This window comes from Rhinolophus sinicus, chromosome 8 (genome assembly GCF_057876585.1).
Source record: "Rhinolophus sinicus isolate RSI-liver-muscle chromosome 8, RSI-T2T, whole genome shotgun sequence".
In the NCBI taxonomy this organism is placed as follows: domain Eukaryota; kingdom Metazoa; phylum Chordata; class Mammalia; order Chiroptera; family Rhinolophidae; genus Rhinolophus; species Rhinolophus sinicus.
The window spans coordinates 39,953,863-40,095,359 of NC_142508.1; the positions used below are offsets into that span (position 1 = coordinate 39,953,863).

Below are 141,497 nucleotides of genomic sequence, written 5' to 3' on the forward strand. Positions count from 1 at the left end.
TTTATTATTTTAAAATTAATTTCAGCTTTTGTTGGCTCAAAAGTGTATAATGTCCTTCTTAATATCGATTCTCTAATATTTTCATCTACTTCTCTCTTTAAATGTGTATAAGCTCTTAATAGTTGTTTTGATCACAAAATCAATAGCTTTCACAATAAGCATTTGTTATTTCAGTGTTTTACTCTTGAAATATATATTATTCTTTTATGTTTCAACTGAAAAAATTTCAACATGTAAAGAACATCAAGAACTCAATTGTAAATTGGACAGTGTGTGTTCAGATAATGACAGTAGATGGAAATGACCTGTGTGGTCCCCACCATTGATGGGATTCGGCAGATGATCACCTAGGCAACTGCAGTATCTCTAATGCCATCAGGTTCAGGGATGGTTACTTAGCTCTCCAAACGCTGATGGCAAAGGCTGAGGCAAGCTACTTAACCTTGTGCCCCTGGTGCTTATCTATAAAATGGAGATCGTAGTAACCTATTTCACTAGGTTTGGGAGAGATTTAACTTGGTTAAAGTTACAAAGACCCTATTTCCCAATGAGGTCACATTCTGAGCTACAGGGATTAGGAGTTCAATATATCATTTTTTGTGGACACAATTCAACCCACGACACCAGGGAAAGAGAGAAGCCATTTCCTCCATTTCCTTGTTCCAGACAGGAACATGGGACTGGGGGGCACCAAGACCTTTCTAGGTCTTACCTTGTCTTCACTGACCATCCCTTCTTTCTCCACCTTGCAGGGTGAGGCTGAACTCTTAGGAGGAAGTAGCTTCTCACCAGCCCCACCTGAGTACCTAATGGACATGTCACACCCAAGCTGCCCAAAGGGAACACCTTATGTTTCTCTCCAAATCTGCCCTCTCTTGTCTTCTCCATCTTGGTCATGGCCACACCATCCTTCCAGGTGCTCAGGCCCAAAATACCGGAGTCATCTTTGACTCCTTGTGCACTCTTATATGTCACGCAGGCTCTGTTAAGAAGTATCACGAGCTCTGCTTTCCGGACGGACCCAGAATCCATCCACTTTTTACCACAGTTTGGTCTTCATCAGCTCCCTTCTCCCTGCCTGCTCAGTGAGATACCTGCTTCCACCCCAGGGAGTAGGATTGCCGGATAAAATATAATAAACAATTTTATTTCGTGTAAGTGCGAGTATACCCCAAATGTCGTATGAGATATACTTACAAGTAAAATATTCTCCATTGTTTATCTGAAGTTTAAATATGACTGGACATCCTATACTTTTATTTATTATATTTGGAAACCTCTGACTCCTCTGTAGAAGACTCCCCAAACACACCAAAAGGCTCCTGTTAGCACCTAAATCAGATCACGTCCCTCTCTGCTCAGAACTCTGGCTTCTATCTCCCTCTGGTAAAAGGTCAAGTTCTCCTCATAGGCTGACTAATTTTGCCTTCTATTTACTTTTTTTACTTCATCTCATTCCACTCTCTCCCTTGCTTTTTGCTATTTCTTGATCACAATAGGCACAGTCCTGCCTCAGGACCTTTGCACTGGCTGTTCCCTCTGCCTGAACTACTGTTGCCCCAGATATTTCCATGAATTAATCCTTTGCTTCCTTTAAGTCTTTGCTCAAATGTCACTTTTTGAATGAGACTTACTCTAACCACTCTACCAAAAAAATTTCCCCCTCCTCCCCTCCTCTTATATTCTTAGCACTTACCTCTTTCTCATATACAGTATAATTTACATATTTATGGGGTGCTTTTGCTTATTATTTGTCTCCGCCTACTAGAATATAAGCTTCATGAGGGCAGGAATTTTCATTGATTTTGTATTGTTCATTGCTGTATCCTAAGCACCTAAAACAATGCCGGGCACATAATTCAATAACTGTTCTGCATGTGTGTGTAATTAACAAATGGAGCCAAGACTACTTGAATTTGTATTCACATTCTCTGCTTACTAGTTGTGTGACCATTGCCAGTTTTTCTTAATCTCTCTGAACCTCAGTTTCCTCTGCTGTAAAATGGGGATAATAATGTGATGCTCATAGGGTTGTTGTGGGGATTAAATGAGTTAGTGCAGGTCAAGTGGCTTACATGTAGTAAGCATTATATTAACTCATTATTATTATTTTTAAAAAAGATTTTATTGGGGAAGGGGAACAGGATTTTATTGGAGTACAGTGTGTATTTCCTGGACTTTTTTTCCAAGTCAAGTTGTTGTCCTTTCAATCTTAGTTGTGGAGGGTGCTGTTCAGCTTCAAGTTGTTGTCCTTTCAGTCTTAGTTGTGGAGGGCACAACTCAACTCCAGGTCCAGTTGCCGTTGCTAGTTGCAGGGGGCGCAGCCCACCATCCCTTGCGGGAGTCGAACCGGCAACCTTGTGGTTGAGAGGATGTGCTCCCACCAACTGAGCCATCTGGGAGCTCAGCTGGCAGCTCAGCTCAAGTTGCCATGTTCAATCTTAGTTGCAGGGGGCAGAGCCCAACATCCCTTGCAGGATTCGAGGAGTTGAACTGGCAACCTTGTGGTTGAGAGCCCACTGGCCCATGTGAGAATCGAACCGGCAGCCTTCGGAGTTAGGAGCATGGAGGAGCTCTAACCGCCTGAGCCACCAGGCCAGCCCCCTAACTCTTTAGTATTATAATCAGTAATAGTAGGAATACAAATAGATTTATTATTAACAAATGTACACCATTCAGTTGCAAATAATAGAACTACAGTTTAAATTGGCTCAAGTAAAATAATTTTTTTAAAAGGATTTTATTAGCTAATGTAACTGAAGGATGGTCTAGCTTCTGGCATGGCTGGATCCAGGTGCTAGATAATGTCCTCAGAAAATCTGTCTCCCTGTCTCCAGAGTTTCTTCCCTGTTGGCCTTTTTCACAGGCAGGCTCCCAGCAGCTCAGGGTTCCTGCCCTCCCAGCAGACACCGTTCATCCAGCAAAAGAAGAAAGAGAACCTTCTCCCCCACCTCCAGTCACTCCAGGAAAAACGCTAGGTTGAACTCTGCTTGACTGTGAATGGGTTATGTGCTGACCCTGGGACCAGAGATGGAATTAGTGCACTTGCTCAACTTTCTGGCTGGAAGGCTCTTCCCTGACCTCCACATGAGGTCTCCACATGCCTTGCCTCCTTCAGGTCTCTGGTGACATGTCCCCTTCCCCACAAGTTCTCCCTGACCCAGTCCACCAGCTCTCTCCGTTCTCCTTTCTTGATTTGTTTGCTCATAGCACTTACCGCCATCTGACATCCCATAGAGTTTACTCACTTGTTTTGTTTTGCTCCCTCTCTAGAATGGACTCCCCCTGAAGGCCGGGTGTTTGCCTGTCTTGTTCATGCTGCATCTCTAGCACTTAGAACAGGGCCTGGAACATAGTAGGTGCTCAATAAATATTCATTGGCTAATGAAATGGTTTGTCTCCATTTTGAAGATAACGAAAGCTGATGTTTATCGAGCACTTACTCTGTGCCAGCCGCATTCTAAACACTTTGAAAGTATCCAGGCACCAAATCCTCATTAAAACGCTGTGAAGGGCGGCCAGTTAGCTCAGTTGGTTAGAGCATGATGCTAATAACACCAGGGTTGCTGGTTCGAGTCACTGTGAGCTGCGCCCTCCTTAAAAAAACAAAAGAAACAAAAAGAAAAAAGTGCTCTGAGGATTCAGTAATCCCCAGTTGACAGATTGAGAAATTGAGGCCCAGGGAGATGGTGAAACCTGCTTTACCCAGTTTCTGCTACTGTGACAAATTATGACAAACTTAATGGCTTAAAACATCACGCATGTATTGTCTTCCAGTTCTAGAAGTTACATCTAAAATGGCTCAGCGGGGCTGCCTTCGTTATGGAGGCAGCTGGCAGGCAAGAATGATTTCCTGGCCTTTTCTGGTTTCTAGAGTCCAGCTGCATTCCTTGGCCTCTGGCCCTTTCTTGCATCACTCCAACCTCTGCTTCCATCGTTATATCTCCTTCTGACTCAGATGCTCGGGTCTCCCTCTTTTTTTTTTTTTTTTTTTTTTTGTGTGTGTAACGACCCTTGAGATGACATTGAGCCTACTTAGATAATCCAGGATATACTCTCCCCATCTTAAGGTCTTGAACTCGATCACATCTACAAAGCCCTCTTTGCCGTGGGAGGTCATACATCACAAGTTCTGAGGGTTAATGCGTAGTTGTCTTTGGAGGTTATTATTCAGCCGTTCACAGTTGTTAAGGTCACATCCAGCCAAGAAACCACAGTGCTAAGATTCAAACTCAGGTCCCGGTGACTCCGGGTCTATTTCTTACTCGCCATGATGGTGGGAGGGCACCCGTCATAGGCCCTGCTTTCTGTGTTCCTCGTAGAAACTTTCTGTGCCGCCCTGGAGGCCCCCCAAATTGTGGGGGCCACATTCCCTCCACCTCCACAGCCACCCACCCCCTTCCACTGGGCTCCCATTCTTGGAATGGAACTCTGGACCTCGGCCTGTGAACACCCTCCCCTTACAGACCCTTTCCTCCCCCTCAGCCTGGGGACATGATTTGTTCCCAGGGCTTGGCTCCCTCGGATCCAGCTGGATGGTTGGAAGGATAGAAGGGACAGCCAGGGCCAAATTCCAAGGCTCAGAGGACACGGAGGATTTGCAGATGGACTGTGAACTCAGGAAGGGCCACAATCCCCTCCTCCCCATGCAAAAGCCATTCCCTGCCATGATGCAAAAACTCAGCCAGCCTCTGGGATTTCACAGAAAACCCAGTACCGCAAACCTCAAATGCGCAAGCCTCCTGTTTTTCTAGTAACTTTTCCTCTCCAAGGCAGCGAGCTGCTAGTGACTGTTTTCCCCTCAAACCTCCAAGTGACCCTGCCCAGCCCGAATTCTCAACTGCTGATCTGGAATCTTCCTTTATTAAGAACAGAGGTACAACCAACAGTGAGCACAGACAAATATTATGGGGAAGAGTATAAGAGTGTGGATTCTGCAACTGATTGCCGACTTCCAGAGGCCTTGTTTCTTACCAGCTGTGTGACCTTTGGGAAGGCACTTCTCCTCTCTGTGCCTCAGTTTCCTCATCTGTAAGATGGGAATGATAATAATAACAGTACCTACCTCAGAGGACTGCCATGTAAATAAAACAAGCTATAGGGGCCGGCCTCATGGCTCAGGCTGTTAAAGCTCCATGCTCCTAACTCCGAAGGCTGCCGGTTGGATTCCCACATGGGCCAGTGGGCTCTCAACCACAAGGTTGCCAGTTCAATTCCTCAAGTGTCGCAAGGGATGGTGGGCCCTGCTCCCTGCAACTAAGATTGAACACTGCACCTTGAGCTGAGCTGCCCACTGAGTTCCCGGACGGCTCAGTTGGTTGGAACGCATCCTCTCAACCACAAGGTTGCTGGTTCAACTCCCTCAAGGGATGGTGGGCTGTGCCCCCTGCAACTAGCAATGGCAACTGGACCTGAGCTGCGTCCTCCACAACTAAGACTGAAAGGACAACAACTTGACTTGGAAAAAAGTCCTGAAAGTACACACTGTTCCCCAATAAAGTCCTGTTCCCCTTCCCCGATAAAATCTTAAAAAATAAAAAATAAAAAAATAAAACAAGTTATATTTGCAAAGTGATTAGAACAGAGTGTGGCTGTAAGCACTACATAAGTTTTTGTTAAAAAAATAAAATAAAATAAAACTTATTTGCTCCTTTATCTTCCTACCATGAAATCCACATTTGCCAGTGTGCACTTGCTCTTCTGTCTTGTCTTTGGAGGAGGTGTCCATGCTTCCACCAAAAGCCAGTCCCTTCTCTACATTGGGGTCCCACCTTCATTCAGGGGCAGGGCTGGGCTCTATCTATCCCTAACCTGGTTCATTTCACCATCTCTTTTGTATCCTGGCCCCACCTCTAGCTAACTCCCCATTTCCCTCTTCCTCTTTATAGCAAAATACCTTTAAAGAACTTCCATCCTCAGACTTCTGCTAATCTACCTTCTGCTCACTCTTCCAGTCCCTTGTGGTCTGATTGCTGTCCCCACCTCTCAAACGGTGACCCTTGTCAAGGTACCAGAGCGTCCATCTTGTAAACCCAACATAACGACCCCTTCTCTGCCCTCATCTGACTGCTCTCCCTTCCCTCAAACCCTCTCTTCTCTGTGCTGGTCGCCGTAGATGTCATTAGTTAAAATGAAGTCATACTGGAGTCAGGTGGGCTCTTGATCCAACAGGACTGGTGTCCTTATAAGAAGAGGAGAGAGACACAGAGGGAAGGCAGACATGTGAAGACAAAGGCAGAGACTGGAGTGATGTGGCCACAAGCCAAAGGACACCAAGGACTGTCAGCTAAGCACCAGAAGCTGGAAGGGACCAGGAAGGATTCCACTAAAGGTTTCTGAGGGGGAACAGCCTTATTGACACCTTGATTTCAGACTTCTGGCCTCTAGAACTGTGAGAAAGTACATTTCTGTCATTTTAAGCCGCCCAGTTGTGATACTTTGAGATGGCAATACTTGGAAACCCATCCTTTCTCTCTCTGTCTGTCTGTCTGTCTGTCTGTCTGTCTGTCTCTCTCTCTCTCTCTCTCTCTCTCTCTCTCTCTCTATATATATATATATATATATATATATATATATATATATATATATATATATATATATATATATACCATTCTGAACCATTTGAGAGTTAGTTGCATACATCATGCTCCTTTACCCCTAAATATGTTGGTGTTTACTTCCTAAATATAAGAAGGACATTCTCTTATACAACGAAGGTAGTTATCAAAATCAGGAAATTCAGCCTTGACACCACACGGCTGTCTAATCCTCAGTCCATATTACATATTGTCAATAGTCCGAGTCATGCCCTTCACAGCAACTGTATTTTTCCAGCCCAGGACATAATACAGGATCCTAAGTCGTCACATCTGTCTCGTCTCCTTCACTCTGAAGTTGTTCTCCATCTTTCTTTGACTTTTGTGACCCTAATAGTCTGAGGCGTCCAGGCCAGTGATTTTGTAGAATGACCCTCAATGTGGGTTTGTCTGGTGTCTCCTCACAATTAGATTCAGGGATTGTGCTTTGGGCAGGAATTTCCCAGAAGTGATGCTGTGTGCCCCCTTGGTACCATCCCCCTCAACATGTCCCGTCACCAGGGATGTTCACTTTGATCACTTGACTAAAGTGGCATGTGCCAGGCTTCTCCACTGTGAATCACCACTTTTCCTTTCCTTTCTTTCTTTTAAACAGTATCACATACTTTATTCTGTCTTGAGGATTTCAGCATAACATTTTATACAAAGGGAATCTTTCCATGTCAGCACAGAGAGCTCCCTTCCAATTTTCTTCTACACGCGCGTGTGTTCCATTGTATGGAGTCGATTTGCCAAAGAGTCCTCTCTAAACGGATATTTGGTCTAATTCCAATCTTTTGCTATTTCTCTCTTTGCTTTTCAAACACGCGCACTTGGCGGTCGCTAACCGGTCCCCTCCTGTGAATCCCTTTCCTGGATTTCTCCTCTCCTGCCTGACATTGACCCTCCATGAGGCCTGGGGACTTGGTTCTGGGCCTTTTCCTCTCCTCTCTCCACGCCCTGTCACTAGATGAGCTCATCCAGCCCCTTGGCTTAAAATACCTCCCATGTGCCAATGACTTCTAAATTTATATCTCCACCCCTCACTCCCCCAAACTCCAGGCTCCTGTGTCTAACTCTGTTTGGATATATCTGATATATCGAATGTCAGACCTCCCAAAATGGCATTCCTCTTCTCCCAGCTTGCTTCTCCCTAACGCTTCACCATCACAGGAAAGGACCCACCATCATTTTAATCATTTGAGCCAAAAACAGTCATTAAACATTTTTTTATTCAGGTGAAATTCACATAATATAAAATTAGCCATTTCAAAGTTTACATATGTGGGATTTAATACATTCACAATGTTGTGCAACCATCGCTTCTATTTAGTTCCAAGAATTTTTGTCTCCCCCAAAGGAAACCCTGTCCTCAGTAAGCTGTCACTCCCCACCCCTTGCCCTCAGCCCCTGGAAACCACTAGTCCACTTCCTGTCTCTATGGATTTACCTAATTCAGACATTTCATAGAAATGAAATCATAAATATTGTGATTGTTTGTCATCTGGCTTCTCTCACTCAGCATCATGTTTTCAAGGTTTACCTTCTTGGACAGCAGCTCAGCTGAGCCTTCAGGTCTGGCCCAGCTCTTATTGCAAATGCTGGGGGATCCCACGAAAGCACTTCCCAGCCAAGCCCAGCTCTAACTCTTGACTTTCAAAATCACAAACCAAATAAAACGATTGTTTTAAGCTGTTCAGTTGGGGGGAAGTTTGTTACAGAGCAATAGTAACCAGAACAAAAGTGTTATGTGGGACCTAAGCATTGGCTATACAACTTTTGGCTGTTTCAGGACTCAGACAGTTTGCCTAATTGTCTAACTGCCTTGATGGTGACCAGAGATTTAGGGAGTGTGGTAGAAAAATGCCATCATGTCTCACGGCCTTCAGAAAGGTGCCAGTCACAGGAGGGATAGAGTCTACTCCAAGACACCTGCCTGAAAAGCAGATGTGGAATGTCAAGATACGGTCCAGGTAGACTGAAGATTTAAAGGTTAAAAGAATGACACTTTAACAGAAGAAAAACAATGGTGAATTTGTTTGTAATCTTAGAGCAGCAGAAGCCTTGCTAAGCGTGACACAAACTTCAGAGGTCATGAAAGAAAAGATTAGTACATTTAATCACATAAAAATTTAAATTACCTGCAAGACATAATATACCCTAAACAAAGCCCAAAGACAAACAACAGACTTGGAAAAATACTCGTGACATATGGTGCAGATGACATGTTAATTTCATTTACTGTAAAGCTGTCTTATTTCTCAGCTAGAAAAAGAAACACTAATTTTTTTTAAAAATGGTTAAAAGATACAAGCAGGAAGTTCGCAGGAAAAAAAAAAGTCCAATATACATTGGGAACAATGTTCGATCTCGTGATTAAAGAAATGCAAGTTAGAAGGTACAATTTTAGCCTGTCAGATTGCAGAGATTAAAAAATGAATAATGCAATGCTGTTGAGAGAGGGGAAAATGGACATCTTATTCTTGGCAAAGGCATATATGACGTGATCTTTCAGGAGGACAGTTCAGCGAGAGTGGTTCTCTGTGTGGGAGTTCTGGAGCTGGCTGCCTGGATTTGAGTTACGGATTTGCCATTTATCAGCTACCTGGCCTTGAGCAAATGAATTGTTCTTTATGTGCCTCAGTTTCCTCTTCTGCAAAATGAGGATAATAAGAACACCTTCCTAAAGGCTTGTTGTGAGGATTAAATTAGATAATAGTATAAGGAGCCTTGGACCCTGAATGGAACAGGGGCTGTAGGGAGTGAATTCAGTTGTGTATTTAGCCAAATTTTTACTGAGTGCCCGCTATAAGCAGGACCTTGTTCTAGAACTCTCAAACAGAACAGAACCCCCAGCATGGTTTAAGTCCCCCCTTATCCACTCCTAGAGCTCCCAGTACTACCCTAAACAAAGGCATTGACATCTGTTGGAGTCTCGGATGTGCCCCCAGTGTCAGCATAGGTCTTGGAACAGGGCTTCGAACACTGATATAGATACATATTTAGATAGGATTCGTTGCTCAGGGATCAGAAATGTATATATTCAGAGATCTGTGTTCTCCAACGCCACCACTACTACCTGACTGTCAAACTTTCATAAAAGCTGGCCTTCAGTTACCTCATTAAACCTCCTCACCCTGGGGGTTCCATCTCATGCAGAGATAAGCCCCAAGTCCCTGGCAGGGGCTACAAGGTGCTGCAAGACCTGGTCATCACCTTCCCTCTCCCACCACCTGCTCTTTCTCCAACTTTCTTCTTAACTCTCCCTTTTTCCCTCGGCCCCAGTCACACCAGCGACTTTGCTGTTCCTCAAACTCACCAGGCAGGTTCCAGCCTCAGGGCCTTGTAGTGGCTGTTCCTTCTGCTTGGAATACTGTTTTGAATATTCACATGGTTGCTCCCTCATCTGGCCCCCAATGACTTCTTCTTTTTTTTTTTTTTTTAAAGACTTTATTGGGGAAGGGGAACAGGACTTTATTGGGGAACAGTGTGTACTTCAGGCCTTTTTTCCAAGTCAAGTTGTTGTCCTTTCAGTCTTAGTTGTGGAGGGTTCTGTTCAGCTTCAAGTTGTTGTCCTTTCAGTCTTAGTTGTGGAGGGCGCAGCTCAGCTCCAGGTCCAGTTGCCGTTGCTAGTTGCAGGGGGCACAGCCCACCATCCCTTGCGGGAGTCGAACTGGCAACCTTGTGGTTGAGAGGACACACTCCAACAAACTGAGCTATCTGGGAGCTCAGCAGCAGCTCAGCTCAAGGTGCCGTGTTCAATCTTAGTTGCAGGGGGCAGAGCCCACCATCCCTTGTGGGACTCGAGGAATTGAACTGGCAACCTTGTGGTTGAGAGCCCACTGGCCCATGTGGGAATCGAACCGGCAGCCTTCGGAGTTAGGAGCACTGAGCTCTAACTGCCTGAGCCACCAGGCCGGCCTCCCCAATGACTTCTTTCTTTACCCGAAGATAAAGGAAATATTGAAAGGAAGACATTTTAATGACATTCAGAACATCAAGTGTAGTACAATGACAGCTCTGATAGCCATTCTAGAAAAAGAGTTCCAAAATTGCATTGAAGGGTGGACTAGGCACTGGCATCAGTGCATAGCTTCCCAAGGGGAGTACTTCGAAGGTGATCGTAGTGATATTCAACAATGAGGTATGTAGCACTTTTTCTAGGATGAGTTCGCGAACTTAATTGTCCGACCTCGTATATCTCTCTTATTCATTTGTCTCTGCTCTGTCTGCCCAAGGAGTGTCAACTCTCTAGGACACTGAATTTTGTGTCTTGTTCATTGTTGTATTCACAGTGCCTAGAATCCAACTAACAAGTAACTTATTCGTGACACATGGTATAGATAATATGCTAGTTTCCTTGATTTATAAAGCTTTCTTATTCCTCAGCAAAAAAGAAAACCCCAAATAAAAAATAAAATGGGTAAAAGATATGAACAAAAAATTCACAGAAAAAAATTAAATGAAAAAATTTTTAAATTCACTAGCTGTGTGGCACTAGGTAAATAATTTAACCTCTCTGTACCTCAGTTTTCCTGACTATAAAATACAGGAGCTGCTCAATAAATATTTATAGAATCAGTGACTAACTGAATCAATAAAACAATATCTAACTTATAGCTGTTACAAAACTTGAATGATTTAGTACAGATATAGGGCTTAGAATATTGTCTGGCATATAGCATGCTCTATGTAAGTGATAGCAATGCCTGCTTTAAAAAATAGTACTATTGTTGTGGTTATTATGTGCATCATTCAAGGCCCCTTTCAGTGTCACCTCCTCCAGGAAGCCTTCCTGGATGAGGTCAGACAAGATTAGTTGTTTAGGGCCACCAACACAAAGTTATCTCTTTAAACTTTGGCAAAAATGTCCCATTTAGCATATTCTTTATTCCATGCCCCACACCAGAGGTCAGAACACATCTTCATGATAATTATGGGGCTTCTCTCCCTGACTGTAAACAGACTGGCCTAGCCTGTCACAACCACTGGAGCGAACTCCTAAAAGCAGAGCTTGTTATACTCGCTTAAGTATGCCCAGCACGTCACCCGGAGCCTGGAACAAGGAAACGTCTCAGTCAATATTGGTGGATCGCATAAACGAACCATTCTGTCGCCTGCTTCTCAATTTGTAATGTGCATAAGCCTAGGGATGGGCAGTGGAGCCCCAAGGATTCATGAATCTATGGCAATTTTTTTTAACATCCACCATCACACTTAGCTACAATTTTTTTTTCTGGTGATGAGAACTTTTGAGATTTATTCTCTTTGCAACTTTCAAGTATATAATGCAGTATTATTAACTAGTCACTGTGCTGTACCACATCCCTAGGACTTATTTATCTTATAACTGGAAGTTTGTACCTTTTAACCACCTTCACTCATTTTGCCGACTCCCAACCCCACCTCTGGAAACCACCAATCTGTTCTCTGTAGCTGTGAGTTTGGGTTTTTCTTTTTTTAAAGATTACACATATCCATGAGATCATGTGGTATTTGTCAGGCTTATTTCACTTAGCATAATGCCCTCAAGATTCATCCATGTTGTTTCAAATGGTAGGATTTCCTTCTTTGGTATGGCTGAATAATATTACATTGTATATATACACATCTTGTTTGTCCATTGATCCATCAAAGGACACTGAGGTTGCTTTCATGTCTTGTCTACTGCAAATAATGCTGCAATCAATGAACATGGAGGTGCAGGTATCTTTTTCAAATTAGTGTTTCATTTCTTTCAGATAAATAACCAGAAGTGGAATTGCTGGATCATATGATAGTTCTACTTTTAATTTTTTGAGGAGCCTCTATATTGTTTTCCACAGTGGCTGCACCAATTTACATTCCCCATGGCAAATATTTTTGATTGTCAAACTTAACTTCATCTTTTGAGGGGGAAAATCATATTTGTGTGAAAATGGACAATGTTATATTATGGAGTTGAATGTGAATTTGTAATGCCATAGTAAGACTTCAGAGAATTCTTTATCAAAGAGCTGGTTCCAAAACTCCTAGATGGGAGGCAACATTTTCCTTCTCTTCTCTCTCCTGGAAAACTTGAAAAGCAATGCGTCAGTCTAAGCCTGCTGTTTTATAAGAGTTCTGGCTATTTATGATCATTTGGTGCTCATTAGAGAAGTAGGTCCACTGCGAGTAACAAGGGGTAAGGAACTCCTTTATGGGGATCGGATACTAGGCAATCGTGGGCAAAGCTGGGCAAAATGCAGACCCCAAAATGGGTGGTGGAGACATAAAAAAAGTTACTAACCAGGGAGTGTCACGTCCAGCGCAACACGGGCAGTGAGGGAGCGAGAAGGGGCGGTGTCAGGCTAAGTTTTAAGAAAGAAAGAAACAGAGACTTTATGCAGTTAAATCTCAGCAGGTCAAGGGGTCTCACAGCCTGACAAGAGACTGGAACCCCGAACTGGACCAACTAGTGGCTTATATTGATAAACATACAAGGAAGTAGCATTGTTTTTTACACGGTCTATGAGACTCATCCATCATATCACAAAAGTGAATCAAACCAATTATCCCTGTCCCCAAGCAGCCAGAGCAGAAAGCCCTATGATGACTTAATTAAGGTATGTACCTTCCTGGGGACAAGTCTCTCATGTTGAAACTGTTCCGTTGAGCTAAGCGGAGAGAGCTGATCTTTATCGCTCTCATGACTTCTCTCAATCAGGTGAGAGAGAAAAGCCAGAGTCAGCAGTGGCTTTTCCCAAGTAGGGGGAAGGGAAGGCAAGGTTCCTTTCCAGATCTTCCAACGCAGCTCATTGGGGGTCCCCACACAGTTCCGCCTGTCTTAGGTTGCTCCTCACGTGAGAAATCTTCCCCGTCCTTGGCTGCAAACCATCTTTTGGGGACCAGACAGAGAGACATGAGGTGTAAACATCATGATAAAACAAAGTCCCAAAAAGGCACAGTCTCACAGACTCTTCTTTCTTTAAGGAAAGACACGGGGGCGGGGGGGACAGTCGGCTAGGCTGCTGCGTGACAATAAGGGAGCAGGAGGGTTGCTGGAGGAAAAGTATATGAAGGTCGGTGCCTCTGTAACTAGTATTGGGTTTTAAGTCTCTGTAGGTTAGTTGGCTGGGTAGTTGGGAAACTGGAATCTACAAGAATGACTTAGACCCTGTGAGAACAAACCGGAAGCCCCATGTGTTTTTTGCCACCTCTAACCTCAATTTCACGTGTGACTTGCAGGAGAAGCTGTGCCCTTCCCTCATGGAGCTTCCCAGGTGCCTAGCCCCAAATTCACAGATGCTGGGATAGGAGAGCCTATCCCATCTGGGAGCAGATGGAGCTGAGGCTTGATGCTCCTCCAGGACAACAAGGTGAACCAGCAGGTCAGTGACAATATACAGGAGTCATTGTGGCGCCTGGGCTCTGCGCTGACCTTCCCACAGTAATATCTCTTGCTTGGCTTCAGCCGTCTATATCTCATGCAAATTTCTCTTTTAGACAACCCAAATCCAGCGCCATCTGGGGAAAGGTGTTTTAGAATGCATAAGCCGGGGCTGGCCCTGTGGCTCAGGTGGTTGGAGCTCCATGCTCCTAACTCCGAAGGCTGCCGGTTCAATTCCCACATGGGCCAGTGTGCTCTCAACCACAAGGTTGCCGCTTTGACTCCCGCAAGGGATGGTGGGCTGTGCCCCCTGCAACTAGCAACAGCAACTGGAGCTGAGCTGTGACCTGGAAGTACACACTGTTCCCCAATAAAGTCCTGAAAAAAAAATCTTATTAAAAAAAAAAAAGAATGCATAAGCCCAGTTTATGTTGGACAAGACAAAGTCACCACACAGTCCAGAGAGGGGAAATTAGCCTGCCCAAGGTCACACAGAAACTGAGTGACAGAACAGGAACCAAGCCAGGTAAAGCAATAAGGCACCTTCTTCTCAGGGAATGACATGGTATTGTATGAGTTTAAATGTTTGGGCCCAGGAGTCAAGATGCTGAGGAAGGAAGTCTGGCTTTGCCATTCACTTTTATAATTTGTGCACTATTCATTACATATGTGGTATTTCAATTAAAAAGTTAAAAAAAAAGTTTCATAGGGAGTAAGTTTCAGGCATGGTTTGATCTACAGGTACATGATGTCATCAGGACAATGGCATGATTTTCGGTCATTCTCTGAGCTCAGCCTTACTTGGGATGCAGAATGCATCCTCAAAACGGCGTCTCTCATGGTTCCAAGATGGCCTCTTGCAGCTCCCATGTTCATTCTTTCACATCTAGGGGGATGGAGAGAATGTTCCTCATCATAACTAGTCACAGAAGTCCTGAGCTTTATTTTAATTGGACTGAGTTCATGTGTCCAGCCCTTAACCAATCGCTTGACTTGGAAGATAGAACGCACTGATTGGCTTAGACCCCCAGTTACCAGGGTGACCATTTCTAAACCAATCACAGGGATCGAGCTATGTTGATTAGTTCAAGCCCTTCAGTGCCCACCCCTGGAGCTAGGAGTTTGAAGGGTGTTAATCCAACCTAAATTTTATAGCTTTTATTACTGGGGTAGGGAGGGGAGGAAGGGACATTGTGAAGGCGATCACATATGCAGGACATTTCTTTCTTCTTTAAATTTTTTTTTGAAACAATCACAAACTTACAGGAAAGTTGCAAGTATGGTGCAAAATACTTTTTTCCCTCTGAATCCATTTTTAGAGCAAATTGTCAATTTGGTGCATCATTCTGAATATTATTCCTGAATATTATAGTGAGTGTGTCCTACAAATAAAGACATTCCACGTAAAAATACTTTTGTTCCCTTTGATTCATAAGTTTTATGTGAGACAACGGTAAAAACCCACATTCTTTCACCAAACCTTCCATTTATTCATTTACATATGTCTACAGGGACTCGCGGATTCTCATATCTATTACTCCCATTTTTAACTTTGATGCTCAAATGTTTCCAGATTTGATCAGCGGGAGCTCTTCAAGCTGGCTCCTGTGAGTGTTTCCGCCTGTTTTCGTCATTCTTTGAGCATTATCTTTCTTTCTGACCCCAAAAGATGTTCCAGTCTCGTTTTGTATCTTCCCTGTCTCCACTCCCGTGGAATCAGCCATTTTCCCAAAGGATAAGGGAGGGGTGTGTGTGTGTGTGTGTGTGTGTGTGTGTGTGTGTGTGTGTGTCGGGGTACTTCTGAAAGCGGTTGACTTACCTCTCACCCCCGAAAGACCCCCTTGGACTCTGATTTCAATGCGGCTGGGCCCGGCCAATGGCAGAGGAGATGCTCTAGCGGTTGCCATGGAGACCGCCCGGCCGCAGAGGCAGTGACGTCACTGCGGGAGCAAGTGCAGAGGCCACATCTTCGTCTTAGCCAGGCCACAGGGTACTGGGGCAGCCTCTGGGCCAGTGGCAAGGGACTAACGGCTCTGCCTGCCAGGCCTCCACCCACAGCACCTCGGTGGCAGCGGCTCCCGCGAGATCAGCAGTCCCAGATCTGCTGAGATTGCCAGGGCTTGCAAAACCTTTGGAGGCCACCGCCAAGAAAGGGGAAGCAGCATCTTCAGACCCTCCCTGGTAAGGCCTTGCCCAGGAGCCACGAGCCAGCTGACAGACATCCACCTCTGCTTCCCTTTGCTTGAATCCCTAGGAATTCCCAAGAAGCCTTTCCGGAGGGAGGCTACAGTGCAGCCCCTGCAGGCAGAGCCCCGGGTATCCTTGATTAAGGTGGACAAATTGGGTCCGTGAGGCCTCTCTTTCACATAGCCTTCGGGAAGGGATCGTGGCATCCTGGATAATTTTTTGGATTCTCGAGGCAGCACAGGTGTGCACCAGCGGACATACTGCTGCCTCAGAGAGCTGGGCAAGATGCTGTTCGGTGTAAAGGACATTGCGCTGTTGGAGCACGGGTGCAAGGCCCTCGAGGTGGACAGTTACAAGTCCCTGATGATCCTGGGTATCCCAGAGGATTGCAACCATGAAGAATTCGAAGAGATCATTCGGGTCCCTCTAAAACCTCTGGGCAAGTTCGAAGTGGCTGGGAAGGCCTTTCTGGAAGAAGAGAGATCCAAGGCAGCTATCATTAGGCTGGTGGAAGATATCAATTATGCCGTGATCCCCAGGGAGATCAAGGGCAAGGGCGGCATGTGGAGGGTGGTCTACATGCCCCGGAAGCAGGACATTGAATTCCTGACCAAGCTGAACCTCTTCCTGCAGAGTGAGGGCAGGACGGTGGAGGATGTGGCCCGGGTCCTGAGGCAGGAACTGTGCCCGACGGTGACAGGCCCCAGAGAGCTGCCTGCCAGAAAGTTCTGTGTGCCCGGGAGGGAGGAGAAGCTGGGGGCTGGGGCCACCGTGGGGGTGGACCGGGTGTCACCTGTGGACTCGGTGGAGAAGGAGAGCAAGGCTGGAGAGGGCAAGAGGGGCAAGCGGAAGCACAAGAAAAACCGCCGACGGCACCATGCATCTGACAAGAAGCTGTGAGGTGACGCGGGGTGGGCGTGGGGGAAGATGAGGAAAGGTGGGTGTCAGCTGAGTGGGGGTGGGTAACGATTGTGGGAGGGTGGGTACCGTCTGAGGAAGTTTTGGGGAAGGCAAGTGAGTGTAGATCGTGTGTAACGGGTATTACTCAGTTGAGTGGGTAACTGGTTAAGAACGGGTGTCACCTGAGGACCTGGGAAACCCCTAACAAGTGTGAGGGTGGGCATTTTTGTCTGAGTTAACTTGTGGGTTACAGCTGAGTGGGTGTGGTTAACACTTGGTTGAGTGTGGGTCATTCGTTCTTCAGACATGTACTGCACACCTACTATGTCCCAGGCACTGTTCTAGGAGCTGGGGATACAGAAGGAAGGCAATCTTGCCTTCACAGCACTCATAGTAAGTGAGTGACGTGTGAGTTACTTGGTACATCTGAGTGGGTGTGGGTACCATTTGAATAGATGTGGGTAATATCTGGTTGAGTATGGAGTATTCATTCATTTGACAAATATTTCATGAGCACCTACGGTGTACCAGGCACTGTTCCAGGCACTGGGATACAGCAGGGAACAAAACAGACCCAAACCTTGCCCCCGCGGTACTCCTGTTAAATATTTGAGTAGGTGCGGGTAGCATCTGAGTTACTTGAATATAGTATATGAGTGGTGTGGGTAGCATCTGAGTGTGTAACATGAGTTCAAGTGGGTAATATTTGAGTAGTTGTGAGAGTAACAGCTGAGTATGTGAGTGGGTATTATTTCAGCGGGTGAGGGTAACTTCTGAATGAGGAAGGGTCTCAAAGACCCGCAAACAAAATCTGACAACCCTGAGACCCCGCGGGACCAGCTGCGCAGTCGCAGTCGGAGCCGTCCAGCGCGTCAGACTGTTGCCATGGAGACCGCGGGCTCTCAAGACTCCCCCCTCCATCCCCCGCCCCAGCGCCTGCTTTCCTACAAAGCAGGTGTTTGTAGGAAATGGAAGGGAGAAATCCGGTCCGGGATTCCAAGGTGTTGCTAAAAGTCTCTTACTAGAGTTCAGGAGAAGCCAAGCAGGAAGAACATGGCAGGGTGATCCCGGGGGAGAAAGACCGCTTCGACACCCCCGGCGGCGAGATGCTGGGGACAGCCCCTTTTGCTGGGTGTGTGTTGGGAGGAAGGAAGCACGAACCCCTTTAGCTTTGGGCCCTGCTGGAAATCCTGCCGTTGCAAAGTCTAGAGCCTTTTTTTGTTTCATAAACGGATGTACCTTGAAGGTACCTCTGGTACAAACTTGTCCGGGATGGGCAGCCTATTTTGCACATGACAAGCAGAAACCACGCCTGACAAAGTGAGCTGCCTGATCGCCACCTCTGAGGTACTCACTGCTCCGTGTGTGACTCTATAAAAAGCTGTCGCTGTTTTCTACACGCTGGGTCTCCCTTGCAGGGATGGTCAGAACGGGGACACTTCTGCTCTGATTGGCACCTGGGGTGAGGGTATGGGTCTCCCTAAATTAAACACTAGAAGCTCTGACTTGGGCGGGGAGGGGTGCGCTCCACTCTCTAAAGAACAAAAAGCAAGACTTCCAAGGAATGGTCCAAAAGGAGGTCAATAATTAAAAGGTCACCTTCAAGAGTTATCCGTTAACAGCGTTGAGTCCCCAAGTCCCTGTGATGGTGAAGAACCAATAAAAAAAAAGGAAGGAAGGAAGGAAGGAAGGAAGGAAGGAAGGAAGGAAGGAAGGAAGGAAGGAAGGAAGGAGGAAGGAAGGAAGGAAAGAGAAAGAAAGAAAGAAAGAAAGAAAGAAAGAAAGAAAGAAAGAAAGAAAGAAAGAAAGAAAGAAAGAAAGAAAGAAAGAAAGAAAGAAAGAAAGAGAACAAACCCAATTAGGTAAAATCCAAATGTTCGTGGTAGACAGAGCTCTTCTCCAGGGCCATCTGACCTGTGAATTTCCAAACTTTCATTAGTTCAGAGATCTACAAATATTTGAGCTGAATTTCTTTTCAAAAATGTAATTTACAGGTGCGCACACACATGGGTGAGTGTGTGCTTAGATTCTTAGGTATCAAATTGTAGCACTGGAGACTCCCAAGGTATTACTGTGTGGGCAATCATGTCTGTGAATTCCAGCATCAAACCCCCTTTCTTATTTCTGAGAGGCTACCCCATTTTGCCCCCCTAGCAGAGCCAGAGTGCAGACAAATGACCCACCCCCAGACAAGTCAGAAACTCCTGTTAGGTCCATGCACTCCCAGCAGGTGTTAAGACAAAAGATTTTTAGAGTTCACTTGTGTTGACATAACCTGAAACCCCAAAGACTGATTTCTGTCCATTCCCCAAGCGGACTCTCTACCATCACCCTCAATATCCTTTTCTTTTGTGCAATGAATGGTTGAGACAGGGCTTTTCCTGCCATCCCCACACGTATATTTGAATTTCTTGCAAGTGCATCCCTGGTCTAGAAGTTCGTAGGTCTCTATTGATCTTTTTATTCCTTGTAAATTTCCAGCCTGGCCACACCCACTCCCAGAATATTGGACTACTGGGCTCATTGTTGCGTCAGAATCTGGACTTGAATAACTGCTACAGAAACCTCAGGCACATGTGTTGGTTGCATGCAGTTCTCCTATTAAGGCACAAGGGACAATGTGACATTTCTTATCATCATATTGCAATATTAAGTCTGCATTTGTGCTTATTGTGGGTTTCGGGTGTTTCCCATACAGCGTTCATATTTGTGATACACAGCACGGGAGGTTGTTTAATGTTGCCCCTAAACCCCAAATCTCCTACCACTTCTTTGAGTTTTTCTGGACCAGTTGAAGAGTTTCCTGACACTGCAATGCAAGTTGTGCAAAACTGACACCATTTGAAGTTGCTTTTCTGTCTGAGTCAAGACATCGCTGGTATAGCAGATCCTAAAAGAAAATTCCCAAGTAAATTAGATGTTCTGCTGATGGAAGGCTGCAGCTGGCCTTTGTAAACCCCCGATTTCAAAAGTGGATTCAGTTAAAATTCTTCATTGTTTTTTGTGGTTGATGTCTTATTGTACAAACTTAAAAAAATAAACATATGCTAATGCAATCAGTCTGCTCTTTGATGTGTTGGGGAAGCAGTGTTAAGATTTAAATTCGGAAAAACAATCTGGCTGCTAAAAAAATGTTCTGAAAACCACTCCCATGGGTTGCCTGAAGTTTTCCAGGGTTGGATTATTTTAAAAAGTGATTTATCAGATCTCATGGTCAAGAGAACACATAGCTTTCTTCTATCCCATGGTCTTCCAATGGCTGATGGGAAAGGTGAAACAATTTATCTGGGATAAAGACAATAACAGCTACCCTGTGTTCCAGGCACTGTGCAAACTCCTTCACATTCATCAATTCATGATATCTTCCCAACCCTTGAGATATGGCAGTGTAGGTCCACAACTCCTGATCCAAAATCCTTGGGCTAGGTGTGATTCAGAATTCTGGATCTTAGAAATTGATACAGTGATTATATCTTATCCTGTGTAATTCACCCCAAAGGGCGTTGGGGCAGCTCCAATAATCAAACTCATTAGTATTCTGTAGGGAAATGTAAAGTGAAATAAATTAAGATGATACATAGCCTCACATCAGTCTAGATCTTGCCTCCAGATGTTTGTTTATTTGTTTGGGGGTGTTTGTTGCAAAGTTTTCAGCTTTTTATTTTTTTTTAATTAAATTTATTGGGGTGACAATTGTTAGTAAAATTACATAGATTTCAGGTGTACAATTCTGTATTACATCATCTATAAATCCCATTGTGTGTTCATCACCCAGAGTCAGTTCTCCTTCCATCACCATATATTCAATCCCCCTTACCCTCATCTCCCACTCCCCACCCCCCGTTTTCAGCTTTTTAGATTTCAGAAGAGGAGATATATGAATATGAACCTGTATTATTAATATTATATGATCATGACCGTCATCTCATTCGATGAATAAGGAAAGCGACACTCAGAGGTTAAGTGACTTGCCTAAGGCCACACAGGAAGGTTCAAGAGGGATTGTAACCCATGTCTTTCTGCCCACAGCCTGTGCTCCTGACACAAGGCTGGATCTCTTTGGGTCTGGGGTGGCCCCAGCTGACCTTGGAGTCCTAGCGTGGTTTACAGAGCCAGGATTTGAACCAGGCTCAAGGCTACCTGAATAACCACTAGGCAACACTGCCCTTCTAAAGACCAAGGCTTACATTTTTCGAACATTTACATTCCCAGGTCCTGTGCCAACGCTCAAGATACATGGTCTCATTGACTGCTGTTAAGCGTTGGCCACTGAGATCCTGGGTCCAGTGACAGTTGTGTTTTGCATTGACAGAAAAACCACAGTAGCCTGGTTTTCTCTCTCTGATTCCTGAACTTGATAAATGTGTGCCCAGCTCCCTCCATGTGCTGACATTCTCCATGTGCTGACAAAAGGCTGTTTTGGAAGCTGGGATGCCAGAAGGCAAACTAGTGAACACATTAAAGTAATGCCCCTCACAGGATATTACCTAACCTGACCCCTGGCATCAACAGGGCACACGATAAAGAGGGTGTCACTGCTGCTTCCTGCTGTATGTGTTGAGGATCTACTGTGTGCTGTCATTTAACCCATTGGTATCTGGTTCAGAGGTGTGGATAAATTGTATCCTGTTTATTGTAGACAGGGACCTGATTTCTGGACGTTCAAAATTGAGGACAAATCTGGTGACTGTGCCAAGGTTACAAGTGTCATCTGGGAGAGAAGTCTTTGGGGATTTCTCACCAATCTTATTCCCCACCTCAAACCTGCCAGGCAACTGGGCAAATAATGGAGGTTAAGAGTGTCGGGGTTGACAAATATCACCCCAACAAATTAAAAAAAAAAAAAAGAGTGTGGCAGTTGGAATCTAGTGATTCAGAGCTCAGCTCTGCCACTTCCTAGCTGTATGGCCTTCTTTGGCTTCAGTTTTTCTCATCTGGAAAATGGGAATAACACTTGCATAGGAGAGGTTCTGAGGATTAGAAGAGAAAATACACAGGGCCAGGGACAAAGTGGGTGCTCAATAAAAGTGAATTATAATCAGTATTATCACTTTCCCACCTTGTGGGCATATGCGATGGAAAACTGAGATGGAGATACATATACTGATATGAAAGACTTCAAGACATGCTATTAAGTGCAAAAAAAGCAAGTTTTGTAGTACTAGATCTAGCATCATTCATTCATTCATTCATTCATCAAATATTTTGAACACCTGCTAGGACTGTTCTAGATGCCGAGAATGCAGTAGTGAACAAACCAGGTGATTATCTCTGCCTTTATGGGACTAATGTTCTAATAGGGTGAGACAATAACTAAATAAGAAAATACCAGGAAGTGGTACACGCTGTGATGAAAACAATTTAGGATGATGTGAAAACCCCCCATGGGGTCAATTCTAAAATTACACATATGCTAAAGTAAGCATTTTTTCCCCCTGGAAAAGTACAGAGATATTTAACTGTGATTACTTTGGGGGAGAGGCTGGAGGCTTGGGGCTGGGACTGGGTTGCATTTCATGTTACACCTCTCTGTAACTCCAGCATTTTCTTAGCATGTGTGTGTGTCACTTTTAATATTACTATTGTTATTATTTTTAACGGCAACCAAGTGAAGCTGGGTAGAGAGATTTGGGCCATATTTTGTTTTCTCCCCCTATGTTCTGATTTTTCATTTCTTTTAAATAAATATAAAAGTGGAAGCTATAATTATCCTTTTTTGGGGGAGCAGGGCGGCTGGAGAAGGATCTTGCCTGCCAGAGACCTGGGCATGTTAAAACACCCACAGTGAATTGCTCAGAGGTTGGCAATTTCTGTAAGAATGTTGAACATACGAGGTTTTCATTTCTAGGATAACCCTCCCTTCCTTCCAACCAAAGACAGAAACAGCGCAAATGTCTCAAATGCGAGGTCATTATTTTGGCTTCTCAGATTTGGATTCTTAAGCCATTATTCCTCAAAAGGGGATTTTTAGCTTTGGGCCTCTACGAAGCAGATTCTAAGAGACGGTGACTTGGGGCATCAGACTTAAGGACGGGATGAGAAGCTGGAAAGAGGCGCTGCCCTGCCCCCCACCTCCGTCCCGCCACACTCTACCCTCTCAGAGCCAACCCGCGCTTTGGAACGCGTCTCCTCGTTGCCATGGAGACCGCTGGGAGGCTGGGCGAGAAACTGAGCAAAAGGGAGGAGCCGGGTGGCGCGAGGCCCGGCTTGGGCAGAGGCCCGGGATGGGGCTGGTGAGGAGGAGCAGAAAATCCAGCGAAGAAAAGCCAACCGAGTGAGCCAACTATTGTGCAAAGGCCTCGCTAAGACCCTGACCTCCCTCCATTCCCCAAGCGTCTTCCTTCCTCTTTCCCTCTTTCCTTTCCCTTCCTTTAATCTCTCCCTTTCCTCTTTTTCTAAACATCTGCCTGGTTCCTTCAGGAGTTGAATAAAACCACATATCTTGAGTTAAATAAAATTACACGTATTCATTTTTGTTGTGTCTGCTCGCTCGCGGGCGGTGAAAGAATTCACGAGTCAGATAGAAATATAGATTTATTAAAGTAAGAGGAGGGTCGGCTGGCCAGTCAGCTGGAAACTACTGCAAACTACTGCCTTGAGTCTTTGTTTGGTCTCAAGTTTTGTATTTACTAACCAGGCTGTAAATTGTTTTGGTCTGTAGTTGGGGGTGGGGGAAGGTGCGGTAAAGTTGGTTATGGCAACCTTTCCATACGTTATGTAGATTTAAGTTGGATCCAGAAGAGTGGATCCCATACAGATGAAAAACTTCCCAAGTCACAGGGCCTGCACTGGGCCGAAGTAAATAGAAACAAAAGAGAATCATTAAGAGGCAAAGAAAAGAAAGCTTTCAAAACTTCCCAAGCTAAATTGCACTTATTAATTTGAATTACACCAGAGGTCCAAATCTCAAAAATAGAAGATTTAGTGTCCCCTGTCTTAACAATTTTTATACTGTGTATTAAAGTCATTATTTTACAGGTTTCTTTACTTTTTTTTTTTTTTTTTTTTTTGACTGTTGGAATTTTGCTTTTGACAGCTGTGTTTCATTATAATTGGTTTCCTTTGTAATCCAATGGATGCATATTTATGCTTTGAAAGACTTTATGCTGGAAAGGGTCCATGGCATGGTTAAGGATTCCTAAGCTATAGGGCCCTGGAGAGGGTTGGGGAGGGGGGAGGCAGAATCACTTCTCTAAAAAACGTGCCATTTGAGCAGAGGGAGATTGCCAGAGAAGGTGGGGGCAGAGCATTCTGGGTGGAGGGAACAGCAAGTGCAAAGGCCCTGAGGTTGGGGGTGAACATACTGTTGGAGGAACAGTGAAAAAGCAGCAGGTATGGTTGGAGTGGAACAGAGAGAGGGAAGTGAGGAGAACTGATAGGGCTTCGTGGGCTGAGGTGAGGACTTAGATTTTACTCCTAGATGAGAATTTTAGAAAAAGTACAGATAGGTCTGACTTAAGTTTTTAAAAGATCCCTCCAGCTGCCAGTTAGGGATGGATTGCAGGCTGCAAAGGGAAAGCAGGCAGCCCAGTGAAGAGGTGTTTTTTTGTGGATCCAGGCAAGCGATAAAGATCAGCTGTGTCTTCCGAGCCTGCCTGGATGGTTACTCCAGTGCCTAAGTTCAAATATCAGCCCCTCCACTTACAGCTGTGCAACTTCAGACCAGACTCAGTGTCCCCATTTGTAAGAAGATGATAGCGAAGGCATGCACCTTACCCTATAACTTTTGAGCATTCATAACAACAGGCTATTCAGGGTGCCTGGTTCCAAGGAAACCTTCTGTGCAAGTTAACAATTATTATTACTAATGCCATTGTTATTATTGTGCATATCGGTGCTGACCTGGCTGCCTCAGCAGTACCTTGGGAGCTTTGCAAATCCTGGCCCCTGCATCTCAGGAAACCCCTATGTCTGTGGCCCAGTTTGAGGACCTTTGGTTTAATTTCATTTGTTTTAATTAACATTTTGGTTTGCCAAAAAGCCAAGCAATCCAAAAGGATATAGAATGAAAATGACACATCTCTGCCACCTGTTGGGGTCCCCAGTCCCCTTCCCCAGAAACAGCTACTGTTGGCAGAGCTTGTACATGTGCTAAGTACATGTACACACCTAGGCCTTTTGGCAGAGCTTGTACATGTGTGAGTACATGTATACACACACACACACACACACACACCAGGTCAGGCTGTTTCAGATTCAAATCCAGATTCAATCATTTGCTGGCTGTGTCACTTTTATTTTCTCAGCTACAAAGTGGGAATGATCATTGTATTACCTGTCTCATAATGTTATGGTGAAGATTTCATAAGTTGATTCATAGAAAACACAGTGGTGTCTAAGCACATAGGAAGTGCTCTATAAAAGTTAACTATCCTTTTTTCATAGCTGCTCAGTGTTTCACTGTAAGAATAGACCATAAAATTAAGTCAGTCCCTGCTGAACAATTAGGTTCATTCATTCACTTCACTCAAAAATATTTGTTGAGCACCTACTGTGTGTCAAGCCCCACTGGTACAGCTGGTGCATTAAGATCCTTGTACCACTTTTTTCACCCCTATTTATGGGTATATAGGGAGGAATTGCTGGTACCAGAAGTCACATAAATTTAGAATGGTAATATACGGTGTCAGTGGCTTTCCAAAGGACGGCCCCATTAGCACACCCACCTCTGGGCTAGGCTGGAAACCCGCACGTTTAGGATGGTAGGTTTGGGAATTGCTGCCTTATTCGGAGAAGGTGCTGACGTGGGCCTCGGCGCGCTTTCAGCTTGGAGGCGGTGGCCCCTTCCAGGCCCGGGGCGCGGCCACACCCCCGTGCGGGAGGGGAGTGAGGGCGACCCAAAAGGAGTGGACAGCCCCGCTGTCAGTCTTCTCGAGTCTGGGAGTGTAAAATGAGAAGGGGAAAGGTGGGCCTCACCCTGGGGGAGGACGAGAAGGAACTTCCCTCCCCGGAGCTCCACAGCACCGCGCGCGCGGGCAGGGAGGCGGGAGGCGCGTCAAGGTCAGCCTGGACTGGGGTGGCAGCCTGCCGAGGGGCGGGAGACCCTCCTGAGGGGCTGGGCTGCTCCTCCTAGCGCCTCGGCCATATTGAATAGCCGCGGCTGAGCTGTCTTTGTCTGCGAAGTCCTCTCCCAAGTTCCAGGCGCGTCCCTCGTGCCTGGGGCAGGAAGAGCCCGGGTCAGCCCGTGCGCCCCAACTTGGAGCCGGGACACCACTTTTGGAGCTTGCTGTGGGCTTTGAGCCTCAGGACTGACCTCACCCCGACTCACGTAAGCATCCTGGAAATTGATTTCCACCAGTTCTTAAGAGGGGACTCTGCCTTGGTCCAGACAGGACTTGTTGCAAGCAGAGAAATTGGGAGGTGTTGGCTCATCTCCGGCTGGGGAGGTGAGACTCTCCGGGCAGTGCTGCTGGGACCTCCCACCTCCACTTCGACCCCCAAGACTAGGGCCTTCGTGTAGTTTGGGCTTGTTGCCCCCACCCCAGATTTCACCCTGGAGATCTTAAAGACCCTCGAGAAAAGCCACGTTGGGGGCTGGTTCCCCTGGGGCTTCCTCCCGTCTCCCGACTGCCTAATCCTCTGGAGCGTCCCCGACGTCTGCAAAGATGTGGATTTGGACGTCCTCGTGGAAGCCTTGAAGCCTGTGGGGACCTTTAAGAAGATCGGCAAGGTGTTCCGCAGGGAGGAGGACTCCACGGTGGGGATGCTGCAGATTGGGGAGGACGTAGACTATTTGCTCATCCCCCGGGAGGTCAGGCTGGCTGGGGGCGTCTGGAGGGTCATCTCCAAGCCTGCCACCAAGGAGGCGGAATTTCGGGAGCGGCTCACCCAATTTTTGGAGGAAGAAGGCCGCACCCTGGAGGACGTGGCCCGCATCATTGAGAAGAGCACCCCTCACCCGCCCCAGCCCCCCAAAAAACCCAAGGAGCCCCGAGTGAGGAGAGTCCAGCAGATGGTGACCCCTCCTCCCCGGCTGGTTGTGGGCACTTATGACAGCAGCAACGCCAGCGATAGTGAGTTCAGCGACTTCGAGACCTCCAGAGAGAAGAGTAACAAGGGCCACAAAGGCTCAGGGCGTGGCAGGAAGGTACGCAAAATGCCCGTAAGTTACCTGGGCAGCAAATTCCTGGGGAGTGACCTGGAGAGCGAGGATGACGAGGAACTGGTGGAGGCCTTCCTTCGCCGTGGGGAGAAGAAACCCAGCGCGCCGCCGGCCCGCCGCCGCGTGAACCTCCCGGTCCCCATGTTTGAGGACAACCCGGGGCCCCAGCCATCTAAGGCGGACAGGTGGCGAGAGTATGTCAGCCAGGTTTCCTGGGGGAAGCTGAAGCAGAGGGTGAAGGGTTGGACACCAAGGTCCAGCCCAGGAATGGGCGAGGCCCAGCAGGCCTCTACCAGGGTGGAGAGGGATGGGGTGCCAGGAAGTGCCAGCTGGGGGGATAATGTGGGGAATGCAGGAGATGGGCCAGTGCCTGAGGCCCCTCCAAGACGATGGAGGCCCAAGATCAATTGGGCCTCATTCAGGAGGCGCAGGACGGAGGAAGCAGCATCTGCAGTTCAGGGGACAGAGGCTGCAGGTACTCAGAGAGAAGAGGCTGCAGATGACCAGAGGGCAGAGGCCATAGCTGACCACGGGGCAGAGGCTGCACATAATGAGAGGGCAGAGGCCCCAGCTGTCCAGGAAGCTGAAGCCTTAGCTGCCTCGGGGGCCACAGGAGCCACCCCAGGAGTTAGGGCCCGAAAACAGGTGAAGACAGTGAGGTTCCAGACCCCTGGGCGCTTCTCGTGGTTTCGCAAGCGCAGGAGAGCCTTTTGGCACACTCCCCGGGTGCCAACCCTGCCCAAGAGAGTCCCCAGGGCAGCCGAGGCCAGGAGCCTCAGGGTGCTGAGGGCCGAGGCCAGAGCAGAAGCAGAGCAGGGTGAACAAGAGGACCTGCTGTGAGGTGCTGGCAGGGAAGCCAGAGCACCTGCCACCCACTCACTAACTTATTGGCCACTCAGGACGCATCCCTCTCTCTCCTGCCCTTGGACAGAGATAATCTTTCTGCCTCCACACCTGAAATAGGAGGTAGAGTGAAAGCCAGGCAGTGCCCCTCATCTCTCTACTTAGCACCCCTTTTCATGTTAAAATTTTATCTTTCATGCATTGATTTTTAAAAGTCTTTCTAGTAACCCAAGGAATGTAAAGAAGGAAACCTATACAATGGGGTTGCATTAATTTCCTCAAAAGCAACTCCAGGTGCTCAGCTTGAAAAAGGGAGCGAGGGCCCAGAGGAGCGAGGGCCTGGAGAAATTCCTCTCTTCCCCTTTCTCATCTCCCTTCCTCCTGCACGCTTCACATTAACTGCCTCCTTGAATTTACAAAGAGGGCACAAGTCAACATGGAAATAAAAATGTTTACAAACTTATTTCTTGGCTTTGGACTTGGCAGCGGAAGAATGCTCCAGGGTGATTCTGTCACGTCCTTGTGTCCCCTCCATGACCTGTGTTTATGTCACTTTGCTTGCCATCCCCACACCCTTGGTTTCTGCCAGGTCCAAGGGTCGAGGGCCTGCAGTTTATACACTTCATACGTTTTACAAGGGACAAAAGAATCATCTGGAAAATGTGTCTAAATGCAGATTCTGGGACCCTTCATGCCAGAGCTGTGAGTAGCACTGGCTGTGCCCCACCAACATCTGGGGCAGCTTCGCCACTGGACACAGTGACAAATCATTGCAATAGGAACAGGTCCAAAGGGGGGTTGTGGTGTAGTAATGTGGAGCGTGTTGTGACTGGTGCTTACAATCGGGGAGAAATCGGGTTGCTAAGGCCCTGTGGGAGCTGGAGAACATCTCTCTATTGTTTGTGTCCCCCACCCCACCCCCACCAGTGAAAAAACAGATAGCAAACGACCACACCCCAACCTCACTGGAGGCCGGAGAAAAGGGAATTATGGAAGAGGTCAGCCCTGTCCTGACTGGCTGCAACCTGGCCTGAATTTCTTAGTTTTTTTTCCCCTTGGAACTTAAGAATGTTCAGCCCTCTCCACCCTCTGCCCCCAAATTGGTCACTGCTGGTGGGGCTTGCTGTGTGATGCTAATAGCCCCTTTGAACTAGGCGTACCATGTTTCCCCGAAAGTAAGACATAGCTAAGACATAGCCGGACAATCAGCTCTAATGAATCTTGGAGCAAAAATTAATATGACCTGGTCTCATATGATATGAAATGATATCATATGATATATCATATGAGACCGGGTCTTATATAAGACCGGTCTTATGTTAATTTTTGCTCTAAAAGACACATTAGAGCTGATTGTCTGGCTAGGTCTTATTTTCGGGGAAACACGGTAGTTAACAGCTCATATATGGGCAAAAAAGAGCCCCCAGTGAAATTTGGAAAAAAGACAAGTTGTGGACCCCACCTGGAGAGATGGACTTTGGGGCCTGACGTGGGGGGAGATAACCAAGTGGGTGGGGCCATCTCTGCAGTGGCCAGTGAACACTCTGGATGCCAGGTTGGTGGGGGCTGTCATGTCTGCTGCCCATCTGGGAGAATAGTGGCCTCCTGACCTGGGGGCCCGGCCTGTTTGGGTTGCTGGAAGGTAAAAGGAGAGCGGAGCAGAGATGGTGAGAGACCTGGAGACACTCAGAGACTTTAGGCAAATCTATCTCCCTGCTAATTCTCAGTTTGTTCCTGTCCCCAGCATCCCAGGCATGGGCATCCAGCAGGACACTAGAGGTGAAAGGTCCCATTGGTAACCTGAGACAATACCAGGGCTTTCAATATTTTTTAATCCAAGGGGGTTTCAAATGGTGCCCGCAGGGACCAGCCCAAAATACAGCCCATTCGTGCTTCTGGGATAGTGGTTTCAAACATACTGGGATTTTCAGGGAGAAAGTCCCCAGAAAACTGGAGTTTTGTCTCCAAACCAGCCTTTCTCTGGGCAGGCCCAGCCACTCCTAACTATCACCAAAGAGAAAATGAAACACAGATGTAGAGATGCTACCCTGCAACAGATGGGGCCTTTCTGGGTCCCCCTTCCCAGGTCCCATGGTGATGTAGGAAAAGATGAAACCATTAGGCGGACAGAGTGAGGAGGGATTTGGAGTTAGGTTGCCCAGCTCACCTCCAGCATTGCCCCTTACAAGCTGTGTGACCTTGGGATGGTTACTTAACCTCTCTGTACCTCCAATTACTCATCTGAAAGAGAGATTATCATAGAGCTTTCTTCCCAAGATTGCTGAGAGGATTGAAGACCTGATGTGTTAGAGCTCAAATCAGCCCCAACGGACCTTATCTCCTCTTAATCCTGTTATATGTCAGAGGAGACCAATTCTTTACAAGACCCTACTACAGCAGCGGTTCCCAATCCTGGCTGCTGTGTGGAATGACATGAGACCTTTCAAATGCCCATGCTCAGCCTTAACTATCAGAGGTTTTCATGGAACTGATCCAGGGTAAGGTGGGGACATGCGGAGCTCTAAAGCTTACGGGGTGATTCCAATGTGCACAGGGGCTGAGAACCGCTACCCTAGGCTTCCAGGAGATAATCAGACCCCATAGTAAAGGTTCTCAGAATCACTTGGAGGTTCTCAGAATCACTCAGAAACACAGAATACTGGGTCCCAACCCCAAGTGATTCCATAGGTCTAGAGTGGACCCAAGAATGTTCAGTTTTATGAAGTTCTCAGGTGATGCTAATGCCGTTGATCCCAGGACCTCACGTGAAGAACTGCTGCCCTCCAGGAATATCCACTTTCCGCAGCCTGGCGTTCAAAGGCCAGGTGGAGCCTCTGGCGCTGGGCCAGAGCCTGCAACATCTTTAACTAGCGGTGCTGGAGCGCCCACCGGTGGGCACCGCAGGCGCCGCAGCTCTTGTGGGCTTTCTCCCCGCTCCCCAGTAAGGCGTGGTAGCGTCGTCTACTGCCCCCGGAGTCCCCAGTCTTTTCTCGCAGTAGTTTTAGGACCCGACCACACTCCCAGGAGTCTCAGGACTTGAGCGGGCCAGGGACCAGGAAGGGTCAGCCCGGGGGTGGGAAACGAGGTTGGGTATGGTACGGGGTTGGGAGCCCGGGCACCTGGACTTCATGTCCTGGACCCGTTATGTGGTTATGAGAGGAAGCTCTGGAGTAGGACAAATCCGGGATTGAGCTCCCTTCTCCGACTCTCTGAACCTCAGTTTCCTCATCTGGGAAATGGGGAGTGAAAACCTGCCTTCATCTAAACCTTTTCCCCCAAACCTGGGCTATCCACAGACTCAAACCCGCGCGCACAACCCCTCCGCCCCCCTTCCGCCCCGTCCCCAATCTATTCACCTCGTAGAACCTCACAGAGACAAACAATACCGAAGCCTGGCCCGGGAGGGGTGGGTGATGAAACCTGAATAACCCCCTAGTATCACAGCCTCGGCTCAGAGCTTTTGCACCTGTGTTCCTGCCCTCTGGATGGCTTCCCTTGGGTATCCGCCTGCCTCACCCCTCACTTATTTCGGGTCTTTGCTCAAATGTCACTTCCTCAGTGAGGGCTTCCCCGCACAACCTTGAACAGGTGATGATTGCAAACCCTCTCCGGCCCCACCTCCTCAGGCCCCTCCCTCCGGGTTTTTCTCCCCTGCAGCCATCGCTGTCTAATGCAGGACCCTGCGCTTCTCTAGGAGGCTTATTATCTGTCCCCCGCGGGTAACGCTCCCCGAGGCTCTGCATTTGTCTGTCCTGCTTCCTGCAGCAGCCACAGCTCCGGGCTCGGATACACGTCCTTTAAGTTTCGCGCAGCTCTCTCGGCCTGGTCCCAGGAGCTGTCTTCTCCCAAACGAGACGGCAGCGTTCCGTGGGGTCCTCGGGACCGCGGCACCTCCGGGCTCCCCGTGGGGACAAACCCGCTGCTAACCGGCCTGTGTGGGCCCCGCGCGCCGCCCTTTCCAGCGGGATCCCAAGGCCTTTTAGACCCTGCCACTTGGACCCGAGACGCTGCTCCGCGCGCCCCTGGGCTCCCTCCCGCCAGGGCGAAGCGTTGCAGCACCTTCTTCGCCCGGCTCATCTGGGTCAGGTTCTCCAAGCACGCGTGGTTCATTCAGTCAGTCATTCGACAACTGGAAACAGCAGCCCCCGTGTGCGGGCACTGGGCAGGCGGCCCGGTACAGGACGGACCACACTCTCGCCTGCCCTCCCCCCACAGGGGTCCTGCTCCCACTCTGCTGCTCCTCACCCCTCGCTCATCCACCCCAGCTCCCCATCATCGGTGGGACCCTTGGCCTCAACCACGTCCCGATTCCTCTGCCAGCTGCGCTGCTGCTGGTCGCCCAGGGGCACTGGTGGCAGTTGGAAGCGGTAGGTGGGGACGCTATCCGGAGGCTGCCGGGGCTGCGGTGGCAGTCGCAGCAGCGACGTGAGCCGGGGCTCCTGGATCCCTCCTCCGGCATGGGCTCTGTTCGCGGAGCCTCCGCGCCCAGCGACCTGGGCTCTGGGCAGCAGCAGTCCCCTGGCGGGGAGCAGCTCGCTGCGTTCCCAATCTGTGGGCCCCCTGATCTCCCCCTTTCTGCACTTTGCCTGCAAAACGCGTGTCGCCAATTCCCTCTATTAACCTCCCTGACAAACACAGTCAGTGCGAGGCTTAGAAACACATACCTGTGGCAGGTGGCAATCAGAGCTCTGCAAAATGAGATGGGAATGGGCGGGAATGGTGACATTTTCACAAAGGTGGTCAGGGAAACCCTCCTCGGAGAATGTGATATTTGAAGAAAGACCTGTGTGAAGTGAAGGACAGACCCACGTAAATATCCTGGTAAGGGCTCTCCAGGGAGCAGGAACAGCAAGTGCAAAGGCCCTGAGGCAGAAATACGTCCCACGTGTTCCCGGAACAGCAAGGATTTTTGAATGACTGGAGCCATGAGAGAACCGTGGGCTGGAAGGCCGACAGCTGAAATGGGGACAGAGTGAGTAGACCCGTGCTGTCCCAGAGAACATTCTGCTATAATGGAAATGTTCTCTACTTGCACTGGCCACATGTAGCTCTTGAGCACCTGTAATATGCCTGGTACAACTGGGGAAAAAAAGCATATTCAATTTTATTGAATTTTAATTGCACTTAAATTTAAATGACCCCAAATGACCAGTGGTATTGGACCGAGAAGTTCTAACCATTATAAGGACTATAGCTTTGACTTTTAGTGACATAGGAAGCCATTAGAGGGTTTGGGGAAGGGAGTAATTGGCTGGGACTTGACTTCTTGGTAAAACCAAGTCAAAAGGCCAGCCCAGATTCTAGCAGAGAGGAGACAGACTCCACCTCTCGTTTAGAGCAGTCCCAAGCACACACAAGGAGAAAAATAAATAGTGGCCATTTTGGAGACAATTCCCCACGTGTGCCCTCTCGCGACGGCTGGCACAGAAGACCGGGAGTCAGTTTGCCCCGCTCTGGAGTGGACGCATCCATCTTTGCCCTCCCAAACCCAGCGTGAGCATCCACTCAGGGCTTAGAGGTGGGGTGGGTACTTTGGTGACCTGGTGATGCCAGCAAGAATATTCACTATTTTTAAAGCAGGAGGGACTAACTGCTGCCTGTAGGGCCCAGTCCCCAAATTCAGCCCATGGGTGACTCTGGGATTGTAGTTTTCACTCCAAACCAGCGTTTACCTGGATCGGCCCAGCCACCCCTCTCTGTTCCCTAAGAGAACGACAGAACACAGACATGGAGTGGGGAGAGTCTGCTTGGGCATCTGGGAAGGAGAGAGATGGAGACGTTTTTCTGTCCTCCATCCTTCTTGGGGGAGCAGGGAGAGATGTGGAAACGGAGCAGTGGGGGTAGGGTATTTGGAGTGGGGTTGCCTGGACTCACTTCCACTCTCCCCTTATCCTCCTTATGACCTTGGTTACTTATCTCTCGGTGTCTCCATTTAGGCACCTGAAAATGGGGATCACGTTCTCAGCATCCTCGGGAAAATGGGGAAGCTGTGACTCCAATGCTTAGAGCAGAGCCCAGTGCTCAGCCAACCCCCCCTTCCACGCCCCACAACGCTCAGTAAGTCCTACTGAGGTTATTATTCACGGACAGGTCACTTCCAGACCATCTCCCACCTGACCGTGACCAAGAAGGGGTGTGTGTGTGTGTGTGTGTGTGTGTGTGTGTGTGTGTGGAGGGGGCAGACCACTGTGTGCTCCAGGACAGCGCATGGATTGCGATTGCCTCCCGGTGACTCAGGCCCCACCTGATCTGCTCCAGCTCATCCCTGCAGCTCATCCCCACACCCAGCGTTCCACCTGCCCCAGAATTTGGGGGGCAGGGAAGGGGTGTTCAGTCACAGACTCTGGAGTCACGTGGCCATGGTTTGAATCAATCCAGACTGCCTGGGTTCAGAGTCCAGCTCTGTGTGACCCTGGGGAAATCATCTCTCTATTTTTTATCTGTAAAATGTGAACAATAAGCATGCCTAAACTTGCCTTAAAACAATAGGAGCGTAACAGCTAAAACATGGAAGCAACCCCAGGGTCCATCTACTGATGAATGGATAAACAAAATGTGGTATATACATACAATGGAATATTATTCAGCCATAAAAAGGAAGTTAATTTGGTAATATGTTACAGCATGGATGAACCTTAAGTGAAATAAGTCAGTCACAAAGACAAATACTGTGTGATCCACTTATATGAGGTAGTTACAATAATCAAAATCATGACATTAAATATAATGGTGGTTGCCAGAGGCTGGAGAGAGGGGAGAATAGAGTATTATTGTTTAATAGGTATAGAGCTTCAGATTTCCAGATGAAAAAAGTTATGGGGATGGATAGTGGTGATGGCTGTACAACAGTGAGGATGTTTGTAATACCACTGAACTGTACACTTAAAAATGGCTAAGATGGTAAATTTTATATTTATATGTATTTTTTAAAAAAGATTTTACTGGGGAAGGGGAACAGAACTTTATTGGGGAACAGTGTGTACTTCCAGGCCCTTTTTCCAAGTCAAGTTATTGTCCTTTCAATCTTAGTTGTGGAGGGCGCAGCTCAGCTCCAGGTCCAGTTGCCCTTTTCTAGTTGCAGGGGGCGCAACCCACCATCCCTTGTGGGACTCGAGGAATCCAACTGGCAACCTTGTGGTTGAGAGCCCACTGGCCCATGTGGGAATCCAACCGGCAGCCTTTGGAGTTAGGAGCATGGGGCTCTAACTGCCTGAGTGACTGGGCCGGCCCCAATATATTTATATGTATTTTAATTTAAAAAATAAAATTAAAAAAATAACCTGAATGCTTCAAACTGTTCTTGGAATATAGTAAGAGCTATAGAAAAAAATGTTATTGTTATTTTTGTAATCAGTGTTGAATCCCACCTCCCCTGTTCAGAAATGATCAATCTGGGCACGTTTTTCTGCCCTGCGCACCTGAGCGCTGGAGAAGCACTTCGGTGGGCACGTCTCCAATTAGCGGTCTTGGAGCGCCCCCTGGTGGGAACCACGGGCTCTGCGACTTGCGTGGGCTGAGGCTACCAACCTGGTCTTGCCTGCTGGGGGTGGCGGGGAGGAGGTCGCTTCCTGTCCCGGGAACCCTCATTCCTCTCTCCGGCTGTTGTAAGACCTGTTCACACACGAGGGAGTCTAGGAGCGCCCCTCTCCTTGCCTGAGCCGGCCAGGGGCTGGGACAGGATTAGCCTCAGGAGGTGATGTAGGGAAGGGGGCGAGGAGGAGGTCAGGTCCTTGGTGCGGGGGCACCGCGGCCTCAGCCTCGGCGATCCGGTGTGATCCGTCCGCGGGACTGGAGGGCGGTGATGAGAGGGACCCTGAAGTTAGACAGACCCATGTTCGATTTCTTCCCCGCCTCTCTGAGCCTGTTTCCTCATCTGGGAAATGGGGGTGAAAACCTGCCTGCATCGTGTTCACCAGTGTCAGCCCCGGAAAGCAACTGGCCTGGCTTCCACCAGGTGGTGAGAATGTGAAAAAAGGTGAGGGGAGCTAAGTCAGGAAGTAGGGTTAAGGGTGGACCTAAATGGATTTCCTTTAAAAGAATAGTTTTCACCTGAGATCATCTCCCACCTTCTCTTGGCTTTGAGGTTTCCTTTCTTCACATGGGTTTTATTTTTGTTTGTTTTTATTTGTTTTAGGCCACATGAGAAGCTTGTGTTTGGGAGTCCCCAGTATGCAAGGATTGTAGGGAGAGTGACACCCAAACTTGGGATGTCCGTTCTCTACTCTGGACGTGCAAACTCCAGCTGGTGGTGGTGGCTTCTCTGAGACACAGGGAGGTTTGGTAGTTTCAAGGTGTGGAGTAGGCTCGAGTCAGCCCATGTCACAATCACACTAACCCACCCTAACTCACAGACACCCAGACACACCCACACAATCCCCCCACCCCACACAATCACACACCTACCCACCCAGGTACACACACACCAAACTGACTAGTATCCTTTCACATGTCCACACACCCCATCACACGCACATGCAGCTCCTTCCCCATTCCACCCCTCATCCTTGCCCATTCTCCCTTCCCAGCTTGGTGCCAAATGGTCTTTTCTGGACGCTCTTGGCAGATCTGGGCGTGTCCCAAGGGGCAAGATTTGCAGTGGGCATTAGGGAACTTGCCCTGGGCTGAAGGGGTGCAGATGGGAACTCCAGGAGGGAATGTGCAGTTTGAGGCTTGGGCCAAGCCTGGGGCAGGAGTGGGTGTGGCATCAGACTGAAGACCATGCCATCCTCCCTTAGACTGGGAGTGAGCTGGGGTCTTCCCTTCCTAGGGAGCCTTGGGCTTCACCCTGATACCACCCCCATCCCCAGGTCCCACTGCCATCCAGGTGCCTCCTTACTCAGCCGGTCTCCTTCCTGGTCCTTCCTCCCCACTCCCAAACCTTCCCAACAACCGTCAACAGATCTGACTCTGTCCCCACTTGCTCAGAGCCTATCATGGCTCCCCACTGACCTCAGGACAAAGCCCAGCTCCTCACCATGGCCCATGAGGTCCGAAAAGGCCTGGCCTGTCCTCCTCGGTATCTCATTCCAGCCTAAAGTGCCTGGACCGGGTCAGGTGCCTCCTCTGGGTCGTCACTGTCTCCCCCACTTAACTGTGAGCCCTGGGAGGGTAGGTGCACGGCTGTCTTGTCATTGATGAGTCCCCAGCACCACCCAGCACGGAGAAGGGACTCAAGGAAGTTTGTTGAAAAAAGGAATGAAATAATTCGGTTTCAACTTTGGCTCCATATTTCTTTTCCCTGGGCTGTGGCTTCTTGTGCCCACCAGAGGGTGCTTTAATCCAACAACTATTTAATTCAGCGCATTTGCCATCTTGGGCATTGGGAAAGGAGTAACTGACACCAACAGCAGCTAATTCAGCTCTACTGCGAACCAGGCCCATGGCGCTCCACGCACCCGATCTCCACATCAACTAGATGAGACCTAACCAAGATGGATGAGGAAAGCGAGGCTCAGAGAGGTTGTTTAATTTCCCCAAATCACACAACATCTAAGCTGCAGATAAGCTCCCAGTCCCAGCCTGTGACTTCACAGCTCTTTGTTCTTTGCCAAGGTCCCAAAAGAGATGGTGGTGACCAGGTGCTGGTCCCCTTGATGAGGATGGGGAATGTTTGGAAAGGGGGCCTCTAGCCAGGCACCTCCCCACTTCTACCTGTTGTAGGGCAGATTCTTCAAAGGCTGACCTGGGTAATTCTCACAGCAGCCCCATGATGCGGGTTCTGTTATCATCCCCATTATACAGATGAGGAAACTGGGCTCAGGAAAGTTGAGAGACCTGTCCAGGGTCACAGGCCTGGAGGTGGCAGAGTCATGATTTACCCGACAGGAGGCTGTAGCCAGGGCAGGACACAGAGGCCTGGAATGCCAGGATGAGGAGATGGACCGCCTTCTGGGAGGAGGAGGAAATAACTAAAGGGTGGGGGTCTTGAGAGGAAAGGGTCGTCCTTTGTAGGTCTGCACCAAAGGTTCAGGGAGCCCAGGGAACCTCGAGATCTTGGGAATTCTCATTTTATAAAGAACCTGAAGGATACAGACTAAGGAAAAAGGAAGTAACAGTGAAATTGTGAAGCTATCAGTTCCTTATGGAACCTGGAAAAACTGTCCTGGTAATATTATTAAGTGCAGCAAAAAGGCATTGGTAGAAATGTATTGCATTTTGGTTAATTAAAGAAATAATTTCATAAAGCTAGCACTTACTGCCTGCTAATGACATGTCAGGAATTGTCTAAGAATTTTACATGAGCTTTTGTCATTAATCTCTATACTTCATGATTCCCATTTTACAGGCAAAGAAGTTCCATGATGTCCAAGTGTGGCAAAGAGAGGTTACAAACCCAGGTATTGTGACCCTGGGCCCCGGTGCCCACAACCCTAAACTGGCTCTGTGCACCGGCTCAGAGTTTTGGTCATTTTTCCATGGCTCCTCAAAAGAAATACGCGTTTATTTTCTAGTTAGGTCCAAACAACCTGATAACAACTTAGTAGCTATTTAGAAAATATACTGAAAGAAAAACTTTGATTTCATTCTTAAATAAGCATAATTATTTACTAATGGGGTGTGTGTATCTGTGTGGCGCTGCACAACTTCTCAAACCTTGGGATCAGATTGAACACTGCCACCCTCATTTCCCGTCCCGCTCTGATTTTGGCCTGCGATTTGCTTATTATCCCCGCAGCCAACGAAGCGCAGCTTTAAGAAGACATGACGTCATCGAAAGGACTGCGGCGGGGCTAAGGTGGAAGCTGCGAACTACCTGAGCTGGTAGTTCCCGCAGTGTCCGACAGATGTCGCTGTGTTTCCCTGAAAAATGTTAAATCTCTCTTGGCTTACAATTTGGGAACCACGGTGCAGGTGCTTCTTTAAACATATATACAGAGAACTGTCATTGGAGGGGTGTGTTTGAAAAGCGTAGATGGTTCACGAAGAGCTGACTACATATATGTATAAAACGAAAATGGAATCCCTAATTCACACTGCATACAAAGATGGACTCAGAGACCTCTATGCCAAAGAAAACACATAAAATTCACAAGACTGGGAGGCAGGGAAGCATCTCGATGGAGATAGAGGGCAGGAAGAAGTACATCTTGAACAAAACTCCGAAAATACAAACCAGTAGGCAAACCACGAAGTTGATTATATCAAAATGAAGAGTTTCTGTTAACATGTCACCATAGACAAAGACACAAAAGAATGGAAGAAGATTGCTACAAATTTCTAGGTGTTGGGAATACACGATGAGAAATGTACACGATACTTATGCAAATCAAGGAGGAAAGGAAGGCATGCACAATAGAAAAACAGGTGAAAATAGGAACAGGCAATTTAGAAGAGGGGTCACGTCAACAGCTCATCCACACATGATCAGATGCTCAAAATCATTAAAAGTTATAAATATACAAAATAAAGTAACAATGAGTTACTGCTTTATACTTATGAAACTGGAGACACTTGGATAATGCTATTAATATGCCCCTTTTCCAGACGAGAAACTTGAGGCTTGGTGGGGAGAAAGTGCAAGGGGTGCTTGCCAAGCCCACACAGCTGGGAAGTGGCAGGACAGGAAGTGAACACAGGTTCTCTCTGATCTCAAAGCCCAGACTCTCAACTGCTGTCAGGTAGCCTTGGCAGCGCCATCCCTTCCCTTCATTCACAAATTCATTCATTCATTTATCCTTCCATCAATCCATCAAACTGAGCACCCACCCTGGATGGATACAGTTGTGATCAAATAGGTCCGGTGTCAGCTGACAATGTTAATCACACAAACAGCTGTTTAATGACAGCTGTTTAATGACTACCTGTCAATTCTATGGACGGTTATTTCCCAGGGCATTGACCTGGCAAATGGGAAAGACCGCGTTACAGGGGGAACGTGTCTAGTGCAATCATTCATATCAATGAACTACACAGTCAACCATCTTAGCCAATGACTTGTCGTTTTACAAAATGTTGTCTCTGATTGGCTTCTTTTACTGAGCATGATGTTTTCAAGCAGGTATCAGTAGCGTGTGTCAGTGCTTCATTCCTTTTTGTGGCTGAATAATATTCCATTGTCTGGATCTCCCCCCTTCGGCTCTCCATGCATCAGTTGATGGACACATGGGTTGTTTCTGCTTTGTGACTACAATGAACAATACTGCCGTGAACATTCATGTACAAGTTTTTGTGTAGACAGATGTTTTCATTTCTCTTAGGTAGGTACCTCGCAGCAGCATTGCTGGGTCATGTAGTGTATTAGTGGGTTAGGGCTGCCATAACAAATCCCAGAGAAGGGGAAGCTTTAACAACCAAAATTAATTTTCTCACAGTTCTGGAGGATGGAAGTCCAAGATCAAGGTGTCAGCAGCGTTGGTTTCTTCTAAGGTCTCTCTCCTTGGCTGGTAGATGGCTGTCTTCCCGGTGTCCTCAAATGCTCTTCCTTGTGTGTGGGTCTGTCTTTTTCTTTTTTTCTTTTTTTTAAATTCATGGGTATAGAATTGTTAGTGGCATTTTCTCATCTTTTTTTTTTCTTTTAAAGATTTTATTCGGGAAGGGAAACAGGACTTTATTGGGGAACAGTGTGCACTTCCAGGCCTTTTTTTTTTTTCCAAGTCAAGTTGTTCTTTCAATCTTAGTTGTGGAGGGCGCAGCTTAGCTCCAGGTCCAGTTGCAGGGGGCACAGCACACCATCCCTTGTGGGAGTCAAACTGGCAACCTGTGGTTGAGAGGATGTGCTCCAACCAACTGAGCCATCCGGGAGCTCAGCGGCAGCTCAGCTCAAGGTCCCATGTTCAATCTTAGTTGCAGGGGGCGGAGCCCACCATCCCTTGTGGGACTCGAGGGATTGAACTGGCAACCTTGTGGTTGAGAGCCCACTGGCCCATGTGGGAATCGAACCGGCAGCTTTCGGAGTTAGGAGCACGGAGCTCCAACCGCCTGAGCCACCGGGCCGGCCCCTCCTGTTGTTAATTTTTAAATTTTATGTATGGGCACAGGGAAAAGAAATCTGGCAGAATCTATACCAAAATCTTAACTGGGTTCCTCTCCGGGCTGGGAGCTTGTGGGGTTGTTGGCTTTAGCTATGTACAGCAGGTCCTCGGATGATGTTTTGTTCACTGTCGTTTTGTTACATGGTTGATGAGATGCCCTGGGAACTTAACTGTTGTTTATATCAATTAGCCTGTGGTAACATTGGTTTTATTTTACGTCGTTTCTCTTAAAGTTGCAGAACCTACTGACGTTGTAGCATCTTACCATATTGCTATATAACCACCGGCCGGACGTTCGTGGCTTCAAACAGCTATGATTAGTACCATACAGTGGGGTCACTGGGTGGTTCTTCTGTTGGTCTCACCTGTGGCTGCAGTCGGCTGGTGGTGGGCTAGGGCTGGTGGCCAGGACACTGGTTGGTTCTCCTCCCTGTGGCCTCTCTCCTCCAAGTCATCCTTCATTATTCGGTAAGTGAAGCTTGAGCTTCCTTGCAAAATGGTAGCTGGTTTCCAAGGGAGAAGTGGGAGCTGCCAGGCCTGAAATTGACACAGCATCGCTTCCATTGCATTCTATTGGTCAAAACAAGTCACAAGACCTGGCCAGAGTCCCGAAGGAGAAACAGAATGCTGTTTCTCCCAGTGGTGGGAGGAGTGGCAGGCAGTACAGGCACAGGACTTGTTAGCAGCATCTTCAGAGACAACTGAGCACTGTCTGTTTTCTAGGGCATCTGTAACGAGCAAGGACTAGTATATTTTGTGATGGGAAAGATACTTTTAAAATAGTGTAATAAATTGTGGGAAGATGTTGGCTTGAATAAAGATGTACGGAGATAAATGAGTTCTGAGGATAGGCCACAGCTGTGAGGTCATTTTAATGCAAATCTGTGAATCTTCTGTGAACAACTGTTTTCAGACAGCTGGTAATCAAAGGATATAATGCAGTAACACGATGAACTAAAAGGGTGTATTTGTTTAGAAAGTCTTCTGTTGATTCCATTCACCTGGAAGTCCATGGTCTCTCATGACTGTGACACTAATCAAATTATTTTATGATACCCAAGGCATTCATTTTAAGTTTTGTGTAGAGCATATAAGGAATATTTGCTGCCTGAAGCCAGAGGGAGAGAATCAGGCCTGAATTTCTTCAGGGCTGGTCGACTGCTATCACAAAGCGCTTCCACAGCAGAAAAATGACAATGACCGTGGAATCTGTGCTCTAAGTACCGACAGCAGCCTTTCCATTTTCACCAGAAGACGGGCCCGAGCCTGAGCGAGGAAGAGGATTTACAAGGAGCTATGTGAGTGCTGGCTCAGGGCTGACACCAGGCAGGGACCCTAGGAAGTTTGACCAAGACAGGGCAGACGGTTTACTTGAATCTCCAAACACTTATTTGAATTTTTACAGGGACTTCAGATCCGTGGTGTTGGGCCACTGTTGCTAACTCAAATTTAGCGTTTGGTCTCATTCATCTCTCCAGTTACTATGTACTATTTAATATTGTTTGGTTGCAGTTTTAATTTTATGGATTCCACGTATCTCCCCCCCATACGTAATTATTTATATCCAAATGCATGATTATACACAGAGCATTCAGTACAGACCATTTTTTAAGCCTAAAAATAAAGTGATCTAGAGAGATATATATAAAACCCCAATTCTTGAATTTAGCTTTAATTGCGGTGAAAGTTTGTGGCAAGGTGGGGCCAGACTGTGCCAGTGGCCTGTGCTAAGGGTTTATCCTGAGAACACTACGGGCCATAGAATTGCCTAGAACAGGGGAAAGGCACCACCAACCCTCAACCTGGAAACCTCGGCCAGGCTGACAGAGCCTGAGCCCCACCTGGGCAAACGTGGGAGGGCCACTGCCTAGGGAGCTGTATGGGAGGAAATGAGGGGGCCAGGACAAGGCTGCCACTATGCCCTGGGTGACAGAGAGGACGGTGCAGCCACCCAAGATGGGGCTGGAGAGGAGGCGGTGGCTTGAAATGAGAGGAAAAGGTCAGTTTTAGACAGTGAAGGCTTTGCTCTATTCCTCAATATAATACGATTTCTTGTTTTTTTGTTACAAAAGTAATATATGTTCATTGAAAAAATTTGGATAAATATCAAAATCATAAAAAATTAAAATCAGCTAGGATTCTTCTACCAGAAGATAACTCCCATTGTCGTTTGGTTGTATACTTATAACCTGTTTCATAGATATAATGATATAAATGTAGCTGCAGATAAGGACATAGATACAAATGCAGGTAAGGACAGACGTAGATACAGACATAGGCGTATATGTTACAGTAGGCTGAATGCTGGACCCCCCCGCCCACTGCCCAAATGAGTATGTTCACATCCTAACCCAACCCTTGGAACCTGCAATTGCGACCTCATTTGAAAAAAAGATCTTTACAAATGTAATTTAGGATCTCAGATGACATCATCCTAGATAATTCAATTGGGCCCTAAATCCAGTGACAAGTGTCATTATGAGACAGAAGAGAAGACACAGAGAAAAGGGGAAGGCCATGTGAACACGGAGGCAGAGGTTGGAGCCAAGAAATGACAAGAGCCATGAGAAACGAGAAGCAAGGAAGAATTCTCCCCCTGAGCCCTCAGGTGGAGCTGTCTTAATTTTGGACTTCTGGGCTCCACAACTGAGAGACTAAATGTGCAGTTTTAAGCTACTCAGTTTGTGGGGATTTGTTCCGGCAGCCCCAGGAGACTAACACAGATGTGGACATAGATACACATAAGGACACAGCCGTAGCTGTAGCTATCCGTGTAGACATGGGTGTAATGTAAAGACACAGGTATCACTGTGGCTACAGATGCAGGCGGGCAGCGTCCAGACCATGAGGAAACCCTGATGAAGGAATGGAGCCGACCTGAGCTAACACCACTGCAATTCACTGATCGTGAGGTGGGTTCAGGGGCTCCTGAAGTGTAGCAGCGATATCCACATTCGTGGGGTACCTGGGAATATTGCAGCTTCTCATGTGGCTGAACTCTGTCTGCTCTGGACTCCTCACAACACGGACCCATGTCTCCTTCCCTTAGGACACTACACCCCGGTATTCCCCAGGAGGGTGCCCACACTTCCTGCAATGCCGCCACAGAATTAGGACTGTGGTCGCCTCATTCCTGCCCCGGGGGAGGCAACCAGGGTGCAAAGTGCTCACTAGATTCCACCCTCTGTCTGGTGTCATTTGCCTGGAGACAACCCCCCAGGTCTCCATCTCTGTGCAAAAAGGTGGGTCCAGGAGAGCTCCGACCTGAAACAGGAATCTCTCCGGAGGGCCCGGGCCAGGCAGAGCAGCCTGAACAGGATTCACTATTAACCTCTAGTGGAGAGGAAGAGGGGAAATGGTGGGAGCACCTCTGGTCTTCCTTAGCGGGTAGAAAAGTGTTTTGTGCTGAGGTAAAACCTAAAGCTGGGCCTGCCGCAGGGTCTGCCCCGTGCACTGAGCACGAGGGCAGGTGGGCGCCCAGCATGCTCTGTAAACACTTGCTGACGGCCGGGCAGAGGAGAGGAGTTTCTTCCTGTTTCCGTGGACCCGGCCTCCCTGGCCCACTTGGTCTCTCCGTGTGCACGCCGTGCTGCTCATGGGCTCTTCCACCCAAGGCAGAACTCTCCCTCAGGAGCCCGGCAGACACAGGAGTTGCCTAGCTGGCCAGCTCCAGGGCGCCCCCGAGATGGGAGATGAGGTGGGTGGGACTTCGTGGTTTCCCCGACCCTCCGGATCTCCTAATGAAGTGGTCACCCCAATCCCAGTATCTCCACCATCCGAGACAAGCTGACTTACAATAATGACTTTATTTTAACATATTTAATTACAGACATAAAATAGCTGGGGAAGGGGGTGAGCCCCAGCCTAGCCCCACCCCGGGGCTGCCAGGAGGGGGGAAGAGGCGAGGCCTCCCTGATGACCCTCTTTTGGGGTCTTCCTATGGTGGGGCCCTATTGCTTTAGTGGGGGAGGGGCCATGCAAACGAGGGGGGCGGGGAAGCCTCTGCCCCCCACCCCCACGACTGGCCTCCCTCCTAAATGCCCGGATAGTGCCCCGACCCCAGCCTCTCCACCTCCTTCTTCTTTGTCCAGGGAGCAGATTCTCTGGCCAGCCCCCCACCCCCTCTGCAAACCTAAAGGGGAATAAATACAAATTTTACAAAGTAAAAGGGGGTCCAACGTTGCCCTGGGCCAGGCCTGGAGGCGGGGAGCGGGGACCCTGGCGCGCCGGCCTCACATCATGCCGAGCTGCAGGAGCGTGCTGGCGTAGGCCATGGGCTTGACGTCGGGATGAGGCTGTGAACAGACGCACACGGGGCAGAGACAGAGATTAGGCAGCTTCAGGGGAGTCTGTGAGCCCCAGGACGCAGGTGGCAGAACCTTCACCCCCTGTTGTCGAGCACTGTGCCCCCCGCCCTCCTGACCAGGCCAAGGCTGGGGAGACTGGGGACCCCAGGGGTGACTCACCACTGCTGTGAACTGGTGGAACTGAGGCCGCAGGTCAGAGCCCCGGAGGTGGATGTAGGAGGCTTTGTTCCCCATCTGGTCACTGCAGGGGCAGGGGCAGAGGCAGAGTGGCCATGAGGGGCTGGGGGACAGAGAAGGGCGGGGCAGAGAGAAGAGGGAGCGAGTGGGGGGATGAGGGAGAGACCGCCGAGGCTGGATGGCAAAGGCTTAGAAGAGGGAGACACAGGGACAGAGGCCACGACAGACACTGACGGAGAGTCGAGAACAGAGGGCAGGACAGAGACAGCAGTGGGAGAGGAATCCAGTGAAAGGGGGGCCCAGGCAGGAGGGGGTAAGGGGAATGAGGGCACAGGAACAGGGAGGGGAGATGGGATGGGCGGGGCACACACAGCCCCATGGAAGCAGGACTCTTGCCATGACCTGGGCTCCAGTCTGACTATGTCCTGCCTCTCACCCCCAGGAAATGGGGGACAGAGGAACACGGTAACTGCCGCCCCGCCAGGACAGAAGCAGCCTGGTCCAGAGCATATGCAACTTGGCAAGACAAGGGGCCTATCTGGTTTCTTCAACCAAAAAATGGCAAGGGACAGGGGATGCGAAGATAAGATGACTGAAAATGTGGCCCTTGTTTGGGTCCTGCTTGCAAATCAACTGAAAAGAGACATTTATGAGTCATGAGAAACAGAATTCCGGCTGGGCCAGGTGACGTTTTCTGAAGGTGTGACAGTGCTAGAAAAGAGTTCTTTCAAACACGCTGGGGCATCAACGGACGGAAGAGATGAGGCCTGGGGTCTGTATGAAAACTGCCCGCCGTGGGGGTGGGTGGGAGCTAAGAGCGACAGACTGGCCTGAGTTGGTACCTGCTGAACCTGACTGATGAGTATGTGGGCATTCATTATACTATTTTATCTGTTCTTATTTGTCTTTGGAATTTTCTATAAAAAGTAAAAACCAGTGGGCTGGGGGGAGAGGCCCGGCTGTGCGAAAGCAACGGGGACACACCAGTAGTTGGGGGCGGAGAAGACGGTGACGCAGCGGCCGCCATGTGCCACCTCATAGCCCTCGGCCTTGACCTCGTGGCTGCGGATGATGTAATCCAGCTGGTTCTCCTCCAGGAAGGCCTTGGTGACGTCGGGCCCAAACTGGCAGCTCACACCCCGCTTACTGACCGAGCGCCCATTCTGGGGAGACAGCGAGCTCAGGGTGCCTGTCCCCCCCAACCCCCTGCCCACATCCGCTGGCCACAGCTCCCAGGGCAACTGACCTGTGGCTGGGGGTCTGACCAGAGTAGGTCGCACATGGGACCTGGAAAGGAGTAGAGGGGACGTCAGGGACGGGCCCGCCTGCTTGGGGTGTGTGTTCAGACCACCGCCCAGACTGCGTGGGGGCTAGGCAGGAGTTACCCACTGCCGAGGGCCACGGGCCACGTAAGATGGGATTCTGAGCTGGCCACAGGCCTCTCGTCTGGGCAGTGCGCTGGCCTCCCCGATGACTTCCCCTACACACCCTGTTCAATCCATTCCGGCCTCACAGCCAGGAGCTTTAATCGACATTCAGATCAGGTCCCTCTCCTGCTCAGCCTTCGGTGGCTCCCATTGCCCAGGGAACAAAGCCCAAGCTCCTCACGCAGGCCTGAGGCTACAGGGTCTGGCCTTGTCAACCTTTTTAAAGCACTTCCTTGCTCACCCCAAATCACGGGCTGCCCACTGTTCCTCCCCCCCTGCCAAGCTCCCCTGCCTTAGGACCCACGTGCTTGCCCAGGAAGCTTTTCTGCACAGCAGCTGCCTCCTCCTCCTCCCCAATCAGCTGTAACGTGGCGTCCCCAGGCGGCCTGTCATGCCGCTCTATCCACACCCTCCACACAGTTGTGTGAGCACACGTAGGGGTGTGAATACTCTGCTGTCTGTCCCGCACTAGAACAGGAGCCCTAATACGTCCTCCAGGGGTCAGGAGCTGAACTCACAAATAAACAGACGCCTGTGTGCTCTGGGCCCTGGACACTACTGTTCTCTTGCCAGCGTGGCCCCATGAGAGGCGCACGCCCCAAGTTACAGCCAAGGAACAGGCTCAGCCTTGCTGTCCTTGCCAAGGGCACAAAGCACATCTGGGGCAGGGCCGAGATCACAGCAGCTCAGATCTGAGCCCAGGCTGTTCCTCTCGCCTGGAGACACCAGGCCCTGGGAGGGAAGGGGCTGTCACCCAGCCCGCCCGTCACCTGAATCTGGGGGCTGCCGATTCCGCTCGATCTTCCTGATATCGTCCAGGGTGACGCCGTCTTCACTGAACAAGCCCCCGTGCATGATCTGGGGGTCAGGGTAGGGACAGTTGTGTGAGGGGAGGCGCCCGCCATACCCCCACCCTCCGACTCGCTTCACCAGCATGCCTGCCCACACGTGACCCCTGTGGGTGGGAGCCCGTGAGGCTCGACTGCTGTCCTCACCAGCACTTTGCCATTGATGCACTGGGCCAGCGGGAGCCACTCGAACACCTCGCTGAAGAGCTCATACATCTGGGCAGTGTACTTGGCCTTCACCTCGCCCTCGAAGCCATAGATCTGGTTCATGTTGTCCGTCTCATGGTTGCCTGGCCAATAAGAGGACAAAGAGAGGCCTCAGCCCCCCACTGCCTGGTGCCTGGGGGCCCAGGGAGGCCTGCCTGGCGGCCCCAAGCCAGTAACATTCACGCCATCAGCTCCGTAGCCCCTCACAGAGACCCGGTGAGATGCAGACACTGTTTTCAGTCCATCTTCTGGAGGAGCACACCAGCTGAGAAGCACACATGGGCACATGGCCACCAGGCTCAGGGGTGGCCCCGGCCCCAAGTCACCATGGGATGGGGGGACCCCTTGCCCCTGTGTGCCTTGGGTTCCCTCTTGGAGGACCTGTTGTGCCTTCCAGGCTGGAAATACCAAGGGGGGAGATCTTGATATAAAAAATGGGCTCACTGCAGAGCACCTGCTGCGGGCCAGCCCCACGCTGTGCTTCCGTCTCCCCACACACAACCTCCTGCCTCCCTCCCGGGACCCCGTGTCTGCTGAGTCTGGATTGTTCAACTCTTCAGTCGGAGCTAACTCTTCGGTGCCTCCTAGAACGAGGCCCACAGCAGGGGCTTAGCAAGCATTTGCCATGGGCCAGGTGTGGCTCCGTGAATGCCGAGGCTCGCCAGTGTCAGCGCGGGCCCTGGAGCCCCCAACCCAGCGCCTGCCCCCTCCCTCCTCCCGGCTCTCCTCCCTCTCCCGCTGCACCTCCTGCTCATCTCCCCACCTCTCAACAGGCAGGTCCTCCCGGGGTAGCCTTCACTCCCAGGGGAGCCGATCTTGCCCAATACCACATGGTCACCGAAGAATGCAAACTTTACAGCCCCCAGGAGTCCTCCAGACATCTCTTCTCAGTCTCACAGCCATGTGCAGAGCTGAGCTCACCTCCTGGCCCTCACCCTCCTCTTCTGGTCTCCCTGGATGTCAGTGGCAGCAACAGCCCTCCGTTGCTCCAGTTAAAACCCCGGAGTACCCCCTCTGGCCTGTTCTTTCTGCATCCAACCCACCAGCAAACACTCGGGGCTCCACCTTAAAGGACCCAAACCCAACCCCTGCTCCCACGCGGCTCCAGCGTTACCACGTCTCCCTGCTCCCACCTTCAGCCCTTGGTCTGCTCGCCACACGGAGGCCTGAGGGATCCTGCTGACAGCCCAGCCAGCCCCCGACCTCCTCTGCCCAGAGCCCTCCCAGCCCCGAAGTCCATCCAGCCCACATCGCCCTTTGTGCAACGCCCTGTGTGGAGCAGCCTGCCGGCCTTCCAGGGCAGCAGCCCTGCGCACGATCTCGGTGAAGGCCGAAGGAAACACAGCTGTCTCCCCACAGTACAGATGAGAAAGCAGAGGCTCAGAGGAGAAACAAGTGCCCGCCCAGAACCCACTGCCTCCCCGCTCACCTCGCAGTAGGTGAAAGTGATCTGGATACAGGAGCTTAAAGCCGAAAAGGGTGAGGATCACTTCTACAGAGAAGGAGCCACGGTCCACAAAGTCGCCATTAAATATCTGCCCTGCTAAGGAAAACAAAAACAGGGGGCTACTCCCCCAGTCTCTCCACACCCCATGGCTCCTCTCAGTGCCTCCCTAGAAGCGAGGATGTCGGCAGGGCTCAGGGGATCGGGGCTTTTGTTTCTTTCCTTGCTGTGTGGCTCTGGCCCAGCAGCTTGGCCTCTCTGAGCCTCAGTAGGATGTACTGATGTCCTCAAGCTCACCTATTTCGCAGGGAAACTGATGGTGGAGGGGGAGATACCAGGTGCTCAGCCTGTTTCAGCTCTCCCCCAAATACAGCCCCAAAGCCACAGGGGAAATGGGACACGGACCCTCCCACCCAATACTACACAGGCCTGGTAGACCTAACAGTGGCCATTTATCAAGCAATTATAACATTAGCAAATACTTACAAAGCACTAACTGTGGGCCACTGGACACTTTACAGGTATTACGTCATTTACTCCTCTCAATAACCTGATGAGGTACGCCCTGTTATTATCCCCATTTTGCAAATGAGGACACTGAGGCACTGAGAGGGGAAGAACCTGCCACAGTTACATAGCTGGGAAGTGGCAAAGCCAAGAGGAAACCCAGGTGCGGGCAGTGCCAGGTGCTGTTGTGTAGGCTCTTGCAGCAGCCCCATTTCCACATGAAGAGAAGCTGGGGCCCAGAGACTGCGCCACCTGCCCTGGTCACACAGCACGTGGGGACTGGCCCTGAGCCTGGGGCACCCACATCCTGGCGCCTGAGCAACTGCTCAAGCGTCTCCTTTCCCAGGTTCAGGCCTTTTTCTCTGCCGGGGGGTCCTCTCCAAAATCCAGGTTTGGGGAGGGGTTTGCGCTTCTGAGGAAGGATACATAGGGGTTGGTCTCCGAGGGTAAACCGTTGAGTTCAAATATGTTGAGGAGGTCATAGAACTGGCCATGGGTGTCCCCACACACTGTAATCTTCTCTGTCTGGAAGAAAAGAGGCCACCGGAGAGGGAGGGGCCCAGAGAGAGACGTGGGGAGGGGGCAGGGAGGAGAGGAGGGGCAAGAGGTCACAGTAGACCGAGAAGAACCATGCAAAGACACAGGCAGGGGACAGACATGAAGAGGGTGGGACAGAGACCAAGAGGCCAGGAGAGGAGGGACATCCAAGGGGACAGACACGGGGTGGGGGGAGAAAGAAGGCAGACCAAGCCAGGTGGGTCTGTGAGTTTCTGAGCTCCGTGGCCCCTCCCCAGCCAGGGAGCCCCCACCCCTGGCCCACCCACATACTGCCCCACAGCGCGCACCTCTTTGAGTGTGGTCTCCACGAGCGTACTCAGCTTGGACAGGACCTCTTTGACCTGTACCAGAATCTGGAAGGCAGAGCAGGCTGTAAGCAGGACGAGCTGGAGGGCCTACCCGCTACTCTAGCCCCTGCAGACCTGCTGGGCTGAGGGTGAGGTGGAGAGAGGAGAGGAATGGGCAGGGGAGGCCCAGAAAAGTGGGTGCTAGGCCAGAGGTGTCCCCCAAACTGTGATCCAAGTGGCCTCTGTGGCATTTAAACACTGGGGTTATTTCGTGAGAAAACTGAGATTCTTAGTTTCTCTCAAAATAATCAGTATCATGAAGAAATATGTGGATGAATCTAAATGTGGAACATTTTATACAACAACTGGCCTGGACACGTCTAAATATCAGTGTCATGGAAGAGTTTCCTCCAAAAGGCATAAGAATGTTTTAGATGAAAAGAGGTAAAAGGCAGGTCATGTGCAATAGTTGATCCTCCAATGGATTGTGGATTTGAAAGAAATAGCTAAAAAGGATGTTTTGGGAAAACTGGGGGGAAATTCAAACATGTAGATAACATTAGTTTTTACTAGTTGAAGATGACCTTGACAATGTCATGTATATTTGACAATGTTTCCGGATTTTACAGATGACCTGTGGACTGTCTGCATTAGTCAACATTATCATGTCAGTGCTAAATTTCTCAGGTGTGACAACTGAACTGTAGTCATGCAGGAGAATGTCCTGTTTTTAGGAGATACAGGTCATGATGCAACTTATTCTCAAATGGTTCAGAAAAAAAGACAAAAGTACGTATATATACACATGCATATGTATGTACAAAAACAAAGTAAATGCGTCAGAATGTCACTAGTTGGTGACTCTAGGTGAAGGGAATGGATGCTAATTATACTGCTCTTTTGACTTCTCTGTAGCTTTGACAATTTTCAAAATAAAAAGTTGGGAAAAAAATAAAGCGTTAAGAAGTAGATGTCCACTTCTGGTGAGAATGTAGAAAGTTATAAGACTGCCACTCTCGCCCTAATAATGAGAAACCCAACAAAATCAAATAAAAAAAAACAACGCATCTGAGATCTGAGGATACCAAGAAACCTAAACTAATCCAACTGTAGCCAGCAAGAGGCCCTTTCCTGGGGGAAGAGGCTGCTTTCTCCCTGGTCATCTTGGCAGAGTGGTCGAAGGGTAAGACCCACCAAGGCTGAGCGAGGGAGGAGAAGCCAGAGGAAAGTTCATGCTGGGTGTGGGCTGGCGGGGCAGATGAGCGCCCCAAGGAGCCCCAGCCACAGAAAGCCTCTGCCCTCACCGCCACCTCTCTCCCCCAGCCATCATGGCGCCCAGGTGCAGGGCAGGATGGGGGAGACCTCCTGATGCACAAAGTGGGGGGCAAGACTGGAGAGCAGAGAATTTCCAGCAACCCACAAATCTGGCAGTGGGCCTGGAAATGAGAGCGCTCCCACAGTTCCTAAAGCTGGAGACCTCACAACATAAAGATGTCCCTGGCAGGGCAAGTCTGCTGAAGGGACACCAATTCCGGTCTGAAAACGCCGAGAGCCAGTGGTGAACCAACGCCAAGCACAGCTGCACCGGAGTGCAAGTGAGACTGACAGAGCCCCTCACACTCGCGGCCTGACGGAAGAAAACCCTGCCAGGTCCTGCAGAGATTTTCATTATCTCAGTCTCTACTGTTCTTTTACACAAAATGTCTGGCGTACACTAAAAAAAATTATATGACACATGAAGAAAAGACAACAGAAGCAGACCCAGCGATGACCCAGATGGTAGAATTACCGGACAGAAACTTTAAAGTAACTCTTACAAACATGTTCAAAGATCTCGTGGAAAGGGAGACAACATGCGTGACCACACGGAGCAGACAGATTTAAAGTATTAAAAAAGAACCAAATGGGAATACTAAAAACAAAAATATATACATAATGTCAGCAATAAAGAGCTTGCGGTGCCCAGCATAGTGCCGGCTCAGCGGTGAGTGTCAGCTACCGTTACTCCCTCTCTCCTCGACCTGCCCTGTGTGGCTTTGTTTCGGCACCGCCAGCCGTGATGCTATCCTGGGGTCACAGGTGTGTGTAGCCCCTAACAAGTGTGTTACCTGGTAGGCGCATTTCCTGTGCAGTTTTTTCTGGTCCTTGTACCACTGCATGAGCTCCTTCATGAAGGTGATTGTCACTTTGCCGTCCTCAAGCTTGGGCCCGCTGTACTCATCCTCGATGGCTGGTGCGTGAATGGGGAAATGAGTCCGTGGCCACAGGCACTGTGTCAGTGGGAAGGGGGCCCTGGCTCCCCTCCCAGGCTTTGGGCAGACATGGGTCTGGACGCTCAGGTTGAGGTGGGGATGGAGTGAAAAAGGATCGCAGTCCCCAGCCAGCCCGGCCAGCTCAGCGGCCCTTTCCAACCTCCTCGTCTAGTGTGTCCCTTCCCCCCTCCGCCTACTTGGTTTTACAACACTTAACACTATTAATTCGTTGGGTAACTAATCACCTCTCCCCACTAGAACATCAGCTCAATGAGGGCAGGGACTGTTCTGTTTACAGCTGTGTCCCCAGTGCCTTGAACAGTGTTTGACACATAGTAGGTTCTCTATAATTGTCTGTGGAATGAATGACTGAGTCATCTGAATGCCTAGAGGACTCAGAGACAAACAGGACACGGGAGGCCCTTGAGGGGTGGGTGCTACTGCCAGGGGGTGGGGCAGCTGGTACAGAAGCTGGGAGGGAGCTAGGCTTGGGTGGGAGCAGGGGACCCCACATCTCCACAACTGGCGAACTCAAGCTCCAGTTCTGGACTCTGGACTTCCCAAGAATGCAGGACGGGAGCAACAGACAGCGGCCTGGGCTTGGGGACCAGAGGCTGCCCCTGAGCCCCACCTCACCACCCCACAGTGTGCACAAAGAATGGCGCAGCCCACGCAAGGCTGTGGACCGTTCTGGGCTGGGCACGGCAGGGCACCCGGCCCGACTCACTCATGCTCTCGATGTCCAGTGAGTCCACGACCGAGCGCTTGTGCTCGTCGCCCGCGATGGCCCGCTCGAAGGCCTTCTGCTTCACGACCTTGTTGCATTCCTGGTATTTCATTTTGGCATCCTTGTCATGGGGCTTAACCTTCACCACCTGGGCAGGCAGGTGGGCAAAGGGAAGGAACGGAAGAAGGAAAGGGGCATCAATGCTCCAACCAAGGAGGGGGCAGAGAGCAGTCAGGAGGCAGGGAAGTTGCCGCTGCCATGGTCGGCCCGGCGCTGGGCTCTGTGAACGCTGAAGCCAGACCTCCTGGGGCCGCCGTGCACCAGGGGTGCAGCCCTGGACACGTGTCACCTCCAGAACTCAGTTCCTGCACCCCAAAACCAGACCTAACATTGTGGCCCACACAGGGCTGCCGTGAGGGGTAAATGAGGGAACCCACACACGAGCTCGTAACACCGTGTTTTCCCAAAAATAAGACCTACCCGGACTATCAGCTCTAATGTCTTTTGGAGCAAAAATTAATATATAAGACCCGGTCTTATGTTAATTTTTGCTCCAAAAGACGCATTAGAGCTGATGGTCCAGCCAGGTCTCGTTTTCAGGCAAACACGGTCCATCTTAGCTCTGCCTATCATTAACACACAACCGCCCCGCCCGCGGAGCACACGCTCAGCTTCGGGTTTCTTGCTGGAACCAGAGCAGGCTAAGGCACACTTGACTGATATTAGTCCAGTCAACTCCAAGGTGGGTGGGGTTGGAGGACAGCGTGTGCTGGCTCTAAAGCCATGATTAATAGCCCAGACCCCTCCGAAGGGCACACGATGCCTTTGGATGACTCAGACACCTGGAACCTCAGTTTCTTCATTTGCCAGGGCTGCTGGGAACAAGTAATGAACACAGGGCTCAGAAGGCACAGCCAGCGCTGAGTGGTGTCACGTCCTTTGCTCGACCTTGGGTTTTCGGGGAGATCCAGGACAAATGAGTTCCCTCTGTTTCCTCCACTGAAGGGAGGTGGAGACGGGGCCACAGATCCAGGCCGCCTGGGTTCACCCCCCTCTCCCCCCGCCAGTCGTCAGTGGTGTGACCCAGGCAGGTGAGCCTGCCTGTCGGTGGCCCAGGTTCCTCCTGGTGAGATGAAGTGGAGAGTGCTACATCCGACGGCTGCTGTGAGGACTGAATGAGGGAAAACTGGGGAAGAGCGTGCAGTGGCGCCAGCAAGAGTCAACCCCACGGACAAGTCGGCAGCTCCTCATGGCCCCCTTCACGGGTGGCTGTGCTGATTAAAGTAGCTCCTACGCAGAAAGCACACGGCTTTGCTTTGGGACCCAGGAAGTTCTCACTAGAGGAGCCCATCGCCTCCACTCTCTCCACCTTCTGTCCTGCTTCCTAAAACCTCTGATCCTCCGAGCTCAGAAGCAGACAGAGCTGGATTCAGATCCCTGCTCTGCCACTTACTTGCTATGTGGCCTTGGCCAAGTGACTTCAGCCCTCTGAGCCCCAGACAGTTCTCCTTACATGTTACTATCATGGTGATGAGCGACCCCCACAGCTCCTGTACAGGGGACAGACAGGGGTGGTGCTAGGGCTGGCCCTCAGGGGTGGGGATGCCCCCTGGTGGAAGGCCTGGCAGAGTGAGTCAGAAGCCTGTTCAAAGGCTCCGAGGGTTGGTGTGGCTCACCCACCCTAAGAATGGCTATGCAGACCACGAGGGTGGCAGAAAGCTGGGTCTCAGCCAGCGATGGCTTCCTCCCTGTCTGGGCAGGCTCAGGCTGGAGCCTGGCTCTGCCTGGGCTGTGGATGGTGCGAGGCTCGGGAGGAGACAGCACCAGACATCCTCTGGAGTCCTTCCAAACTGGGAGAGGTTACGAGTCCACACCCCGTGCTAAAGTCCAAACCAACACTTGGCCTGGCTCCCAAGGGCCTGCTTTCCGTTTGCCCAGCGCTGCCCAGCCAGACCGAGCTCCCAAGTCCCCACATGCACCACTCCTCTCACTTCCAGCCCCAGCAGAGGTGGCCCCTGGCTCAGAACACATCATTCCCACCTCCAAGTCCTTTCTAGCTCCATCTCCCTTCCCCCAGGCTGGGTCGGCACCCCTTCTGGGCACCCCCAAGCCCCTGGATCGCCTGGCCAACCTTGAGCACTGCTTTTCCCCATTGGAAGGTGGCCCGCAAGGGCGGGGCCGAGGCTGTGTCCCAGCAGTGAAGGAATGCCCCGAGTGGATGGACAAACCACTCAGCATTTCAACCCAGCCAGTCCTGATTCTCAGAGAGCTCACAGCTGGAGTGGAAGATGGGCACAAACCCTGACACCAGGAAAAGAGGAGCGCGAATGGTAACAAGAGACAAGCAACAGTATTACACGGCGGATTTTCTGAGCACTTAATACATGCCTGGCACTGCTGTAAGCAGCTGACTTGCTCATTTTACCCTTAAAGCAGCTCTATGGGGTGTTATCACAATTCCCATTTGATGGATGAGGAAACTGAGCCCAAGAGGTGAAGTCACAGACCTAAGAAGCCAGGATTCCATTCTCTCCCTGTCTGAGCTCCTGATTTCCACCTCGCATCCAGATGTTGTCCCCCCACTGCCAGCTGCCACTCGTCCCCACAGCACCCTGTACCCCCTCCAGGAAGGCACCGTGGAATGGCGATCACGAGCCCCTGCTCTGGGGTCAGGCCTCTGGGTTTGAATCCAGGCCTTCCCGGGCAGGCAGCTCCACCTCTCGAGCCTCCCTCAGCTTCCAGAAAATGAGGAAGGTGCCAGCGAGTGTGGAGGGTGGTGTGAGAGTTTTACAGCAGGCCCGTCGCAGGGCCTAGCAGCAAGCCAGTGCTTGTGCCAGGGCCTGGAAAGGGGAAGTGGCCCTGCCAGGCTACCACGCCTGGGGACGGTTGTTTGCTCCAGACCCTGGCGGGTCTTCAGGAGCCGAAGCCCACTGGGTCAGAACTTAACACTGGACGTTTAACAAGTAGTATCAGGTTTAGCTCAACGTCAGTCTCCTGACTGTGATATTTATGTAGTTATGCCAGCTACGTCACTGGGGAAACTGGGAGAATGGGATCTCTGTACTACTTACTTCCTGCAACTGCAGGTGAAGCTACAATGCTCTCGAAATAAAAAAGCTGTTTTTAAAAGGTATCTTCAGCTGGGAGAGCTATCAGGCAGTAACTGCAGTGCTCAAATAGATGAAATGACAACACAGGTTTGCAATCCCTATGTGAAGCCATGGGGGCTGCATGTGTTTGGGAATTTTCTGGATTTTGGAAAGGTGACACAGTACACACGCTCTATGTTACATGACACCCCAATAGGTCCGAGTGACACCTGGTCATCACACACACTTCCGTTTCCGCAGCAGAATTGCCACTCACACCATGTGGGAGCAATCCAGACCATCAGTGGCCTCTTATTAGTTCAGGTCAGATTTTGCCACCAAATGAGTTGCCTGAACTTTCCCAGAACAACTGTGGTTTTCAGGACGGCTTGGGCGTGAAAGCGAGGGTGAGACACTGGCGCCGAGCGGCAGGAGCCATGCCCCAGGCGGAGAGCTCCCGGCCTCAGGGGCCTCACATGACAACGGTGGGTGGCAGTCCGAGTATCAGGACAACCTCCGGAGCTGGATACGCTGGAGAGGGGCACGCCGGCGCGAGGCACAGGCGGCTGGCACGAAGCCAGGTCTCTAGCGCAGGCACTGCCTGCACCATGAGTCTTGGGCACAACGCTAGGGTTCCCCCCCCCACAGGTCGAGACCCTCTAGTGAATTAATTTAGTCACAACCAACATTCTTTTTATAATAAAACAGAAGAGAGGCCGTTGGAGTACACTGCCTGAGCTAAGGGCCAGGGGCTGTGCCAGGAAACTTTTGCCCGTGGCACACATCCAGGGGTCAGAAGCCTGAGTCTGGTACCAGGCTGTCACTTCTGGCTGAGGGGCCTCAGGGTAGGGACCTACTCTCTGGGCCTCACTTTCCTCATCTGTAAATCAGGGACATTCCCCACCGCGCAGGGTTGTGAAGATCACAGGCGTTACTACGGCACGAAGGTCCCCGCCGCGCCAGGCCCTCGGTGAGCCCTGTACTAGGCGTCAGGGCAACTTCCTGTTACTATCGTATAGCCATACCTTCGGTGTACTGGAGCTTGTACGGTCTTGCAAGGTGAAACGCATTTCTACCTGACTGCACTGGAAGAGGGTGCAAGAAGAAACGCAAACACAAACCTATTACAAACCAAACCCCACACATCCCAGACAGGGGTGGGGAATGCAGAAGGAGCCCTCCAGATCGGGCCGGGGCCATGTGACCACCTGAGTTCCAACCACACACAGGAAGGAACACAGGTGGAGTCTTCTGACAAGAGGACCCAATAAAAGGGTGGGGAATCCTGAAGCAAGGGTCCCTCTGAAAGGATTAGCTTGGAGGTGAGGGTGGTGGTGGGGGGAGTCAACAAGGACCTATGGAAAGGGGAGCTCAGCTCCTGCTGAGGGTCCAAGGCTTGGCCCTGGATGGAGAGCAGAATGGAGACACCTTAACAAGGTCCTGCAGTGTACACAGCGCTTCCTGTGAGCGAAGGGCTCTTCCCCCAGCACCCCCAGAAGAAAGCGCACCAAGTGCTAAGTGGGTGCAGGCAGGCCCTTCTCTAAACGTGCTGTTCTCATTTCATCCTCACAAGCACGCTGAGGACGGCCTACTATTCTCCCCCTTTCACAGACCAGGACACTGAGGCCGGAGAGCCAAGGGCCTCTGAGCTACACAGCCCGCAGCTGGGCGTCCTGACCTTGGAGCCAGTGCCCCCCACTGCACCAGTGACTGGCAGACGGTCTGACTCACAGTAAGAGATACACATCTCACATCACAACCAACACACATCGGCATTCACCTAAATGAAAAAACAATATATACACTTCCTCCAAACAATGAAGGGTTTTCTCTATTCTATCTGATGAAAACAGAAGTGCTAGGCTCAAACCATTAAACTGACCGCACGGCCCACGAACAGTTTCAAGCCCGGCCTCTGGGTTCCAGTCCCAGCTCCGCCACTCCTCTGCTAGGTGACCATGGAGGAGGGGCTCCCCGTCTCTAGACCTCAGTTTCCTTCCTGTAAAATGGGTTGAATTCATGCATGTAAAAAGCTCACAACAGAGCTAGGCCCAGTGAGCATGCAGATGAGGAAACTGAGGCTGAGAAAGGAAAGGCCCTTCACTCAAGAGCCCAAGCTGCTGAAAGGCAGAGCCTTCGGCGGGCTTGTCTGTTCAACCAAGGTCATGTCTTGGCACCACCTCCAAGGATGCCATGATCTAAGCGGGGCCCTGGACACATCCTCCGTGAAACCGGAGCATGTCACAGGATGGCTATGGAGGGTAGGAGGTAGATTCTGGATGGGCCGCCACCCCTGGATGATTCTGGGTGAGCCTGGCCCCTCTGCCCTGCGCCCACAAAGCCTGATGAGACAAGTCAAAATAAAGAATGGTGGACGGCCTGCAGGCATGAGGCTGGCCCAGGCCCAGGCCCAGGCCCAGGTGGGCAAGGCTCTCAGGCTCATGTGGGGCCTCCCCAGTGCAGCTGGCAGAGCCCGCACAGGGAAATGGGCCACGATGATTTAAATGCTGGGTGTGGCCCCACCTCAGGTCAGTCCAAACAAGCTGTGGATCCTGCCACCAGCCCTGCACGACGTCACAGGCCTGGGATAAAGCGCAGATGTTGCATAGCCACAAGGTGGCTGGAACTGACCACCTCAGCCTCACGGAGTACGTGGGGCTGGCCCACTCTGGGCCAGAGCTGCGACAAGAACCCCTGCGACACCCCCGTGCTCAGGGCTCTTCTCCCCCCCCTGCTGCCCCCTCCTGGAGCCCTAGGAAAGCTGTCCTCGTCCAACCTCCACTGTCCTTCTGGGTTACTCATTACTGAGCCCTCCGGCCCCACTGACCTTTACTCACACCACCTCCCCAGGGCCCCACAGCCACCCGGGGTGGCGACTCCTCCTGTCACCATTCTCCAAATGAAGACACGAGGGACATGGACGGTTGGCCAGGGAATGGCTTGGGAGCCCAAGCTTGTAAGAACGGTTCTGCTGCTCCCTCCTTCGTCCTCCCGGTGTCATCCCAGGCCCCCCGGTCTCTAAATGACGCCCCTTCATGCCCCTGCCCCCACCCTGACACAGGTGGCCCTTGGCCCAGGGCTCGGCTCATGTCTGCACTTGGCCTGAAATCCACCCTGCACCCTGGGCCAGTGGCCAGCAGCCAGCGGGCAGTCTGACCTGGCTCCCTGCAATGGCAGCCTGTGGCTCTCAGCATGCCCGCCACCCCTCCCTACACAACAGAAGCTGCTCGGGGTGTGCGGTGAATGAAGTCAAAGGAGGAAGAGAGGGTGTGTGTGTACTGGGGGTAGAATAAGAACTTATTCCACACACACTGACTGGGCCCCTGCCGGGTGCACCATCCCAGTAAACAGAACACATGAAACCCCGACTCCCAGGGGGCTAACTCTCAGAAGCGGGGGAGACACGGGCTGGAGGGTCCAGCTGCCTGGGTTTAAATTCCAGCCCTGCCATCCTCCCAACTTGCCAGCTGCTTGCTGGTGGGCAGGTGACCTGACCCCCTGGGCCTCAGTTTCCTCATCTGTACACTGGGGGTAACCACTGTTCCCACCTCACAGGGCGGCCGCAACGACTCATTCAGCCCGTTGTGTGAGGCGGGAGCGTGCTCTGTGCGTCCTTACCGCCGTCTCACCGTCAGCAAGATCCCAGTGATGGGAGGGCAGGCGGAGGAGAGAGCTAGAGAATTCCCACTGTGCTCTAGGTCCCGCCCCCTTACAACACCTCCCGTTGCTGTCCCCTCAGCCTATCACCCATTCCATCTTCTGCCAGCACACATCCTCCTCTGCAGCGACTGTGTTCACCCAGAGTCAACGTCCCGGGTTTGAGTGAGAAGCTCCATCAGCAGAAGGGCAGTGTGGCTCTTCCCCAACAGCAAGAACCACAAGTGAATGGTTACCGAACACGGGCTTTGCGCCAGGAGCTGTTCTAAACACGTCCTAAGCAGAAACTTATTTATTCTTCACAACAACCCCTAGAAGCAGGTCTCACTGTTCTCCCCATTTCACAGACAGGGAAAAGAAGGCATGGAGAGGCTAGGGAGCTTGTCCAGGTAACCAAGTGAGCGACGGCACAGCCAAGACGTGAACCCAGTCGTGCGCTGCAGGCCAAGGGGCCCCACAGGCATTTGCTGGGTGAGGGGGAGCCGAGTAAACGGCTGAATGGCCTCCTTCCACCCCCCGCTCCAGGCACGCACGGAGGCCGGCCCTCCCTGGCCGGCCTCACCACCCTCGGCAGCCACCTGGCTCAGGTGCTGGAGCTGGCCCACCCCGAGGCCCGGCTCACCGTCTCGTAGTCGCGCAGGGCAGCACGGAACTTGCCCAGTGCCATGTTGCTGGCGGCCCGGCGGTAGTAGCCCTTGATGTACTTCTTGTCGATCTCAATGGCCCGTGTGGCGTCGGCCAGGGCGTAGCCATAGCACTCGGTGCGCAGGTAGGCCAGGCTGCGGTTGCCATAGTAGATGGCATTGCTGGGGTTCAGCTCGATGGCCTGGCTGTAGAATTTGATTGCGTTCTCGTAGTCCTTGGCTGTGGGGAGGGAGCAGGAGGCGGCATGAGGCAGGGCTACCAGCAAGGACAGGCCCTAGGCTGCGTGTTGGCCCCGCCTCCCCGTTCACAGATGGGGAAACTGAGGCCACAGCCGAGCTCAGAAATGTCTCTTCAGCCTGTCCCTCTTCCCTGTCCCGACTGTCCCACGCCAGCACAGGCTTATCTCCTCAGGTCCAAATCCCCAGGACCCCCAGGTCACTTCCACACACCTGCCACCCAACCATGACCCCTCCAGGCCGCAGACTGGGCAATACTTCTCCCAGGACTCATGAGGGTCTTACTGAATCCTCCCCACGGCCTGGAGAGGGCATCTTACTGCACGCCAGAGCTGTGAACCAGGCCATGTGAGTCTGCCCTGAGCCCCTGGGGTGTCCAGCCTCCAAAGCGAGTAAACGAGCCCAAAGAGGGGGCCTAGTAGGAGAACAGGAAGTGGGCAAGGAGAAGAAACCTACTTAAGACTCAAGGAGAAGGGGACATATCAGCCAGGACCCAAAGAAAGTGACAAACCAGAATAGAGAAGAGTGTTCCTGTCAGAAGGAACAGCAGGTGCAAAGGCCCAAGGGCAGGGCGGGGTGAGGGGAGGAAGAGGCTGGTGTGGCTGGGGCAAAGCGAGTTAGGGGAGGGTGGGAGATGAGGGCAGGGAGACTGGCAGAACAGATCCTGAAGGCCACAGCCACAGCCGGGTCTGGACATGAATGTTCTAAGTGTGGAGCGACAGGATGTGGCATCTGGCCAAGGGGAAAAGGGAGATTTTATTTGAAATGAGCTATGCCGTGCCCTGCGTTTTACATCTCGACCCGTGGAATCCTCCCATCTCTACGGCATAAGCATCATCTGCCACTCACTTTACAGATGGGTCATGAGGTCTTATTTAAGGTCAAACACTCAGTCTATCCCTGCAGTCAGGCTGGGGCCTCTCCCAGGTGGCCACCTGACAGGCAGGAGACCAGAGCTTACCAGAACGGGGGCCATGATGTGCCAGGTGCCACTTGGGGCTCTTGGTGTATGAATCACTTCACTGAACCCTCACCAACAACTCCAACAGTGGTTGCGTTAGCCTCGTTTTCCAGATGAAGGGACAGGCTCAGAGACGGAAAGCCTATGCTTGAGGTTACACAGTAAGTGGCAGGCAGAGACCCAAATGCCCCCACTCTCACCTTCCACGTGAGGTGGCCTCTGGGTGGAAGCCTGGCTCAGGGGCAGGTGGCCGGGGCCCCATCCCTGGCTCTGCCTCTTACTAGCTGGGTGTCCTTGGGCAACTTACATACCCCCTCAGGACGAGTTTCAGAGAGTCCTACTAATGTCCTGCCTAAAATGGGGATTCCTGCCCTAACTCCCACTTCACTTTTCTCCAGAGCCATCTGCTAAACCATCAGATCTTTTGTTTTGCGTGCTTATAATCCACCTCCCCAATTTCAACCTAAGACCCATGAGGGCAGGGGCCCTGTTTCTCCCTTCTCTGAGGACACAGCACCCCTCAGCCCTATCCTCCTGGGGCTCACAGTCTGGTGGGGGGCAACATGTAGATCCGTCCCCAGAAAGTGATAACCCTGAGTGTTATCTATCTGAGGCAGCCAGAGGGAATGTGGGAGCTAAGACCCAGAGGATGAGAGTGAGTCAGGTGAAGAAGTGGAATGGAAGAGGGTTCCAAACTCCACGAATAGTTCCTGAATGAAGGAACGAAGGAAGGAAGAAATGAAGACAGAAACAGGAAGACAGACAGACGAACAAAACCAACCCTAGAGAAAGGAGAAGCCAGTTCCTGGGGAGATGGCCAGGGACGATGTAACGATTCCTTTTGCAGGCTAACATCTGGCAGTCTTTCAAATGGCCTGATGCCCTCTCCTTCAGGAAGCCCTGCTTGACCCCAGGCTGGGGCGGGTACCCCTCAGGGCTGTTCCAGCCCCTGGTCTCTTCTATCCCAGCCCTGCCCACTCTGGGTTGTTACCCTTAGGTGACAGGTGTGTCCCAGGGACTGTGAGCCCCGGAGGGCAGGCCCAGGACTTCCCAGAAACAAGCATGGGCAGGACCAGGCAGCCCAAGTCTGACCGACCCTCCCTGGGATGCTAGTGCCTTGGAGAACTCCTTCCAGCCTCCAGGCGGGGTTCCAAAGGCCAGCCGGCCAGCCCACTGACAGGTGAGGTGCTACTTGAGTGGCCCTCTGATATGCGGCGGGGAGCCTGGTGTCTGAGAGCCTGACAACCTGCTCTGCGGGTCCAGACCCGAGACCCCCCAGGAAACAGCCTCCCCTCCCTGAGCCTCAATTTGCTCATCTGACATGCGGAATCACAATCAGCCCGACCTCACTTGGTGGTTGTGAGGGCTAATGAACTCAAGTATGAAACGTGGCTACAGCAGATCCTTGTAAAAGAAGCGAATGAACGGCTAAGCCAAAGGAAGAAATGAATGGAGCAGAGGAAATGGGAGGGGCCTGCGCGTCACACATTTGCCCAAAGACACCATATCCCAGCCCTCCTCCTTTACAAATGAGTGCATTTACTACTCAACAGTCCCCAGTTTACAGATGAGGAAACTGAGGCACAGAGGTTACATCATTTGCCCAGGGGTCACACAGCAGGGAAGAGGAAGCAATAAGATTTGAACCCAGGCAGCCTACGCGCTTAACCATGTCTACAAACTCTTAGACCTGGAGGCCTCCTTGTGGGTTAAATACAACCCCTCCCGTTTTACAGAAAGGGGTACTCAGAGATGATCCAAGCTCTGCTCCAGAAGTGATCCAGCCTTGTGGGGGGAAGGTGGGCAAGGGATCTTCCAAGTCCCTGGGGTCCCCCTTCACGTGCAGGGGGCCAGGCCGGCTCTGGGTAAGGACTCTGCACGTGGGAGCCAAGCACGTGGTGAGGAAGGGGGATATCCGGGCTCTGCTGCTGCACATTCTGACCTTGGGCAAGTGGTTTCACTTCTCTGAGCCTCAGCTTCCTCTATAAAACAAACAGGGCGGTCCCTCCTTCCTTGCCTCCCAGTGCCCCAGGGGAGGATTAGACAAAGCGCTGTACCTGGCCACCACAGGGGCTCAATTAAGGGGAGCTGTAATTACCCTTTTTATTGTGACTCCCATCGACCTGAGGCTAGGCTCTGTGCCTGCCATACAGAGAGGGGCCCGGACCAGGAGGGGAATTCTCCTCTGTGCCAGCTCAATGCCAGGACCTCTGGCTGCCTGCCCGGCCCCAGGGCTCCTGAGAGCTCTGATCCCAGGTCCTGGGGAGCAAGGGACTCCTCCCAGTGTTTTCCAGTTTCCCAGAATTCTTCCCTTGCCTCGGCACCAACCCCGTACATGTTGCTCCTCCCAAGCCCCATTCCAGGGACAACTCCACCTCCTGGGCCATCCCTCAGGTAGAGACTGGGCCTTGTCCTGGACACCCCTCGACCCCTTAGCACCCCAAATCAGGTAGTCACCAAGTTCTGTCAAATCAGCCTCCTCAACATCTATCTCTTAAATCTACTCATTCGCTCCCCTCCCTTCAGCCCCGCCCTGTCTGGCCTTCATCTTCTCCAGCTCAGGTTCCCGCCCCAGCCTCCTCCCTGGCCTCCCTGCCTCCACTCCTGCCCCTCCAGGGCGTCTTTCTAAAGCACTAACCTAACCTTGTCCTCTCCCTACTCAGAAGATCCGTAGCGCCCCAGAACCCTGAGCAGCAAGCTCAGGCTCCTCCCTGCAACCTCACCATAAATGACCTCCCCTTCCTCTTACACCCAGCCCCACTCCCCTCCTGGGTGCACCTCTGGGCCTTTGCCATCTGTTCTTTTTGCTTGGAGTTCCCTCTTCCCTCTCTCCAGGCCACCTCTTCATTTCCTCTCTGAAACACTTCTTGAGTCAGTTTCTGTCTCTCCAGTCTAGTTGGCAGGACCACCCCCTCTCACCCGACCACCATTCTAGTCTCCTTCCTCGTCTCCAGTCTGGCCCTTGCGTCCCATCTCCGCAAGGCAGCTGGGGGATCTTTTTCAAATACTAATCAGACAATGTTGCTCCTCTCTTAAAACCTCCCATGGCTTCCTACCACCCCCAGAATGTACCTCCACACTCCCTGACCCGGCCTTCAGGGCGTTACCTCCAACCCCGTGACTCGCTGGCCCTACCTCCTCCTTGTTCCCCAATCTGACAAAACTTTCCCACTCTTTGGATCCATCTGTGCTCTCAATGAAGACCCACTCTCCTCTAGGGCTCTAGATTCATTCCACCCCCTCCCCTCTCTAGGGCGATGTTGCTGCAAGTCTCTCCTCTCCCTTGTAGGGTCAATGCTCCCTCTCCATTGAACCACACTCTTAGCCTCTTCCATCCTTTAAAAACAAAGCATTTCCCTTCCCCTTTCTCCACTCCCCTTCAGAACCGAAATACTCGAAATGCTTGTCAACACTTGTCGTCTCTATTTCCACACTTTCCATTCACTCTTGGGTGCCTCCCATCACTCCTCAGAGACTGCTCTTGTCAAGGGTACCACCTCGGTCCTGGAGCCCCATCCAACGGTCAGTGCTGGGTGCTCATCTCAGCAACATCTGGCGCAGGGAACAGCCCCCACCTGCTAAAGGCATTTGCTTCTCTCATCTTTCCTGACACTTTTCCTGATTTCCCTTCCACTTCACCGACCACTCCTCCTCAGCCTCTTCCTCTTCTGTTCTAAAAATTAGAATTCCTCAAGGTTTCCTCAAGGGCCTCTTCTCTTCCTAGGTGACCTCACCCATTCCCAGCACGTTCTATACCATCTATAGGCTGATCACGCCCAATTTCTTCTCGGAGTCTGACTGGCCCCTCTATCTACCCAATGTCTCTGCTTGGATAGCTGAGTAAAATCCAAGCTAGTTTTTGCAATGACTTATGAAACCCTACATGACTTGGGCCCCTTCCTAAACCCATCTTGTATCAGTCTCCTCACTACCTCGCTAAAATTCCAGCCACACCAGTCTCCTTTCATTTCCTCCCTCTGGGTCTCTGCATGTGAGGCTCCACCCACCTGGAACACTCTTCAATTCTCCTCGAATTAAATGCCTTCTCCTCAGTAAAGCCTGCCCTGACCACCTATCTAAAGTAGCTTCCAACCCTTACTCTCTACTTCACACTCTGTTGAGGTTTTTTCCAAAGTACTCATCACAATCTCTAAGTATTTTATTATTTATTTGGGTAGTTTCTCAATGTCTGATTCTCTTGCTAAATCACAAGCTGTTTTCCGGCCGGGCTGCATCTGTCTCATTAGCTGTTACATTCCCCAGAGTCTAGCACAGGCCTTAGAACATAGCAGGTGCTCAATAAACAAGTTGAATGAATGAATGAATGCATGCCCCCACACATCTTTCTCTTTCTCAAGATCCTAAGTCATACTATTCTTGGGATTCCCCCACCTCTACTCCCAGGGCCTCCCACACATCCCTGTTCCCCGTGTAACCCCAAGTCTCCTATTTAATTGCCTTCCATTCTAATGATTGCTCCCCATCCCCATGATTCCTTACTCTATTGGGGCTGACTCCCCTAACCCCCACTTGGTGTCACTCACCCGTCTCCCCACTTGGTAGCGCCATCACTCACCCGCCCCATGTCACAACTTGGTAGCGCCCTCTTCAGTTCTCACCATAAGCTAAGTACCTCAGGGGGTCTCTCATATTTGGTCGAGCCCTCATTCCCGACCCCCTCCCGCCCACACTTGGTAGCGCCCTCCTCAGTCTCCCCACTTAGCACCCGCTCCGTCCGCCACTTCTAGGTATCATCCTTTCTCTCAGAAGCCCCCTCTGTCACCCCTGGGTAGAGCCATCCTGGGCCTCCCCACGCCTGGTCACTTGGTAATGCCTGGCCCGTGCCCAGGCTGCCGCTCCGCGTTGCCATGGTTCCGCGCGGGCCCGGCACCCCTCGACCTGGGTCGCTCTCCATCCCCCCCTCACTCTCTCCCGAGCGGGCGCACCTTTGAAGTAGTCGTTGGCCTGCGTCTTGAGCTCCTCTGCCCGCTTCAGAGCGCCATCAGCCGGGGGCTCGTCTTGGGGGGGCTCAGCACACTCAGCCCTCTCACCCTCCGCCATCGCCATGCCGCAAAGCGACCCCCACCCTGGCAACGGCGGCCAGCGGCACCCGGCTGAATCGTCGCGAAGGAGTGCCGAGTTGCCGCTGCCGCTGCCGCACAAGTGTCGTAAAGCGCGGGCCCCGAAGGCGCCCTTCGCGCGCCTGCGCAGGACCCTTTCGCCATTGAGCGCGCGGAGGACAAGGTGACCAGAGGGCCCCCAGACTTCGCCCTTCTTAGAATGAGCCAATGGGAAAGGTGAAGAGGGGCGCGTGGGGAAAAATGGCCCGGTGTGGTCCCTGCTCCCAAAGTTGCCACGTTCCGAGGCCGGAGTTTCTCGGGGCTTAAAGTGGGATTTCCCCCGCGGTCTTCGGGGTTGGTGGATCGGTTGCAAATGCCGCTGGTGAGTGTGGCTGTTTTGCGAGGCAGCACCAAGCCCAACGTGGAACCAAAGCTGGGCGTCTAGCCTTACTGTCAATTACTTGTATGACCTTGAACGCATCTTCCCTTCCTAGGGTCTGTTACTCCTCTGAAAAACGGGTGGTTTCTCAAACCAACAGAATAAAGTTCCAACCTTGATGGTCACTGTTTCTAAGTTATAAACTGAAGACGCCCGAGCTCCCCTAGCCCTGAGCAAGGCTCAGAAGCTCGTACCATCTCCTTTCTCCCTCATCCTTCACTCGGCAGCTCCTCAGTGCCCTTAGGAGAAAATTCAGACTCTTTCTGATGACCTAGGAGACCCTGAATAGTCTAGCCTCACATCAACATATCCAGATTCCACCCCTACGGCCAATCCCCACACTCTACAACCTAACAGACCACCCTTTCCAAGCCCTCAACAGCTACTCATGCCGAACTGTAGCACTAAATCTTTTAAGGTTCTGCTCTGGCTCCCCCTCCTGGAAACACAAGTTGTCCATCTCCCAAACCTTGTGGCAGTCTGACTAACTCCCCCCCCCCCCCCAGCTAACAATCACCCAAAAGGTACTAATACTGTCGGCATCTTACAGATGCCGAGGACACAGATTTGCAGAGGTCAATGCATTTACTTGCCCAAGGTCATACAACAAGAAAGTGGCAGAGCCAGTACTTGAACCTGCCCCACCTAATTCCTGGGCTCTTAATTCCTACTCTAGTGTCTATGCTCCAGAGACCACGTTGTGGGATATATTTTTTTTATTTATTTTTTTGGTGTGTGAATGGGAAGGCTGCCATATGGATCTGAATTCCGCATTCAAGTCCAGCTCAGCCCTTCCCTGCTGTGTGACCTTGGGCAAGTGATGAGCCTCTCTGAACCTCAATTTCATCCTCCTAAAATGGAGATAATAATCATGCCTATTTAAAGTATTAGAGGAGAGTTTGATAAGATCACGTGAGTAAAGTGTTTGGCAGAGGGCCTGACACAGCGTAAATACTTTTTATATCCACTCCATTATAAATACTCAGAGTGGGACAGAGTACCTTGAGATGTGATGGGGATGGACAGGGGATACTCTCAGGACGCTGTGGGAGGACCGCAATCAGCTGGTGCAAGCAGGGAAGACTTCCTGGAGGAGGGGATGTTTGAACTAAAATCTAAAGTATGAGTAGGAGATGAACAAGGGAGGAGAAGGGAAGGGGGAAAGGCATTTTAAGGCAGAGGAGCTGCAAATGCTAAGGCTTGAAAGTGGTTTTTGTCCTTTGAACAGATTGTCTCATGGAACCCAGGAGAGGGGTTATGAGGGTGATACACAGAGACATGACAGAACAGGCGCAGCCGTCTGCACACGAATCTGTAGACATCTAGTCCCCCACTCACACAAACTGAAGTACAGCAAATCATGTCACTTGGACATCAGTGCACAGAATTATAGTGTCAAACAGTCCTATACATGTTTGCAAAATCACAAAATCACACAGATACACACAGGTAAACCCCCCCCAAGTCATAATACCTCCCACATTCAGGAACACAGAAACCCGAAGTAACCAGAAACACACAGGGCAGAGGCATTTCACCCAGATATTAACACTGACGTAGAAGGAATTACAACCTCCCCCCCAACACAGGTTCACAGAATTATGCCATAAAGACACACACACATATACACAGAATGACATCACCAGACACATTACATAGACCCACATAGGAACACAGAGTCACGCACATACACATAGAATCACAAAGTGATGTGGATGCCCGTCACCCCCTGAAGCATCCCCACAGATGAGTCAACATACAGAGTTCTGGTGCCTACCAAGGCGAGGTCTTTATGGTTGGTGGTATAGAGATTAGTAGGTTTCAGAGCCAGGGTGGCTAGTCAGTCCCTTCCTGTCTCCGAGCCCAGCACAGTTCTTTATTGAGGTCCCAGATCACCCCCTGAGGGAGAGAGGGGTGAGACCCTTCTCCCCCCATAGCACCAATCTGGACAGGCAACCCCCCTGACAAAACAGTAAGAAGTGCCTTCCAAAAAGGGGGTGCATTCGGCTGATAGAGGAAGGCCATTTCCTGTGGGTAACCAAGAGTAGCACCATCGTAGAAAGAAAGGGGGCTGGGGACACATGGGTGGTGGCAGAGAACTGAGGAAACTTAGCCTCTCTTCCCACTCCGCGATATGCAGGTAGGGCTGTGCGTGTGCCTGTGCGGCTGGGGACGTCTCCTGGATTGTGAACCCCCCAAAGGAGTGAGGGAGCCCCAGGTCCCCCGGATACCTGGGGTAAAGTAAAGGCAAGTGCATATCTGGAGGGCTGAGGTGGGGACTGTAAGAGGTTCTAGGACAGAGAAATTTTAGGGATATGAGACTGAGAATGGAGAGACTTGAGCAGAGAAACCTGAATGGTAGGGATCTGGAATTGGAAGACTTAAGACAAGAATGGGGCAAGTTGAGTAGGGTGGGAAGCCCAGAATAGAGTTAGAAGGTTGGAGTCCAGAATCAGGGAGCCAGAGACCGGAAGGTTCAGAACCAAAGGAATCTACAGAATAAGGTCCAGATTCTAGGATCAGAAGCATTTGGAGGCTGAGTTCCAGAACCAGAAGAATTTGGATCTGAAATCAGAGGCAGGTGGCAGCTGTGAGGCCTAGAACCAGAGAAAACTGTAGAGTAAGGACTAGAATTTAAAAAAGCCTGGCTGAGTTTTAGAACCAGAGGGATTTTACAGTCATAAGACCTTGAGTCAGGAGTTGTAAGGTCTAGAACCAGAGAAATTTGTAAGGCCAGGTCTATACTCAGAAGATGTTTGAAGGCTGAGTTCTAAACCCTGGGTAATTTGGAGTCATAATATCTGGAGTGAGAGGGAATTGGAGATTGTGAGGTCTGGGACCAAGGGAATTTATAGGATGAGGTCTGGAATCGGAAGACATTTGAGGCCAAGTTCTAGAACCAGAGAAAAGGGAGATCATTTGATCTGGAATCACAGGGCCCTGGAAGATGCAAAATCTAGAGTTTGTCTAGTCTAGAACCAGTGGATGGTAGAGGTCACGAGGTCTAGAACAAAAGAGAACTGGAGCACGGTGTCTGGTTCTGGAAGTACTAGTTATAAAATCAAGACAAAACTCATTTTACTTCTTTTTGATGGGAAAAGCAAGTCTTGAGTCCAGAAAGTAAAAAGGAATGAGCTGGGAATCATGAGATTTAGAAAGTAGGAAGTCTGGCTTCAGTACCTAATGTGCTATAGGTTGGGAAGACTAGAACCAACAGGAAACTTGGGGTCATGGGGCCCCAAGTCAGAGGAACTCATCAGCTGTAAGATCTGGAACCAGCAGGAATCGGAGAATGTGACATCTAGAACAAGAGAGATTTACAGGGAGAGGTCTAGAACCAGAGGAAGTCAGAGAACTAGAACCAGAGGACTCTGGTGGTCAGAGGCTCTAGAGCCAGAGGGAGTAGGAGATTGTGAGGCCTAGAACCAGACAACTTTGGAGACCATGAAGTATGAAAATAGAGTTGGAAGTTGTGAGATTCAGAACGATAAAGAATTGAAGATTGTGGGGTCTGGAATCAGAGGGGTTTGGAGGATGTGAGGTATACACTGGACCACGTTGGAGGTTGCGCAGTCTAGAACCAGAGAACATTGGAGGTTGCACAGTCCAGAACCAGGAAGGTCAAAAGTTGTACAGTCTAGAACCAGAGAAGTTGTGTGGTCTAGAACTAGAGAAGGTTGGAGGTTGTATTGTCTGGAAGCAGAGGAAGTTGGAGTCTCCACCTGAAATAGGAAATGCACAAATGAAGTCAGAGTCCAGGCGAGGCTGGAGGCAGCAGAAGTCTCGAGTGGAGTGGGTAGGCAGAGCTGGGTGGCCGCTTGGGAGGCTAAGGGCTCAATCAGAAGTCGCTGTGGGGGGAGGTCTGTCCCAGAGGCTCCCCTCCCCATTGACACTTGAGTGATGGGGGGGAGATCGGAGTCCCACATTCTTATGGACACCAGGCAATTCATAGCGATTAAAACCATATCGTGAAAACAATAGCAATAAAAATAGTAATAAAAGAAAGATGGATGGGAAAGAAATGTGATTATGGTTATCAATACTCCTCAGAGCCCAGAAACACAGATCTGAACCCCAACCTCCCCCACCCCTAATTACCCAAAATAAAGCCAAGAGAGTTGGAAAAAGGGATGAGGTAACCAGCATGAAGAACCCCAAGGGAAGTCCTGAGAGGAGGAGGAGGAGGGGGCCAGGGACACCCTCCCAGAGGTCACTGAGCTGAGACCACCCCAAAGAGCCCCAGATAGGGATGGGCAGAGGGGTGGGGGCTGAGGTAGGCCCGAGGCGGGCAGGGGCCACTGAGAGGAGAGCGGGAACCCCTCCCGCTCCCCCATCCCGTGCGTTGGCTGCCAGCTTGGAGTGTGGTTGAGGTCCTTTCTGGGGAGGAGAAGAGATGGGCAAAGGGGTTGGCTCAGTTGGCCTGGGCCAAGCCTGTCACTGGCTGGAAGTGGCTCTTGGGTTGGGTGGTGTCTTCATCCGCGTAGAGACAGAGCAGTGAGGGGCCCATGCCTGTGGGAGAAGATAGAAGGTAAATCAGTGGGGAATTATCACCCTAACCCGTCTGCCCTCCTGACAGTTAAAACTATGGGTGATGAGGCAGGCACATTTGGATACAAACAGCAGTGAAATCTTGGGCAAATTTTGCTCTGTGAACCTCAGGTGTCCACGATGTTTAGGTCAGTAATTAAGAAGCGTGGAGCCAGACTCTACCTGAGTTTAAAACCAGGCTCTTCTATTTACTTGCTGTGTGATCTGGGGCAGGTGACTTCACCTCTCTGTGTCGGTTACCTCATTTGTAAAATGGGCTAATAACTGCCTCCCTCCCAGGACTGTTGTGAGGAGTAAATGAGTGAATCCATGTAAAGTGCTTTGAACAATAACTAGTGCTGTTGTTACCTGGAAAACAGATATTTATACCTACCGCATTTGTGAGAGTTTACTCATTCAAAAAATATTTATTGAGCACCTACTGCATGCCAGGCACTGGGGATCCAGCAGTGAACAGGAGGGATGAAACTCCCTGCCCTTGTGGGGCTGACCTTCCAATGAAGGGCGTTAATTAGGTCATGTACATAAATTTAGCACAAAGCTTGGCAGAGTGATTGCTAGATAAACGTTAGCTCTTCATTTACAAATATGTATTGAGGACCTGCTCTGGGCCCAGTTATTGCCCATCCTCCACAACAGTACAGTACAGCAGTGACCAAGACAGGCCTGGCCCCTGCCTCACAGGGCTCACGCCCACGGGGAGAAGACAGCCAATAGTCAAATAATGACACAAACACCTATGTAAATAGGAAGGAATAATATCTGAGCAGAGATCTAGAGGATGGAGTAGTTAGGCAAAGAACAGAGGGAAAAGCATTCCAGGCAGAGGCATCAGCATATGCAAGGGCCCTGAGGCAGTCTCTTCAAGCAAGATGACTCTCGAAGTTATTGCAATGCCCTACAGAGGCCTTATGCAACTGCCCTTCACCCCTCTCCCCTCTTCTCTCTGCTTCAGCCACACAGGCCTTGTTTCTCCCCAAATAAGACACACACTCCCACCCCAGAACCTTTGCATTCACTGTTCCCTCTGCCTGAACTGCTCTTCCCCCCAGAAAGTGTCATGACTCACTCCCTCACATCCTTGAGGTCTTTGCTCAAATGTCACCATCTCAATGATACCACACCTCCTCATACTTAAAATTAAAATCTCCCCACCCCAGAATTCCCTTTTCCTGTGCATGTGTTATTTTCCCCAGTAGCACTTCTCTCCATCTCTTACACTCGTCGTCGTCGTATTTGTTTCTTTGCCTCCCTCACTAGAATGTCAGCTCTAGGAGGGCAGGGATTTCTATGTGTTTTATTCACAGTTGTGCCTCCAGCTCCTAGGACAATGTCTGGCATTTATTGTGTGTTCCATCAATATTGGTTACATGTTTGAAGGACAGAAGGAATCAAAAGGCAGTGACTGGCTGAAACAGGATGTGAAGCCGACTCTGAGGTGAGGCAGCGGCCAGACCCAGAGGCTTGAGTCCAAGGTGAGGAGTTTGATCTTTCCCTGATGGGTACTAGGGAGCCACAGAAGGGCTTTGAGCGGAGGTCAGATTCGTGCATTGGAAAGACCCCTCTGGCTGATGCCTGGAGGTTTCAAGTGGAGCTACTGATAGTTGTGCCGGAAGATGATGATAACACAAGAACATACAGAAGAGGGCAGCTTGTCACACTCTGTGGAGGGGCGGTGGAAGCAGCACCGCACCAGGGCAGGCATTTCTGGAACATTTATTACAAAACAGGTCTTGCTTGCTAAGCTCTTCCTGTGCAGCATCTCCACAAATCCTCAAACATGTCCTCTAGGTAAGAACTATTATAATAGGCTCTAGTGGACAGAAGGGGATACTGAGACTCCAGAAGCAGAAACTATTTCCCAAAGCCACACAGCTGGGAATGACCAAGGCAGGACTCAGCCCCAAAGTGTCATCAGACGGCTCCAGGAGACTTAGGCTCGGCTTCCATCCCAACGGGCAGCTTTGGCAAGCCCCTGCCTCCCTCAGGGTCTCCCTCCCCTGCACCACAGTACCCCTGAGAGGTGGGAGGGGCTGCTCATTTCCACCAACGTCATATCCGGGTACTGACAGCCTTCCACCACCTCAGGATTGCCCCACCCCTCTCTCAACCACCCGGGGCACCTCCTAGGGGAGAGGGGGACCCAGGGCCTCTGTATACCCAGGTTGCTACTCACCCAGGGGCTCATTCAGTGCCAGGAGGTGGGTGCTAGGATCCTGCTGGCTCACTGGGGCTGGTCCTCCTGTCAGAAGGAAACTCTGCAGGACAGAGACAAAGCTGCCACCACCACCACCACCACCATCATCCTCGTCATCAATATCCAAGGAGGCAGGGTGGTGCGGTTAAGGGCACTGTGGGGTTCAATGGCTGCTTATCGGCTGTGTAACTGGGTAAGACACTGTCCCACGCATCCCACGCATGTGCCTCCGGAGCGTTGTTCTCCCCTCCTTCTGTGCCCCAGCAGGCTGACCTGTGTGTGTGGCTCTATTAACGTGCAACCTTGCTCTGTGTGTTCCTGTTGGGTTCATGTAATGGCAGATGCCAGCAGGCAGGAGGAGGACGTGGAGGGGTGTTTGATCCTCTAGCTGCTTCCTGATGGGTCAGCTGCCTGATGGCTGTGTCCCTCCACAGAAGGTTCCAGCTCTTATAAGCTGGACCCTCCTCTCTCCAAGGTCCAATGACCATCCCTGCCCTGTACCTTCAGGCTACAGGTGGTGCCAGCTCCCCACATTGCGTACCAGCCCTTGTGGATGCCTTACATGCTGCCCACACTTTTGCCAACGGTCCTGTTATTAAATTCTCCTCAACACCGCATGTGAATGTGCTGTTTCCTGCCCAGACTCCAACTGAGATGGCCGCCTAACCTCTCGTGTAAATGTGAGTGGTGATGATGATGATGATAATATTTCAAGAATGGTGGTGGGAATTGAATAATCAGGCAGGGTATTTGGTGCAGTCAGTGTCTAGCACATAGTAGGCACTCATAAATATAAACTGCCAATATGAGAAACCACACCCCTCATGTTCAAACAGCCCTGTTGGGTGAGGAGCCAGAGAGCTCTTCTGTGAGCGATGGGGAACCATGGAAGGCCCTGGAGGGACCTTGTGGAAGTCACATGGCCTAAGCTGGCTTTTAGAAAGAAAGGCCATTCTGGTTGCTGTTGTGCAGAACTGATAGCAGGGTGAGACTGGAGGCAGGGAGTCTGGGGCAGAAGGGATGCCCCTTTAGTTTTTATGCCACCATTTATCAACCGCCTGCCGAGGATCAGCTAAGGGCCTGACTTCATCTGCTTCTCATGGCAGTCCTGCGAGATGTAACCGTACCACTTTCCAGATCAGCAAACTGAGGCTCAGAGTGATGCCATCACCTGCCCAACGTCTCACGGTGACAAGGTGATAGACCTGGGACTTGAGTCCAAGTTAATCTGACTCTCGGGTGTGTACTCAATCCTGCATCAATCATCCAAGGCCAAGACCTGTTCTAGGTTTGGGAGGGGGGCCCCCCAGAGCAGAAGAGTCCTGCAGGCACTACCCCTTGTCATTTCTCCCCTTCCCCTGCTTAGTTTTCTACTTAGCACTTCCTATCAACTTGCATAAATGTGCAGACCCCTTTCATACCCATTACCTAAGCAAGCAGATCAAGGTCCTAGCCTCAGCTGGATTCCTGACCTTCCATTTGACCTTCACCTATACCCTGTCCTCTCTGGTTTTCCCATCCATAAAACAGTAGGCTTAAGCCTACTGGGTTCTGAGGGCCAGACATCCCCATGAATCCCCTCACATACCAGGCTGAGGGGAGTCAGTAAGAAGTTTTTGGGTTCTGGGCTTGGGGACCGTTTGGGGGGTCTCACTCCCAGCAGTTCCACCCCCTTGTCCTCGTCCTCTGAGCTCTGGTCCAGGGTCCTGAAGGAAAATAGGCAAGAATCTCAGAACACAGCAAATGTGGATAGGTGTGGGCACCAGTGTGTGCAGGTAATAAGCATTCATCCACTTTCCCAAGCACCTATTTATCTACTTATACACTCACTAATCCATCTGTCCATCCATCCATCCATCCATCCATCCATCCATCCATCCATCCATCCACCCACCCACTCACCAATGCATCTTCCCATCCATTCATCCATCTTCCCATCTATCCATCCATTCATCTATCCATTCATCCCTCCATCCATCTTTGCATTCATCCACCTATCTATCCGTCCACTCACCCACCAACTTGCCTTCTATCTATCATCTCTCTGTCCACCTACAGTATTCACTAATTTCTTCCCTCCCTTATTTAATAAGTCTTTATTAGGCACCTGTTGTATATCCAGTGCCAAGCTGGGAACCTTGGGGAATACTGAAATGTATCCATAAAAGCCTCATAAAGATAGTAAAGAGACCACTCTGGAGACTAAATGGACACATGCTCGCAACTTGGAAAGCAAAAGCTTGAGAATTAACAATCTAACATCTTTGGAAGGGGGACATGAACCCTCTGAAATTATGTGCAAAATGTGTGTCTCTATGTGTGTGTAAAATTTCTTGGGAAAGGGTCCATAGCTTTCAACAGATTTTCAAAGGTATTAAGAAACTTAATTCTAGACAGTTTCTATGACATTGTGGCAATGTCCTCTTGACTATGACAAAAATTGTCACTAGGCCAGCTGTAAATATGTTCCAAAGGAGAAGGCCCTGTTTGACTGGTGGGATTTGGATAAATAATGAGAACAGTGGAGGGCACAGCCCAGGCAAAGGCACAGAGATTGGAATGAACATGGCATGTGTAGGCGACACTGAGGGCCCAGCTGGGGCAGAGGTCAGGGTAGAAGAAATGATGAAGGATGAGGCTGGAGTAGGAGGCAGGAGCAAGACGGGGTCAGGGGCCCTCTTAACACTCCCTTGATATCCCCCTGCTACTGTGGCTCACCTTTTCCGAGCCCCAGCCATGAGGGAGGATGCTGAGGGGTTCCCTCTGGAAGGACTGGAGCAGCTCAGCCGGGGGTCACTCCCCCAGCGGGGCAGCAGGGAGGGCTCAGGGGTTGGGGGCGACAGGCCGTGGAAGCTCCGGGCGCGGGGCCGGGGGACAGCCCCTGGAGGTCTGTGGTAGGCCCTGGGTAGGTGCTCGCTGGAGTTGAGCTGGAAGTCATCGTCCATGGAGATGTAAGGGGCCAGCATCTCCAAATCCAGGGCATCAACGTCCTGCGGAGGTAGGAGGGATGTAAGAGCATGAGCCTTGGCCTAGGGTGGGCCTGGGCAAGCGTCCCCGCTCCACCGCGTTCAAGTTGTGTGCCTGAGGGCGAGAGTCTGAGCTTCAGTTGGTTCATCTGTAAGGTCAGTATAAGGACTTCGGTCGCCAGTTGCCAAGATGGCCTCCAAGCATCCTCACCTCTTGGTATCCACGCCCTAGCGCAATCCCCTACTACAGGGACTAGGGCTGACCTGGTGGCAATAGGATACTGAGAAGATGATGACATGTGTCTTCCGACATTAGGTTGTAAAGACACTGTGGATTTTGTTTTTGTTGCGCGCTCTCTCTCTCAGATCACTTGCTCTGGGGAAAGCCATGTCATGGAGCAGCCTATGGAGAGGCCCACAGAGCAACAGAGACCTCTTGCCAACAGCCAAGTGAGTGGTCTTGGACGTGAATCCACTAGTCCCAGTCAAGCCTTCAGGTGACTGCAACCCCGGATGACGTCTTGACTGCAACTTCACGAGAGACCCTGAGAAAAAGCCACCCAGTTAAGTGGCTCCCAGACCCTGTCGCTCAGAAATGATGTGAGTCAATACATGATTGTTGTTTCAACCCTCTATGTGTTCGGATACTTTGTTATCTAGAAATGAATAACAATAAGATTCTGATATCAAGAATGGGGTGATGTAACAAAAGCCTAAATTATGGGAGTGACTTCGGCTCTGGGAAGTGGCCGGGGGTCGGAAGGACTTTGAAGAGCCTGGTGGAGAAAGCCTCAATTGCCTTGAACAAACTATCAGTCAAAATTGAAACCGAGAAGAGCCTGCCAGGGCGGGCTTAAGGGGAAGTAAGGAGCATGGTATTGGAAACTGTAGGAAAAGGGACTTGAGATGTGTAGTGGCTGGAAGTTTAGCAACACTGCCACCTGCAGTTGTGTGGAAAGGAGAAAACGTAGCCAGTGAACTGGGTGATCCAGCTAAGACTTCCAGCTCGCGTGTTGAAGAAGTTGCGTGATTTCTTGGAGTAAAAGGCAAGAGGAGAGAGACGCTAAATGAAGAAATATTAAACGTGAGGACCTGGGACTTGAAGGTCTTGAAAACTCTCCACCTGACTGTATACTGACGAGTTAACCTCACTCCCAAAGCTTCGGCCTTTGTCCTGGCTCCTGGGAGGTAACATCAAAACGCTGGGAAGTAGGGGTGGTTGGGTGGCTCAGTTGGTTAGAGCGTGAGCTCTGGGCAATGGGGCTGCTGGTTCGATTCCCACATGGGCCAGCGAGCTGCGCCCTCTGCAACTAGAATGAAGTCAATGAGCTGCCTCTCAGCTCCCAGATGGCTCAGTTGGTTGGAGCGCACGCAGGCTCTCAACCACAAGGTTGCCGGTTCGACTTACGCAAGGGATGGTGGGCTGCTCCCCCTGCAACTAACAACGGCAAATGGATCCAGAGCTGAGCTGTGCCCTCCACAACTAAGACTGAAAGGACAACAACTTGACTTGGAAAAGTCCTGGAAGTACACACTGTTCCCCAATAAAGTCCTGTTCCCATTCCCCAATAAAAAACAAAATCTTAAAAAAAAACCCAAAGAAACACTTTGGGTTTAGGAGTAATAGGTATGTCTTCGCTGCTCATGGGGGGGCCCTTTGGACCATGCCTGACAGTTTATGCGAGCAAGATGACTCAGGATGGCAGCTGGCCATGCCGGACACAGGCCAACCACGTGATGAAAGGGTTGAGGCTTTGGGCCAGGAGCAATCAGCCTGTCATCCAAGGAAAGTGTGTGTGTGTGTTGGGGTGGTGGTGATTGAATTCAACTACATGGGCAATAACTCAATCCATCATGTCTACATAATGAAACCTCAGTAAAAACTCTGGACTCAATAAAAACTCAATAAAAGCATGGGTGAGCTTCCTGGAGTGGCAATACTCTGTACACAAGTTGCCACACATCAATGTCAGGAAAGTAACATGTCCCTGGGGACATGGAAGCTTTGTATTTGGGACCTCCAATCCCAGATTCCCTCATGTGCGTCTCTTCCTTTGGCTACACTATTCTTTTGCTATAACATAACTGTAATCATAAGTAGAGTCCTTTCCTAAGTTCTGTGACTAGTTCTAGCAAAATATCAAACCTGTGGGAATCTCTGAGTTTATATCCAGCTCGTCTAAAGTGAGGGTGGCCCTGAGGAGCCCTGAACTTGGGCAATTTAGTAGTCTGGAGGATTGGGTTTGGCTGACTCTGGGAACTCCCCAGATACCAAATGATACTGAAACTAAGAAATGGTTTCTGAGCAAAAAAGTGCACTGTCAGGAAAGAGTGGTTGAAAGATGAAGCCCAGGGTGTGACTATAAAATTCCTTGTGAAGACCTCAGAAAGAGCAAAGGTGGTACCTAGAATATACTTCAGTCAGAAAACAAAGGAAAAATAAAATAAAATAACTTTTTTAAACCAAAAAAAAAAAAAAAAAAAAAAAGAAAGAAAGAAAAGAAAACAGAAGCTCTAGAGTGTAAGGATGTGCCTCCTAGATCTTCTCAAACAATAGGGCTTCTATTAAACTTCAGGGCACTGTGACTCAGCCATGTCGGCAGAAACCAAAGGTAGACAAGGGTTTATCTCAATGAGATTTGTACGCGTGATTTTTGTTTAATAGTGTGAAATCCAAAGAGATTCGCGTTAAGACCCACAAAATTGTTTACAAGAGAATTAAATGAACAGAAACATTGCCAGCTTGGACTGAAAGGGACATAGGTGGTACAAAATGAAAAGACGTCTTTGGATCACTGAAGTTCTATAAGCAGAAGACATGGTTATAAAACCCACTCAGCTGAGAATACATGTTACCTTTTATGAAAAAGGAAGGATGACTCAGAGAGAGCAGCTAAGAACCTAGAGGGCAGAGCCAAGAACCATGGAGAAAAACTCCTGGGAAGCAGCAGGAATGAGTCCTGATCAAGGAACTTCCAATATTTGCCCAATTGGATTTCAAAGCTGCGGTGGACCAGTGACACCTGTGACCTCTCCTGTCCCCCTTTTTGAAGGAGTAGATATAGCAATTATTCTACACCTCTCCCACCACTGTATGTTGGGTATGTGGGGGGCAGATAACTTGTCTCTTCAGTTCACAGGCCAACTAATTGTACTCAAGGAGCTTCACTGCACCCAGAGCTGTTTTAGGTGAGGAGATCTGGATGTCAAGCTGACACTGTAACGAGAAGAGGCTTTTGAAGGCCTCGGGAGAGGTGAGTATATTTTGCGTGAGGGAGAGACGTGAGTCACGGGGAGCCCCAGGGATCCTCGCCGTCTGGTGTTCACACGGGTATGAGGTTGCCTTCCACCCTGTACTAGGGTTGGTCTGTGTGACCAATACAATGCAGCAGAAGTGACAGCCTGTCCCTTTTGGGAATAGCTTATAAAAGACTGCGTCTTCTGGGTTGGGCCCACTCTCTCTGTCTCCTGGATTACTTGCCTTGGGGGAGGCCAGCTGCTGTGCTGTGAGGACACGTAGGCAGCCAATGGGGAGACCCACATGATGAGGAGCTGGGGCCTCCAACCAAAGCCTGCGAGGGATGGAGGCCTGCCAACCACCAGGTGGGTGAGTTTGGAAGTGGCTCCTCTACCCCAGATGCCTACTGCCTTGACTGAGGGCTTGACTTCAACTTCATGAGAGACTCAGAGCAGCTAAGTGGCTCCCAGGTTCCTGATTCTCAGAAAATGTGATATAATAGATGTTAGCTGTTTTAAGGTGCTGAGTTTTGGGCTAATTCGTTACACAGCAATAGATAGTTAATACATCATGCCACTGTCATTTATCTAGCCACTCAATCAATCATCCAAACATTATCCATCCATCATCCATCCAATGAACCAATGGTCTATCTACCCAACTACCCATCCAGACATCCCTTATCCATCCATCCATCCATCCATCCATCCATCCACCCACCCAAATGTCTGTCTGAACATCACCCATCCATCTATCCACCATAGTCCACCTAACGGATCCAATGGTTCGTCCATCCATCCACCCACGCATTCTGTTAGCCATCCCACTACCTTTTCCTAATGCCCAGATCTGTCAGCCCTCAGAGCAGAGAGCACTGCCAACCCTTACCTGAGCTATATCTAGATCTGTCTCCACTGCCTCAAGGTCTTTCCCAGTGCCCAAGACTTTGTGTGCCTTCTCCACATCCACAAGTAGCTCATCTGGGAGATCAGCCTGTGAGGAGACGGAGTAGAGACTTAAGGAAATCTTGAGCCTGGGAGATGTCAACAGTAGAACAATCTAGACATCTGAGCTCAGGGGTAGAAGTGAAGGTCAATGTCAGACAGCTGGGACACCAAGGCGGGCAAGTAGCAAATGCAAATGAGTTCTGAACCTGGGTATTCAAAAGTCAGAGTTCCTGGGTAGAGATCGATGGGCAAACATCAAAGGCTTGAAAAACCAAAGCCTGAGGTTAAAGGTCTTGGGAATCTGGAACCTGGAGGAATTGATGCAGAGTCCGGCTATCCCAGGGCTAAAGGGTGAGGTCAAAGGTCACAGTCTAGTTCTCTAGTGGAGAGAAGATATTGGGGGGGAGGCGGGATGAGGAAAGTCAACACCAGATAATATGGACTCCTGAGTCAAAGATCAGGCTATCTGGACCCTTAAGTAAAAATAGTAACCGCTATGGTCTATTGAGCACCTACTAGGTGCCAGGGTCCTACTAAGTGCTTCCCATGAATTATCTCATTGAACCCTCACGATAATCAACGAGGCAGCTACTTGCTATTATCTTAATTTTACAGGTGAAGAAACTGAGGCCCCACTTGTCCAGGCTAACACAGCTGGTAAGTGGCAGATTCAGGATTTGAATGCAGGTTTGTATGATTTGAGACATTAGACATTCTTAACTCTTTGAAGTGAAAGTTCAGAGATCCTGGATACTTGATCACAAGACAGGAGGGAGTCATCCATGCTAGTCCCAAACATCCCAGGATTTGGTCCAATAACAGTTGAAGAATCTGGAATCTAGACCTTAAAGGCAGCCCAGACCCTCTCTCATCCCAACCTTCCCACGAGACATGGAGAAACCGAAGCCCAGAGAATAGCAAGGTTCAAGCCAAAGGCCAAAGCAGCCTGGCTCCTGAGGGCTCCAGTGGGAGAGGGCCTGCTTACCGGAGGTGGACTTTTGGGGTGCCGTGCAGCTGGGGGTGCGCTGGGGGTGGTGGCTACTGAAGTCCCATCTAGGATAGGTGCCAGGAGGCGGCGGAGGTCAGGGCTACAGAAACGGCGGGGGTCAGCAGCCAGTGTGGCCTCACTCAGGGTAGGGGGGTGCAGGAAGGCCAGGATCCGGGGACCAGAGGCGTCTGCGGGATACAGCAAGATGGGAGGACGCAGGATGGTCACCCAGGGCTGGGGGCAGAGTCCTGCATACCAGCCCCAGGGAGCACAGTTGACGTCTCCAACAACCAGTCAGGGCGCACACCGCTCACAGTGCTGGGAGCTGGGTCCTGGAGAACCAAACCCCTGCTGGGCCTGGTGCTTTCCATCCCTCTGGTGACCAGATTGCAGCAAGCCCCTGGAGGGTCCTAGGGGTGGGGACAACGTGGGTGGGGAGGCGTACAGTAGGCTTGGGATCATAGCAATTGCCCAGTGGGGGGAACACATTCTAATATTTAAAATCAACACAGCTGGACCAGGGCTCATGACTGACCAGATTCTCCAGTGTCACAGAGCAACATTCGGCCACTGGGCTCTGGGGGACTTGCATGTTAGGAGAAAAGACTGGCCCAAGGCCCTCAAGGTGGTTTTAAGGTCCCTGCAGGTCCAGATGTGGCCCTGAGCCAGTTCTGAGCCAGAAAACGAAAGGATACTGGTGACCCCACACTACACCCAGGAGCACGGGCTGCCAGCAACAGCTTGGAGAACGTGAGGCCTTGAAGAACAAACAGGGAAAGAACATGTCCAGGATTGGGGGAGAGAAGGGAGAGGTAGAAAGGAACCAGACTCGGAATGGTCAAGATTACTGGAAGCCGAAGAGCAGTGAGGCGGGAGCCAGGAACAAGCCGGAGGGTGGGGGCAATGGGGAGCCACAGCAGGATTCAGAGCAGAGCAAGACAAGACTGAAGCCATCATCCCAGGGACACAGGAGGAGAGGGAGGACAGGAGAGTGGAGAGCATCCAGGGCAGAGGAAAGTGCACACGCAAAGGCTCTGAAGCATGCAAGAGTCTGGCATGTTCCAAGAGCACTAAGAAAGCTGGTGTGGTTCAGAGAGTAAGCAGGGGGAGGGAGGCAGGAGTCAGGTCACAGGGTGAGCCACATTACAGCACTTGGGTTTTCTCCTAAGTGTCCTGGGGACACAACCCCTCCCGGCCCCAGCCCTGCCCCATACCAAGGCTGTCCCCAGGATTAGGGGTATCCTTCTGAGAGGGGGTGCCCCGCTGAACGGGTCTGCGAGAGTGTCGCTCCGTTTGCTCCAGGGACAGCACCATTCCAGTCTCTTCCACCCGGCTGGGGTACAGGGCAGAAAGGGGAGTGGTCGTCAGGGAGCGTCCTTGGCTCCAGCCCAGACAGTCCCCTCAGATGATGTCCTGTCATAGGAGGCAGTCCCACCCAGGGGCAGGAGGGCATTGTGCAGAAAATAATTTGCCACATTTACTTGTTTCTTTGAAGGATTTAATTTGTGTTGAATGCTTTTTATTATAATAGCATTTAGAAGAAAGTTAAGTGTGTCTTCCCAAGCTCCCTCTATGGAAGGAAAGAAAAAAAAAGAGTTGTCATTTAGTGCAGCCTGGGTAGAGGGAGGGGAGCCTGGGGGTGGGTACTAAAGGGCAGAGAGGGGAGACAGTAAAAGGCATAAAAACTAAGTATTCTCTTTACAGATCTTCACTTATAAACATATTCATAAAAATGTATTAGTGAAGACTATGTATGTAACATTCCTGTGTTACCAAATAGGAAGAATTCAAAGGGCTATATTTTAACGAATAAGATTTTATTTATGAAGATTCTATTCATAGACATTTTTCAGATGCAAAGGAATGGATTTATAAATATATCCTTCTTATGTCCCCCGCGCCTCCCTTTTCCCCAGTCTCTAGCTGCAGAGACAATCCAAACATTCGCTGAACAAATTGGCCTTTGGAAAATCGGCCTGGGGCTGAGGACAAGGCCCTCCGTGCATAATGCTATCCTGGACCTAATGTGGGTGGTCCTCCCACCAGCTCTTGGAGAAGCTGCGATCCTGCCCCTCCTCATCAAACCCCTTCTGGGCTGGGAACATCCGAATTTAGGCTGGACCAAAGCCACCCCATCCCCTTTGAAACAAAACAAGCATACGTAGTCACACATGTACACACACTCGGTACACACAGGCACAAACAGGAGCAGTCATACACGCCCAAGTGTATATACATGGACAGATAGGCGCACGTAGTCCATACACGTGGGCTGGCAGGTATGCATACACGCCACATGGCGTGCACTCATTCAGTCATTCCACAAACATTTCCTAGACAACCAATACTCCTTCGTAGTGAAGAGCAAGGGCTCTGCAGCCAGCAGCCTGCGTTCAAATCCCAGGTCTGCCACTTAAGAGCTGTGTGACCTTGAGCATGTGCCTGAACCTCTCTGGACCTCATTTTCCTCTCCTATAAAGAACAACTAATAATACCTCCCCCCAGGTTGTTATGAAGCTTAAATGAGTTAATATCTGTACAATGTGTAGAGTTGTGTCTGGCAGGTGGGGCACTCTATGTAAATATTTGCTATTATTGTTTATTGAGCAGCTACTGTCTGCCAGGCACTGTTCTACTAGGTGCTGGAGATTCAGCCCCGGATAAGTGAGTTTTATTTTTATGAAACAATCACACACAGGCCCAAGTGTGAAGGGAAGGGGTGGGGAACTCTACAAAGTCTAAGTACCTGAATACACGCCAACAGTCACATAATCGCATACTATACAGTACGTACACAGCACTAAGGAGGATTAATATCATATGTTCCTGATTTCACTGTTATAATTAAACTTCTATTATTCTTCACCCATTTTCTGCCAGTAAAACTGAACTCTCCAGGCCTGCTCTTTACTTAGAGAGCAAAAGGTGGAAATCCCAGGGCCTGGCCATAAAAAGACAAATCTTCATAATAAATAAAAGGAGTTTCCAGAAGAGATGGGGGCAGGTCCCCACTCCTTTTCAGTAACAATGGAGAGACTTCTAACTTGCCTACAAGTTACTCAAAGATTCTGATTTGAAAAGGTGCTCAAGTAAAAACATTCAAAAGATAATTGGTCTTGTTTCTTGTGCAATATGCAGACTTGTACGAATACTTCTGTTACCAACTTCTGTCTTGTAATAGACTCTCTCCTTGATCAAAAAGACCTGGAAAAATTCCTAAGGCTTTAGAAATTAATGCCATGTCCTAGAAAGTAATCTTCAAAGAAAAGTTATAATTCCCTCTGTCTTATGTGATATTGTGCTGTCTTTGTCACCATGTTGTTACGGTAGAAAACTTCTAAGATGCATGATGGGGTTGGGGGAGGGGAAGGGAGAGCTATGCTTTACCGTTACACTTCCATTAGCATGGCTAAAATTCAAACCAAACAAGACAAAAAGAGACAATACAGAATGCTGTCTGGAATACATCTGGAACCCTCAACCACTGCTGATGGGAATGCAAAATGGTACAGCCACTTTGGAAGACAGCTGGGGAGTTTCTTCTGAAGTTTAATATACACTGACCATATGACCCATCCATTCCACTCCTGGGTGTTTACCGAAGAGAAGTGAAAACATATGGCTTCACAAAGTCCGGGATGAGAATGTTTACAGTCGCTTTTGTCATAATCACCCAAAATAGAAAACAGCCCAAATGTCCTCCATCTGATGAATGGATAAACAAATTGGCATCCATTCGTATTCAAACCACAGAATACTACTCAGCATTTAAAATAAACTAGTGGTACACACCACAACATAAAATTTAAATTCATTATGTTAAGTCAAAGAAGCCAGACTCAAAGGCTACATACTGTGGGGTTCCATGTACATGACATTCTGGAAAAGGAAAGATTCTAGAGTCGGTGGTTGCCAGGGATTGGGGGTGGGGTGGGGTTCACTATGGGAGAATTTTTAGGGGGTGATAAAACTATTCTATAGCTTGATTGTGATTACACAATTCCATGCATTCATCAAAACTCTGAACCAATACCAAAAAGAGTGAATTTTCTAAATATAAATTATACCTCAATTTTTAAAAAGTGAAGTCTTCATGAGTCTGTTAGGTTTCTTATTTTAACTTGAATATAGAGTCCTTTAAATTAACAGTACACACACCCATGACATTTGCATGCGCACGCAGACCCATGTGTGTTCAGTCACATGTTTCAAACACATGTATGTGTGTATACTCCCTCACACGTGTGCACAATACAATGTACACACAAACTTACACGTGCACACGCGTGCGCACACACACACACACACACCTGTCTGCACATATACAGACTAGACCTAGTATAGTCACCCCACCTCCCTCCCACTTACCTGATCAGAAAGTGGACGCAGATGATACTCTCAGACTGGGGGCCCCGGCCCCCTGACACCACTGTGGCCTGGGTCTGTGTCCACAGGTAGCCACCACTCCGAGCCAGGAAGCGATACCGCCCCGTTACTGCCTGGCCCTTGCTCAGCACTGGAGGAGGGCATAGGGCGGGGTCAGAGCCACAGAAGGGGCAACTGGGGAGAGAAGGCTCTGGGGGCGGTGGTTAGGTATGAAGGGGCCAGGGAAGATAGCGTGCCTTGGGGGTCGGGAGCTGGTGTTGCTTGGGGCCACACAGCGCAGGCTCAGGCCCAGGGAAATAGAACCCTAACACATACGGGTGTGGATGCTCTGGCCGACCGCATCCGAGTCCAGCGCGTGGATGTATTCATAGGCAGAACAGCCAATTAGGTCATCGGGGCTGTAGCCGGCGATTTCAGCGATCCTGGGGTGGGTGCAGTGGAGCCTGGTCAGTTCAACTGGCTAAGGTGCAGGGTGGGTGGAGGGAAGGGGCAGGGGGACCCAGGGACCAAGCCAGCAAGACAGACAGACAGGATTGTAACTGAGAGAAAGGGAGACAGTAAGATGTAGAAAAAGAGGAGTGTGGTAGACTGAATAAGGACCCCCAAAGATGTCCTGTCTTAAGTCCTGGGTGTGTTAGTTACTTCCTGGAACCTGTGAATATGTGACCTTACACGCAAAAGGGACTTTGCAGGCGTGATTAAGTTAAAGATCTTGAGTTGGGCAGGTTACCCTGGGTTATCCAGGGGGCCAATGTCATCACAGGGATGCTCAGAAGAGGGAGGCAGATCAGAGTGGGAATGGGAGACAGGATGGAGGGGGAGGGTGGAGTGATGTGCCTGAAGACAGAAAGGGGCATGGGACAGGAATGTCTTCAGAAGCTGGAAAAGGCAAAGAGACAGATTCTTCACTGGAGCCTCCAGGAGGAGCGCGCAGCTCTTGATTTCAGTCCCATAAGACTTATTTGACTTCTCACCTACAGAAGTCGGAGAGAGTGAGTTTGCGTTGTTTTGAGCCACTGCGCTTATTGTAGTATGTTATAGCAGCAACAGGAATCTAATACAAGGGGAGAGGGAGGGTGGAAATGGTTAGAGTGAAAAAAAGGAAAGAAAAAAAGAGAATGTGAAAGAAATAGGAGTGGGGAAAAGAAAGTCACAAAAAGATCAGAAAGAGGGGCGGCCAGTTAGCTCAGTTGGTTAGAGTACGGTGCTCTTAACAAGGTTGCCGGTTCGATCCCCGCATGGGCCACTATGAGCTGTGCCCTCCACAACTAGATTGAAACAACTATTTGACTTGGAGCTGATGGGTCCTAGAAAAACACACTTAAAATAAATGAAAGTTAAACAAACAAACAAAAAAGATCAGAAAGAAGAGAAATAAAAAGTAATAATAATGATGACAGTGATTTTAAAAATATACATTTCTATAGTGCTTTGTACCAGGCAACTCACTGAGTGCTCAAAGCAACCACTCAAAGCAGGTCCTGTTATCATTCTGTAGAACAGATGAGGGCAGAGTGGCACAGAAAGGTGAAGTCATTTGGCCAAGAACACACAGCCAGGATTTAAACATAAGCCGTTTGAACCCAGCATCACCATTCCTAAGTACAACTCCAGGGAAAGGGAAAGAGGGAAGATGCAGAAAAATGAAGGGAGGAAGGAAGGGAAAGAAGAGCAGAGGGAAGAGAAGGAGAGAAAAAAAGAAAGGGAAGGATAGAGAGAGAATTAATAACAAGTTTATTGAGTGCTTACTGTGTTGAGCGCTGTACTCTTTCACATGAATTGACCCATTGAAGGAAAGTAACAGGACAGGGAGGGCGAAATTAAGAGAAAGACTCAACGAGAAGGAGGCAGAGAGAGAATCAAAAATAAAAAGACCCACAGAAAATTCAGTGAGTGAACTTGGGTAGAGAGGAAGGGGAACTAGGCCAGTGGGTGGGCAGGTGGGCAGCTGGGCTCCTGCCCACCTCTCGTCGCAGTAGGTGAACTTCATGTCCAGACTGTGGCGGCTGAGGAAGGCCCCCCGGCCCAGTGGGGGCTCCAGGCTGCCCGGGTGGGGGATGGCTTCACAGATGAGCACCAGGCATTGCAGAGGGGGCTCTAGGTTGGGGCTCCCAGCTGGGGAAGTCTGTACGGGGGGCTTGTAGGCCCTCATGTGTCCAGAGCAGTGTAGCACCTGGTGGGGGAGGGGTGAGGTGGTAATGTACTAGGCCTGGGGCTACCATGGGGCTGCGAAGTATGTCTCTGTGGGCCCTGCGGGGAGCTGAGAAGAAAAAATCCCTGAGGACCACAGACACCCAGCTCCGACGGCTCTGAGGACCCCTAACCCCCCACCCCACAGAGACCCACCTAAGAAGTTCTGAAGATCTCTAGATTCTAAGACTCAGAGAAGTCTGAGGACCCCAGATTCCAACCCCATGAAGACTCCAGGCCCAGGAGGCTGGGACCCCCCCAACAATAGAGATCCAGCCTAAGAAAGGATACGAGGACCCCAGACACCCAACTCCACAGACACCCAACCTCCAAGATACCCGAAGGAGCCACCAGACCCAGCCTGAGAGAGCCCCACAGGATCCCCGGCCCAGGACGTCCCTGGACTCCAAACCACTGCCAGAATTTTCGGGCTCACGCCCAATCCCAGCAGGCCCTCCTCCAGGCCAGGCCCTGCCCACCTTCCAGGTGGCCGCCTTGAGGTTGAGGGTGCGCCCGCGGCTGGTGAGGGTACTCTTCATGCGCAAGGAGAAGCACCGCTCAGTGGCGGCCTCCAGCTTCCTTTTGGACAGGCCTGGGGAGGACCATGGGGGCAGGGGAGGAGCAGGTCACCCGGCAGCTTAGGACAGGACCCAGTTTCCTCCAGCACCCTGGTTGCTAAAGTCTCCCCAGCCCCAGCCCCAAAATTGAGACCTGGAACCAGAGAGGGTCCCCAGGGGTAGGGTATGCTTCTTCAGACAAGCTCAGGGTAGGGTCGTGTCCCCTCAGATTCCCAGGGCAGAGTCCTTTTCCCCTCAGACCCTCAGGGCAGGGCCGTGTCCCCTCACATTCCCAGGACAGGGCCACATCCTGCTGTTCCCGTTTTTTTTCAATCCAGTATTCCAGAGGAAGAAAGGATATACTGAGGGCAGGGTGGAGCCTCAGTTTCTGTAATGTGGGGAGAGGCCTGCAGGGAACTCACTCTGCTGGGGGGTCAGGGCATCCTGAAGCTCCTCTTGGTCAGAGGGATGGATGAAATCAAAGATACTGTGTCCAATGAGCTCAAGCTGCGAGGAAGGGAAGCAGGGTTGCCTTGGAGGAAAAGCATTTTACCAGGGTCTCTGACTCATCTCCTTTCCAGCCCCACAATCACAGCCCTGATTCGCGAGCCTGGTTTCTGTCACCAGTCTTATTATTCCCTTCCTTCCTTCCTTCCTTCCTTCCTTCCTTCCTTCCTTCCTTCCTTCCTTCTTTTCCTCCTTCTCTTCTCCACCATACTATTTGCTAGGCCTTCTTGTAGATGGTACAGACACCGCAGTGACCACAAAAACAAAACCCCTGCCTCTCAGAGCTTACTGGCTAGTGGAGGGGGGAGACAGCCAATAAACAAACAAAAACAAAACAACACACACACATATATAAAACAATATAATAAGTAATATGAAGAAAACTAAAGCAGGGTAAGCTGATGAAATGGGATGCTATTTTAGAGGCACTAGTTAGGAACAACTTCTTTGAGAAAACTGGTAGGTAGTCCTGTGGTTCTCTGGAGTAGAGTTCTGGAAAGCGGGAACAGCAAGTGCAAAGGCCCTGAGGTGAGACCCCATTCAAATCCTGCCTGTTTGGCAAGCTAAAGACTCAATGCCTTGTTTCAGTTCAGGCAATGAGTTTGGTGCTGGCAGGAGGGGACATAGATAAAAAGGGACCCACATAGCTCACAGTCCAGTGGTGATGGTGAAACGGGGAAGAGCAAGAGCTCCCTCCTTCCTCTAACAGTACCTCCTGTTGCTGGATTTGAATCCTAGCTCTGCCACTTCCTAGCTTGGAGACCTTGGGACATTCATTTCTCTGAGCCCAAGAGCTCAAGCTGAAGTCGAAACTGGTACCCGGAGTGGGGTAACAAGGTAGGGAAAAGGAGCAGATGGCAACTTGGAGCCCATTTATGTGAACTAGGAAAAAGGAGGTAACTCTCACGGGCCTTGCTGTAAGGATTAGCTGAAATTCGTTCTACTTCCTAAGTGTCTCTTGTTTGTCTTCCCATCTTCAAGCCCATGTTCCTACTCCTCTGCTCTCACCCAAGGTCCTTGAGCATCTCCCAGCCTCTAGTATAAGTCCATCCAATTCTATCTCTGCTCAGCACTGAGAGGGATCTTTCATGTAAATGTAAAATGTAAATCTGATTCTACTTCTCTAACACAATCTCTCCCCTGCTTAAAATCCTTCCATAGCTCCCCAGTGCCCTGGAGATAAACCTTCTAATTTGGCCCTAAATTATCTAGCCCCTGTTGGCTTCTCAAGCCTGTTTTGGTCTCCCCTTCTGCCATTGTACTCTGCACCTAGCCAGGATAAATGTCTTTATTTTCCCCAAATGCTCTGTTTTATCTCACCTCTGGGTCTTTGCATATTCTATTCCCTCAGCCATCTACATTCCTAGTCTTTGCTGGTCCAATCCATTTCCCATACTCTTTGACTAGCTAAATTCTTCTGTTTTAGCTTCGATTTTTTTCACCTCCTGGAAGCCCTCATTGCCCCCAGGCTGGGTCAGGTACCCACCCTCCCCTGGCTTGCACAGCCCCCTAGGCTGCCCCATCCCAGCCCTGACCATTCTGAGTCTTCCTGTCTGGTGACATATCTGCCTCCCTCTGTACTGTAAGGCCTGTAAAGGCAGGGCTAAGGCGGTAATGGTCACCTTTGTATCCCAACGTCACCTGCATGGACCAGGCAGAAAGCAGGCAGCTCCTCTCACCTGACTGAGGCCCAGGTGTTTGCTGACATTCTCCGACAGGTAAGCCATATCTCCTTCGGCGGTAAGCACCATGACAAAGCCCTCCAGGGCCTTCAGGTAACAGGCATCCAGTGGTTCACCCCCGGCTCCCACCTGGCTCCAGTCCCCTGGTGACAGGGCCAGGGTGGATGGGGCATCTCTGGTCAGCTGTGGGCCCCCCTAAATAGCCTTCCCTTTGCCTTCCCTCACTCAGAGGAACGTATAGGTACCCCCCAGGTGAGAGGGGCACAGCCAGTGGCTTGGAGGCCCAAGAAACGGCAGGGCCACCAAGGATTGGAATTCTCAGGGAGCAGGGCCTCCCAGGGAGACAGAATTCTAAAGCGGTAGGGATCTCTCAAGGGACTAGAAGTATTAGGACAGAATTCTAAGGAGGTGGAATTCTCAGAGCATGGAATTCTAAGGGGCTAAGGATTAGCAAGAGTCAGAATTCTAAGGGGAGAGAGTCAGAATTCTAAGCCTTGCAGAGGTTCCAAATTCTTGGGGCAGGACAGATGGGCAGAACTCTAAAGAAAAAGGGATTCCCAGGCGACAGAATTCTAAGGGGGCAGTGCCTCCCAGAGAAGTAAAATTCTATGGGGCAGGGAAGTTTAATGGACAGAGCCTGACGGAGGATGACTCCACTTACCCCATAATACAATCTTTTCAGGGTCCTGGGATTTTAAGGTAGGGAGGTGTGTGTGTGTGTGTGTGTGTGTGTGTGTGTGTGTGTGTGTGTGAAAGCCTCCTCAGAGTGGAATTCTAATTGGCTGGGAATTCAAAGCCAGGGCTACTAAGGGAACAAGAAACAGAACTAGGGACTTGAGGAGAAGGGGAACTCTCTCAAGTAATTAAAAATTGGGCAGCGAAGCCTCGCAGGGATATTTATTATAAGGGCACGAAGTGTAGCCGAGAAGGTCTCCAAATCCTAACGGTTGACGTGCTTTAGGGAGTTAGCGGGCCTCCAATTCCACTGAGTTCTAAGGCGGCGAACTTCCCATGGGGGCATTTCAAGGGGCGGGGCCTCACTAGTGATAGATGTCTACGGGGCGGGACTTCTTTGGGCATTGGGCTCCGATTAGCCCAGACCTTGAGGGGGCGGGGCCTCACCGGGAAAGTGGATTCCAGGGTGGCAAGACCTCAGAGGGCGGGGCCTTGTCGGGACCAGGATTCCCAGAGGAGGGGCCTCCCTAGGATGTAGCTTTCCGAGGGCGGACCCTCACCAAAGTGGGAATTCCCGGGCACAAGACTCACCTGCGGCACAGAGGCGGTGCATGCGCAGGTAGCTGATGGTCAGGCGCATGATGGAGGCTTTGTCCAGGTGGGCGCTGACCCCGCGCGCGAAGGGCAGCGTGTGCGCCAACTGATACAGCACCTCGGTCTCTTGGCTGCGCCGACTGCGGGCCGCATCCCGGGACTTCTCCTTGCGCAGCTCGGTGCTCGACCTGCGGGCATGGGCAGCATTCACTGGTGGCGCCTCAGGAAGGGAAAGAGGTAGAGATGCACGGGACAAGCACGTGGGGCGCTGCCACATGGGGCCTGGGCTCGCTGTGTGGCCCAGGCGAGTTCCCGGAGCACTCTGGGCCTGGAAGGATTATACTCTGGAGCCGCTCCTAGCCTCTGGTTTTATCTGTCCCCGAGTCAGCCCATGCTGCCCTGCTGTGCCTCGCAGGGCCGTTGTGTGCCCTCCCTGACTTATCTGCTGTTTATTCCCTGGCTTGGGACGCCTGGGGGACAGGGAGGCCTCCTGCTGGGAGGGGGCTGGCCGAGCTGGCCCGGAGCCAGGGAAGGGAAGGAGCGTGAAGAAGATGCCTGCAGCCTCCCAGGCCCCCTGCCCTACAGCCCCCCCCCCCCAAGCTCCCTCTCCTGACCTTCCCCCTTCTCAGCTCAGCTGAGTCCTCAGAATCTTGGAGCACAGATCTCAAAGTCCAAAGACCCACCAACAGGGGCCCCACCAGGGTGACACAGCAAACCAACCCCAGGGTTCTGTCCAGCCAACAGCTAACCAACCACTCACCCCTGCCCTTTAATCTACTTCAAATGCCTGAATTCTATAAGTCGACTATCATTTTTTCAGAAATATCTGCCACTTATCCAGTTTTTACTGTGACATGTGTCAGTCCCTGTGCCATGTATGTAACTTACATTAACCCATTTAAAGTTTAGATGACCCTAGAAGGAAGGTAATTATCCCACTGAACAAATGAGGAAACCGAGGCACAGAGAGGTGCAGTGCTTGTCCATAAGAAGTGAAGCCAGGGTTTGAACACTTCAACTTTCCCTGTCTCTTTGGCTCTGGGTTTATATCCAGGCTTTAGTGTTTGTCTCTGTTTCTTCCATTTTCTTAAAAGTCAAGATCCAGATCTGTCTGAATCCAAACTCTGTAGGTTTTTTAAAAATTATAGAGTATATAACATATAGCACACATAATCTCATCTATAATATTGATAAAACCATTAAAAATAAGTAGCTATAATTTGCTAAGCACTGTACTAAGTAGTCTGCCTATGTGTAGTCTGCCTATGTGTATTCAATCCCAGGATAGCTCTAGGTAGGCAGTTTAAACCTCCATTTCACAAAGGGGAAACTGAGGCTCTAAAAAGTGAGGTCCTTTGCTCAAGAAATCACAAAGCCAGTAAACTGGCAAAGCTGGGATTTGAACTCAGGCATTAAGGTTCCAAAGCCTTCATGCTTCTAATTCCTTCCTTGTGACTGGTCGTAGTGAAGCAGGACTCTTGGAAGGGAGGCTGTCCCTTCTTAGAAATCAAAGGCCATTTCGGGAGTGGCATCAGCCTAACTCTCAAGCAGGAGACCTGCAGCCCCACCCACAGGAACGATGAGGAGAGGGGAGGGTACTGCCCCGTCTGGCCTGCAGAGGGAAAAACTCAGTGCAACTGGGAGGCGCAGAAAGGGGCAGGCTGGGCGGAGGGGTGGAGGGAGCCAGTCATCACCCCCATCCCCTCCCTAGTGGCTGATGGGGGGGCAGGGGCCTCCAGTCCTGCTCTGCCCAGAGGACATTCCGTCCTGTCCTGTTCTGATTCTGTTCCAGCCCTGTTTGTCTTCCTGCCCAGAAGGTGGGGGTGGGTGGGCCTCTCTGAGCTAGGGGCCCGGGCAGAGGGAACGGGGAGTCAGAACAGGAACGGGGGTGGGGCCGGTCCCCACCTCCCAGGCAGCTGAGCTCTGTAATCTTCTCTGTGGCAGACTTCTCCCTCCATAGAAGGAGCCAGCTGGTGGCTGCAGCGGACCCTCCTTCCAGCTCCTAGCCTGTTCTCTGACAGGAAGTGTGGGCCTCTCACTGGCTTCACAAATGCCTGGGTCTCTGGCCTTTCCCATTAAACAGAGTGGGGGCTAGTTCTTCTGGTTCAGGGTTCCAATCTCAACTCAATTACTAATTAGCTGTGTGACTTTGGACAAGTTGCACAGCCTATCTGAGCATAATAGTAACACCAACCTCACAGAGTTGTTTTGAAGATTAAATGAGTTAATATATATGTCAAGGGCTTAGAAGAGGGCCTGGCAATTGGTTAGTGTTCTATAAAGGTTACATTTTTCTTTTCTTCTTTTTTTCCTTTTTACTATTTACCCTTTGTCCACATCAGGGATGAAGGCTTAGGAGCCTCTTGGGCGTTGAAGAAACTGGGGGCTTTGCTGGTGACCCCGTGGTGTGGTGAGAATGCAATTACATACATGACTTTTACACAAGCACCTTGGGAAGAAGACTAAATGCTAGTGATAGTTGTAATAATAATAGCCTTGGTGTACGGAACATTCATGGAGATACAGACCCCATTAAATCCTTTCAACAACCCTGAGAAGCAGCCAAAGTGGCCCCGTCACAGTGTGCCGGAACCCCGCTGCTAATCCCAGGCCCTCCACCAAAGCCCAACTATGCTCACGACGTCTGTTAGTCTGACCAAGTACCTACCAGTGTTTTCCCCATTTTCCTGACAAGGAAGCAGGCCCAGGGAGGTGATAGAACTTGCCTGAGGCCACACAGCTTTTAGCAACAGCGCCAAGTTAAAAACCAGGTCTCTCTACTTCTGCCCAGAACTCTGTCTGACTTGAACACAGTTTATTGCATACCAGTGGGGTGTCCTGCCCAAAGATTTGTTCCCTCACTGCTCATCTTGAAATGGTGTGGGGGAGGGGAGGCATGACCCCTATTTTTCCAGGATATGAAACCGAGGCTCAGAGAGGCAGTCACTGGCACCTGGCCACACAGGCAGGAAGCGGGTGAGTTAGGATTTGAACCCTGACTTTAGGGTCCTACGTTCTTGAATGCCATGCTTTGGCTGATGTACCTACCCAAGGGGCCCCTATCCTGCCCCTCCTTTGCCCAGTGGCCTCAGTCCCTTCCCCTTGTCCCAGCCCTACTGCCTCCGGATTTCCCCAGCTGGACAGTCTCCCCAGCTGGCCCCATGCCCAACCTTGGTCCAGCCCCCTGGCACTCTGCCCAGCTCGGGACGTGCAGCTGGAACCCTGCCACCCTTCCTCTGTGTTCCAGCAGAGAACAGGGGGTGGGGCCAGGGCCTGGAGGCCCCAGGGTGAGGCCTGAAAATGGGGACTGGAGCCTAGTGCACCCCCAACCAGGAGAGGGAGAAGCCCACTTCTTCCCTGTCCTGAACAATTGGCTACCTGTGAACGAAGGCCCAGAGAAAGTGGGGAGACCCTAGCCCACATTCAGGGGTATTCTGGGCCTCTCTTCTGACACTCAGCTGGGTATTGAGGGTCTTGCAAAAAGTGTAGAAGATTTTGGGGGGGCTTAGATACAGTATCTGGGCAGTGCCCAAGGTGGCCTGAGAGGCCAGAGGCAGGGTTTGGATTTGAGAAGGGATTTGGAAGTGGGGGTTGGGGGGAGTCTCTCTGCTCCCCGACTCGTTCATTCCAAAGGACATGGTAATCCAGTGGAGTGCCCATACCAAAAGTCCTACATTCTTCTGGAATCCTCTAACCTGGGGGTCACCTGGGGTAGTGTGCCCATCAGGAACGTCCTAAGAACATCCCTGACTGGTGTAGGATAGCAGAAAGCCCAAGCTGGAAGAAAGGAAGGGGGTGAGGGAGTATGGGGGGCCCACTCACCATCGCCCAGGCCCCCTTTAGCCCATGTGACATCCTAGGGGTGCAGAAGGGGATGGAGCATGGCCGGGATCCGGGTGCGAGTTATGAGTGGGTGGTGCGCAGTGCTAGGATGACACCACAGGAAAGGGCTGGCCTTGGGTGGGGAGTGGGGAGCACTCCAGCTCAGCCAAGAAGGGCCCCCACCCAACCAGGAGGGGGCGCTGGGAGGGGTTGGGCTGGGGCTGGCCCAGAAGGGATGAGATGGAGTTCCCTGGCCGGCTCAGAGCCAGAGACTAGAATAGAATTGGGGGGGGGGGCATGCTTTGGGGGGGAGTGAAAAACATGGGGGTGTGACGGATCCAATCAGACCTGCAAAGTCAGGGAGGAGGGAAGGGGGTGAGGCTTCCTGGACGCCTCAGATTGGACAAGGGAAACCAGGAGCCTGGGACATTTTCCGGGGTCCCTATGAAAACATGGCCAGATAGTACCCTTGGCAGTGGACCCAGAGTACAGTTTCCTCACTGCACCCAGCAGATCTGCACCTTCTGGGAGCTGAACACAGAAACCCACCCTCTGCCCAGGATGACCCAGCTGGGCACTGTAGCTGGGGTGCTCCCATCATGGCTTGTACTAATCAAGCATAGCACCCTCCATGGGGTCTCCCCAAAATAAGGCTTGGGAGCCTCTGTGTTCATGGTCACAGGGACTGGGTGGGGTGGAAGAGTGACATAGGCACTAGACTTTGGTAAGTGAGTCAGGCTGTTTCCCTTTTATTAAAGGGGGTGACCCTATATTTCAAAAGGATGCAAAAAGGCCCCTGAGAAGGCCCCAGGTAGCTTCTGAAAGAGGACTCCCTCTGCCTATTTCTAGGGAACCCAAGTTTGGGAGACTGTTTCAGGGAGAGTCTAATGAAAGGGAATCGCTCTTCTCTTGAACTCAGGAGCTGACTCCCTATTCCAAGGGATTTCCTACATCTGGGAAGGCTCAATTTAGGGGTATCCCATATCCCTTAAGATTTCAGGGGTCTGGTGGCAAAGAACAACCTCAATTCTGGAGGTTCAGAGGCCTGAAGGGTCAATATGTGGAGGGAGAATGCCTCCCCAGAAGCCCAGGAACTGCTCAAACGCAACACCCCCAATTCCTTGGGGTCCCTGTTTCACCCCCAACCAGGCAGGGAGGCGAACTCGGAGCAGCAAGAAATCGGGGATCACGACTCTGAAGTGGCTCCTGGCTAGAGGGGCGGGGCAGCTGGGGACTTGGGGAAACCCCTCACCCCTTCCACCCCCTAGGATGGAAGTTGCGGCAGGGACGTGCCTCCAACCGCCCGTCCCAGGGAGTCCTTGGCTTGCACCCACGCATCCCCCACCCGGCTGGGGGTCCCCGGACTGAGAGCCCCCCAATTCTCATAATTCCTGCCCCCGAACCCCAGTACCTTGCGCGCTGCAGCCCCAGCGCCATGGCTCGCGCGTCGCGGCTCGGGAGCCCTAGCAGGCCCCCAGCCCCCTCCCCTACTCGACGAGCCCCCTCCCCAGCTCCTCCCCCGCCTCATTATTGGCTAGTATGCGCCCAGCCCTCGACTCTGATTGGCGGAACAGCCTGTCACTTCCTAGAAAGAGGCGGTACTAGAGAGGAAGATTTGGAAGGCCAGGAGGACTGCGGAACACGCACGCCCTCCCAGCCACGCCTCTTGCCGCCTACTTTCTCAGCGGTGTCGCCAGCAGGCACCTCGGGCCGCGCCTTCTGGCCCAGCCTCTCTCTCTCTCTCGAGTCATTCCGACACCAATACTCTTCTGACCCACCCAGTTAGCTCTGTTCTTTACACCCGAGCCCGCACCCTCTAGCCCCTACTCTGGCTCACCCCTCCTTTTCCTGCCCCTGGTTCGACCCCTCCGACCTCCAGTCCCACCCTGTCCAGTCGCCTAGCTCTGCCTCCTCTACCTCCTCTTCCTTACCCACCGAGTCCCCTCCTTCTCCCTGCCACCCCCAACTCCCAACCCCACCCCAGTTTTACAATCCCTCCCCCACTGTACCCACCACTTCCTCTCAGTCCCCAGCAGCTCTCTTTTGTCCTCATCCCTCCTTCCAGTCCCCACTCCTCCAGTCTGGCACCCTCTGTAGCCCCAGCCCTACCTCCTTGCTCTCTAATTCCCTTTTCAGGTTCTCACTATTGAATAATTAAGTTTATGTCAAGTAAATAAGTAAAACTCAATCACACCCACTTTTAAAAAGAGCAGAGAAATGGTATCTTTCTACAAGTGACCTAAAGAGGGAGTGGTACAAGGTCACCAAGGAGTGGTGAAAGCATTATAATTAGATAAGGAACAGGGTATGTGTGTGTGTTTTGGTGGTGAGGGTGCTAACCCACAACCCACCAATATTTTGGATGCAGCTTTGGGCAGGGAAGAGGACACTATAGCATAAGTTTGTGGGTTTTGCCCACCCAGTATCCCACTCAGTTTTCTTCTGGGGAACGAATCACTTGTCTCCTCTCTCAGTCTATTTAATTTGTATAGGGCTGGCCATAATTCCCACCAGCTCCAGGACCATGGGCTCCAGACCCAGCCAATCAGTTTATTCTGTTTTCCTGGGCACAGTGATTGGTTCAGGGAAGGCAAGTGACCTAACCTAGCTCAATGAGAACCAACCCTGAGACACTGGCTGCAACTACCGTGCTTCCCCGAAAATAAGACCTAGCCAGACAATCAGTTCTAATGGGTCTTTTGGAGCAAAAATTAATATAAGACCTGGTACTATATTATATTATTTATATTATATTATATAAGACCTGGTCTTATAGTAAAATAAGACTGGGTGTTATATTAATTTTTCTCCAAAAGACGCATTAGAGCTGATTGTCTGGCTAGGTCTTATTTCTGGGGAAACGGGATATCAAAAAAGAGGTTTTCTATATTTGCGGGAGTGGCCAAGCTGGTGGGAAGTGAGCCAGAGTTGATAGGTCTCATCCTGCCACCAAGAAAGGAGAGGCCTTATGAGATGAAAGTCAATACAGAGGAAAGCAGAAATGAAAGTTTGTGAAGGACAGTCTTGACACCAGCACTTGGGTGCCTGGATTTAGTCATACCTGGAATTCAATTTAATTCTTGGAACCTTTATAGTTTTTTTGGTTGCTGCTGCTTTTAAATAGTGCTTCATTTATTTACTTTGTGCTTAGAGTAGTTTGAGTTGATTTCAGCTGCTTGCACCCGAAAGAATCTTGATAAATAGAAAATATCTCCCAAGGCTCAGTGTGGAGGCATGTGGAGTGTGAGAAAATGAAAGGCCCAAATTAGAAAGGGCTGCAGGGGAAGCAGTGTGCTATTCAGGGAAGCAGGGGCTATTTGAGCCATGGCAGGTAGCCAGTCTGAAGGCTTTACAGTGCCTAAGGAAAATTGGTATTTAAACAAGCATTAAAACAGAATTAAAAAGAACAACAAACAGAATTAAAACATATATATGGGGGCAGCAGATTGGCTCTCTGGTTAGAGCGCAGTGCTCATAACACCAGGGTTGCTGGTTCGATTCCCACATGGGCCAGTGAACTGCGCGCTCCACAACTAGATTGAAAACAACGACTTGACTTAGAGCTGAGCTGGGCCCCCTACAACTAGATTGAAAACAATGACTTGCATGGAGCTGATGGATCCTGGAAAAACACACTCTTCCCCAATAAAAATTAAAAAAAAAAAACCACAACAAAAAACATACATACGAATCACCAGACATCTATGATCGGGGTTAGCATTAAACTTCACTCTGAGATGGGTACATGGGAGTCTTCTGAGCAGGGAAGTGACATTTGAGTTAGCTTTGAATGAGGTCCTTTGTTCTCTCAGGTGGGGAAGAACAGAAACCTCTCTAGTTTACAAAACAAACCACCCCAATGAGAAGATTTATCTTGTTCATGAACCTGCAATCTAGGCAGGGCTCAGTGAGGACAGTACATCTCTATTCCGGTTGGCATCAGCTGGAGCAGCTTAAAGGCTGTGGGCTGGAATGATCCAAGCTTCCTCACTTACCTGCCTGGCAGTTGATGCTGCCTGTCAGCTGGGACCTCACCTGGAGACTGTGGCTGGAACTCTACATGTGTCCTTTGTGGCTGTTTGGACTTCCTCACATCATGGCAGCTGGGTCCCAAGGGACAGGGAGAGGGAACAAGGATACAGACAGAAGCCGTGTCTCCTTTGTGACCTAGCCTTGGAAATTATGCAGAATCACTTCCATCTCATTCTTTTCATAAAAGGCAATCACAAAGTCCTGCCCCACTTCAAGGTGGGTGAGGGTGGGGAACAGACTCCATTTCTTGATGGAATGAGGCAAGCTTCCCCAGGAAAAGCATGTGAGACCGGAAATATTACTGTGGCCATTTTGGAGAAATATGTACCATACTCTTAATAGGACAGTGTCTTGGAGCTCTGCCTATGAGCAGCACTGTGGAGATGGAGTCTGAAGCCTTGGGATAACTGGAAAAGAAATGCTTGTCTTATCAACAAGGAAATAAGGTTCAGCAACAAAAACCCAGAACTGCGCTTATACCCAATTCTGATAATTCGTTGTCTCTGGTTACTGTCTCCTATACATCTGCTCAGATGTTTTACTTGCTGATGTTCACCTCTGTATGATTCACCCTCTCTTTTGCCCAAGGCTAGGGCGAATCGCTCCAAAACTCTCTATAGCTACCTCTTGTGATCTGATTTTATCTCCACTCTCCCTTCCCCTGATGCTGACTCCTCATAATATGGGTTTATAAAGGCTAGCTGGCATTCCTGGAACACTGCCAGGAGCAGAAAATCCCTCCAAACTCAAGCCAAGGTCAACCTGGCATCAGGTGATGGAAATAAACAGTGAGAGTCCTAAGCAGCAGGAACGGGGGCCTGTGCCAAGTGCTGTACTAAGCTCTTTGCATTCCTGCTCTTCTTGGAACATCATGACAGCCCCATTGGGTGAACTCCATTATTTTCCTGTAGTGTAGCAGTTTTGACCCAAGGTTCTGGAGCCAGCCTACCTGGGTTCAAATCTTGGCTTCATCACTTGCCAGTGTGTGACCTTGGGCAAGTTACTTAACCGCTCTGTGACTCAAAGAATCATTTCTGAAAAACGCACTTGATAAAAAATAATATCCCCTGTGGTATGTTGAATTGTTTCCAGATCTCCCCTCCCTCTGTGGTATAGAACCATACATCCATGAATTGTCCATGTGACTTTAGAGGCCCCCCTGAGTAAGTCAAATACATTCCCCAGCCCATTGAGCTTAGGTTTGGTCATGTGACTTCATTTGGCCAATGAAATGGAAAAGATGCTGTTGTTATTTCATACACACAAAAAAGACAACCAAACTTGATGTACCCCTGAGAAAAGGACACAGCACCAATGAAATACTTTCACCAAAATGATTGAACCTGAATCTGATTAAGCTTCCAGATGTAACTACTACCATGTTTCCCCGAAAATAAGACCTAGCTGGACCATGAACTCTAATGTGTCTTTTGGAACAAAAATTAATGTAAGACCCAGTATTATATTATATTATATTATATTATATTATATTATATTATATTATATTATATTATATTATTATATTATATTATTATATTATATTATACCTGGTCTTATATTAAAATAAGACCAGGTCTTATATTAATTTTTGCTCCAAAAGACACATTAGAGCTGGTGATCTGGCTCGGTCTTATTTTCGGGGAAACACGGTAGTTTACAAGAAAGATAGTGAACAGAAGGACAGGTTAAATAACACTATGAAGAAACAATCAGCCAGACACAGACTGTGGGAACCTCTAGACCAGCGTTGTCCAATAGAACATTCTGTGATGGTTGAAATGTTCTATATCTGTCCTGCTCAATATGGTAGCCACTGGCTACCTGTGGCTTTTGAGCACTTGAAAAGCCTCAAGTGCTGAGTGTGATGGAAAACCTGAATTTTTAATTTTTTGGCGGGGGAGTTAGCTGGCTATTTTTCTTTCTTTGTTGAGGTGAAACTCACATAACTTAAAATTAACCATTTTACAGTGTGTAACCCAGTGGCATTTAGTACATTCATGATGTTGTGTAACCACCGCCTGTATCTAGTTCCAAAACATTTTCATCACCCCAAAAGAAAACCCCAGTCACTCCCCATTCCCGTCCCCTCCAGCCCCTGGCAACCACCAATCTACTTTTTGACTCTATGGATTTACCTCTTTTAGACATTTCGTATAAATGGTATCACGATATGTGGCCTTTTGAGTTTGGCTTACACTCAGCATAATGTTTGTAACATTCAGGTAATAACCCACCTTGTAGCAGGGATCAGAACTCCATTTCTTTGTGTGCCTGAATATTATTCCATTGTATGGATCGAGTGCATTTTGTTGATCTATTCATTAGTTGATGGACATTTGGGTTGTTTCCACCTTTTGGTGATTGTGAATGTTGCTGCTGCGAACATTCGTGCGTATGTACCTGTTTTCAATTCTTTGGTGTATATATGCCTAGGAGTGGAATTACCGGATCGTATGGTAATCTGTTTAACTTTTGGAGGAACTGCCAGACTGCTTCCACAGAGGCTGTGCCTTTTTATATTCCCACCAGCAATGAACGATGGTTCCGATATTTCCACATCCTCACTAACACGAGGGCTACGGATCCATGACGATGGGGGATGCAGAAGGACCCCTCCCACACGCTTCTTCCGTAGAGTTAAGTGTCCACACGACCACCTTCTCCCTCCCCCACCTCAGTTCACAGGGCCAGGAGTTACCACCTCATACAGAACTTCTCAGCCTCATTGGGATTAAAGTGTCTCTATTTCTTTTCTTCTCTTTAAATTAATGATAAAAGGCTGCCTTCAGTTCTTCTAGCTTGCTGAGTGCCTGCCCTGGAAGAATGGTTCTATCACAATTAGGACAGGCCAGTGGTTAAGAACACTCTTTTTGGAGTTTGGGAGACCTGAGTCAAATCCAGGCTCTGCCATTTACATGTAGTATGACTTTGGGAAAGTTACATAGTATCTTGATTACTCAGTTTTCCTCATCTGTACAGTGGGTATCATAATAGCCCCTACATCATAGAGACCACGGTATAGATTTAATTAGCTCAGGTATGGGAGTGCTTAGCACAGCACATAGCACCTGGTGATTTCAAAATATTGATTATCATTCACTCATTCATTCATTTGCTCATTCATTGAAGCATTTATGATGCATCTGTTCTCTGCCAGATGGTAGAGACACAGAATTTCATCAGGAGAACTGCCTCTGAGGGCCAAGGGGCTCCAGCTTAGAGAGCGGACAGACATGGCTCAGACAGGCACTTTCACTACCTATATGTCCACATGCATACATGTCTATGTGTGTATCAATGTCCCACACATAGGTGTCATGTAACAGGCAGTCATTAGCATACAAGTCAGTATCAACCCATGTGGATTGTGACGGTACACGTGTCAGTGCCAACCGTAGTATCAAGATCTATGTCTTAGCCTGGGCATGCCGCCTTGATATCATGCTGTTGATGTAGGCACGCGGATGCATGTTGGTGCACGTACCGAGGTGCCTATCTGCGTTCTGTAAATAAGGGCACCTCTCAGCAATAAAACATGGGAAACCTCAGTCATGTCTATGGTCACACGCATGTAAAATTCTCCTGCATGTCATGGTTCTCTGTGTGGTTGCTGATGTATATGTTATTTCGGTGTAGAAAACTGCCCCAGACAGCGAGCCGTGTGATGGCCTAAGTCCCTGGCTCGCGTCCTCAGCGCCCTGGCACCCCCTGCAGGAGAATCTCCCAGGGCCCTGAGACCCACACCTTCCTGCGCTTACGTCCCTTAGAGCTCAGTAGTTGAGGCTGTCTCTGAGAGATGTAGGCAAATCTGTGGGCTTCCGGCATTTGGTGGCTTCTTGAGATGAACCCACTCAATCCTGACAAGGAGGGGTTTTCTGGGTCCTGCCCCAGTCGGCATTGTGCAGGAAAAATTCATCGGAGGCTATAGTCGCCCCCATTTTACATAAAAACAGCAAAAGTTTTGCACTATCTTAACACATTCTGGATTTTCCAGGAAAGCAACTGTGTGTAAATCAAGAGATTACACCCTGCTTTGGGCAGAAGTTGGTATTGAGGATGTTTGTGATTTCAGAGAATCGTGTCACCATCTAGCCCTCATTTCAAATTGTCAACTACAAAGAAAAACAGACATTTGACTGAATATTGTCTTATTCACCTTAAATCTAAACTTATAATTTGTGAAAAGCAGGAACACCTGGCTCTGTTATGTCTGTGAGCATCGACCCAATGGGACATCACTTGTTTATTGTAGCAAGCAGGCTCGCTGTCATGCATCCACAAGTCCAAGATCCAAGTAACTGTAAAGGAGAGATTGTTGTCTAACTTACTTGATGGCAAAACCTGACCTGACATAGGCTATTTTGGTAATCAGTATTTATCCCACTTTGGTGTGAATAGCCAGCTTTTCACTGTAGAAATATTAATGTGTTTGATTCCAGGAACCACCCTGAATCCAGCTGGGCTGTTATATCATATATGCCATGTACATGTACTACCTTCCCTTAATCCAAACACCTCCTTGATGCTTGCAGATATGTCTGGTAAAGGACAGTAGACTGGATTTTTTTTTTTGTTCCTTCTCTATATTACAGAAAAGGACAGTAGACTGGATTTTTCTTTTGTTCCTTCTCTATATTACAGATAATGTATTGCGGTGAGTTTTAGAGATTATATACAGGTAAGTCATGCTATGTATGAATTTTATTTCATGATAATAAAAGGGATATTGTGAAACATTTATTATTTTGTAACAAGTGGAGTACTGGATTGAATAACGCTGAGAACAGAAAGTCTAAGCCAGTGGTTCCCAATGTATGGTCTGTGGACCCCTAGGGGGCCTCTGAGATCCTTTTGTGAGGTCCACAGGTCAAAACTATTCTCATAATAATACTAAGAAGTTATGTGCCTTACGCTCCTTTTCAGTGTAAGGTGAAGTTTTCCAGTGTAAGGTGAAGTTTTCCATGTGATATGCAATGATGTCATTGTTCTGATATTAACATGCAATAGTTTTATTATTGATATTTTTATATGAATAGATAAATCTTTAAATTTTTCTCAGTTTGAATTTATATAAGGTGAATATGAATAGCTATCCAGGAGTGCGCTAGTGCCAGACCCTACTGGCCGCGGAGACCCAGTTGTTACATTTTCAGATGCGTGAGCCAGTTGTTAAACCTTTGGTAGCTTTCTGAAATGGGCCATGGTGGGAATATTTACAGCACAGAAACACTATAGCATGGGGTAATTTTTCCTTCAGAGAGCTGGTTTACAAGTATACCATACAACTCACATAAACAAAAACTCTTTGGGGATCCTCAATAATTTTTAAGAGTAGAAAGGAGTTCTGATACCAAAACATGTGAGAACCACTGGTCTATCTAAACCAAAAACCAGTCAACCCTAACCTAAGCCTGACGCGCCCTCTCGTGGTAGAAATTAGAATGGATGTTGTATACAGCCATACTCACCAGAAGTGTGTGTATTTCCTTGTGAAGAAACAGCAACATACAGATAAAGGTCACATTGGATAAATATTTTAATGTCTTGATTGTACATAATAAGAACATCTTCAATTAATTGAAAGATTCATTGAAAGATGATGTCCCATCATATAACTTAATCCTCACATCTATGAGATAAATATTATCTCACTTTTGTTTCCTGAACCACTTGAGGTTAAGTGGGCAGCATAATGGCTCATCACCTCATCTTTGAGTATTTTGATGTGTAATTGCTGCAAATAAGGGCAGCTCCCCTACATAACCAAATCCAAGATGAGGAAATTATTAATAACATGATACATCATCACTACTATCTAATCCTCAGATCCAGTCAGGTTTCACCAATTGTCCCCAAAGCTTTATTTATAACAAAAGGGCTCAAGTCAGAACCACACATTACATTTATTTGTCATGTTTTACTTTGACTTTCATGGTCTTCACACTTTTGAAGACTACAGGCAGTTGTTTTCTAGAACATCCCTCAATTTAGGTTTGTCGATGTTTTCTCATGACTAGCTTCAGGATGTGCCTCTCCGGTAGGAATATCACAGAAAGAGACTCAGTGTTTTACGTTGAATCCTTTCAGGTGATACTGATTAGGATTTGTCTCATTAACCATGAAATTCACTTTGATCATTTGGTTAAGGTGGTGCCTACCAGGTTTCTCCTCTGTAAAGAGACACCTTTTCCCTTTGTAATTAATAAGTATTGTTGTGCGGGAGACCCTGCTCGCTGCGCCATTTGTCGTGCGCGGAGGCCTGCTCGCAGCGCCATCTTTCAGGCGGGGCGGCCTGCGGGGTCTCTGCTCCCGCTCCCCACATAAGAACGCAGGATACGGTGAGGCCAACAAGGAACACCCACGGAGCCATAGGGAGGGGAGCCATACCACCACGGTCTCACTGGAGGCTGGGCCCACCGGACGCCGACCTGCCATCCGCTTTTCTGCCAACTGACCAACGACTCTCCTCCACTCTCTCCTCTGTTCCTCTCTCTCGGCCCTCCTCTTCCGCTCTCCTCGGCCCTCCGTAGTCGCAGCAGTTATACCAGCGGCCAATTGGCTAACCGGCCACAGCCGACGGCCAATCAGCCACAGCTGAAGGCCATTCACCACCCGAGCCAGTACCCCTTCACGTGAGGCCGAGAGCCTGTAAACTACTCTCTGGGGCTCTGTCCCCACAAGTATCTAGTGGGGAGAAACTTTGACAGTATGTAAATATCTCTCCTCATCAAAATTTCAACCCTATTAATAGTGTCCATTGATGTTTCTTGGCTGAAATAATTATTACTATGAAAGTTGACAAATGACAATTTTCTAAATCTGTCTTTTCTTCTACATTTCTTAGTTGTCATTCCACTGTAAGAAAAATATTCCTCTTTTCATTTATGTTTTAATTCATTATGTACATTGTCATGCAGGGTGTCACGCGGGGTCTCTGGTCCCGCTCCCCACATAAGAACACAGGACATGGTGAGGCCAAAAAGGAACACCCACGGAGCCATAGATAGGGGAGTGTGGGGACAGAGCCAGGAGTGCAGTTTCCAGGCTCTCGGTCTCACGTGGAAAGGTGCTGGCTCAGATAGTAAATGGTCATCAACTGTGATTGGATGGCCATCAGCTGTGGCTAGTTGGCCATCAGCTGTAACCAGTGAGCCATTGGCCACTAATATAATTGCCGTGGCTATGCTAGCAGCGAATGGGGGCGAGCAAGAAGATGGTGGCTGAGCTAGCAAGAGCAGATTGCAGTTAGCACGGCGGGTTGCGGATATTGTGGCTCCTGCTTCCTGTGTCTCCAACCCAGCCGCCAGCGAGCGTATAGTAGTATGGTTCCCCTACCTATGGCTCCGTGGGTGTTCCTTTTTGGCCTCACCATGTGCTGCGTTTTTATGTGGGGAGCGGGAGCTGAGACCCCGCATGCCACCTCGCATGACACATGGCGCAGCGAGCAGGGTCTCCCGCATGACAGGGAGTCATACCACTATATTCTCGCTGGCGGCTGGGTTGAAGACACAGGCAGCAGGAACCACACGATCCGCAACCTGCCCTCCACTTCACTCTGCCAACCAACCTCACTTGCTAGCTGCAATCTGCCATGCTAACTGCAATCCGCTCTTGCTAGCTCAGCCACCATCTTCTTGCTAGCCCCCATTTTCACTGCTAACGTAGCCACAGCAGTTATATTAGTGGGCAATGGCTCACTGGTTACAGCTGACGGCCAACTAGCCACAGCTGATGGCCATGCAATCACAGCCGATGGCCAGCTACTACCTGAGCCAGCACCTTTCCACGTGAGGGCGAGAGCCTGGAAACTGCACTCCTGGCTCTGTCCCCACATACGTCATTATGGACTTCTAGTTTTCTATTTTATTCATTGGGTATAATCTATTAATATCATTATGTTGATCCTCTAATTGTCCAAGAGTGGGTGAGTGGGAGCCCCTACAGCTGGTTCCTGTGTCCTTTTTTTAATAGACTTTATTTTGTAGAGTTCTATGTTCACAGCAGAATTAGGCAGGAAGTATGGAGTTCATATAGATCTCTTGCCCCCACACATGTACAACCGTCCCCACTTTCAACCTCCTAGGTTGTTTGTTTTCTTATTGTTAGGGAACCCCAGAGGGTCTGCCCACTCCAAGCACAACAATGCTAAACACTGAACACCGAGTTTTGCAGTGGAGAAATTAAAGCCATTTATTGCCGGGTGCCAAGCCAGGAGAACGGTGAGGTAGTGCTCAAAAACCAAACTCCCTGATGGTTTTTGATCAAGGGTTTTTAAAGGCAAATGTTGAGGGTTAGGGGTCACGGGCAAAGTTGATTTGTTAGTTCTTGTGTAAGCCTCAGTGGTTTCCCTTAGTATGATGAATTCAATTCTTGAGGTCATCTTGTCTGGCGCCTTTGTCACTGTGGTCAGGTGATATAATTGGGCTGAAGAACCCAGATCCTGCAAAATAACTCCCAATGGTGTGTCATTGATGTCATCTTTAAAACAAACAAAAAAGAAACTAAACATCTTGTGACCTTTGTTATTGTTTAAGCTATTACTGTTTTTGTGCTTAACCAGCTACATGTTTCTATTATCTCCAACAAAATGTACTTTTAAACATTTTTTCTGGAACATGCTTTACAGGCAGGACTTCAGGATATGACTACCATATTTAATAATCTTTGACTACAAGTGACTAACATAGTTTCTTGATATTTAATTATAAACTACCTGACAACCAAAGCAATTGAAACATTTAGTTAAATCCTATGCTTATATCTCTAGACTCTAGGACTTAATACCTAAACGAGTTAACTGTTGACTGTCGGTTTCATTATTGATCAGTTTTGAGTTCTTCATATATTTTTGGATAATAGTCCTTAATCTCCCATCTGAAAGCTGGAGAACCAGGAAAGCCAGTGGTACAATTCAGTTTAAGTTTGAAGGTCTGAGGATCAAGAGCTTCGATGTCCCAGCACAGGGGAAGATGGACATCCCAGCTCAAGAAGAGAAAAAGGGAATTCATCCTTCTTCTGCCTTTTTGTTCTACTCCAGCGCTCACCAGATTGCAGAATGTCCAACTACATCGCTGAGGGCAGATCTCTTTACTGAGTGTACTGATTCCAGTGCTAATTAACCTCTTCCAGAAACACCCTCATAGCCACACCCAGAAGTGTTCGCCAGGTATAGCTGTACCCATTATACCAGTCAAGTTGACATATAAAAATAAATATCACACTTTCCCTTAGCCCAGATCATCTGTGTTTTCTTAAAATGGATTTATATCCCATCAATCTACATGGTCATTTAAGCCTTGAAATCCTGCAGATAAAGTTTCTGTAAATCCTCCAGACACATTCTAATAAATCCCATAGGAACTGTGAGCAATAAGTGGATACTGCAACCAGTAAAAATGGCAGGTCTGTCCTGTCTCCTATCTGCCTACTGGATTTTCCTATTGGAACGTGGGAATGGACATGACAAGGGAGACAGTGATGTTCGTTAAGCTTTAATAGCACAACTTCATTCATCTGGGTTCACTGTTGAACTGACAAGAGAAATTCAGAGTCTCCATCAACTACAAAGTCACATCATCAGGGGGCATCTATGGCCTCATTTCCATTAGCTAATGCAGACCCTGGGCAGGAGCCCTGATTTGGGGGTAGGGATGGTGCACGGTCCTGGAGAGTTTTGGTGGAGGAGGCCCTATGAACATGGGCTCTCGTGCGTAGAGCTGACCCCTTCATTTGCAAGATGCAGTGGGAGCTTTCTTCCCACAGCCACCTCCCAGGGCATCTTAGATGCAACTGTCCCAGGTCTTCTTGTGTCCATTAGTTATAGACTCTGTGCAGAGGCTTGAAGTATCTTTGGCTAGTGCTTTTCTGGGTTCCAAAAGCCTTGTACAAGACGCAGCAGAGGCAGTCTCAGGGAGGTTGTACGATGATAAGTTCCTGGGCTGGGGAGATGAGTCCATTTACCAGGGAGGGAGGTGATCATGGTGGAGATGACAAAGGAGAGACTGTATACTGGTTCTCAATTCTCAATCCCAATTCCCATGATTCAAATAGTTTTGAGCCTCTTTTTTTTTTTTTTTTTTAAATAGAGTTTTCTATTTCATTGGATCTCTTTTGGTCTCTTGTGTTTCATTTGCTGTGTTATATTCTTTTTTTTTTTTTTTAAGATTTTTTGGGGAAGTGGAACAGGACTTTATTGGTGAACATTGTGTACTTCCAGGCCTTTTTTCCAAGTCAAGTTGTTGTCCTTTCAATCTTAGTTGTGGAGGGTGCAGCTCAGCTCCAGGTCCAGTTGCCGTTTCTAGTTGCAGGGGGCACAGCCCACCATCCCTTGCGGGACTCGAGGAGTTGAACTGGCAACCTTGTGGTTGAGAGGATGCGCTCCAACCAACTTCTGTTTTTCTGTTATGGTCAAGAAGGTATTGATATGTAAGTCAATTCGGGACATAAATAAGTCATGATTAATTTGTCCAAGATAGTTACATCATCTTTTCTTGGGTCTTCAGTATGCTCCATATTCTCTTCCAATTCAAGAACTTAGGGTCAGGAAGTTCTCGTGATGACCTCTGTCCCCCAGCGATAACCCTGGGATCCAGCTGTTAGGGCGAGTTCTAGCTATGTAGCTATTCTTTGGCTCCTCTTTTTTGTCAGGTAGCACTGCTCCACTCTCCAAACTTAAATGTTCCAGGTCATCATCTACCTGTGTTCTCCTGTATCACTGTCACCTCCTAGCTGTATTTCCTTAGGTCCCTCTAGGAGGAGGGAGTTGGGATCCAGTTTTGCACAGACCTGGGGCTGAGTTCAAGTTATAGAGATAATGAAGATCATTTTAACTTGTGAATAATGTGGCGACTTCCAAGCCACGTGCCCAAGGATGTCACTGCAGTGTCCCCATCTGGTGCATCCTCCACCACATCTGGCATCTAGTTGTGGTTGCCCCATCCGTAGGGGCAGGTGGGATGACTCGTGTACTTGCGTACTTCTATATGGCTTTGCTGGATACAGTCCAATTTTTTAAAATTAAGAAAGTTAAATCTTCCCAGTTCGACAGTGTCATACTAGGGCATGTCTGGAGTCTCAGCATGGAGCATGTCCTGCCCTGCCAGAGAATTTTTCTGCCTCTCATCCTGTACTAAAGCCCCTCCTACTTATATTGGGTTGAACGGTTTCTGTTTGTGACTTGTGCGGTGACTGAGCATGTTAAGCAGGGAAAGGAGCTGGTATCCTCATCCGGGTGGTAGTCACTTACAGCCTGATTACAGGTAACTGGAAGCAGGCCTGATACCCTGAGGAATGTAGGTGGAGCAAAGGATCAGCGTATGCACCCAGCCAGCCAACACAGGACAAGGCCTGTGGCACTGGGGAGTCCCTGTCCTGCATACCTGACATTCTCAGGGCATACCTGAAATTCCTCCACGTTCCAACTATCCCCAGGAAGGGGTTCCCTTAGGCCAGGTGGAAATAACACCCCAATGTTTCCAGGATGGGAATTCAGCCTGTTTAGCTCCTAGGGCAAAGGAGAAGCCAGTGGGGGAAGCCAGTGACAGGTGGAAACACCAATTTCTTTCTGTTTCACATTCCAGAAGCACAGATCTGCCAGCACCACCTGGGAACTGTGGGAACGTCTTACTTGGGGTTTGTCCAAAGGTTCCTGACACCAGGGCCTGCTCGGTCTTTCCAGAGGGGCTGGGCATGGGACTGATGGAGACCCCTGGCTGGATACTAGGTGTCTGGGCCCAGTTGAGACTCTGTCTGTAACCTGCCGAGGGGCTTGATGCCAGGATCTTCCTTCCATAGAGGAAACTGGGCAGAGAGAATACAACCAAAGGAATTTCAGTATCTCTCATTTCCCAGAAGAAGCTGAGTAGCCTTTGGTCATTAGAAGAGAGAGTGTCCTCAACAACTGGGCACTTGGCTATGACCATGGCAGTGCTGGTCCTTGATGTCACAGAGCTTTAAATCCAGTAGAGATGGCAGACTGGCCTTCAGACAGTGACCACTGAGATTGGGCAATGCAGAGGAAGCTGGCCGTAGGACTTTTGTTGTTGGTAGTGGTGGTTTGGGATGCCTGGTTATGCTGGCTGGATACAGGACAACCCCTCAGGCAATACTTTACATAGATATCAGGAAGAATGACACACGGCACCAATTTACATAAAATAAAGTTTATTGCACACAGGAGGCAACCATAGGATTCACCAAGAAGGGCTCACGTTTTATCCAGAGTGAAGTTAGAGGGAAGTGGGTTAGCCATGGCTTTTATTTTGGCTAGGAATTGGGGCAGGTGTTGTTTTTCATGCTTTGACCTTCCTGTAGGGACAAAGGGAGAGAGCCTACGAACTTTGTTAAGGGATAGCCCAGATGTGGGGCTGAAGCGGGGGATGGGGCTTGAAGGATGTCAGAGTCAAAACATCCAAAAGTGAACATTCCTCTTGATTACAGGGAGTTGAACAGGGCTATCTGTAACGGGCTTGTTTGCTTCTTTGGTTTCATTTTTCCATGGCCAACTTAATGCATTTAAAGCTACTTTTCAGTTTGGTTTCATTTCTTCATTGACAAAGTTCTCACAGCCACTGTCATTTTTATATACATATATTTAAATCTTAGCTAGCCCTCATAATGGTCTCTATAGTGACAAGTAGATATGATGGTGGTCTTAAAACAGTGTTTCTTCCAGGCGGCAATGATTTGTCTCCCAAGAGTTGATTTCTTTTTCTTTTTTCTTTTTTAATAAATATTTATTTGGGTCAACCTGCTGACATATGCCAGGAGCAAGATCTCAAATGCTCCCTGAAGTCTCCTCCCGCTGCATTGGGAGGAGAAAAAAAGGCCCAGAGCCTCTTTGAGAACCCAGAGTTGAACCCACATTTCCCATGGAACCAAGAAAAGTGCTTACGTACAATCTGCAAGATAACATCAGTTGTATGTGCAGTTTTGCTGGGAATCTACACACATTTTTACATGCATTTAAATATTTTACATTTCGCAATAAAATCTTTTTAAATTTGTTATGTCCCTCTTTTATTTTTCGTGATTTATCTTTTCTTTCTTTTTTTTTTTTCACAGCAAAATTGCCTTAAGTCCAATTAGTTTTGAGGCAAAAATGCTTGCAGCAAAGATATCTATGGCAAAAATACCAGACACTTTTTTTTTGACACCTTGTGAAGGGACAGAATAGGATTCAAAACTAGGGTTTTCTGGCCCCAAAGCATCAATCTATTGAGTTAGAGCTCTCAGTGTCCACACATCTCAGGACCAGCCTCTGCCCTCCAACCATCACAGCCTCCCAGGATCCCTTGCCTTCTCTTGATCTCCCTCCACTTTCCTGCTCCAGAGCCTGACTCAGCTATTGTGAGAACAGGCCCTGGGCCCAGGAAGAAGAGCTGGGTTCCTCCCTCCTCAGAAACTCCAGCCCCAACCCTGCCCCCAAGGATCATGCTCCTCTCTCTCACCTTGGCTCTAGCTTGACCTCACCCTCTTCCTGGCAAAGACAACCAGTCTGGGTGCCAAGCCTGCCTTTAGCCTCCTCAGGAAAAACCTGGAACCAAAGACATGACAGCTGGATCCCTTGTTGGACATGATGGGTGGCTTAAGTCGATGGCTCTTAGAAAAGGAGGCAGTGAGCCTGTGGCTGGACCCTTCTTCCTTCCTCTGCTAACTGTGGCTGTGACTGACTAGGAAGAATTGGTATTACATCATTATGTGAATTACACACAGTCCAAAGGAAAGTTGCATTAAATAATAATTGATAAGATTCTGTGTGGTGACACTATGCTATTTGCTAATCTTTTTCTCTTTCAAATTAAAAAGAACATACCGTGTTTCCCCAAAAATAAGACCTAGGCGGACAATCAGCTCTAATGCGTTTTTTGGAGCAAAAATTAATATAAGACCCGGTCTTCTATAATATAATTATATATTATATTATATTATATTATATTATATTATATTATATTATATTATATTATGTAAGACCTGGTCTTCTATAATATAATCATATATTATATTATAGAAGGCCTGTTCTTATATTATATTATATTAGTAAAATAAGACCCGGTCTTATATTAATTTTTGCTCCAAAAGACGCGTTAGAGCTGATTGTCCGGCTAGGTCTTATTTTCGGGGAAATGGTAATAGTTATGAACCATTCAGTTTTTGCAGCCTACTAGAGGTTAGGAAACCACTGCTCCAGCCTGCAGCTGTAGAGACAGGAGGCTAAAAGGGGAGGTAGGGTACTGGGAGAGGCGTGTGCGGCCCTCACTCCCCATTGAGGGAACCTGGATATATTTGCACGATTATTTTGCTGCAGCAGCCAGGCCCACTTCGCTGCAGGAAAAGCCTCAGCTCGGACAGTTGACCTTCTTAGGGAGCTGGGACCCTCCCACTCCGTTTAGGAAAGGAAGAGAAGGAGAGGGGCTTAGTCTGAAGAGAGACCCTGACTTCCGCCCCCCCAGCCCCCCCCTCCCACCAGGTTACGTAACTCAGTTTGTGAGGAAGGGGTTTCTGAGCCCCAAACACAGCGGACCCCACATGGGCGTCTTTTCAGTACTGTCATCCCACCCTGTTGTGTCATGGGGTCTCTCCCGAGCAGGGGCAGCCACAGCTGTGCCTCTGGGTGGGTGGGTGGGGGACAGAAAACCTGCACACCCTGGACCAGACAGACGTCAGCCCCTCCCCCCCTCAGCCAAAGGGAATCTGGGGTCCTTGAAGCATATATTTGGGCTCAACTTGGGTCCTGGGCCGAGCTGCCTGCCTTCCGGGCGAGGTTCTGGGGCAGCACAGCTTACTCTGATTAAGGTGTCAACACGATGAAAAGTGAAAGGGGACACTGGAAACGTTGGGTTTTCACGAGCTTGGCCAAGACCTCCAGACCGGAGAGGGGGGATGGGGTTGTCGGGGTCCCCAAACCTCAGAATCACCTGCTGTTCCTGTAATACTACTGGCGAAGTTGCGGGGCTCCCGTGCTGGTGAGCTCTTGGGCTGTGATAAGGGAATGGGGGGTCTGGGCTTCAGATGGGGGACCGTGCTTTGTGTGGGCTGGCAAGCGGGACAACAGGAAGTTAGGGGCTTGCGGACGAAGGGGACGCTGAGTGTTTGAGGGGCGCGGCTGCGGGGAGCGGGGATGTGGGAAGTGTCTTGCGGGTATTCTCAGGGTGGTGGTGTGGACGCTGTTTCCTGGGTCCACAGGAGTCAGGTGAGTGTCTGGAGACGTAGGGGGTGGGGAGGGTGGGAAGTGTTCGTAACACTCGGAAGCGCTGGGATGGAGGATGGTGAGTGTGCCTCGCAGCCACAAGGAGAGGCACGTGGTGAGTGTCGAGGGACTTCGTCCGGGAGCGATGTAGGTGGGGGGATCCTCCGGGAGCCAGGTGAGAGGCTGGTAGTCACGGTGGGGGGCGGTGCCTGGGCGGCCCTAAGCAGGGGGTCTGAGGGACGCTATTGGGGAAGATGGTGAGGGTCTCTGGGGGCGAAAATGAAACCAGTGAGGGTCTGGGAGAGGCACTGTGGGCTCGGTAAGTGCGGGATGGGGGCTGCGATAAAACAATGAAAGAGGATACAAATCTTTAATAATAGGGGTACAATGCTTAAACAGGTACTCTGCTCTTAAGACACAAAAGTTAGAGAAATCTAAAACTGCTCTTCCACGTTGTATGCCTGTCTCTTTCCATCCTAATCTCTGCCGGCCCTCGCTTTTTCTGGTTCTGTTTATCACTAAACACTCCCCTTAGTTTCTTGCACTCACCTGTGTGATGGGTCAGGACAGAATAGCCTGATTTAAATAACTCCAGACAGAGGCAGGTGTTAGGAACCTTGAACCTTGGCAGGGCCAATCCCCCGCTTGTCCTCCTCCCTCAGGAACTCCCACTCTCCCTTTGCACCTCATGGCCCTGTCTCTGGAAGGGCCTGTAATGCCCCAGTTCCTGGCCCTGGGCTCCTTTGATGATGAGCTCCTGAGGGCCTGAAGGAGCAGGACAGGCAGCTCAGAGACACTCTAGCAGAGATCACGGGCCAGCTGGGCCCGGGGCACATGGGTCCAAGTTGTGGTCCGTGCCCTCTTCACCCTGCAGCTGGGGGCAAGGGGACCACAGCAAGGCTGGAATTGCACAGAGGTGAGGCCTCCCCAAGACTGCACTGGGTACCCCACACTTGGATGGAGGAGAGGACATACTCTGAGCTGGAGTCCCATGGGTAGAGAAGCTCAGGGATAGTGAGGTGGACAGGTCACTTTCTGGAGGCCAGGCCTTCACTCCCTCCAGGTTCCATTGGGCTGTGAGGCCCAGGGAGGCTTCTGGCACTTGAGCTACAATGGGCAGGGCAGCCTCACCTTCAATGTGGACACCCTCACATGGCTGGTACCGGCCGTGCCCTCAGCCCAGCCCATCAAGGAGCTCTGGGAGACTGAAGGCCCCAGGGCTGATCTGGTTAAGCTTTTCCTGCATGGGGCTTGTCTTGCCCAGCTCTGGAAATACCTGGCCTCCTGGAGGGGCCTCCTGGGGAATACAGGTACTGCCCTGGGCAGGAGGGCCCACTCACTGAGTCTGCTCCTGGTTCCTAAAAGGAAAGGAACTTTCCAGTTGTTCTGTGAGTGGCTCTCCTGCCCTGGCCTTCGGTCAGGTCCTCAGTTCTGACTGAATTGTCAGAAGATGCTACAGCCTCAGCGGACACCCATGTGGGTGGCGCGGGGTCTCCTTGGGAGCCATTGCTGGGGCCCTCAGCTGGATGAGCAGAGGGTCCCAGGTGTGGGCCCAGATCTTAGACCTCAGGCCACAGGCAGGCAGGAGAGGGGAACCTGTTCTCTCTAAGAAGCTCAGTCTCTGGGATGTTGACTTTGTGAGGGGAGGCATCTAGGTTTGAACTCCTTGGTGGAGACTCGAAGACAGGGCCAGCATGGCTGGGAGCTAAGATATGACAGAATATTCCAGCCCAGGAGGGAGGGTCACAGATTCAAACCCAACCACCCAGAATATATTACAAGGGTCATTCCATTTATATTCTAGTTTTTCTTTTAGAAAAGTCCAGTTTAAAGTTTCCTCTGTGTCTAAGTCTTATGACAGAAAATAAAGAGTGTTGGGATACTGGTGTGTGTGTCTGGGGGCACCTATAGTCAGCCAGAGGTCCCCAGAGGGATGTATGGCCCAGGAGAAAAGAATCAGCGCTGCAGCATCAGCTGACCATCCTGTGAACAGTCCCTCCATTGCCCCTTGGAGCATGTGGAACTGATTTTGTCATGGAAGAAAGAGGCTAAATTCTCAATCCCTGTGGACCAGCCCCTTTGTCCCATCAGGGCTTACGATTCTTCTACACCACGTGCCCAAGCATCTTCAGGACAGCACCAAGGTGGATCTGCTGGCCCCTGAGGGCAGGAAGTTGGTATCCTCTCCATCTCTCCGGTGGCAAGAGCCTGACACCCTTGGAGGGTCCTGTGTCCGTTGGAGCAGCGTGGCCTCTCCACAGTCCTGTCTTCACTGGAGACATGGCCTCCTGGGAGGGGTGGCTGGAGGCAAATGTTCACTAGTGATTTCTAAGGGCTGGCTGGTTCTCGCTCTGGGTTTCCCACAGTTTGGTGAGGGAGAGTCCTCGGCCTCACTGTGTTCTACCTGGTTTGCCCCAGGTCCCCCATTGGGAGCTATGACCCTCAGTAAGAACCCAGTGGGCAGGGTCACCCTGAGGTGCTGGGCTTCTAGCTTTTTTCCTCCCGGGGTCACCCTGACCTGGCCTCAGGATGGGGAACCCAGGCACCAGGGCATCGTTGGGCCTGGGACGGTCCTGCCCCGTGGGGAGGGAACATACCTGGAGAGGAACAGAGGTTCACCTGCCACGTGGGACACTGCTGGCTGAACACCACCTTCCCTGTAGTCTTTGGTGAGGAACTGGGACGAGCCTCAGGGTCAGGGAGCTGGAGGCAGCCAGTATAGGAGCCTCGCATGACGAAAGGCCCACTGGGTATGATGACAACTCATTTCATGGTGGCCTCCAGAGCATCAAGGTCAGAGGGCTGTGTGTGAGGCTATTCCTGCTGCCGCTCCTCTGGCTGTGTCCACTCTGGCAGCTGTGTTGTATTTAGTGGTGACCAACGTCTAGATGAGGAAGGACACAGAAGATGTAAGAGCCCAGGTGAGACACATGGGGCAGCAAGGAGGATGGACCGCATTTTTCTCTGGGTGGTGAGAGGAGACAGCTGGCTTTTGTTAAAAACAAGGCAACAGGCCCCAAATGGAGTCACTTATGCTAAACTCCATGTCACCAAAGCAAGACTTAATGACAGTTTTGGCTCTCCCAGAAATGGAATCTTAAACCAGCCAATCAGGAACCCCCTGATGAGTATTAGGTAGGAAATCTGCCGATAGACCCCTGCCAGCCCCTGTAATGGTTACAGTAGCCATTGCCTAGTGTAATTTCCTTGTTCTTGCTCCCTGCTGTCTGTAAAATCTCTTGCCCCATATAAGCTCTTCAGAGCTGCTTTCTATCTGCTAGATTGGATTCTGCTCGATCCATGAGCCATTGAATAAAGCTAATACGATCTTTAAAATGTACTCAATTGAATTTTGTTGTTTAACACTTCTTTCCTCCAAGAACAAGAAAAGAATAGATAAGCCCTCTTCTAGCTTAAAGGGTCAGAAACCAGGTCGGTATTATGCAAACTGGTCAAAAAACAAACAAACAAAAAAGCATTTCTCCTGCCTTCCACATAAGAACTGGACCTCAGGATGTACAATGAGTTGAAAAAAAGAAGTGTTTCTTTATAAAAGTAGTCTGAATAGTAAAGGAAGGAAAAAAATGGACTGAACTGCATTATACCATTTTGTGTTCCTAATGAGTGAATGGATGTCAGCAGAAGTTCAACCACACGGTGGACAAGCAAAGGCACAGTCTAGATCATGGAAAACTACAGGACAAATGACCTTGTTCTCTCACCAAATAAACTGCCAGGAAACAAACAAAAAAGGTAGAGCTGGAATGGATAGACTAAAAGACGTTTAAGAGACATATCAACAGATGCAATGTCTGGACCTAATTCATTTTTTAATTTACTTCTACTTTTTTAAACCTTAAAATTTTTTTTCACTTTTATTGAGATAGAATTGACATAAGCGCTGTTTAATGTGCACAGAATAATGATTTGATTTACATATATTGGGAAATGATCACTGCAATAAGCTTAGTGAACATTCATCATCTCGTACAGATGCAAAAAGAAAAAGAAAAAAGTTTTCCTCGTGACATCAAGACTTTTTAGAATCTGCTCTCTTAGCAACTTTCAAATATACCATACAGCAGTGTTAATTCTAGTCATCACGTACGTTACGTCCCCTGTGCTCATCTACCTTACATCTGCAAGTTTGTACCTTTGATCACCTTCATCCATTCCTCCCGCTCCCCCACCCTTCATCTAGACCTTGGTTGGATTTTCATACCAACTACTAAAGTGCCAAGGAGAGAGGCTCTAGGAGAAACTGGTTCTCTCAGCACCTTATCTTACACTTCCATCTTCTAAAATCATGGAGAAATACATTTCTGTTGTTTAAGCTACCCAGTCTGTGCTATTTTGTTATGGCCACCCTAACAGACTAATACAAAGGAAAAATGGAACGGACAAAGGTAAACTGAGAACGGGTGGGGGCAGGAGGCGGGGCCAGCGCTGCGGGTTGGGTGAGATGACAGTGTCTCATTCAGAATGGGGCTGGCTCCAGACGCTCGCTAGATTACCACAGGACATGGAGTCCCTGCAGCCCCCAGGAGACCTGTGGGACCCCCCTGAGGGCAGGATTCTGGGGAACAGCAAGCTGTGGGGAGAGGCATTTGCCACAGTGCCAGGCGTTTCCTGGAGAGGCCGGAGGTGGGCTGGGCCCAGGGCCTGGTTGTCTCTAAGACAAAGGGGGGTGGGGTCGGGGTGGAAGAACAGCTGTCCCCAGGGCAGGATTGAGACTGCTGTATCAGAGGCAAGAGGAGCCTGGCTCCTGGGCCTGGAAGCTGGTCTCTCATGGCAACGAAGTCAGGCCCTGGGACAGGAAAGAGGAGGGACATGAGGACAGGGCAGGGGGTGGGGGGCTCTGAGAGGCTGTGCTGCTGGGAGGACAAGGTGGCCAGGCCAGGGCTCCGTGGACACTGAGAGTCACTAATCTGACAGCGATGAGTCTTTCAGTTCAGACGGCCCTGAGGTTGAATCCTGTGCCTGCTCCTCAAAGTGCCAAGAAGCCATTTACAGGTAGTACCGTCCACCTCTGAATAAAGGGGAAGACTCCATTTTTTTATGTTAGACACTGATGGCTTCAGCCCCACACCTCCCATTTCCGGTCCAATGGGCAGACCTATAAGAGAGTCGGCACGCTTCCCCCGTTGGCACCAGCAGAAAGTTCCAAGCACATAAATCCATCCCAGGTCGAGGAACCCTCACCCTAACCCCAAGTCCCAGCGGAAAGGAAGGCCAAAGCCACCCCCTTCACTTCACTTGGGCTTCCCTCCACCATGATTGTGAACCCTGCTCCTTGGGGAGTCCTGTTGCCATCTCCTGCGTGGGTGGTCAACCTTATTTAATATATGGTGGTGCCTCTGTGTCATCTATCCCACATCAATATAAATTCCTGGGCAGGGGCTGCCCAGCCTCCAGCAGGAGATGCTAGACACCCAAATAAAAAGTTCCAACAACAGCTACCTCTTTGTCCCCCATCCCCTCCCTGCCCACTCTGGTTGTCACTGTCCAGGTACAAGTCGACCATCAATGCTGGTCCTAGAGCTCTATGAGAGCACAGACCAGGGCTGCTATGGCCATCACCATGTGCCTAGTTGTCAGGACTCTGTCTCTTCCCACTCAGAGGATGCTCAGGGTCTTATGGGAAATAAGAGTATCCTCCAACCCCCACTGGTTATATTCTCTCCCCCTGGGTCCCCGGCGGAGACCCCACTGCAGACATGTCACAGCCCACCTCCATCAATCTCTGGCCAACCCCTCCAGAAAATGCAGGAAGGCCCTGACCTCAGACACCCCTGGAGAGGCCCCAGCTACGATGTGCCCACCGCTTCTGCATGGTGTCCGTAGGTCTGTGCTTCTAGCATGTGAAACAGAAAGAAATTGGTGTTTCCTCCTGTCACCAGCTCCCTCATGGGAGCTCACCATTCATTGCAGAAGCAAATCTGCTGAATCTCCTTCCTGGAAGCATGAAGCTGTTATTTCCATTCATCCTCAGAAGGCCCTTCCAGGCAAAGAGCTGGAATTTGGTGGAGCACCAGATGAGTAGGGAGTCAGGAATGCAGGATGTCACTGAGGGGGTGGGGCTGGGACTCCCAGTGCTAGAGGGCCAGCCTGCACATGCTGACCAGAGAGGTCCCCAGTCATACTTTAGGGATTCAGGCCTGATCTCTGTTACCTGCAACAGGGCATTAAGTGACCACTACCTGGGTGGGCACCACAGATCCCGTCCATGCGTTTTAGAAGGAGGAGTTGACAAGTCCTCTGGCAGGGCTAGATGTGCAGGCTCCGTGCTGGGACTCCAGAGATGCCTCAGAACAATACTGCTAAACTGGGAAACTTTAAAATTTGTAATTTAAAAAAACGGAATGTATCCAACAAAAATATAGAGAAGTACCCAAGTACTTCTCACTAGGTTACCACAGGACATGGAGTGTCCAACAGAAAATCCAATCCAATTTCATAAATCAGAAATTCTATGTTATGAGTCATCCCACCTTCCCATGTGGATGGGGCAACCACAATCAGATGCCAGATTCGGCAGAAGAGGCAGCAGGTGGAGACACTGAGGCAAATGGGTGTCCCATCCTTGGCACGTGTCATGGAAGTAGCACATTACGTACAAGTTAAGATGATCTCCATTATCTCTATAACCCTAACTCAGCCCCAGGTCGGTGCAAAGAGAGATCCTAACTCTCTCCTCCCAGAGGGACATAAGGAAATACAGCTAGGAGGTGAAAGTGATACAGGAGAACGCAGGTAGATGATGACCTTGAACATTTACCCCAAATCCTCCCAATCTTGGAGAGTGGAGTAGTACTACCTGGATGAAAAAGAGGAGCCACAGAGACAAATTGGAATTCATCGAAATTAAAAGTTTGGGGGGCCGGCCTGGTGGCTCAGGTGGTTAGAGCTCCATGCTCCTAACTCTGAAGACTGATGGTTTGATTCCCACATGGGCCAGTGGGCTCTCAACCACAAGGTTGCCGGTTCAACTCCTGGAATCCTGCAAGGGATGGTGGGCAGCACCCCCTGCAACTAAGATTGAACGCGGCACCCTGAGCTGAGCTGCCTCCCGGATGGCTCAGTTGGTTGGAGTGTGTCCTCTCAACCGCAGGGTTGCCGGTTCGACTCCCACAAGGGATGGTGGGCTGTGCCCCCTGCAACTAGAAAACGGCAACTGGACCTGGAGCTGAGCTGTGCCCTCCACAACTAAGATTGAAAGGACAACAACTTGACTTGGAAAAAAGGCCTGGAAGTACACACTGTTCCCCAATAAAGTCCTGCTCCCCTTCCCCAATAAAATCTTTAAAAAAAAAAGTTAAAAATTTTGTACTTCAAAAACACTGTCACAAAAGTGAAAAACAACTCCTAGTATAAAAGAAAATAGTTGCAAATCATATGCCTAATAAGGGAATTGTATCCAGAATATAATAAAATCTCTTACCAGTCAACCATAAAAAGCCCAAAAATCAATTAAAAAGTAGGCAAAGGATTTAAAGGAGTTTCTCCAAAGATAATATACAAATGGCCACTAAGTCCATGGAAAGATGATTAACATGTTTAGTCATTAGGGAAATATGAATCAAAACCACAATGAAATACCTCTGCACTCCCACTTGGACAAGAATATTCATAGCAGAATTATTCACAATAGCCTAAAATTAGAAACAACCCAAGTGTCTATCAACTGATGAATGCGTGTTGTGTGGGTCTCCCCCTGTTGATAGTGACGCTATAGGGTAGGAATGTCTAGGGCATTCATCTGGGCTGTATTACTTGGGGGAAGCCCCCACAAACATTTCGTCAACTGGAGTCATGTTGTGGCTGAACTGACCTTTGTGTTTCATACTACGATCACAGGATTCACGTCAGCAAAAACCACCAGAGAACTCTTAAGAACAGGAGCTATTAGTCACAGGTCCTGGAAGGCACACAGCATGCCCAAGGGCCACACAGTGAGGTCGCAGGTAGAGAGAAAGGGAGGAGGTGTGAACCTGGGGCTCTGCCTTTATTAGGGGCCAGGGGTGAGGAGTCTAGGATTTGGAGGGTGCATGAAAGAATTAGGGCACAGGAAGGGAGAAGGGGGTCACTCAAACTGGCAGTTATCTGGGCTCTCTAAGGGGGAACTTCACAGGCAGTAGTGGCCTATTTCCTTATCTATCTAGGTTTTTTTGCGAGTAGCTGAGTAGTGTCATATATGTGTCATATATTGTTTATTGGAGATGCTTGTCTTTAATGTGAATGACTCAGCAATCAAAAGCTTAATGTCAGACATTTACATTACAATCAAAAGTTTGTTAGACAGCCACACTACAATGGGTAAACAGAATGTGGTGTGTTCATACAAGGGAATATTACTGTCAATAAAAACAAGTGGAAGACTGATACATACTACAACATAGATGAACCTCGCAAACTTTACACTAAATTAAAGACACAAATGACCACATAGTATATGGTTCATTTGTATGAAATATCCAGAATAGGCAAATCCATAGAGACAGAAAGTAGATGAGAGGATGTAAAGGGGTTGGGGAAAGGGTAATTGGGGGTGACTGCTAATAGGTATGCGGTTTCTTGTTGGGCAGGTGGAAATCTTCTGAAATTAGTGGTGATGGTTGCACAGCATTACAAATACTTACATATATATATTTAAAACCCACTGATTAAAATAGTTAAATCAGAAATTCTGTTATGTGAATTTTACCTTAAAATATTAATAATAGAAAATTAAAACTAAGCACCAAAAAAAAAAAAAAAACCCAACCCCCTCCCCCCAGATTTATTAACTATGTGGGTGTCATCCAAGTATCATGGAGTCAGGCAGCCTCTACACTTCACTGGCCCTAAAGAAGAAGAGACTCACCAGGAGCACGCATGCATGCATTTTTAAAAACTGGGTTAATGGTGTATTCACAGTTACACATCTTAGGTTTTTTTCCTTTACCATTATCTTGTGAACATTTTCCATGTCATTAGAAAGTCTTTGAAATATTCTTAAAAATGAAAGACATTGGTACGGTGGCCGGTTGGCTCAGTGATTAGAGTGCAGTGCTCGTAACACCCAGGTTGCCAGTGAAAAACAACTACTTGACTTGGAGCTGATAGGTCCTGGAAAAACACACTGTTCCCCCAATATTCCCCAATAAAAATTAAAATGATAAAATAATAAAATAAAATGTTTTAACTTAAAAATCATCTACTATACAAATATGAAAGAAAGTAAATTGGGGGAAATCTATTTTTCACAACTTAAAAGTACCTTGAAATTTTTGAGGGCTATAGCTCTAAGTATTTTTTGAGCACACCCTTAGAACCATGCATATAATCTGAATTAAAAATTAAAAAACGAGAAACTCAGTCCGATGATTCCTGATTTTGTTAATCAGTGTCTTCTCTCTTTTTATCTTAGTAAGTCTAGCCAAGGGTTTGTCAATTTTATTAATCTTTTCAAAGAACCAGCTCTTTGTCACATTAATTTTTTCTATTGTCTTTTTGTTCTCTATTTCATTTAGTTCTGCTCTAATTTTTGTTATTTCCTTTCTTCTGCTGACCTTGGGTTTTACTTGTTCTTCTTTTTCTAGTTCTTTAAGGTGTAACATGAGGTTGAAATCAGTCCGATGATTCCTAAACGCTACTCAAAACTCACCTCATCCCAGGATATGGACCACGCTCACCCTCTACGTCAGCAAAACTGTGTCCCCGCTCTCTCCCACCACAGACCTGTCTCCTGCCTTTATGTCGCCTAATTTAGGACGTTGCCACTTGTCCACTTTCATCCCAAACAGCTGTGGAAGCTCCTTCCCACGGTCCTGGACTCTCCTAACTACAACACACAGGGAGGGAACCGTGGTCACAGGCCTTGGGCTATGTGACTCTAGAGGCCCAACTTCTGGAAAGAGAGACCCAAGTTCAGGTGGCGGGGGAGGGGGGAGTCCAGGACATGCTGTGAGGATCGCATGGGGCCGAGGAGGTCCGGGAGCCATCCGGTTTGGAGGGTGGTGATGCGGCCTGAACCGGGGCGTCCGGGACGCTGGACAGAGGTTGTAAATGCCTCCTGTCCTCTCCCGACACTTTTTAATTTGTGAAAGAAATGAAAACGATTTCTATGTATTAACTTTATTTTTAAACAATTTTAATATGAAAATTGGACAGAGAAAGCAGGGATTTCTGGGTCACTGCAGTGAAGTCTCCCAAAACGGGCGTCAGACAAACACGGCCCTTCTCCTCGCATTCTGTTCCAGACCGCTGGGAAATGCTGGTCCATACTGAGGGGCCTGGCCGATACTGGCCTTTGGTTGGAGGTTCCACCGTCCCTACGTTGTCAGACCCCCCATCCACCACCGCTGACTGAGGGGGGCCCTGAAGAGTCAATCCTTCCTGAGGAAGAGGGTCGGAGTCTTACGGATTGTCCACTCTGACCTTTTTCTCTACTTTGTTACTTTCCAGACCTGTCACTTTCCAGACTCCTATAATGCTGACAACTTTTTGGTTTACTGCAAGTCAATTTCTCCTGTGTGAGAGTCCCAACCTCCCACACTACAACTTACTGGTTGGTGGGGACAAGTGGAGAGTCCAGCCCTGGGGTTGGGTTGCAGGAGAGGCGACTTTTCTGTCCCCAGCCCTGGAGACTCCTCGCGGGTCCACACTCAGAGCCGTCCCGCCCCGTCCTGCGCCCGCCGCCCGCCAGGGGGCGCGCCAGCCCCGACCTCCGTCCACATTCGGGAGACAGGTGTGTGTGGCGGGAGGGGGGGAGGGAGGGGGGCGGGGGGGGAGGGGGGGCGGGGGGGGGAGGGGGGCGGGGGGGGGAGGGGGGCGGGGGGGAGGGGGGGCGGGGGGGAGGGGGGCGGGGGGGGCGGGGGCGGGGGGGGCGGAAGGAGTCAGGCTCAGCGCTGAAGCCCCTCTCTCCCTGTGGGTCGCCTCCACCTCCCAGTCCCACACGCTAGACAGGTCGAAGCAAGAACCGGAGCTCTGTGGCTGGGATGAAGTTTTTATTCAATGAAACCAGGAGATCATGGTGGTTATCTTGAAATTTGGTCGTATATGGGAAAAATGGGCATACATATTGAGAAAGGACCCCATTCCACCGTTTATGATCCTCCCCAACCCTTCAGGCGTCCACTGTGACATATTTATTCATGCATAAAACTGCAAAATTTTAGCTGGTGGAGGAAAGGGCCTACGGTAATGAACTACCTCAGAGAAGGGTGCCCACTGTCAGCCTGGGGGTTCTACTTAATGATATCGGCTCTAGAGGTAATTGTGAGGGGTCGGGGCCCGTGGGACCTCCAACAGCAAAGTAATCTCTTACAATTGTCCAGAATCGTAGAGGGGGGACCGGGCAAATTTAGGGCAGATTCAGAGTGTCAAGGAGAAAGAATGAGAAGGGAGGGTTGAGTCTGAGTGTCTCCTGTCCCCAGACATTCACTCCACGTCCCAGATCGAAGTCCACGCCAGGGCACTCTCTCCAGGCTCCTTCAGGAAGCAGAATCTGGCAGTCATCTGGCCATCCAGCCATCTGGTCTTCTGTCAGCTGACACTGAAGACAGAGAGATGGCCCAAAATGGTGGGACAGACACATGGACAGAGGATGGAAAAGAGAGACACAAGAAGGACAGCAAAGAGGTTGCAAGAGAAATGAAAACAAAAGGAGAAACAAGCAAGGAGGGAAAAAGTGCGGTAGATAGAACAGAGCAGGTAGACAGGGACAGGGGGACAAAAAGAACAGGGTGTAAGATTGCATATGGACAGAACAGACATGCAGACTCTCCCCACTCCCCTGCACCCCCTAATCCCTTGGCGAGAGACAGGACTCACCTGCTGCAAACCCTGTCATCCGAGGACAGGGCCAGGGAACACTTCTGGCCTTTCACCTTCACCACAAAGGTCTCCTGGGGTCTGTCTGACCAGGGGCAGCACTGCTCAAAGCAGACCCTGAAGGTGCAGTTTCCACATTTTTGGGTCCTGCCCAAGGACACCACAGCGTCGTCATAGCAACAGTGCTGCTGGGGGTCGTAGAACTTGTTCCCACATCTTGTGTGTGACTGGCACAGCATCAGGTGAGCACCCGTGGGGGACACTGGAGGAGACAGAGCTGGTGTGACCCAGGCAGCAGGGCAGGCAGGTTTCAGCCTGGGGCCCTCTGGGAGTTGCACCTCACCCCCAGTGTCTTCCCCTCCTGGACTCACCTGGGGCTCCGTGTGAGCAGAGGAGGGTGAGGATGCAGAGAGCAGCCAAGACAGCTGTGGAAGAGGAGAGGGATGAGGTGTGTGATGGGGCCATCACAGGTCTACCTCGGGGAGCTCAGCCTAGGGCAGGGGAAGGTCTGAGGGGTCTCTGTCCTGACTGAGGTTCAGGGGAATGTTGGGAGCAGACCCAGGGTGGCATCTAGTCACCTATGTTCAGCTGTCTTGGGATTATGGGACTATGGAAGGTGAGGGACGAGGCAGCTGGACTCTTAGAAGAAATGGGTTTAGGGTTCTGTGGAATATGGGTGTTTCCTGAGCAGGAGGCTCAGATGGGATCAGCCTGCGAAGAGGGGCTGAGCAGAGACTAGTGGTGTGTTATGGGTATAACTGTCATTAAAATTTAGCAGATTCGGTTTGGAGTGGAAACCTGGGATGTGTGCAGCACTGGGCATGAATTTGGGATCTGAATCAGGGATGTGGATGGATGTGATCGGCTATCTCTATGATGGAGTCCTGTGTAAGGTCTGAGGCGAAGGACTAGGTTAAGTTAGGGAGGGAGCGTGGTGGCTGAGATTGGAGATGGGCTCCTCGGGAATTGGGGTTGGATCATCCTTACCCAGCATGTAGCATCGCGGAGTCATGGTTCTAGGTTGGCTGCTGCAAAGTCAGAGGAAGGTCTGCAGTTCCCAACTGGTGCTTTTATCTCTAAAGATGATGTCATTGAATCTCCTGCCTCTGGCCAGGCCTGCAGAGACATGCTGGGGCCTTGGGTCAGGAGGACTCAAATAACATGTCTGGCAACCTGGAATCCTTTGAGAGCCAGGAGAGGATGATAACACCTGCATTACACTCGCTCCAAGTGCCTCCCTCTCATGCCCAGCACGATGGCCTCTCCAACAAGCAGGATGGCACGACTGCTCCTCAGAGACATTCTTACGCTTCCACAATGAATCCACCAAACAGCTTCTCCACTGGATCCTATGAGTCTTCTCCTTTCCCCACTTTCTTTTGCATATCGTCAACCTCTTATATTCTTCCAGGGGACCTGTCAGCTCCCTGACCTCCCAGCCCCAGACCAGGAACTGCTCACTAAACCACAGTTCATGGTATTCCAGTGAAAGAGACTAATTTTTGCACATTTGGAAATCCCAGGTTGAACAAGGTTGGGGACAAAAGGAAATATGTGGGGAGGATATCCTGCTGGGGTTGCTCATGAAACAGAAATGTGGGAAAGGCCCTGGAAGACCCCTGGGACTCACACTCCCCCAGGGCACTCTTCTCTGTCTCCCTCTCTGTCTCATCATTAGTGGTCATTTATTCAGGAGTACATGTCCACTTAGCACCTTATATGCCCCAGGCTGTGTTTCAGGCACAGGTGAGAAAGGGGTGAATAGGACATTAAAAAAAATGCAATTTTCATGGAGTTCAAGAGAGAGAGGGAGGGAAGGAGAGAAATAGAGAGAGAAGGAGGAGGAGAAGGAGAAGAAGAAAAATGAGAAGAGGAAGAAGAAAATGAATCTTAGTTTGATTGCTGTGGTCAACGTCATTATCACTATTACTTGTCTGTAAAGCTCTGTGAGAGAAATTCCAGCACTGTGAATAGATTCTCAAAGGCTTTGGTCCTTAATGGGCATGTTTAGAGAGAGATGAATGTGGGATTGTCCCTGGGAAGAGAGAACCATGTTGGGATCAGGATGTGAAGACAGAAGAGGTAGGATCCACTCCCCAGAGGGACACTGGGGGGTCATTTCTGTGGGTCCAGGTCACTCCGTGCAGAAAGGATGGGAGGCTCCTCCCTTGGATCCTGCAGGAATTCATCCCAGCCACATCCCAGCATGGAAAAGACTCTCTCCAGGGCCCAGAAACGGTGACCTGTCACTCTTATAGGCAACCGTGCCCTTTTATACCCCCTTCTGCGTTTGGAAAGTTCCCGCCTTCTGTGTCTCTGCTCCCCCAAGGGAGCCTCCAACACTCTCTCTCTCAGACCCTCCTCCATCTGGAGCCCAGGCCGAGAAGCAGGCTCCCCCCATTTAAGAAACCAGGGTGAGGACCCCGCTAAGCAAGAATGGAGCTTGTCCTTCACAGTGAACTGAGAACCATGTCAGGTCCAGAGCCAGCAGGAGTGGGGGAGTCAGGAAAATATCCAGGTCAGCTCCAGGGTGTCCCCTGTGCCAGCGTTGGTGCCTCCCAGGTGGGGGCAGAGGTGTCACAGCCCAGCTGTGGGGTGGATGTGACAGCTGGCACTGGTGCCCACACACTGGGCTTCCCAGGGTGACTTTGCTGAGGACACAGTGATGACTTAGCACAGGTCCTGTTGTAACTGACAGTCAATAGCGAACATGTTCAGGTATTAAATCATAGACTAGAGATATAGGTATAAGCTTTAAGTGTTTCAGTTGCTTTGGTTGTCAGCTTATAGTCAAAGATTAGGAAACTATTGGTACTGTGCTAAGGTCTGGCTCCCTGCTGCTTAAAAATTAAAAATCCTTTAAGTTATTCATCAATAAGTTAAAAATCAAGAGAGAAGGCTGGTGGAAAGAAAAGCAGGTTTATTCAGAATGGCGACGTTCAGGGTGGATGGCGACTCCTGTCCAAAGGCCATCTCGCCCATTCCTAGTTCCTAGACCAGGCAGAAGGTTTTATAGGGACACAAGAAGAACAAAGGAAAGGGGGAGTCAGTCAGGCAGGTCGGAGGGCTGACATCACTTCCTGGGGACTGGTCTGCTTTTGATTTTTTGTTTTTTTTCAGTTTCAGGTTTACAAAACAATTTAGTAGTTAGACATTTACACCCCTCACAAAGTGATAGTCCCCTCCCCCAATCTACTACCTCTCTGACATCATATGTAGCTGATACAAATCCATTGACTCTATTCCCTATGCTGTATTCCACATTCCGTGACTATATATATATATATTAAATTATAGTTGACATTCAATATTATTTAGCTTCAGCTTCAGGTGTACAGTGCAGTGGTCAGGCATCCTCACTGTCCCTGAGGTGGTCTCCCTAATAAGACATGAGCCCATCTGACACCCTACAAAATCTATACAACATTATTGATTATATTCCCCCAAACTGACTTTTGTATCCCCGTGGCAATCTTGTGGTTACCAATTTGTACCTGGTCCATTTTAAGATGCTGTCTCCAGATTCTGGGCTCTGATTCAGCCCCTGCCGCCTGGGGCTTTATGTGCACCAGTAAAAACTGCAGGAGAGTTGCAAATTGGATTCCAGGGCTCCAGGAGACTGAGGGTTAAGAAATTGCTCTTTTCAAGTTAGGATTCTGTTAATTAAATGGATTAATTAAGTATACAAGGACTGACAATTAAGTTAGCGAACTTGTTGCAATGATGTTGCTAACCGTTTTTGATATCAGAGGGATTATTCATTATAAATTTGTACCAACTGGACAAAGAGTTAACCAAGTTTACTATTTGGAAGTGCTGAAAAGGCTGCATGAAAAAGTTAGATGACCTGAACTTTTCGCCAACAATTCATGGCTTTTGCATCACGACAAAGCACCAGCTCACATGGCACTGTCTGTGAGGGAGTGTTTAGCCAGTAAACAAATCACTGTATTGGAACACCCTCCCTACTCACCTGATCTGGCCCCCAATGACTTCTTTCTTTACTCGAAGATAAAGGAAATATTGAAAGGGAGATATTTTGATGACATTCAGGACATCAAGGGTAATAGGATGACAGCTCTGATGGCCATTCCAGAACAAAAGTTCCAAAATTGCTTTGAAGGGTGGGCTAGACGCTGGCATTGGTGCATAGCTTCCCAAGGGGAGTACTTCAAAGGTGACTGTCGATGAAAAAACATCCAGCCTAAGACAAAGCTTTATAAGAGTTAATTTGAGCCAAACTGAGGAAAATTGTTGGGAAGCAAAGTCTCAAGGGATGGAGAAAATGCTCCGGAAAATGGCAAGTTGACAACTTGTTTTATACATTAGAATCAAAGGAGGAGGGTTACGTGAAATCCATTGGTTGTAAATTAAGGGGTGGGAGAAAGCAAAGCGGGGAAATCTCTGGTATTGCACACAAAGCAAAATGGAGACACGTACTTCTTTTACATTGGTGGGTACAGGATAGTTAATAGCATTTTATAGCACAGAGAGATGGTATTTGGTGAACAAGATAACAAGGATGGATTCTGTAGTTTCCTGCTCTGGTGTGGTGGGTTGTGCCCCCTGGGGGGTCTGGAAAGGGATTACTCTGACATTCCAAGTGTATGTTATCTCAGATGCAAAAAGACAACAGACAGGCTCACTTCAGGTGAAGACTGACCTTTGTCAAGGAAGCTATAGGCCAAGGATGTGACTTCCGCCATGACCCACTTCGTTAGGAATTTTTACGTTCACACCATCTGATGTGGTTATTTCAGTCTCCTGAGCTTGTCAGATTTAACATGTGGCCCCTTTTCCATCCACACAACCTTAGCAATATTCAGCAATGAGGTATGTAGCACTTTTTCTAGGATGAGTTCGCGAAGTTAATTGGCAGACCTCGTATGTAGCCTTGAGAGAGGGAACAAAACCTAGTTCTTAGGTCAGTCAGTGAGGGGAGAAACAAAGAGAAAACAGCTGAATATCAGGATAGATCTAACTGCAAACTAGCTAAGTCTAATTACAAGTGACTAGTAAGTGAGCTACGCGGTGAGTCAAGCGGGAAACTAGCTAAGTCTAACTGCTATTGATTCCCGAATTTCACCCTTACATTATATTAGTCACTTATATTCAAAGATTATAAAATATGTTAGTCATGTCCTGAAGGCCTGCCTGTAAAGCACATTTCAGGAGAAATGTTTAAAAGTACAATTGGCTTGAGGGAATAGAAAAATATAGCTAGTTAAGCGCAAAGCAATGATAGCTTAAACAATAGCGATAGTCACAAGATGTGTAGTTTCTGCTGTTTGCTTTAGAGGTAATGTCACTGGCACAGTTATGAGATATTTTGCAGCATCTTGGTTCTTCATGCCAGTTCCCCTTGTTCTCACAGTATAATTTTATGTTGCTGATGTCCTGTGTCTGTGTCGAGCAGGAGGCGTTAACTCCAGGGCCACAAGAAGTTATGAGTTTGTTTTGCAGAAGGATGAATGCCTCCAAGAAAGTCACAACCAGCTGTTGATGTCCAGAAGTCTGGCTGCACAAAATGTTATCTGTGACTGGAGAAACGTAGACTTACCTCTCGGGTCTCTGAAATTCCCCCTCCCCTACTTTCTAGCTGCATAAACATTTTCTACTTTTGCTTTTTGGGGAAGACAGGTTTGAGATATCTTGCATTCCCATCCTCTCACTTTGGTCAAATTGAATACAGTTTTCTCTACCTCCAAGCACCCGTGTCTCAATGTTCTGGCTAACTAGTGAATCGGGCACATGGATATGAATTTTGGGAGGTGATTTGGTAACACTGTCCCATTGTTGGGGGGCATGGACCATCCTTAGACCATGATGGCTCAGAGAACTCAGGTTTGAGTTGGGGAAACCCATGATCTGTGAGAGCCCGGGGCAGGGGGCATCATCACTTGTCTTGGGAATTCATGGAGGGCTTCCTGGAGGAGGGGATATCTGAGCTAAGATGTAAAGGATGAGCCAGAATTGTCACTGTTTCAGGAAGGCTGAGCCCAGAGACTGGGTGGCAGGGTAGGGAGAGGGGGCTGGAGGGTGGGGCAGGGTTCGTCTCTTGTGAGCCTCAGGGAGGACTCAGGGCTTTATCCTCAGTGCACTGGGCACTGTGGCCGGGTCCTGAGCAGGGTAGGAAAGTGCTCAGATTTGTGTTTACAAACATCCCTGTATCTGTCTGTTGTGAGGAGGGTTGAGACAGGAGTAGGAGACCAGATATTCCTGCCATAGCAGAAATATCTGCAATTACCAGAGCCTTAAATGTTTTTTTCTCCCATGGGGCAGAGGTACAGCATGCTCCCTTCCTAGCCCCACATTTCCTCCTGTGTTCTGGCCTCCCTTCTCTGCAGCCCAGAGTAGAGCAGTGTTTTCCAAACTGTGGATTTAACATTTTGGTAGGTTATAGAACCATGTGAGTTGGTCATAGACTATATTCTTTTTTAAAAAATAGATTAAGAAACTGATTCATGTGTGTTGCACAGAATCTTGTCAAGAGTTGTTTACTGAAACTTTCCTTCCCAGATGTTGAAAGCCACGTAATGGTAATGATATAATGTTTATTTCATTCCCAGTGAGCAGGACCCTATTGGTTAATAAATTCATGAATGGAAAAGGCTCTAGGCAAGTGCTACAACTTAGCTGCTGAATCTTGTTTGCCAGTTTTTCTGTTGTTTTATTTTTTTTGGAGAAGGGCTTCATGTCTCATAGCTTTTGTTCCAGACATTTCATGGGATGGCGCCAGGCAGGCTGGGACCTGGGCATGAACGCCGCTGCCAAAATCTGGGCTGCCTCTGCCAAAATCTGGGCTGCCAGCAAAGTGAGGGAGAAAGCACACCACCAGGGCAGAGATGAAGCTGTGTCTGAACAGACCGCCCAGCTCACACTCCTGCCTAGAGTTGAGTCACTAAAAGGCAGGAAAGTGGAGGGAGTTCAGCACATGGCAGGGGGTCTGGGAGGCTGTGATGATGGACCCGCAGAGGCTGGTCCTGATGTCTGTGGACACTGAGAGCCACTAACTCGAGCATTGAGGCTTTGGCATGAGACGGCCTGGGGTTTGCATCCTTCCTCGGCCCCTTCTCAAAGTATCAAAGAAGCTTTTGCACACAGTCCTACCCAATCTCACCACTAGTTCCCTCAGACTCCTTTCCTATCGTGTCCACCATGGGACCTCACTGTCTGGGGACTGCTCTGTTTCCTGCCTGACAGCCCACATCTGTGAGGCAGGATTGGGCCTGTCTTGGTTGAAGGTGTCATTAACTGTTGAGACTCTGCTTCTACTTATGGCTCAAGGAGGTTCTGACTCTCTTGGCAGTAAGTGTAAGATCCTGACCTTAAACAGCTATTTGTTTTATCCTCTCATCTTGCTACCTGGATCCAAGCACAACACTGACGCAAGGTCCCAGTGGTCAGTGACATGGGCTGGAACAGAACCCAGGTCTCCTGAATCCCAGTCCAGGGGCCTCCAAGACCCCAGCCCAGCCCCTCTGGGACAGACAGGCAGGCTCTGCTCACAGACCAGGTTGATGGCCTAGGGGTCCTTGTCAGGGCTGGCAGAGCTGCATTCCTGGATGGGAAATGCTGGCATTTCCTGCTTTCACCTCCTTCCCCAAGGGCACCCCTTTTGCCCCAGGAATTTATTGACTGACTATTCCTCCTGTCAGCATCTGGGTGTTATTTCCATCTGGCCTCCGGGATCCCCACTCCCAGGGAAGAGGAAGGAATGTGGTGGTTTCAGGTATATAGAAAGAATGTCAGGTATGTAGGAGGAGGGGCTGGACCTTCCCGAGCCGGAAGGACCTTCTCTGCAGACTGAGGAAGAGGCTGTGTAACTCCTTTGCTCCAATTACGTTATCAGGATTTTAGTAACTGATCTCTCTCCCTGCAGAAGGACTTCCGGTGACCAAAGAATGGAAGGTCTGGCCCCACCCCAGCCTTGGTTGGATCCTCCAAGTAAAACAGTGAATTAAGAGCCTGCTTGTCAAAGGAGTGGCTAGAGGAGCAGGGTGTAGGCTGTGATGCCCAGAACAGCACTTCTAATGTAACTCAGGGATCTGGACTTTACTTCTGCAGCCCCAGCAGCCTCTCAGCACCTCAAAGCCATTGCCTGAACTCATGATTGCTGCTGGGGAGACACCTGGTGACTCCATGGCTGTACTGCCCAGAGCTTCCAATGCATCCAGAACCCCAGCGGCAAGGACATCTGGGAAAGCCAATCCGAAGCTGCCCAGCCTCTGCAGACAGGGAGCCCCTGAGTGTGTGGGTTGGTGCCAAGTGTCCTGTATAACTTTCATGGCTCCCCACCACCTTCAACTTATTACCGCTCCTTATTACAACCCAAAATGCCTCCCATGGCTCCACTCCCATGTCCGACAGCTGTAGGCCTCCCCACTCTCTCCCCACTTTCTGTTCCTTAACTTTAGTGTCTGTGGTTTGCATTCTTCCCCCATCCCACCCCCCCATCCCAACCACATCCACATGTTCTAGGGTTCATGCATGATGCTTCTTGTCTGTCTCTCTAATCTCTTCACATGCATTCTATTCATTCTTCAGCTTTCAGTTTAAATGTCACTGCCCCCAAAACATCCCTGAACCTGGCGACTTCAGGGAGTCATCCCATTACATCTTGATGGCACTTTGGACATCTTTCTCTGTTGCTGAGCACTTATTACATCTTCTTGTGGCTTTGTCTTCAAGGAAGACGCTTGAGAATCAGGCCCAGTTGTGTTTTTTTTATCATCGGTGAGAAGGGAATAAGTTGTTTCAGGGACCACATAGATCAATGGTTTTAGATTTAGTTGAACAAACCAGCCTCCACTCTGCACAAGCAGGTGGGAAGCAGAATCACACTACAAAGTGAAGATACTCAGGACAAGTATCATTCCAGCAACAGAAATAATGAAACAGATCACAGTGGTCAGCACCAGGGGTGTGGACAGTTCCTCCTACTCTCTGGACGCACGCACATACCTTACGCAAATGTTTTTATTTTTCATTTTTATATGTGTGGTAGAATACATATAATATAAAATTTACCATTTTAATCATTGTAAGTTCAGTGGCATTTAGTACATTCAAGACGTTGTGTAACCATCACCAGAATATTTTCATCTCCCCCCAAAAAAACCCCATAGTCGTTAGGCAACTGCCCATTTCACCCTCCTCCTGGTCCCTAGAAACCATGAATCTGCTTTCAGTCTCAATGTATTTACCTATTTTGGATTTTTCATATAATATGAAACCTACTTTCGATTTTTCATGTAATATTATATAGTATGTGGTGATTCATGTCTGGCTTTTTTAACTTATCATAATGTTTTCAAGATTCATCCAAGTTGTAGCCTGTGTCAGTACTTCATTTCTTACAAGAAACAATATTTCATTATATGGCTATACATTTAGTTTACCCATTCATCAACTGATGGACATTTGTGATGTTTCCACTGTTTGACTCTTGTGAATAACACTACTCTGAATATTTGTGTACAAGTGATTGTTTCAACAAATGTTTCAATTTTAGGGGGCATATACCCGGGAGTAGAATTGCTTGTTCACATGGCAGTCGTATGTTTAACTTTTTGAGAAACAGCTTTCCACAGTAACCGCTCCATTTTACATTCCCAGTAGCAAAGTATGAGGGTTGTGATTTCTCCACACCCTTACCATACTTTTTTTTTTCTATTTTAAAAATTATCATCGTTCTAGGGTGGCCAGTTTGCTCAGCGGTTAGAGCACAGTGCTCATAACACCAAGGTTGCCAGTTCGATTCCCACATGGGCCACTGTGAGCTGTGCCCTCCACAACTAGATTGAAAAAACAACTTGACCTGGAGCTGATGTGTCCTGGAAAAACACAGTTCCCCAATATTCCCCAATAAAAATTAAAAACACAACAAAACAAAATCGGAATAAAGGAAAGATAATTAAAAAAAATATATCATCATTCTAGTAGATGTGAAATGGTAAACTCTAGTAGTTTTGATTTGAATTTCCCTTTAAAAATGACTTTGAGGAGGAAGAAGGAAGAGGACGAGAGGAAGGAGGAGCAGGAGCACGAGGGGGATGGAGAGGAGAAGGCCCCTGGGCCGCATGGCGCTCCTGCTTCACCACGCGCTGCCCAGCCCCCCGTCAGTCAGGGCTGAACCCCCACAGGATAAGGAAACCTGAGTGGGTACCAACAACCAAAGCTACAACTGTGACACAGGGCACTGCTGTGAATAGTCTCAGTGCTGCGACTGTTATGGGCGTCTCTGTTCTTCTCTCTGACCTATTGAAGAACGTCAGCAAGCTGATTACTATGCAGCAGGGTTTATTAGTAACACATTCTCAGGAAAGAGAACGGCCTAGCTGAGGTGGGGGGAAGACACCGAGACAGAGACAGAGACAGAGACAGAGAGAGAGGCCTGCCCCTTGTCCCAAGGACCTATAGTTTGCTGGGTTGAGTAAAGGAGTGACATTGATTTGGTGGGAAAAGGTGGTGCATGCTCTTCCGCAGGAGGGTGTGACCTCCTAAGCTGGGTGGAGGTCTGTTGACTCAGATCCTTGTCTTGCTCCAGACCACCTCTCGTCATCTGTTGTAAAGACAAATATGTGGTCGGAGGCAGTTAATCAAAGCTACTCATGAGTTTTTTCTGTTGTCGCCATGGACCCCCTCTCAGCCCTTCTCCTCCTACATTTTCTAACCTCTACCTGGTAACACAACTACCACTGTGAAGTCTGGTGGTTCGGGCTGGTGTGGACCCTGAGCATCACCCTGAGCTGCTGCTGCGTCTGCCACCACCCATCAGCCAGGCACCACCTTCAGGCCCAGCTTCGGCAACCGGACGTTTGCCTGATTGCCTACCGGGAAGCCCACAGTTACTCAGCGCTGCCATTTTATTTCAGGTTTTTGCCAAACTATTTACTACGTCCTTCTGGGGAAGTGGGAACCGACCTCCAACTCCTCCCCTACCACACAGAGCCTTCTAGCTCCGGAAGCAGCAGCTGCCTGCACAGTGTGGCCCTGCAGATTTCCAGGCGCCCATCCCATCGGGCTCCCAGGGGGTACAGAGCAGCCCCTTGTCTGGGCCTAGGAGAAGCAGCAGGAGACCTCCGACATGCCAGCCAACCCAGCAGCCACCAACCCTCTGGGATGGAGCCCGGTGTCTCTGTGACCAGCCTGGGGGAGCTGGCCCCTGGGGCCTTCCTGGACAAGGATTCCAAATGTAAGGAGGAGCTGCGGAAAGATTACAGCTGCGAGCCGGGCAGTGCCCTCCTCCACAGCAAGCACAAGACGCCTGGCAGACATTGCCGCTTCCCGGTGACCTGGGCATTGAGGTGTGTGTGTGCAACTGGGGCCACCACGACGATGACCTGAGAGTTCAACACACTCATTGATGACCCTCTAGATGGGCCCCTGGACTTCTGCGACAGCTGCTATGTGTGGCCCCCTGGTGACAAGGAGGAAGAGCTCTGCCAGCCCTGGGAGGAGCAGCCCCCAGAGCCTGGGCACCCCCACCTGCTGCGGCCACCTGCGTGCCTGCTGCTCAACGCCATCGATGAGCAGGAACCCCCAGACTCCCAGAGCAGCGGCTCCCCCAGCTAGAGCAGGCCCTGCCTACCCAAGGACTTGGCAAAGCAAACAGGGTATGGGAGAAGCATTAAGTGACTTTCAGAGCAAGCGGTACTACCACTTGACTCTTTTCCTTTTTTCTTCCCCCCTCCCCCCACTCCTGCCCTTTTCTATATCTCCAGGTACAGTCTGGGGTATGGATGCCTCTCCTCCCACAGAAGTACAATGCTGTGACTCATTCCTCATACCCCATCCCCTCCCCTCCCCCCCCCCTTTCAAGTCATATCTCACTACCTGCTTGGGTCAGAGAGGTGTGTTTTAGGAGCCCCCAAGAAAGGGGGCTGAGACTGTGCCCTGCGATGACCCTTGGTGATGGAGTGTATTTTTGCCTTGGTGTTAGTGTAAGAGCACCTCCCTGTGTCTCAGTCTGGAGAGGCAGCATGCCTCGGCCCTGGCTGAAGCAGGAAGCCCGCAGAGAGCCCGGGGTTGTCACCTCTTGCTGCCAGTGTCTGTAGAGCCAGAATTGGGCTAATCCTGTGGGAGGATGAGAGTGGATGGGCAATTGTGTGGTAGGTTGGTAGGGGGTTTGTTGTCCTCTCAAATTCCAGGTGATGACATCGATGCATCACTGTGCATTTTTGAGGGGCCTTTTCCAGAAGGTTCTGGTTGGCCACAGGCTGGTTTAGGTGTAGAAGATTATACTGTCTTCTCTTTGGTTTGTCTTTCAAAAAAAAAAAAGAGAAAAAAGCAAGCTAAAAACAAGAACTTTACCAGTAGGCAGGCAAAAATCCTGTTCTGGAAAAAAGAAGTTTGTGGCTCTTTCCTAAGTTGGCCTTCAAAGAGCCTGGCTGTAATTGAGCCAGAAAGAGATGTTTTGTGTACCAGCTTGGGTGGGGGCTATCTCTGGCACTTCTGTGGGTGCACAGGAGGCCCTGAGCCATGGTGGTGGGTACAGGTGCAGCTGTCTGCATCTCTGCCCTTTGATTTGTGCTCACAGGTGACCAGGGCTCCCCCATCCCAAGCACACAGTCTGCAGGCCTTTGTGTCTCACTGTTCTCTGTGAACAAATGAGGAGGCGGTGGGTCCTGAGGGAGGGCAGCCTCACAGCCTGGCTCGCCCCCAGGATTTCCTCTTGATTTTGAATAAGGATTTTTTTTCTTTTTTTTTTAAACTGTCCACTTGGAAAAAATGTCTTGGTTATCTGTGGTTTCATGCCCTTTCCCTGCCCCCCCTTTGTGAGTGGGGTAACTAATTGTTGTAGCCTATGTAATGAATCTAAGTGGCTCCGGTAGAGGGGTGTTGTCTGCCCAGAAGGACAACAAGGTCCTTTTTACTGTAGTTTGGCTTCAGATAAGCAGTTGAGCTTTGATAGGAATCATCTGGAGAAAGCAAATCGCTGACACTAACATTCCCTGCCCAGCTCTGTTCAAGACTTTGGTTCTTCCCCCACTTTGGACTGTGATATTCAGACGAGGCATTGACATTATGGTAAGAAAGGAAAAAAAAAAATGTATACAAAAATAGACAAATCCAAGGCTGTGAGGTGAATGAGTGTCTGCGTTTGGAGTCCACTAAACCAAAATCCGTGTTGAACAAAGTGAAGTCTGTATGCAATGACTTTTTGGATAACCTGTGTGTCTGTCTGTTGTGTGTGAGACCCCAGCCCTGTTTTCCTGTGAATATAATTTGAATGGCAACCATTCTGCTCACATTAACCACACATTTGAGGCAAATGTGGCCCTCACAAGGTTAATTTATTTTATGCATTTACTGTTTACTTAACAAATGTCTGACTGTGTATGCGGGTGTATTCAGCAGCATTGCCAACGGCAGTCCCCAGTGTTTGCCACAGATACTGTGCTTTGGTTT

The 141,497-nt window shown here is 49.6% G+C and overlaps 5 protein-coding genes and 1 pseudogene across 7 annotated transcripts; 3 read left to right on the forward strand and 3 right to left on the reverse strand.

The window, feature by feature from the left end:
* Positions 1-15,870: 15,870 nt before the first annotated feature.
* On the forward strand, positions 15,871-20,066 carry PNMA8C (PNMA family member 8C). 2 transcript variants are annotated; one of them, XM_074316226.2, is made up of 2 exons: positions 15,871-17,047; positions 19,492-20,066. In XM_074316226.2, the coding sequence occupies exon 1, from the start codon at positions 16,396-16,398 to the stop codon at positions 17,008-17,010; it is 615 nt and encodes a 204-aa protein (XP_074172327.1). In that variant the 5' UTR covers positions 15,871-16,395; the 3' UTR covers positions 17,011-17,047; positions 19,492-20,066. The 2 variants fall into 2 exon arrangements, with proteins under 2 accessions (XP_074172327.1, XP_019608232.2); XM_019752673.3 differs by having other exon boundaries at positions 15,872-17,011.
* A 5,649-nt stretch (positions 20,067-25,715) lies between these two features.
* Positions 25,716-28,418, forward strand: CCDC8 (coiled-coil domain containing 8 subunit of 3M complex). The gene has a single exon (XM_019752573.3). The coding sequence runs from the start codon at positions 26,714-26,716 to the stop codon at positions 27,950-27,952; it is 1,239 nt and encodes a 412-aa protein (XP_019608132.3). The 5' UTR covers positions 25,716-26,713; the 3' UTR covers positions 27,953-28,418.
* A 16,295-nt stretch (positions 28,419-44,713) lies between these two features.
* PPP5C (protein phosphatase 5 catalytic subunit) lies at positions 44,714-67,406 on the reverse strand. The gene is made up of 13 exons (XM_019752609.3): positions 67,202-67,406; positions 61,036-61,277; positions 53,668-53,815; positions 52,797-52,918; positions 50,689-50,754; positions 50,270-50,368; positions 49,322-49,427; positions 47,833-47,975; positions 47,608-47,695; positions 46,657-46,697; positions 46,395-46,573; positions 45,393-45,474; positions 44,714-45,221 (listed from the first exon to the last, which is right to left on the reverse strand). The coding sequence occupies exons 1-13, from the start codon at positions 67,320-67,322 to the stop codon at positions 45,159-45,161; spliced, it is 1,500 nt and encodes a 499-aa protein (XP_019608168.1). The 5' UTR covers positions 67,323-67,406; the 3' UTR covers positions 44,714-45,158.
* Positions 67,407-69,518: 2,112 nt separating this feature from the next.
* On the reverse strand, positions 69,519-98,551 carry HIF3A (hypoxia inducible factor 3 subunit alpha). 2 transcript variants are annotated; one of them, XM_019752606.3, is made up of 15 exons: positions 98,463-98,551; positions 93,227-93,417; positions 91,958-92,103; positions 90,194-90,278; positions 89,694-89,806; positions 88,989-89,197; positions 87,340-87,446; positions 87,007-87,154; positions 83,853-83,971; positions 82,636-82,826; positions 81,592-81,696; positions 77,218-77,489; positions 76,088-76,205; positions 74,479-74,560; positions 69,519-72,263 (listed from the first exon to the last, which is right to left on the reverse strand). In XM_019752606.3, exons 1-15 carry the CDS (start codon positions 98,486-98,488, stop codon positions 72,166-72,168), a joined length of 2,010 nt encoding a protein of 669 aa, XP_019608165.2. In that variant the 5' UTR covers positions 98,489-98,551; the 3' UTR covers positions 69,519-72,165. The 2 variants fall into 2 exon arrangements, with proteins under 2 accessions (XP_019608165.2, XP_019608164.2); XM_019752605.3 differs by lacking the exon at positions 98,463-98,551 and having other exon boundaries at positions 93,227-93,642.
* Positions 98,552-127,253: 28,702 nt separating this feature from the next.
* On the reverse strand, positions 127,254-129,109 carry IGFL1 (IGF like family member 1). Its single transcript, XM_019752591.3, has 4 exons — positions 129,072-129,109; positions 128,456-128,509; positions 128,085-128,346; positions 127,254-127,806 (listed from the first exon to the last, which is right to left on the reverse strand). Exons 1-4 carry the CDS (start codon positions 129,094-129,096, stop codon positions 127,797-127,799), a joined length of 351 nt encoding a protein of 116 aa, XP_019608150.1. The 5' UTR covers positions 129,097-129,109; the 3' UTR covers positions 127,254-127,796.
* Positions 129,110-138,139: 9,030 nt separating this feature from the next.
* LOC109458723 (WW domain binding protein 1-like) lies at positions 138,140-139,661 on the forward strand (annotated as a pseudogene).
* Positions 139,662-141,497: the final 1,836 nt, after the last annotated feature.

Coding starts and splice junctions, on each gene's coding strand:
- PNMA8C (XM_074316226.2), top strand. CDS start 16,396: ATGCTGTTCGGTGTAAAGGACATTGCGCTGTTGGAGCACGGGTGCAAG.
- CCDC8 (XM_019752573.3), top strand. CDS start 26,714: ATGCTGCAGATTGGGGAGGACGTAGACTATTTGCTCATCCCCCGGGAG.
- PPP5C (XM_019752609.3), bottom strand. CDS start 67,322: ATGGCGATGGCGGAGGGTGAGAGGGCTGAGTGTGCTGAGCCCCCCCAA. Junction 61,278..67,201: donor GGCCAACGACTACTTCAAAG/GTGCGCCCGCTC, acceptor CCCTCCCCACAG/CCAAGGACTACGAGAACGCA. Junction 47,976..49,321: donor TCACTTTCACCTACTGCGAG/GTGAGCGGGGAG, acceptor CTTATTGGCCAG/GCAACCATGAGACGGACAAC.
- HIF3A (XM_019752605.3), bottom strand. CDS start 93,506: ATGTGGCAGCGCCCCACGTGCTTGTCCCGTGCATCTCTACCTCTTTCC. Junction 89,198..89,693: donor TCAAGGCGGCCACCTGGAAG/GTGGGCAGGGCC, acceptor CTCCCCCACCAG/GTGCTACACTGCTCTGGACA. Junction 83,972..87,006: donor TGCGTCCACTTTCTGATCAG/GTAAGTGGGAGG, acceptor CCTGTACCCCAG/CCGGGTGGAAGAGACTGGAA.
- IGFL1 (XM_019752591.3), bottom strand. CDS start 129,096: ATGACTCCGCGATGCTACATGCTGG. Junction 128,510..129,071: donor TCCGCGATGCTACATGCTGG/GTAAGGATGATC, acceptor CCTCTTCCACAG/CTGTCTTGGCTGCTCTCTGC. Junction 128,347..128,455: donor CTGCTCACACGGAGCCCCAG/GTGAGTCCAGGA, acceptor TGTCTCCTCCAG/TGTCCCCCACGGGTGCTCAC.